Source organism: Amblyomma mixtum, chromosome 4, assembly GCF_055824585.1.
Source record: "Amblyomma mixtum isolate Tamu chromosome 4, ASM5582458v1, whole genome shotgun sequence".
Lineage (NCBI taxonomy): Eukaryota > Metazoa > Arthropoda > Arachnida > Ixodida > Ixodidae > Amblyomma > Amblyomma mixtum.
In genome coordinates this window covers 160626239-160730206 of record NC_143015.1, presented here as the reverse complement: position 1 = coordinate 160730206, position 103968 = coordinate 160626239, and the positions used below count along the sequence as shown (strand labels likewise).

Genomic DNA, 103968 nt, shown 5'->3' with positions numbered 1-103968 from the left:
AGAGAGCGGCTGAATCCCCGCTGCGGCGGTGTAGCGCGCGTCTTAACCACACATCAGTGACACAAGCAGCAACATCGCGCTTAAGGCTTTCGCCTCACCGCACATTAGGTGAACAAAGTGCCCCCCTGAATTTTATATGTTGATAGGACAAATACGTTTTCGAACTAGATGCGTCCAGTTCAGATTTTCATTAGAATTGCGCGTTTTGGGAAAGCACACATGACTGATTTCTTGCTAACGAGAACCTCGATCTAGTTTAGTTTGGTTTGTTTGGTTTGTTGGGGTTTAACGTCCCAAAGCGACTGAGGCTATGAGAGACGCCGTAGTGAAGAGCTCCGGAAATTTCGACCACCTGGGGTTCTTTAACGTGCACTGACATAACAATATGTCTATTTTCGCGCGGAAGAATATAGTTTCTTTATTAAGGTTTAGCTTTAGTTGGTTACGATGTAACAAGCAAAAAGGGTTTGTGGTTATACGTTAGCCCTATCTATTACTACAAAATAAAATGACACAGTCCGCTCATTAAGGAACGACAGGTCGGTCTGGAACTTGCGCAGTGCGATACATACCCAACAATTCTGGACAAAAGAAGTCTTCAAAGGGAGAGCGTTTATGAACGCAAATTTTTCATATATTGTAAAATTTCACGCTAACAGTCAATATATCCGCATATCTTTCGCCAGCAGGCTTGCATTGTTTTGTTATTAACATTTTTGCTGTCGTCATAAACGTTCCCCATTGGTTTTCTATGGCAGTCTGAACTGCTCGGTGCGAGTGATAGAAAAACTTTAAAACAAAGAATTTTGCTACGCCTTGGAAAAATGGACCACTGCCTTCAGTATTTCCATAAATGTACCATATAATATTATTACGGGGGTTAGGTCAGGAGCAGGCGCGACAGGCCGCAGTCAGAAGGCCCACAAAAACCATGTCACCTCAGCACTAGCTGCAACATCCTCGTCGTCAACAGCACCGCGACAGAACAGCGTCCTCTTCGCTTCGCGGCTATATACAGTAACACTTTTCCAATATTGGAAATTTTTATCCAAGAATGTTGAACATGTGATAAACAAGGAACCAAACGAAACCCGGGACTGAATCTTTGGGTTTGGTTTGTTTTATGGGGGTTTAACGCCACTAAGTGACTCAGGCTATGAGGGACGCCGTAGTGAAGGGCTTCGGAAATTTCGACCACCTGGGGCTCTTTAACGTGCACTGACATCGCACAGTACACGGGTCTCTAGAATTTTGCTTCCGTTAACATTCGACCGCCGCGGCCGGGATCGAACCCGCGTCTTTCGGGTCACCAGCCGAGCGCCATAACTACTGAACCATCGCGGCGGCAGACAATCTTTCGTTTCCACATCTTCTACGGTTTGGTATATGGGGGTTTAATATCCCAAAGCGACTCAAGCAATGAGGGACGCCGTAGTGAAGGGCTCCGGAAATTTCGACCACCTGGGGCTCTTTAACGTGCACTGACATCGCACAGTACACGGGTCTCTAGAATTTTGCTTCCATTGAAATTCGACCGCCGCGGCCGGGATCGAACCCGCGTCTTTCGGGTCACCAGCCGAGCGCCATAACTACTGAACCATCGCGGCGGCAGACTTAATCTTTCGTTTCCACATCTTCTACGGTTTGGTATATGGGGGTTTAATGTCCCAAAGCGACTCAAGCAATGAGGGACGCCGTAGTGAAGGGCTGCGGAAACGAGGAACTGGGGCTCTTTAACGTGCACAATTTTGTCTCCATTGAAATTCTTACGAGTTGTAAAAGCTGGACTTAGTGTCACTAATGCTTGAAAACTAGAAACGACTGTGCAGCCTTCCACCAGTTTCGGTGCATTGTCAAAAAGCTTGATGAATGGAACCTGAGTTCAATATATACCGTAAGCCACTGTGGCTCATTCCTACCTGGCCTCAATGACGCGGCGCCTCGCTTCGGCTATATATGATGAACGAGCCCCTCACCATGGAAGCGGCGCCTGCATGCATCACAACAGTCGCCCCCATTGTTTTCGTTCACAGCTTGCGCGCATAGCTCAGCGACGGAAATCAGCGCCCTGCTTACCCTGCGCGCTGCATCAGGCGAGCTTCGGCGCACTCCCGTTCGAGTCTCCCAAAGGTACAGCTCTCGAGAAGCTCGCTGACCCAACCACTCGGACCGCGCATCGCTGCTGCTGCAAGATGGCGTTTTCTGCGTCTCCCCTGCGAGAGCTCACCGTCGAGCAGTTGAACGTCATCGTTACTGAAAGGAACAAGAATGGCATGCGCGTGCACTACACGGTATGTTGACACCTCGGTGGTTTGGTTTGGTTTGTGGGGTTTAACGTCCCAAAGCGACTAAGACTATGAGGGACGCCGTAGTGGAGGGCTCCGGAAATTTCGACCACCTGGGGTTCTTTAACGCGCACTGACATCGCACAGTACACGGGCCTCTAGAATTTCTCCTCCAAAGAAATTCAACCGCCGCGGCCGGGATCGAACCCGTGTCCTTCGGGTCAGCAGCCGAGCACCATAACCACTGAGCCACCGCGGCGGCACCTCGGTGGTTTCTGGACAGATCGTCTAGTGCACATAACTGGCTCCCTGGGTCAGTGGACGCCCTGAATCGCGGCAACCTGGACCATCAGGTGGTCGCAGTGACTTCGGCTCATTGCCTTGCATCTGTGCCAGGGTGCTGAAACCGCTCATTTACGATATAGTCAGCTTTACAGAAGATTTGAGAGCCATACATAGGAAACGTGAATTTAGAGGTGGCCGCCAAACTGCGTCCTCAAGTGTCCAAATCACTCAAAGAATATCGCGTATTAGACGACCTCGGTGGTTTCTGGACAGATCGTCTAATACGCGATATTCTTTGAGTGATTTGGACACTTGAGGACGCAGTTTGGCGGCCACCTCTAAATTCACATTTCCTAGATATGGCTCTGAAAACTTCTGTAAAGCTGACTATATCGTAAATGAGCGGTTTCAGCACCCTGGCACAGATGCAAGGCAATGAGCCGAAGTCACTGCGGCCACCTGATGGCCCAGGTCGCCGCGATTCAGGGCGTCCACTGACCCAGGGAGCCAGTTATGTGCACTTTCTTTCCTTAAAATGGCGCGACGTTGTCAATGCCAACGCATGCAGCGCACATCTGTCACTACCGCCACGTAGCTTAAAGCACGATTGAGATGTCCACTGTTCTAAGAGGGCAGTTATGCGCTTTTCCTTTGCATTCCAAGCTCCCGCTCCATTGGTTTCGCAGCTTAAAGCGTGACTAACAGTTACAACGGACAACGGCGACGGCGACGCCGCGAAACGCAGAAACGGGCGCCAAAGAGCTGCGGTGTAAAATTTCGATTGGGGGGGAAGGGGGTTGGGCTGAAGCTTCATAAGTCCCCCCCCCTCCCCTGGTTACGCCCCTGGAAGACACTGTAAGACCAAGTTTTTCAGAATAAAATTCGTTAAGGAGACGCTCGGAGTCTCCCCAAGTTTCAGCCTTATCCTCATCAGGAACGCCGTAAAGAGAGCGTTGAACCGGCGGGAACAGTTTTCTAGATCATCAATTTTAACTTGAATGTTAGACACATCATAAGCACAGCTCGTGGAAGCATCAGATGTACGCATTGTCTGATTTTTATCTTCAAGTTCTTCCACACGTTTAACTAGAGACTTGATATCATTATGAAGGTCTGAACTTGTCTGGTTTTTAAGCTCGGGATCATACAGACTGCATTCCTCTTGCAAGCCTGTATGAATGGTGAGGATTTTATTAATACCTTCAAGGATGTTCGTGCGGCTTGCTTCAAGCCTTTAAACAGCGCCATAAACTGACTCAAGCTTTTCCTCCTGATCCTTCGTCATAGGACCTGGGTTCGTTTGTCCCCACCTAGGACGTTAGTTTCAGGTTAGTTATTGCGGATATCCCTGTTACCGCAATGACAATGTCTGCCTTTTAGCGGTGTCGCACCACTCCTCCATGGTGCGCGCCACTCCTGCATGGTGCGAACGTCAAGCCGCGCTTCCCGCTTTTTAGTATCTTCTCAGATGAACGGCGAGTCACGTGATTCAGCGCAACTGCGAGGTGAGCGTTGAATCACGTTGTTTAACGCAGTTGCGAAGGCGAGCGAACGCCGCCGGGTCCGCGCGCCGCAGCTGCGCCGAGTCACATGGTATGACGTCACAGCCACACCCCCGCTCCGCCGCTTGAAGGTCATTCTTCAGACCCACATGACCTTGAGGCTTAGCGGGGGAGGAGTAGAGCTTCCGCTCGAAAAATCTCTTTGCTGCATAAGGTCCTGCGCTTGATCCTTTTGCCCACTTACTACGATGCGCATTGTAACTTGGTGTCACTTCGATGTCTGCAGGGTGGCTTCGACGCTAGGCAAACGAACTTCTTCCTCATAACTCCAGGCAAAATCGAGGAACCTGGTGCCCTCACTTTCTTCTTTGTAAACGAGGCAGCCTCCGGACAACCAGCGTGAGTATGTCGAGGTTTTAACGATTCGTACGTGGCTGAACGACGATATATCCGGTTGGCCAGCGTCGGGAATCGATAACCCGAATATGTCCAGACCTCAAGCTGCAGAATCGTTATTTTTTTCCAGAGAGACAAACAAGGTAATTAGGTGTATAGCAACAAAGGCGAAATGTTTTTGAAATGGACTGAAAGACCGTCCGCAAAGCTCCCCAAGAATTAAGTGGATTCCAAAATGTTCACCGGGACCGAGATTTCGCACACGGCCTGCTTTGCGCCGTCGTCACTTTATTTCCGTTGCTGAAATTAGGACACCAAGATCTACACCAAACTCTTTCTTCTTTCACTCCAACCTTCCTCCCTTCCTCACGGCGCGGTTCAGGTGTCCGCCGATGTGTGTGAGACAGATACTGCGCCATTTCCTTTGCTCAAAAACCAATTTGCTATTTACTTACTATTTACTATTTACAAAGTGATACTGAAGTAGCGGTGATTTATTTATTTATTACTTATTTATTACAGTACCCACAGCGCCGTGAGGCATTACAGTGGGGGGGAAGACGACTCAAACACAGTCGAAAAAGCAGGAAATGCAGATAAAAAGAAGATAGGCAAGCAACTGAATTTACAATCAAACAAGCAGACAGGTAACACTTTCACAATCATTGAAGAAACAATGGCTCAATTACAATGCATATTTCGCAGTGAGGAAAAAAAAACATCAGTGGAGGTAATGGTAGCAATATCATGGGGGAGTTTATTCCATTCTCGAATTGTTTGGGGGAAGAAGGACATCTTAAAGAAGTTCGTTTTACACCTGATCTCTTTAATTTTAAAGGCATGATCAAGACGCGGTGAGACATAATCGGGATGTCGCAAATAATGCTCCCTGTTAATACCAGTCTTATTGTGAAAGACACTGTGGAGAAATTTTAGTCTAAGAAGTTTCCTTCGCTGCTGGAGTGATTCCCATCCAAGGTCATTCTTTGCAGCGGAGACGCTAAAATTTCTGGAGTAGTTGGCATTAACAAATCGCACGGCCAAGTTCTGGATCCTTTCAATCTTGTGAATATCTACCAGCAGCCAAGGGTCCCAGACACAACAAGCATATTCAAGTACTGACTTGCTGAGAGGCGCACAGCAGTTGAGGTGCTTGTTGACATTTTACAAAACATTCCCTTCCTGGAGTAATGGTTGGAGCAGCAACATTCTCTCACTACGAGGCTACTGCCGGCAGTACTTTGGGGATTAACAGAGCTAACATAATACATGCACCACCACCACTTTTAAAGGCTTAATTGTCTTCAGCGAAAACTATATATGCAATACGAATAAGGGAGAGATGAAATGTAATTAGTCATGTTATCACTAGGCTCAATATGCAAAGCCCAAGCGCGCCTTGATTTCTCTGTGTTGCATCAGGCAAAACAGCTGACAAGTAAACTGGCTGTCTTTTAGCAGTTATAATCAAGAAAACTTTGGCAAACCACGATGGGACGCGAGGCGGAAACACGTACACGAGCGCAAACTTACAACCACTGTACACATGCGCTTCTTTGCTTCTTTAGGCAGTGTTTAGTTTCTGGAAATAGTTGGTTTGGTTTGGTTTATGGGGTTTAGCGTCCCAAAGCGACCAAGGCTATGAGACACGCCGTAGTGGAGGGCTCCGGAAATTTCGACCACCTGGGGTTCTTTAACGTGCGCTGACATCGCGCACAGTACACAGGCCTCTAGAATTTCTCCTGAATTTCTTTAAGGGAGAAATTCTAGAGGCCCGTGTACTGTGCGATGTCAGTGCACGTTAAAGAACCCCAGGTTGTCGAAATTTCCGGAACCCTCCACTACGGCGTCTCTAATAGCCTTAGTCGCTTTGGGACGCTAAACCCCATAAACCAAACCAAACCAAACCAAACCAACTATTTCCAGAAACTAAACACCGCCTAAAGAAGCAAAGAAGCGCATGCGTACAAGCCACACGTGCAGGAACCGGCGGCCCCAGAGCTACTAGGCAGTTTTAGTTTCACGCACGTGAAACACGGTAATAACCGTGGAAAGGAGGAGAGGATGGCGCTGTTGTTTCAAGGCAATGCAAAGACAGGTTTGAGCCACCATACAAACCAAGGGAATTAGCATGCTCTCTGCCGTTATAAAAATTTTTTAGACAATCTAAAGACTGTCTATAGACTTCTGTCTACAAAGTCGAAATCAAGAGGAAGAAAATAGCTTGGGCAGGGCATGTAATGCGAAGACAAGATAACCGCTGGTCCTTAAGGGTAACGGAGTGGATTCTAAGAGAAGGCAAGCGTAGCAGGGGGCGGCAGAGAGTTAGGTGGGCAGATGAGATTAAGAAGTTTGCGGGGATATAAGGTGGCCACAGTTTTCAGAGGACACGGTTAATTGGAGAGACATGGCAGAGGCCTTTGCCTTGTAGTGGGCGTAGTCAGGCTAAAGATGATGATGTGTAGACCATAAATATATTTGCCATGCCGTTCTTTGATCAAGCTTTTTTTTTTTAGGGGGGGGGGGGGGGGGTGCTATTACAGTGCATCATCAACCTCGTTACAATTCTGTGACCTATTCAGTTCGTCTAATTGATTTTTGAGGAAAAGAAAATGGCGCAGTATCTGTCTCACATATCTTGGCGGTCATCTGAACCGCGCCGTACGGGAAGAGAGGAAAGTGGGAGTGAAAGAAGAGGGAAAGAGGTGCCGTAGTGGAGGTCTCCGGAATAATTTCGACCACATGGGGATCTTTATCGTGCACTGCCATCGCACAGCACATGGGCGCCTTTCGCGTTTCGCCTCCAACGAAACGCAGCCGCCGCGGTCGGGTTCGAACCCGGGTTCTCCGGCTCGGTAGACGAGCACCTTAACCACTGAGCCATCGCGGCTAGTGTCAGTTCGTCTGAAACACTTGTTTTTTCTTTCTCTCCACGACCGCAGTGCCTATCTCCGGTTGGGCGTATATGACCATCATGTTTCGAGATGCATAGAGGTAACCATGTCCGCAACCCAGTACGGTGCAAGAAGAGAAATAAACAATGTGGGACAAGGGTTCACTCCAATGGCGACGACGCCCGTGAAAGGACCGCATGTGCTGCAGTACAAAAGGACTGGTGACAGGCTGGAGGTGAGTTCAGGCTTGTTCGCTCCCACCCCCTGCGGTGCACACGTTGTAGTCTTGGTGGCGCCCGCTTCCCTTGCGGCGAAAAGAAAACGCAGTTACTTAATCAACTTCACGGTCCTTCTGTTTTTATTGCCAAAGCAATACTACTCCCAAGAGCGGCCTTTCGCGTAGCGGCGTCCACTTGGCACGTTTGACCTTCAGAATGACCCCTGACGTCATACCATGCCTAGTGAATAACCGCCATTTTGTAAATAACCGCCATTCCGGAAACCGGGAACCGAGACATCGGGCAAATGAAAACTTGTGCAAATAAGCGCAGTTTTCTTGGGTCTCATACCGCTACTGAATAGAAAACGGTCACTTTCTTGTTGTTTTGAGCATTTATATTTATTTATTGAACCATCAGGGCCAGAGGCATTAAAGAGGGGAGTGGTTACAAAGAATACAAGAAGAAACACAGACAAGAAAATGAGTTACAAAAATTTTCTGGTATTTATGCGTTAGCTAACGCGTTGCGAAAATGCTGGTTATCATTGATGTTGACGATTTCAGCGGGAATGTGGTTCCATACACGTGAAGCACGAGGCAAGGAGGTCTGAAATGCTGATAAGGTGTTAAATGTTGAAATTCCAACCTTGTGACGATGATCGGTGTGGCTTGAAACGTAGTGGGGAGGAGCAATGAGTGCATTTCGTAGTGTGGAATGATGGTACAGTTTATGAAAAAAGACAGACGAATTATTTTTTTGCCGCATGCTAAACGATGTAAAGAAAGGTTAGTATTCACGCTGGTTATGCTCGCGTTACGATTAAAGTTAGATAAAATTAAACGCATGACATTATTTTGGACCTTCTCCAGATAAGTAATTAGTTTTTCGTGGTGGGGATCGCAAACAGAACCTGCATATTTCTCGTAAACGGGGTTCTCGTAAAGTTTCGGCGTATGCCAAGCATGCGGTTAGCACTGTTAATAATTTACTCGATGTGGTGCGACCAAGAGAGCTCTGCAGAAATGTGGACGCCCAAGTATATATATGCAGTGACAGATTCTAAGGGGACGTTATTTATGTAGTACCTAGATAGAGTGTTAGCGTGTCGGGATACTGGCATAACTTTACATTTATCAGCGTTTAGTCTACGACCCAATCATTGCACCAAGTAGACATATAAGTAAGATCGCTTTGAGGAAAGTTAGCATCATCAGGTGATTTTATTTCGCGAAGAACAACGCAGTCATTAGCAAACAGATGAATGTTAGATGCTACTTTGGAAGGAAGACCATCGATGTAAATGAGAAAGAGAAACGGTCTAATAACTCATCCTTGAGGCACACCCGAATAAGCATCACTAAAGGTGAATCGTAGTTGTTTGCGGAAACAAACTGTGATCGGTTGTGAAGAAAGTATTCAATCAATTTCAAGACGTTATGATCAGTGTTCAGTAGATTTAGTTTAAAATTAATAAACGATGACATATCTTGTCGAAAGCTTTAAAGAAGTCGAATAAAATAAAACCAGCCTCTGATGCGCAGTCTAAAATAAGGTGAACCTTGTTAGGGAAGCAGTCAAGTTGGGTACCACATGAATATGATTTCCGAAAACCGCGCTCTGCGTGTGAGAAGAAACAATTAGTCGCAATGAAATTAACAAGCTTTGTGAAAATTACGTGTTCTAATAATTTTCAGCATGTACTGGTAAGCGAGATGGGACCATAATTCGCAGGTGACGTTTTAATTTTTAATTTTTATAAAGGAACCACCTTCGCGATTTTACATTGTGTGGGCAGTGTTAAGGTATCGAGAGATTGCTGAAAAATCTTGGTTAGTAGTGTAGAAGTACAGGCAACAGTATTTAAAAAAATTGGCTGTGGCTTAGCTTGGTTAAGCCTGGAAGATTGCGAAAGCAATACCTCCCTGGCTGCGCCTAGGTTCAGCTGGTTCATCTAGGTTCAGCTGGTTGGTTCAGCTCTTCTCTCTGTTCCGGCGTTTCTTCAGCACGGCGTTTTCCTCTGTTGAAATTGAGTCGTTCCATACTATTCATAGATTCTTCACCCATTGAAGTATCTTCGGCATTAAGAGCGTCCATGAAACTTCTCTCCAAACTGGCTATCTCCATAGTTTCGCTACCGTTAACACCACTCATTAACCTTGGCCCTGCACTTGTAGATGCTCCCGCATCAAGCGATGTTGACCGGCGTGCTCGCCAGGCTGCTGCATACGCACGTTTTTTAGCTAGCCGTTCTTCCCGTTCTTCGTCTGTTTCTTCGGCGCGGCGCCGTCGCTTGGCCACAGTAGATCGTTCCAGCCTCGCCTTGTACACATCATCCAACATAGCGCACTGAGAGGAGCGCATCTGCAGCCCCCTCCCCCCGTTTTATCCCGCTCTAGCAAGCGCCCTTTCTCGGCAGCGGCGCAGCCGGCGTGTAATGCTGTACCTCCACCATCGATGACGCGATCTGGGGCCCCGTCTCTCTTTCTGTCGTGACGTCACACGGTCACGTGACGCGCCGCTGTGTAAGGAGGCGCCACGACCATCGATGCCAGAAAAGTGCAAGCAGTATTGCTTTCGCAATAAAAACTTTGGCACTGATACAGTCATAGCCGGGTGACGAATGAAATTTTAAGGCGTCAATAAGTTTAGCAATACCGGATGGGTCAGTATATGTAGGAGACATAACTACATAAATTATACTGATGGGCGACAGGTAGGTTAACGCCTGAAGTATGGGAAAAATTCTTCACAAACGTTTTGTTGAGGACCGCAGCGCATGAACTGCTCGGAATTGGATTCCCTGACTCGTCTACCAAAGTGGTAGATTCGTCAGATGGTGGGCCGATAATGTGCCAGAATTTTTTAGTGTTCGATGATAGCATGGATGGCAAGGTGTTAGAAATTTCTCTTTTGCTTGTTTTAGTGCTGTTACGTAGGTGTTAGCCGCTGCTTTATGTGCATCCCAATGTGGTTTACTGGAAGACAGTTTAGCAGTGCGATATCGGCGCTTCTTTTTGCTTGATATGCATTTGATATGTGCTGTGTACCATGGGGCCTGCGGGTTAGAAATCGATCGTTCTTAAGCCAGCGTGATCGACGTAGCGCTGACCCTCATATCAGCTTTGGCGAACAACTTGCAACGGAAAAGTGAAACGAAAATGTAGGCTAGCGTCACAAACTTGAAACATATAAGCTTGAAGACACTGAAATACAGTGCTTACCGCAAAAAAAAAAGAAAAAAAATCACTTGGCTGTTTACGAAGGTGATCGTTTCGACGCCAGCATGGCTTCTTTCCAATGCTAAAGCTTTAATCAAACCAGCTGCGCCAACAGTAAAGCCAAAAGAAATTGGAGAAACCCATGCGGCCGGATTCGTTTAAAGGTGCACTGAAGAGGAATCTGAATTTGTCTTTTTTCCGCGGGTACTCGATCTGCACGTTCCGTGCTTTCTTAGAAACTCCGATTTATTGCCCTGTGTGGCCGATTTACCTAATTAAATCGAATTAACGTCCGGCTCCCGCCTTTTTTTTTTTAATTCTCCCCCGTACCGTGGGGGGAGTCGACCAACGCGTGGAGTGCCTTTCACCCAGTCCCGTGGCGGCTTGCCGCTCTGCCATCGGCGGAGTAATAAGTAGAAGTCCGTAGTAGCGAATAGTCCCCGCGTATTTTTATTTCTGCGGGCTTATTTTGCGGCTATATTATCTGCGAATGAAACTATTTATTCATGGAAACCTAAAAACAAAATAAAGCGAAAGCAAAGCCTCCACGGAGCTGGCTGAAAGGCACGGAGAAACCACGGAGAAATGTAACTTATCAAATCATATCACCAGCGTTATTAATATTGACGATTTCAGTTGTGTACCCAACTATTGCCGACACAGCGTCGAGTATCTGTATCGGAAATCAATTTTGGTATCTCGTATCGGTATCGGAAATACAGTTTTTGAGGGTATCGGGTATGGGTATCGAAGATACTTTCTTCGAGTACCGTGGTCAGCCCTGGCTGCTACCCGGTGCTTTGGCCTTTTCAGGTACACTTGGACGGCCAGCTATTCATTGATAGGGACGCCCTGAAACCAGAACACGACCTCGACAAGCTTGTCGTATTTTATACGAACCCAAACTCCAAACAGTCGTCACCATTCGTGTTCCATGAGGTTCACTGGACCGTAGAAGATGTGTGCCGAGCAGTCTTGGTGAGTACACGGGTGTGGGATTTGTGGGTATTTTATTTCAGCTGAGCAAGAAACAAGTGCCTTCATTGTGACGTGTTGGGACAGAAAGAAGCTGACTATGCAAAGTTTAGCAAACTGTTTTTTTGCACAGAGAACGCGATAGCTGGCGAGGTTCTTTAAGGCTGTTTGAAAAGCGAATGTAAAGTGGGACCACTCACAGTGCAGGTTCACTAAGGGTACATTTCTTGGGCGCGCATAGCGTAGGAGTCCTTGACATGCCACCTCAGCCCAGCTTGGTCATCTTATCAACCTCGTCAGGGTGAAATGTATTACACCCTAAACATGAATAAGCCTATATGGGATGTAAAAAGGTTTGGTTTGGTTTGGTTTTATGGGGTTTAACGTCCCAAAGCGACTGATGCTATCAGAGACGCCGTAGTGAAGGGCTCCGGAAATTTCGACCACCTGGGGTTCTTTAACGTGCACTGACATCGCACAGTACACGGGCCTCTAGAATTTCACCTCCATCGAAATTCGACCGCCGCGGTCGGGATCGAACCCGCGTCTTTCGGGCCAGCTGCCGAGCGCCGTAGCCACTGAGCCACCGCGGCGGGGTAAGAGTAAAAAAAATGCCCAGGCTTAGCTTGGTTAAGCCAAGAATGCGTTGCATATTGCGCGGTCTTTTTGCGCGCGGTATTGCTCGGCGGCACTCGATTTTCTCAGCAGCTTTTCCTCCGTGACGTATGGATGGATGAATAGATGGATAGGAGCGCCCCCTTTGAAACGAGGCGGTGGCAACCGCCACCATGCTCAGCCGTCCTTTTTTCTTTTCTTTTTTGTTTTTTTTTTCTTTTTGCACATAGTTTGGTGACGTCACGTCACGTGGTTTGGTGGCTGCCCGGCCGCGCCCAAGGGCTGAACTGAGTGATTGCAATATGCTACGCATAAAAGGAAGTCAGACGTCCTCTAGTGTTCTCTAGCGCACACCCTGTCGGGAGCAACATATTGTGCCCAAGTTTCGGAGTAGATTTATATCACTAAATATGAGGAATTCTTACTCTTGGCAACGGAGGTATGTTTCCCACTGTAAAACATAATACCTTGATGCAGTTAGCAATGGGAAGAGTCTTTTCTTTCTTCATCTTCTTTATTCAATACTGCAAACCTTATACAGGTCCAAGCAGGGTGGGTAAAATGGCAAACAAAACAATAATAACAAAGTTAGTAAACATCAAAGTGTGGCGAAAGGCAATAAAGAATCATTCCAGTCGGTTACAGCACGAGGAAAAAGTGAAAAATAGAATAAATCTGTTCGTGCAAAATACGGCGTCAGAGAATTAGGATAATGGTGGCGTGTACACCTCGACGTTGAAAGTGACAGATATGGGGCAGGGTTAATAGCTAATTCTTGTTTCCAAAGCAAGTAAAAAAATTCCAAACGTAAATTTTTTGTTCGTTGTGCTAGACTTTGAATACCATTAACCTGCACTATTTCAGAGGGTGAGTCATACGGGGAAAATTTAGAGTAAATAAACTTTACAGCTTTTCTCTGTACCTTTTCCAGGCGGGTGATATTGTGTTTAGTAAACGGGTCCCAGACAACGCGCACGTATTCGAGTTTCGGTCTAGTTAGTGAATTGTAAGCAAGTAATTTTACGTTAGGGGGAGAAGTTTTAAGCTTATTTCTTAGGAAGTATAGTTTGCGGAGTGCGGAGAGCAGATGTTATCTATATGTAAATTTCATGATAAAGTGTTAGTAGTAGTACCCAAATACTTATATTTAGTCTCTTCCAGCAAAGGCGACGAACCTAGCCTGTAGTTAAAAGAAAGCGGAGCTTTTTATTGCGAAAGCAATACTAGTTGCACTTTCAGCCCGTCGCGTAGCGAGGCCGGTAGCTACCATATTAGCATATTGGATTGGATTAGATTGGATTGAATTGGATTGTATAACGAATGTACAATAAAAATAATAATGGCCCGAGCACACTTCCTTGGGGCACGCCAGAGCCGACTGGAAGGCAACCTGATTGCTGCTCATTAACTGCTACATATTGGTAGTTATTGGTTAAATAATTTGATATCCATATGATAAAAATTTTCGGGAGGTCAATGCGTCTGAGTTTTAATATCACTTTGCCGTGGGAACTCTATCGAAAGCTTCGCTGAGGTCAAGAAATATTGCATCAATCTGGCCGTTCTTATCAAGACATGAAGCGAGTGAATGTATTACTGACATGAAGCGAGTGAATGTATTACTGTCACTAGTTGTGTAATTGTTGAGTATCCTTTTCTAAACCCGTGCTGGAAATTAGAGAGGACTGCGTGCGCATGTAAAAATTCATTAATCTGGTTGCCAATAATATGTAGTAACGTAAGCGATATTTGACGGTAATTTTGTAATAATGTACGGTCACCTTTCTTGTGCATTGACACAACCCTGGCTATCTTCCAGTCGCTCGGTAGGCGTCCATGAAGTAATGAAATGCGAAATATATTGTCACGACCAGAGGAGCCGTGAAGGTAGACGTCGAGAAGAACCCAAGACTGGGAGCCCTTTTTTAATTATGGAGCCAGCTTCCACGACACAGAACAGAACAGCGCGCCACGAGAGCCCACTGCCGCTTCGTCGTCGTCTTCGACTCAGCGCGGAGGCCACGCGGCGCGTTAGGCGCGTGGTATTATTCCCCCCCGCGAAAGCAAACATCGTCTCGATGTGGAATGGGGTATGTACAGTGAGGGGAGGAGGAACAAAAAAAAAAAAGACTGGGGGTGAGGTGAATTATACAGTGCGCTCTAGATGACATGCAGGGAGGGTCAAGTTCACACGTGGGGTAAGGGGAAAAGGTACGAAACAGCGTGAACACAGCGCTCAGTCACGCGAAAAGTACGGCTTTAAGCGCACTACATGCACGATTTCAGGCCGTTGACGCTGAGGGCCGGCGACCACAGTTCCATGGGGGACAACTTCGTAGTTGACGCTGTTCAGGCGGCGCAGGACTCTGTACGGGCCAAAATACCTATTTAAAAGCTTTTCGCACAATCCCTTGCGGCGCACTGGTGTCCACACCCACACGTGGTCGCCCGGCTCGTAGTGCACGTCCCTGTGCCGAAGGTTATAGTGTCGGGCATCGGCGGATTGCTGGTCCTTGATGTGCAAGCGGGCCAGCTGACGGGCCTGCTCTGCTTGCTCCACGAAGTGGCCAGCTTCAGGGGGAAGCTCTGCGTTGCCGTACGGCAGCATGGCGTCTAGCATCATGCGGACCTCCCTGCCATACACGAGACGGAACGGGGTGAACTGGGTGGTTTCCTGCGTCGCGGTATTATATGCGAAGGTGACGTACGGCAAGACCTCATCCCAGGCTTTGTGTTCAACGTCGACGTACATCGAGATCATGTCCGCCAATGTTTTGTTGAGCCGTTCCGTTAGACCATTGGTTTGGGGATGATACGCTGTTGTCGGTCGATGAGCAGTATGGCTAAGCGCTAAGATGTCACGTAGGAGTCGGGCTGTAAACGCCTTGCCTCGGTCAGTAATGACGGCCGATGGGGCGCCGTGTCTAAGCACGATGTCGTGCATAAAGAAGTGGGCAACTTCGGCGGCAGTACCTCGCGCCAGGGCCTTCGTTTCAGCGTAGCGGGTCAAGTAGTCTGTGGCGACTACGATCCACTTGTGGCCGGAATACGAGAGAGGAAATGGCCCCAGAAGGTCCATGCCGACTCTGTCGAATGGTATTTGTGGCGGCTCGATGCACTGAAGCAGTCCAGGAGGCTTGAGCGCGGGTTTTTTTCGCCGCTGGCATTGCCGGCATGTCCGGACATAATGCTTGACACTTGAAGTTAGGTTGGGCCAGTAATAGTTCTGCCGGATTCGGGATAAGGTGCGGGTAACTCCAAGGTGGCCGGAAGTCGGTTCATCATGGCAGGCAAGGAGGACTTCATCCCGCAGATCAGACGGTATGACGAGCAGGTAAGTGGTCGGACTTGAAGTAGAGTTCTTTTTATAAAGCACCCCTCTCCGCAGGCAGAACGACGATAGTCCACGAGCTAGGTTTCGTGGTATCTCAGGGCACCCACCTTCGAGATGTTCGATGAGCAGACGGAGCTCGGCGTCGGCACGCTGTCTGGAAACGAGCTCAGATGTGCTGACCGCTCCAAGGAAGCTATCATCGTCGGTGGTGTCTTGCGGAGGAGGTTCGACGGGAGCGCGTGACAAGGTATCAGCGTCGGTGTGTTTCCGGCCTGACTTGTAGGTGACGGTGAAATCGAATTCCTGCAGGCGTAATGCCCAACGTGCTAGGCGGCCGCAAGGGTCCTTTAAATTTTTCAGCCAGCACAGCGAGTGGTGGTCGGTGACGATACGAAACGGTCTGCCATAGAGGTATGGGCGGAACTTGGCGGCGGCCCAGACTACCGCTAAACATTCTTTTTCCGTGGTAGAGTAGTTCAACTCAGCACGCGACAGCGCGCGGCTGGCGTAGGCAATTACTTTGTCGACACCGTTTTGCCGCTGAACTAGAACGGCGCCAAGACCGACGTTGCTCGCATCCGTGTGCACCTCCGTATCGGCATCTTCGTCGAAATGTGCCAGGATGGGCGGTGATTGGAGTAGGCGTCGTAACTCGTCGAAGGCAGTCTGTTGTTCGTTGCCCCAAGAAAATGACGTGTCATCACGGGTTAGGAGAGTCAGAGGGCTGGCGAGCTGGGCGAAGTTTCTAATGAAGCGGCGATAATAGGAGCACAGGCCCAGAAAACGTCGGACTGCTTTTTTCTGGGAGGGGACCGGAAAGGCAGCAACGGCAGCAAGCTTCTCTGGGTCAGCGCGGATTCCGTCAGCACTAATGACGTGCCCGAGGAACTTCAGTTCGGTGAACCCAAAGTGGCATTTTTCTGGTTTGAGGGAGAGGTTGGCGGATCGAACGGCTTTGAGGACAGTCCTGAGGCGGTGCAGATGTTCCGTGAACGTTGCGGAAAAAATGATGACATCGTCAAGATAAACAAGACAGGTCTGCCACTTCAAACCGGTGAGAACGGTGTCCATCATTCTTTGGAACGTGGCAGGAGCACAGCAGAGCCCGAATGGGAGGACGCGAAATTCATACAGCCCGTCCGGTGTAATGAATGCGGTTTTCTCACGGTCCCTCTCATCAACTTCTATCTGCCAATAACCACTTCTGAGGTCGACCGAAGAGAAGTACTTGGCTTGACGAAGTCGGTCGAGGGAGTCGTCGATACGCGGTAGCGGGTACACGTCTTTCTTGGTCACACTGTTCAGCTTCCTGTAGTCGACGCAGAACCGTAGTGTCCCGTCTTTCTTTTTCACGAGGACGACAGGAGACGACCACGGACTGCTTGACGGTTGGATGACGCCGTCTGTGAGCATCTCTTCGACCTGTGTTTGAATAGCATCTCGCTCACGAGGGGACACACGATAGGGCTGCTGATGGATGGGTCGGGCTCCTTCATGCGTGATAATGCGGTGTTTAACGATCGACGTTTGGCGCACTTTGGACGACGACGTGAAACAGGCACCAAACTCCCGCAAGAGGTCCTGGAGTTGCCTCTTTTCAGTGGGTGGAAGGCCAGGATTTATGTCTACGCTGGTGACCGCTTCGGCGTCAGCTTCAGGTGTGTCCTCCGCACAAGCAAAGCATTCGGCCACTTCCTGAACATGGTCGACGTAAGCGATGGCTGTGCCACGGAACAGATGTCGATGTTCATTGCAGAAGTTGGTGACAAGGACCTCTGTACAACCTTCATGAAAGGATCCAAGGCCCCGTGCCACCGCAACCCCCTTAGTGAGTACGAGGGAGACATTAGGCTCGACAAGCCGGAGTCCCCTATGTGGCTCGTCGCAGGTAACTCTCGTGAGAATGCTGGCACGTGGTGGCACCGTAACGTTATCGTCGGCGACTCGCAGGGCGGACCGAGAACCCTGGTGCGCTGGTTCTTCTGTGGCCATTGCGGTAGAAAACGTCACCAAGCGGTTCGGGAGGTCTATGATCGCACCGTGCTCGCGAAGAAAGTCGATGCCAAGGATGACATCGCGAGAACATTCGCGGAGAACGAGAAACGTGGCAACGAATGTGCAGCCTCGAACCGTAACCCGGGCCGCACACATGCCGAGTGGTGCGACAAGATGTCCGCCTGCCGTGCGTATGTCGGGACCGTCCCAGGGTGTCGTCACTTTTTTCAGGGCCGTCGCAAGCCGTCCGCTAAGGATAGAGTAATCTGCGCCCGTATCGACCAACGCGCTAACCTCCTTTGTGTCGACGAGAACAGGGATATCCAAAGAGACCCTTCCTTCAGCGCGGCCCGTCGATGGCTGTTGTGGATGACTCAGTTGGTGCGGCGGCGGAAACTGGTCGGCGACTGGGGTTGCGTCGTTGGGTCGATTCAAACGGCGGGTTGAGGGAAACTCTTCGGCGATGCGGCGTTCGGCGTCGGGGCGATTGGGTACGTGCGGCGGCGGAAGCGGGTCGGCGATTGGGGTTAGGGCATCGCGGCGAGTCGAAAGGCGCGTCGGGGAAAACTGCGCAGCGTTGCGGCATCCGACGTCGGGGCGATTAAGTTGCTGCGGCGGTGGAAGCTTTGCGTCGGAACGGCGTTCGGCGGCCTCGCCTCCAAAGGCCGCCGGAGCTAGTTTTCCCGACGAGGGCTCGAGGAACCACGTTGTCCTGAGGCGAAACGGGACCCAGAGGGCGAAGACCGGCGTGGAGAGGGCGATCGCGACTCGCGGCGCGGAGGAGATGGTGAACTACGCTGGCGGGTGACATACTCGGCGATATCTTGAGGGCGCTCTCCAGGGCGTGGACGGGGGCTGTCGACAGAAAAACCGCGTAGTCCCATTGCGCGATAGGGGCACCGCCGGTAGAGATGGCCGGCCTCACCACAGTGGTAGCAGAGCGGGCGTTGATCCGGAGTGCGCCAGAGGTCTGTCTTCCGCGGTGCCTGGCGCCGATCCGCCCAGTAAGGAGTCGGCTGGGCAGAGTGCACCGCGACCAATGGTGCGGTGTAAGGCAAAGGCCCAGGAGATGGGGCCGCGCGGCGCACGACGTCCGCGTACGTGACTGGCTGGACCGTAGTCGGGTACGGCGCGGGATCGTATGGAGTCGGTTGCGGCGCCGGCACAACTGCAGCGTCTGGTGCTCTGAGGGCCTGCCGGACTTCCTCGCGGATGACGCTGGTGACGGAATCGACGCGAGGGGCAAAGGTTCCTTGAAGGTGCTGCAGCTCCTCGCGGACCACTGAACGGATTAGTTCGCGAAGGGAGTCCGGATTCGTCCTGGGATCATGGTCGAATCGGTCCAACGTTGACAGTGTCGACGACGGACGCAGTTGCCGGGCGTACTGTTGCGATCTCTGCTGCAGCAATTTCTCCATGTGGACGGCCTCGGCCAGAAACTCCGCGACGGTGTTGGGCGGGTTCCGCACGAGGCCGGAAAAGAGCTGGTCTTTCACGCCGCGCATGAGGTGCCGCAGCTTTTTTTCTTCAGGCGTGGCCGGATCGGCGCGATGGCAAAGACGCGTCACATCCTCGACGTACATGGCAACACCCTCATTGGGAAGCTGAATTCTAGAGGACAGGGTACGCTCCGCGCTCTCCCGGCGGTCGCTGTTGGCGTACGTACTCAGGAGCTGAGGTCGCTGTTGGCGTACGTACTCAGGAGCTGAGTACGTACCCTCCGTACGTACGTACGTACGTAACTAGAAACTTTGCAACAGACTCAGCATATCGCTTCAGGAACGCGTTAGGAAGGTTGTCGGGACCACATGATGATTTAGTTTTTAAATTCAGTAGCATTGAAACTACGCCAAGGTAGGAAATAAAATTTACATCACAGAGGCCAAACATTGCGTCACTGGATGGAAAAGCACCGGAATTTGAAAACACACTGTGAAAGTAGTCATTGAAGTGATGCGCAATATCCCCGTGATCGGTAACTACAGAAGCATCAACCAAAATTTGCGGCACTAGTTTCTTTTTTTCGCTTATATAATTCCAAAACTTTTTTGGTTCCTCTGCAATGAAATTTGGAAGCACTGTATTAAAATAGTGTTCTTTCGAAGAGTGTACTGTGCGTGCAAGCCCTTCTTTTAAATCCTTTAAATGATCTAAATGCAAGCGCCGCTTCTTTAACCTTTTTATCTTTCGCTTTAAGTGGATTATTTCACGCGTCATGCCACCGCGGTGGCTCAGTGGTTATGGTGCTCGGCTGCTGACCCGAAAGACGCGGGTTCGATCCCGGCCGCGGCGGTTGAATTTCTTTGGGGGAGAAATTCTAGAGGCCCGTGTACTGTGCGATGTCAGTGCACGTGAAAGAACCCCAGGCGGTCGAAATTTCCGCAGCCCTCCACTACGGCGTCTCTCATAGCCTTAGTCGCTTTGGGACGTTAAACCCCATAAACCAAACCAAACCTCTATCCCTTCCCTTACGGCGCGGTTCAGGTGTTCACCGTGATATGCGATACCGTTACTGCGTCATTTCCTTTCCTCCAACCCGATTTTCAGCTTTCAATTTAAATTTTAATTACTTTGGAAGCTGTCACACGGAGAGAAAGGAAAATTATGCGGCTTCCTTGGAAGTTCGTTAGAGGAGGAAAATTATTAACTGTCAAATCCATTCAATCAAGTAAATAAATTATTTTAATGAATTAATTGTTAATAACATTAGTGATAAATAATAATTGGTGGTTCTGGATCATTAATCAAAATCGATAATTATTAAACTAATACACGCTTAAGGTTTCTTTGGGATATAATTGTGATTCTTTTTACTTACTCTATTTATCGTTTTTTTTTGCGTAAGCCTTTGTAACTAATGTATAATCTTACCGTAATTTTGTTCTGGTGTGTTTTTTTGCGCTCTTGATAAGGCGTTGTGCATGCCATTTTTTAGAGCCTGCTTATCCTGAACCAAGCTCAGGTTTCAAGTATGCTTCTGAAAGCACTGCTATGTTAAAATTTGTATCTGTATGCTCCCGCCTGCTTGGTCTTCCGAGACTGCAGTATCTCCCAAATAAATAAGTAAAATAAATAATCGCTTGAGTAACTAAGTAACTAAAATTACCATCATTTATTAATTACATCACTAAGTAAGAGAGGAGGCAACGGAACTCGGAATGCTTTCGCATTTCCGCACGTAAGGAGACTTTCCTTATAAAAATGGTCTATAGACAGCCTATAGACTTCTTTCTCTACTGACTTCTTTTGTCTATTCATAGTCTATAGACTGTCTATAGACGAAAGTCTACTAAAAGTGTATGGCCATAAATCTGTAGATTGTCTATATAGTCGGATACAACTTAAGTCTGCAGTGAAGCTCCGCCCATATTCAGCCTCCGCGCACAGAATTCCTCCGCGATGAAAAAGTAGTCCATTAGTTTAACGTTTCTTGTTACGTAAACAAGAAGCTTAGCACAAGAAAAAAATTATGACCTCTGAAATTTTGATACGTGGATTGTTTGGCATAATCAGACATTAAAAAGTTGATTTCGTTGACAGTTACGAATGGCCACCGGAGTAATACAGGACGCCGCGGACCACGGCCCAATGTTAGCAACTGCTGTTTTTTTTAAGTTGTATCCTACTATAGACTGTCTATGGCATTTGTATTGCCTATAGACTGTTCTTTAGGATTTGTCTATAGACAGTCTATAGACTTCACATACTGAAGCCTATAGACACTCTATAGACTGTCTAAAACTCTTTTGTAAGAATTAAGCGCGCCTTTAATTTCGCGAACCTCGTCTTAATCTTTGCCATTCTCTCCTGACCAGAATTCCGGCTACTTTTCGCGGAACAACTTTGCCTTTTATCAAAACGAAGTGTACATCCGAGTGGGAGCCTACGCTCTGTACAACGGGAAGTGGCCAGCTGGCAGAGAGTAAGTAGAACATGTTGTCGGGCTAGTTGGTTCAATACTTCAGACATGGTAGCTGCGCAAAACGCACAAGACACACACAAGACAGGGTACGGGACGAGCGCAAACTTACAAATGATTTTAAGGCAGAAGCCTTTAATGCCTCATCGTTGTAAGCAGGAGTGGTCGACAGAAATGTCACGCTTTTTAATTGGTCGAAATGGTCGTGACGTCGCAGTGCGCGAATTTCAAACTGGGCCAATGGCATTTTGGCTATTAACCGTGCAACCAATTAAAGGGATGGTATAGTGATGTTCCAAGTGGGACTGAGTTTAGTTAATTAGTTAATTAATCAATTAGCCTAATTAACCTTTATAGTCAGACCAGATAAATAAATAAAACCGAGTAGGAAATCGGTCGAGTGGGGTAATGGGACCAGGGTCTCCAGAGTGCGAGACGAGCACGGTAACCACTCCTCCATGCCAGCTCGATGGTTTGGAGTGAGCAAAGGCGCGTCTAGTGAATACGGTGTCTTCGTTCACTTCCATCTTCCTCCCTTCCTGTTACGGCGATGGTGGTGGTGGTGAAAAACTTTAATATTCAAACAGAGCTTGAGGGTTAAAAAACCCTGCTGCATGGTCGGTATCCTTAGTCCGGGACACCGCACGACGAGGCCCCGTCTCGCGCCCGCTTGACCAGAGCCCTTTGGGACTCCAGCGTGGAGCAGTTGAGGAGGGCAGTCTCCCATGCCTCTCGGGTGGGGGTGGGGGAAGGGGGAAGGTGAGGATTCTGAGTACATGCCCACACCATGTGAAAGATATCGCAGATCTCTCCACAGTGCGGGCAGCGCCCATCTGTGTTCGGATCGAAGTGTTTTGCTATGGCAGGACAGAGAAGGGTTCCTGTCTGCAGGCGCCGCAGAGTTCCCTCCTCTGCCTTACTCAGCCCCTTGGCAGGTGCCGGGTAGAGACGGTGGCTGTCGCAATAATGAGTTAGGATTTCGCGGAACCGCAGAAGCGGTTTATGAGCTTCTGAGCCAGGAGAGCTAGGATGAGGAGCCCGGTGTGTGAGCGCTCGGGCGGCCGCATCAGCGGCCTCATTGCCTCGTAGACCCTGGTGGCCAGGAGCCCAGATCACTTTTGTGCGAGTTGGATCGGCGAGAGCGCGTCTTAGAATTTGCGAGGCAAGAGGTGATATTTCGCCTGCAAGATAATGTTCACAGGCCCGGCGAGAGTCCGTGATAACCGTTTTCGATTTTGGATCGGCGGCAGCGAGAGCTATTGCGACATCCTCCGCTCGTGTTGAATTTGGGGCCCGAAAAGATAGCCCATCGACATTCATTCCCCGGTGGACTACGGCAGCCGTGAAGAATCCCGCGGGCGACGGCCCTGTGATGTATACGTAGTAGACGCCCTCTTTGTATCCATATTGCCTCTCAAGCGTGCGAACCCGCGCTTGTCGTCTGCCTTCATGTGAAGCCATGTCCATGTTACGCGGGAGCGGAGCGTAACAGAGCATGTGGCGCCGCAGCACCGGGTGTTCTCCGTCCCCTCTGGTATGCATGTGTGTTGGATGTGTAAGCGGTTTAGCAGGCGGCGCCCAGGAACCGCCTGCGATAGCCGCGTATATTGGTTCACGAGGTGGGCCTCGCCATGATGCTCCTGCCCGGCCGACTGGCTCAGGTGGAGGGCACAAAACACGCACTCTACGCAGACGATATTACAATCAAGACCACCGAGGGGAGCCTTGGGGAGATGGAGGACCGCCTTCAGCAGGCCGCCTCCATAGTCGATGCATATGCTGCCGACTGTGGTCTCCAATGTACTCCCGCCAAATCAGAGCTTCTACACGTTAGGAGAAACCACAAGGACAACACGTCTATACACATATCTCTGTCGGGCGGTCCCATCAGAGAAGTGGCAGAGCTCCGGATCCTTGGTCTGTTCATCAATAACAAACTTAAGCCGGACTCTACTATAGCGAAACTCAAGAGCATAGGTGAACAGGTAGGGCGCATGATCCACCGTGTTTCCAACAAGCGGGGTGGTCTGCGGGGCAGGGACGCGCTACGGCTCGCCCATGCCTTCGTGACCAGCCGGATGCTCTACCTACGCACCACCAAACAACAAGACGAGCGCATTGAAGCCATCATCAGGAAGGCAACAAAGCGAGCATTGGACCTCCCGGTGGCTACCTCCAACGCCAAACTGAAGGCGTTGGGAGTGGTAAACTCCTATCAGGAGTTGCGGGAGGCCCACCTCGTGAACCAATATACCCAGCTATCGCAGACGGTTCCTGGGCGCCGCCTGCTAAACCGCTTACACATCCAACACACATGCATACCAGAGGGGACGGAGAACATCCCGGTGCTGTGGCGCCAGATGCTCTTGGTCGCTCCGCTCCCTCGTAACATGGACATGGCTTCACATGAAGGCAGACGACAAGCGCGGGTTCGCACGCTTGAGAGGCAGTATGGATGTAAAGAGTGCGTCTACTACGTGGACATCACAGGGCCGTCGCCCACGGGATTCTTCACTTCTGCCGTAGTCCACCGGGGAATGAATTTCGATGGGCAATCTTTTCGGGCCCCAAATTCAACACGAGCGGAGGAAGTCGCAATAGCTCTCGCTGCCGCCGATCCAAAATCGAGAACAGTTTTCACAGACTCTCGCCGGGCCTGTGAACATTATCTTGCAGGCGAAATATCACCTCTTGCCTCCCAAATTCTAAGACGCACTCCCGCCGATCCAACTCGCACAAAAGTGATCTGGGCTCCTGGCCACCAGGGTCTACGAGGCAATGAGGCCGCTGATGCGGCCGCCCGAGCGCTCACACACCGGACTCCTCATCCTAGCTCTCCTGGCTCAGAAGCTCATAAACCGCTTCTGCGGTCCCGCGAAATCCTAACTCATTATTGCGACAGCCACCGTCTCTACCCAGTACCTGCCAAGGGGTTGAGTAAGGCGGAGGAGCGAACTCTGCGGCGCCTGCAGACAGGAACTCTTCTCTGTCCTGCCATAGCAAAACTCTTCGATCCGAACACAGATGGGCGCTGCCCGCACTGTGGAGAGATCTGCGATATCTTTCACATGGTGTGGGCATGTACTCAGAATCCTCACCTTCCCCCTTCCCCCACCCCACCCCCACCCGAGAGGCATGGGAGACTGCCCTCCTCAACTGCTCCACACTGGAGTCTCAAAGGGCTCTAGTAAAGCGGGCGCGAGACGGGGCCTCGTCGTGCGGTGTCCCGGACTAAGGATACCGACCATGTAGCAGGGTTTTTTTACCCTCAAACTCTTTTTGCATATTAAAGTTTTTCACCACCACCACCCGCAACTCCTGATAGGAGTTTACCACTTTGATGGCACGTGCCAGTTCTGTGGGGAGGTGGCTGACACCTTCCACATGGTTTGGGCGTGTCAGTCAAACCCATCTATCCCCCCCAACCCCAACCCCACCAGAGAGGACTGGGAGGCGGCCCTGCTCGGCTGCCAGGACCTTAAGACCCAAAAGGCCTTGGTTCACCGGACGCGGGCGGCGTTGCTTGCCAATGGGGCCCCGGAATAGGGGCTCCACCTAGTATTGTTAGGGGAAAGGGCCAATAGGGCCTACCCCAATCACCTCTCTGTAAATATTTATTGCATTATAAATGTTTTTCACCACCACCACCACCACTCCCAACGCCTTCAGTTTGGCGTTGGAGGTAGCCACCGGGAGGTCCAGTGCTCGCTTTGTTGCCTTCCTGATGATGGCTTCTATGCGCTCGTCTTGCGAGGTCCAGGTGTCCACCGAGATATGTGAGACAGATACATTTCCTTTCCTCAAAAGCCAATTTACCGTCGAGCAAACTGGCGATGGCATTTTGTGGACTCCCTGGCAGCGTTGCAAGACGCTGTCGCGTTACACTTTTAGAGGCAAAGCTTAACATCTTTACCACACATCAGTGACACAGCATCACCGCACTTTAGGCCAACAAAGTGTCCCCCTGAATTTTACTGGGTCTTTGTCGGAAGGACTCAAGAAAAATTTTCCGCTTTAGCCACACGGCATTCGATACCTCGAGATTGAAAACGAGGATGGTGTGCCTTACGATCGTACCATGAATTTGGGATTGCATGTATTAAGACGAAAACCTTTAATGGCTCATACTGTCGTCCATCCGTTAACAAAACGTGCCACATGCGTTTAACTCGGGAACTAAAAAAGATAGAAGAAAACCAATGGTTGCTTCTGATGGCGGAGGAAGAAATGAACCTAGAAGCGAATTTTGATGACTGTAGATTAATTAGTTAAGTAATTATAGGCAAGAATGTCGAAACTGCATCGAAATATCGCGGACGTCGATATAGCCACGGGAACGGTGTGACGTCACATCCACTGGAAATCGTCACGGCATAGAGAAAATTGTGATAGAATGGTCGGATAAATGTCGGATTTATTTATTTATTTATTTATCTTTTACCCACAGCGCCATTTGGCATTACAGTGGCGGGGTTGATACAGTAACACAGCGCATAAATGCAGGTAAATACAAAAAAAGGGAAACAGCAGCCCAAGCATTCACAAAGTAAGCAAAGAATAACAACATTGACGCAATGCGCATCTATGTACATAATTTGAGGTACAAGAAAGTCAATTGTGTTGTTCACCCAATAAACGTGTATTTGAGGACAAAGCACCAACGCAGTAGACATGCATATATAAAAAACTTCAAATGTGTATTATACGCAGGTATACTGCGCATTGACAGGAAGACACAGGTATACACAGTGGAACGCACGAAACAAGGAAGCAGCGCACAGATAACGACTTGTGTCAACACAAGTCACAAGATTTATGTCAACATAGATAGAAAAATGTGTAATGAAGCGTAATTAACACTTAATATCCCTGAAAGATATATAATTTGGGTTTCGATATAGCCACGGGAACGGTGTGACGTCACATCCACCGGAAGTCGTCACGGCATACTGTCCTCGGCTTTCGTCTCTCAACACTTTAGTTGCCAAAGTGTCCTCGCAATTTTTACGAAGGAGCACGACGGCGCTGCGTCATGCAGATCTTGACGTACGGCCAGTTAGATGGTATTTTGAAAAAGCAATTGCAAGGTATATTGAAGTTATCAAACTTCAGGGTCCGTCATATTGAGACGTTAAACATCATTAGAGAATTTTAGCCTTCCCAAGTCAGTCATTGGTTGGCTGCTGCTTCTTGTGGACATATTGTAGGATCCTGTAGGCAATCAAGGGAATTAATAACAAAAGAGCGGCAGTATAGCTTAGTGGTCTAATGCAGCGACGAGCAAAGCCGATCTGTTAGGGCCGCCGCGGATTCCAATCGCTCTCGGGGCCATAAAGTGATTTATAGATTTGTTTATTCCAATATGTCATCCGATCACGTGACACTACCCCTGCAACGCTTGCCCTCTCCGGTAGCAATAGCCATACCGTCGCATCCTCCTACCTCCTCCGGTGGTGATAGATTTAAATTAGGAAGTGCGTGCTCCTTACAAAAGTGGTCTATAGAATGTCTATAAACTTCTTATAAACTATATTGCCCTGCTATAGATATTTATTTTTTTTCTATTATAGCTTATCGAATAGGTCTCGTACTAATAGTAGGTTGCCAAGAAACACAGTGAGGGCAGGACGGACACAGGGCACGAAAGGACGCGGCGCGAACGAGCGCGCAGAGAAGATCGCAATGCATGTCATGGTTACCTACCAATGAGCCTTATGTTTAACGGAAATCAAAAAGATTTCTTATTCGCGCGGTCCTTTCCTTCTCTGTGTCCCATCATGTCGTGCACCGCAAGTCGTGGATACGTTTTTAGCTGGGAAGTGTCTGCGAAAATCAAATTGTTCTAACAAACTGAAGACACAAAACTACGCAGGAAACAGGACACAGAAAAGAAGCAGACAGGACGAGCGTAGTCCTCGTCCTGTCTGCTTCTTTTCTGTGTCCTGTTTCCTGCGTAGTTTTGTGTCTTCAGTATGTCTTACCAACTAGCCTCTCATCACACACTTCTAGTGTTCTAACAAAGTTCCGCGAAGCTGGGAATGCTTAATTTCTGTGGCATGGTGATAATTGCCTTGAAGTCGATTATTGGGTTGCGGCAGAGGGCGATTTTAAAAATCCTCCTCTTCCTATGGGTCCCGAGGCAATAAGCCGATCATATCCCGGCATTATCTGTATCTTACCGGTACTCACCTATGGGGCAGAAACATGGAGGCTAACAAAGAGGGTTCAGCTTAAGTTAAGGACAACGCAGCGAGCTATGGAAAGGAAAATGATAGGTGTAACGTTAAGATACCGGAAGCAGGCATAGTGGGTGAGGGAACAAATGTGGGTTAATGCCATCCTAGTCGAAATAAAGATTGAGAAATGGGTCTGGGCAAGGCATGTAATGCGAAGGCAAGATATCCGGTGGTCCTTATTGGTGACGACGTGGATTCCAAGAGAAGGCAAACGTAGTAGGGGACGGCAGAAAGTTAGTTGGGCGGATGAGATTAAGAAGTTTGCGGGGATACAGGGGCCGCAACTGGCAAAGGACAGGGTTAATTGGAGAGACATGGGAGAGGCCTTTTCCCTGCAGTGTGTGTAGTCAGGATGCTGCTGATGATGATCCCGGCATTATGTGGCTGCCTCAGAGAGCGCGGTGAGCTCATCGGGCTTCCCTCTTCTTTGCAGGGTCAAATTTTGGCTTCTGAACAGTGACATCGTCTCCTTGCCCCCGACAGCGACGGGGCAGGCCGTAGTGCTGCTGAAGATGTACAGGGACGGCTTCACTTACTCGTACGCCGACGAGGCGTCCACTGCACCGTTAAACACGCAGTACACTTCGTTTCAACTGAGCCAAGTCTTCATCACGTACCCCGATGTACTGACGGAGTACAAAGTGGTGAGTCCGCTCTCAGATAGCCACGGCTTGACGCTCAAGGACCCTGGTGAATCACCTAATGCCGGGCCGGTTGAAGGTGTCCGATAAAGCGTGCCTAAAGTCAGGCCTCAGAGAGGGGGTCGGCCTTTATTTTCCCGCAATAGCCGTGTGCCCTTATGACCCTTATAAAAATGGTCTATAGACAGTCCATAGACTTCTTATAGATTCTATCGCCTTCCTATAGATATTTCTTTTTGTCTATTCATAGTACATACACTGTCTATAGACAAAAATATACTAAAAGTGTACGGCCATAAATCTATAGATTGTCTATAGACTGTCCATAAAGTTTGTATTGCCTATAGACCGTTCTCTAGGATTTGCCTATAGATAGTCTATAGACTTTATCGACAGAATCCTATGGACAGTATGTGGACTGTCTAAAAATGTTTTTGTAAGGAAAAAGTGGTTCAGGCCGGCCTTTCAAGCCCTATACATTGGCTCCGTTCGCTTCAAGCGGAACAAATGCCTACTATTTCACGCGTTTATTCAAACACCGATGCATACAGGAGTACAGTCGGGGACAAAAGTCTCCGGACCACGTGTTCCTCAAACGAAGCTTATAGCTCTACTATCACACAGCGGCTGGAGACCGCACTTGTGGAGATGAAAGAACAAAAATTTAACTTTTACCCCCACAAGTGTGGTCTCCAGCCGCCGACTAATAGCAGAGCTATCGACTTCGTAAGAGGAACACGTGGTCCGGAGACTTTTGTCCCCGACTGTACAAGAGAAAACTCGTCGTACGGCGGCTTGAGGAGTCCTTGGGTCCCAAAATACAGTGGCAGCGGAAAGCATAAAGATATGATGAAAAATATTTACAGTTCTATGATATCAAAGGAATCGGTTGCATCATCGTATTAGCATTTTTTGCTCTTATCTGCGCTCGAAATCCAAGGAAGTTGCATGTGGTCAACCACTAACAAATTCTTGTTATGCCTAGTTTCAAGCGCATCAAACAACTGGGTGTATAAAACAGAGGTTCGGGGTTCTGTAGTTGATTCCGGTCGGGATTGGAACTAGCACTGTCGCGTTGGGTGACGTTATTAATGCGGAAACATTCTATGGCTCTGCCGCGTCAGCAAAAAGTGTCCGCAAATTTTGTCCGCACGATTAAGTCTTTCTCCGAAGATAAGTGTGTGAAAGTGTGATTGTGACAGATAGTGTGATAAAATGTGGCAGTGGGAAAAAAATGGGTTTAAGAGGTGTAATTAGTAATTAATTAAATGCGAGAAAACACGAAAAAATGTACTTAGGCGTCCAAATAGTGATGGACGTCTATATAGTGCATGGACGACAGAACAGCCACAGACGTCAATATAGTATGTGGACGTTTTGCTTTCGCATTGCTCCAGTGTGGGTGTGAAAGTGTGATTGTGACAGGTAGTGTGTGATAAAATGTTGCCGTGGGAAAAAAAATGGTTGAAGAGGTGTAATTAGGAATTAATTAAATGCGAGAAAACACGAAAAAATGAACTTAGACGTCCAAATAGTGATGGACGTCTGTATAGTACATGGACGCCAGAACAGTCACAGACGTCAATATAGCATGTGGACGTTTTGCTTTCGTATTGCTCCAATGCGGTCGCCTCAGTGATCTCAAATTTTTTCGTAGGTTAGACTCCAAACTATTTTTCAGGAATGGACGCATTTTGGGAAGAGTAACTGTTTTTTTTTTCAATTTCAGGTAACGGGCGAAACATTTTCCTAGCCAGTCAAGCGCAGGAGCGGAAGACGTCCCTTTCAGCTATTCGCACGACATGGCGTAGTGCCTGCTACGGCTACCACCTGTGTGCCACCGGCTGTGCTGCCAATAGGGCGAGGGCGTTTCGGTTTCTCCTGGACATCATCAGTAAACGAATACTTACCTTCCCACGCTGTTGCCAGCTGCCCAGCCATCGCTCTACGCAATCGATCACTTCTGCACTTAAAAAGGCGTGCTGTGAACGAATTTATCACTAATAAAGCCATTCATTATGATTTCTGGAAACTGTCGATGCTCATCGCAAGTTGAATATGCGCGACACTATTGGTTTTTAAACGCGTATGTCAGTGTTACAGAGACGATTGACTGAAACTTCAGGTTCTGTCACGTACGCATTAGACAGAAATATGCCATTTCCGGCCCGAATGCATACTAATTAGGAAATAAGCATAACCTTAACATGCTGGGTTAAGCATAGCCTGTCCTTGGAATGTTGGGTGAGGAATCGCGGAAACGGGATGTGAAACCTGAAATTGGCGTTGAAAACAAATTTTGCTGTCTCCGTCCATTTGCTTATGTTACCTATTTATATTACCTTTTTATGTATCTATATTGTAGTATTAAATTATCTATTTATTTCAAATATACTGTAGCCCAAAGGCTAAAGAGGGTGGGAAAATAACAATGAAAACATAGTAGGAATGTTAGTTGAATACAGAAAATAAACGCTACCTTAAATGCAAAGAAAAAAACACATGAACGCAGTGAAAGGCATCGAAAGGTGCGTGATATAGAAGTGTCTTTTATGCGAAGCATATTAACCTAGGTTTCGGGCCTTCGCCCGACGCCCGGCGGTGGCCACGATTGACCTTCAAGTGACCTTCAAGTAGGTCAGGTGACATGACGTCAAGTGATGACGTCACACCGGCTGCAGATGGGGCCTCATATCGCGCCGTCGGTCGCCTCCCGGCGGTGGCCACGATTGACCTTGAAGTGAGATCACATGATGTGACGTCACGTGATGACGTCACACCGGCTGCAGACGGGGCCTCATATCGCGCCGTCGGACGTCGCCCGGCGGAGGCCTCCACGCTTCGGTTCGCGCCGTCGCGCGCGACGCGGCGGCGGCGCCACCATCGCTGCATCGCGGGATATGTGACGTCACGCCAAGGATGAGGCGGCGCGCGCCCGCCGTCGCGTGAGTCTCTGTGCCCGCAACCGCGCCAGCGTCTTTGCGCCGGGCGTGTATGCGCTCAAGATGCCTCCAAACGCTAAGGACATGCTTCGCATCCACTGGGCTTAACCTTGATAAGCCTCCAATTTTTTTTCTTAAAAACTAAAAGTGCACGTGCCGACAGCCAATTTTCTGCGGAATAACTTCTTTTACGGGGCAAATATACGAATAAGCAGACAATCCCACATTTTGCGCATGGATAGCTCTGCATGGCAATGGCAATACGAAAGGAAAAATTAGCTGTGGTGCTACCCGGCTCAACCCTAGTAAGGCGAGCGAACGATCTTTTAATCATAGTTTATCCAATCTGACGCCTTTCCATTGACGGCGACGATACATTGTCGAAGCACTAGTTCCGGCACGTTGCTCATCCAGCACACGCCACACACTCCTATATAGCAAACGGTGCGTCACGTGACTTCCGGCAGTTTCGAGGCTGCCTTCGGTTTCGCATACGCAGCTGTGGCGCGGCGCAGCGAGTCACGTGATTCGATAGTTGCGAGGCGAGCGAGCTCCATCGGCTCAACGCGCGCAAATGTGGCGAGGCGTGGCGAGACACTTCGCATGACGTCAGAGCCGCGCCTCCGCTCCTCCTGGTTTGAAGGTCAAATTTCATAGCCACATGACCTTCAGCTTCGTACGCGAGAAGTAGAGCTTTCGCTCCAAAAAGTGGAACATGTCGGTCCAAGAAAAAAGAACGCACGCTCTTGAAGCTCAACACCAGTGTGTGGAGAAAGGCACCATTCCATTGCATGACAGTGCGTACGAAGGTCGAGGATTTGAAAAGACAGGGGGGGGGGGGGGGTAAAGGCTTGTCGTTAGGCTGTATTCATGTATGGAAGTGAATTTCGGTTATACCTGAAATGTTTAAGATTCAGTACGAGAATCGGGGACCACTAGAAGAGACTTTTGGAAGTCGGCACGAAGGATCCATTGAAGACGCATTACCAGGGCTGATAGTTGAGCTTATTTGTGTACGCCCATCTCGAAAAATACAGGCGCTAACTTCGAGACGCGGACACAAGAAAACCACAGGACACAGCGCAAAATCGCGCAAAGTTTTTTATTCAAAGGCTACACATTTCCAAAAAACAAGAACAACAAGCCGGCACTATCGCACGCCACCTGCCAGCATTTTGAGCGGAAGATTAAGAAAAAAATCCCGTCCGATTTTCCGAAGAAACATATCTCTTTTCCAGACAAAGAAGAAAAACTGGCCAAAGAAAGACGAACACACATGGAGAGAACAACACAGGACAAAGGCTGGCCTAACAACTGAATACTTTATTGAGTACAGACCACCGGGTAATCTCTACACATGCGCCAAGGCAAGATAGACACTCAAACATGGTCATTAATATAATCAAATTCCTTTGTCGTCAGCGCAATCGATGGTGAACTGACGCAAGCATCACCATGTTTAGCAATTTGAAAGGCCTCAAAGATTTTACGAGACTTACGTGTTTTTCCATCGAAACGTGGGAAACATTTGCAGTGACACCTACTGCAATGCAAAGCAAGATTACCCGGCAAATGTTCCCCACGTTTCGCAGATGTCACCATTCCGGGCTATGGAAAAACACGTAAGGCTTGTGAACTCTTTGAGGTCTTTCAAACTGCTAAACATGGTGATGCTTGCGTCAGTTCACCATCGATTGCGCTGACGACAAAATAGTTTGATTATATGAATTACCATGTTTGTGTGTCTATCTTGCCTTGGCGCATGCGGGGTGGCGACCCGACGATCTGTATTCAATGAAGTATTCAATTGTTAGTCCAGCCTTTGTCCTGTGTTCTCTTCATGTGTGTCCGTCTTTTTTGGCTGGTTTTTCATCTTTGACATGCCATACCAACAGACACACCATTCTGCTCAGCTTTTCCAGACAGGCCGATAGACGGATTGCTCGCATATGAATCTGGTTTTTATGCGTTGCATATTGCAATCACTCAGTTCAGCCCTTGGGCGCGGCCGGGCAGCCACCATTGACCTTTAGCGCAACCACGTGACGTGACGTCATGACAGCCGGAGGAAAATCTGGGCCCCAACTCGCGCGGTCGCGCGCGGCCGCAGCCACCGCCTGACTCCCGCTAGGGGCGCTGCGCGGGCGCGTGACGTCTTGCCGAGAAAATCGAGTGCCGCCAAGCAATACCTCTCCCTCAAAAAAAAAAAGAAAGACCGCGCAATATGCAACGCATTCTTGGCTTAACCAAGCTAAGCCTGGGCATCTTTTTAGGATGTGAAAAGATTCCACTAGCTTCCACGTCACCTGCATGACACAGCATACCAGTGCGCACTGCGACGGTGCATTTTCTCATTCTGTTGACTGCACGCGGAAAAAAAAGTGAATAGCGGGAAGCCTGATCGCGGATAGTAGACTGCCCTTAACATTAGAAAGTAAGCGTAATTGCTATTGCAACCGTTTTGATGCGTTAGCATTGCAATTATCTGCTCTTCCCTTGAACATCTGCACAGAACTGATTGAAAACATGGCGATTTCTTGAAAACTGAGTGAATCACCAGATGCTAATCAGTGATTACCCCTCCAGTCTTAACGTTTTCTGGAAAGCATTCCTGAGGATGGTGGTTTCGTTGGCATAAACTGTAAGCTATTTCGAAAGCCGGCAGCTCATCTGCTGCTTTTTTTTTAAAAAAAAAAACCTAGGCAGCATTTATTCTTTAGGAATGAGTGGAAGCAAGTTTTATATTACCTTACAGCCGGTTATCTACCCTGCTTTATTCGTTTGCAACAAAATTTGTGTCTGTTTTATCGCGCTCTTTCCTTACGATAAGCCGAAGTGCGTGTAGTGTTTCGGCATGTATGCACATGTCTTTTTGCTGCGAACGTGTACAGCCGTAGTGTGTTCACCTGAGAAGAGGAAGAAAAAAAATTCGGAAAGGCAGATAGACGCTTTCGTGGCCCAGTCTTTGACGTTAGTTGCGCTGTGAGAACGGGTGCCTTCGTGCGCGACATCGGTGGATCGGCTACCCTTTGCGACAGGATACTACGAGTGAGTAACCGGCTTTCCCTCCTCCTGCCCCTCTATTTCGGCTTGCTTTTGTTTCATGAGTGTGCTTCGGATGCGAATGTATTCGTACTACGACGCACTTAGCGCTTTGCCTTTTAGCACAACTTCTTACCGGAACTCCATGTCTTTAATAATGTGTAGGGGAAAATTGGGAAACTGAGGCGCAATTGGAAAAAGCGCATGCTTAATTAAGGAATGCTCAAATAAGGTTGAAAGCGCGTATGCTTTCTTTTTCATGCTGAGGCTTCTCGCAACGCGAATGGTTCCTAAAATGATCAGAGCAATTACAGGGGCTAGTTGTGGTTCATCGTGTGCGGAAACCGCGCTGTACTTGAACAAACAATACACACTTTGAGTACGACAGACGAAGCGCCTGTCGTTCTGTAGTCTGTTATTCTGTCGTCTGTTATCCTGTCGTCCTCAAAGTGGATTTGTTCAAGTACAGCGCGGTTTCCACACGATCTTAAAATGAATCAGTTGCGTTTGTGGTAATTGCAGATTTTTCGTGCATTAATGCCAACTTGTTCTCCTGTACCGTTCTGGTTACGAGTACTAGGTCTATTCTGCCTGATGTTGCCACCTGCTTGCCATCATGGCCAAGTCCAAGGGCGGGCCAGCAGCCCCAATATAGCGGTTGCGCTGATTACAGTGCTCTTCACGACTGCACAGCACTTCTTTGCAGACGTGAGGGTGCCCTAGATGGAATGTATTTGTTTTATCTATTTGCTATTGTTGTCGATGTATTTATTCCACCTTGATTCATACCGGCAGCGAAGCACAGACACAAAGAAAAGGAGCATGCAAAAACGCGGACGAACGTTGTTCCTTTTCTTTGTTTGTGCTTCTTCGCTGCCGGTATGAATCAGGAATGTTACCAACTTGTCCAAAAATGTGTTTTACTCAAGTATATTTATTCAATCTGTTCATTTTTTCATGAATGGGCGGAAGCCTTGCAAGGACACCTACCGGACTGCTCTGAACTTGAATGCTTGCTTGATTTCAACTCGTTCGCTGAGCACGCGCGAAGCGTGCTCTCGTCACGCTCCTGTGTTTTTTTTTTAAATTCCAGTGCATTGCTACAGTTGCTACAGACGCACCAACTGCTGGTACTGTGCAAGCTCATCCCGTGTCATCGGCTCTACTCAGACGGAGACAGTGCCTGAGGTAAGCACGAGGCATATACCAGAAAAATTGTGGATACGCCTTCGTGTTAAAGGAGGTTTCGCTGTTACCTTAACTCTCCTCTACTTCCCGATCCCGGCCGCGGCGGTCGAATTTCGATGGAGGCGAAATTCTAGAGGTCAGTCTACTGTGCGATGTCAGCGTACGTTAAAGAACCCCATGTGGTCGAAACCCATAACTCTCCTCTACTCGGGTAGAACTGACAGCAGAACGCCAAATGCCCCGCAAAGGGTGCTCTCTATCCAATCTATTGCATCGGCTCATTTTGGTGACGTCCTCAGCTGCCTTGTATCTCCAAGGACTGTTCGCAGATGCGCGCCGGAAAACGCAAGGTGGCTGATCGGGACGTAATGACAATGAATGAGCGGCATAGATTTGTTGCAGAGCCTTCCTTGAAAAGCATTGTCCCTCTATTCTTGAGTTGTACCCTTCTACAGGAGAATTCCGACTCCCTACGTTTTGAGTGTGTGAAGGTCGGAGATCCCTGAGGGCGTTCAGTAGTGATGGGAGTACGTTTGGAGGCCAAGGACCACACATTCGACAGAGCTAGTGGTGACCCTCTAGAGAGGTCTGCATAGGAGCTTGATTCTGTCACTGAATTACCGAATCCCCCGCTATCCCCACTCCTATTTTAATTCCTGTAACCAATTACCGACAACCCAATTTCCTTATGTACACCCTGCTCTACCTATCTTTCCAAGAACAGATAAGGGGGGTCTTCCCGGGAACGCTACCCGGAATTGTAGTTCAGTTCGCGTAGCCCCTTCTCTTCATTTATATTTTCACCTACAAGTGTACAAAAATATGACTGTGCTCCCTTAGACATGTTCATTTACATCTAATGTTGTTTCGAGCCTTTTGTGAGATACCGGTGCTGATGGGGGCCTATAATTTTTTAATATTTTTATGGCAGCCGCAACAAACACTGTCCATACATTGTACAGCCCGTTATACTTAGCGGCACGGTCCGCGACACTTATTTTTCATTCATTCATTCCTCCCCTCATCGTATCTGTCACTGCAGTGTATGATCCCCATAAGCCATACAGTGACCAAGATTGACGTAGGCAGCCCTACTCTGGCTATACAAAAATTGTGCCGTACACAGCGCTATGAGCACGTCAGAAACGGGCTGCTTTAAACAGCCCATTTAAAGGGTCCTTTTGTGGGCCTCAATTCTACTTTTCCGGAGTGTGTTAAAAGCTCGGACGTAACTGACTCTCATACCGAGCGTCATACTTTGGCGCTTGTTTGGCGCATAGAACTCTGTAATGATGAATGAAAGGGTTCCGTGTTTTGTTTGCATTTGGATGCCCCTTGCTTCATCGTTACTGTTGTATTGATTATTGGGGTGCAGTGACTCGGGAATCGGTGCTGCTTTATAAACGGTAGCTCTTGATAAGAAATACGTAATGCTGCAACCACAGCTTGTTATGTTCCTTTTTACGTTCTTATCAACGTTGCCACCCAGCTTTTATCAATCCATCTTCGCTATGCTACTTGGAGGCGGGTTCGATCCTTTAAGGCGAAAGCCTTTAATGCCTCATCGTTATCGGCAGAAGGTTGTCAGCAGAGGTGTCACGTTTTTTCTACTCAGACCAGAAAAAAAAATCTTTGTGCATGATAGAATTCGAACCACCATCCTTCCGTTCCGCAGCCGAGCGTGCTAATGACTACGCTACTTCCTTTTTTTCTTTCTTTCATGGTATTTATTTACATGGTTTTGTACACAAAGGATATAATATACATGTGTGTGTGTTTATACGCACACACAAAAAACTATTTACATAGAACTTAGGTAGGCGCTACATGGCCTAAACATGATAGTAAACATATCAGAACTAAAAGGCCGGTAAGCCCAACCTGACTCGAAATCCTATGATATGATTCTTCTCATTGGACTTCATAGCCTTTTGCCACCGCGGTGGCTCAGTGGTTATTTTGCTCTGCTGCTGACCCGAAAGACGCGGGTTCGATCCCGGCCGCGGCGGCTAAATTTCTTTGGAGGAAAAATTCTAGAGGCCCGTGTACTGTGCGATGTCAGTGCACGTTAAAGAACCCCAGGTAGTCGAAATTTCCGGAGCCCTCCACTACGGCGTCTCTCATAGCCTTAGTCGCTTTGGGACGTCAAACCCCATAAACTAACCAAACCAAATATCATAGCCTTTGGAAGGAAGGAAGGGAAAACTTTATTTACACTAATGGTTTTTCCTGCGGTTTGGGGGCATCTTCAGAGACGTCTTGGTTCTACCCCCAGGAGCCTTCTCTGTCGAAGTCGTCCGCCTCTAATCAGTGGTCGGTTGCCCTCAGTCCAGGGCTCCGCTGGCCACTGCCGCCCGTTGAGCTCGCTGTACCAGACCTTGTTGGTCTTCGCAGCGGTCGCTGGACAGCAGAGTCTCCCACTGCTCCGCACTCGGGTTTTGTATTTTGGGGACCACGTCTATGTTTTGGCAGGCCCATGTGATGTGGTATAGTGTAGGTTTTTCGTCGCACCAGGGACATTTGTTCGTGTATATCGTAGGGTGCATTTTGTTTAGTATATGTAGGTTTGGGAAAGAGCCTGTTTGTAATTGTCTCCAAGTGACAGCTTCCTCTCTGCTGAGAGATTTGTGCGGTGGGGGATATCGCATTCTTCTGCCTCTATAGTTCTGTAGTATGGCCGAGTATTCCCTGGGTGCTGGCGCGAGTTCCGCGGTCTCGTCGGAAGCTCGGAAAGTAATGTATCCTCGAGCTATCCTGTCGGCCTCTCGGTTCCCTGCCACCCCCGTGTGCCCCGGTACCCACACAATTTTGTGTCGGATCTTGTCGTTTTGTTCTTCCCGGTTTTTAATTCTGTCACTCGCTGCGAGGAGTATACGGAGCGCGTGACGACCTATCCTGCCATTCATGTAATTTCGGCAGGCTGTTTGAGAGTCCGTAAGTATTGTTAGTGACCGCCCGGTTCTATAGCCCTCCGCCACCGCTAGAGCAACGGCTACTTCCTCGGACTCTGCAGCTGTGCAGCCTCGGAGAGACGCGCTGGTCATTTCGCGTAAAGACGAATCGACCACCGCCGCTACAGCGATTTTGGTATCTCCTCCTCTCCAAGACGCGCCTGTATACACGGTCGTGGCTTGAGGAGCGTATGTTTTCTCGATGAATTCGGCCCTCGCTTCTCTTCTGCCTCGATGGAGGTTGGGATCCATATTTTTTGGTATTGGCGCTACCTTGAGGGTCTTGCGAAGCTCGTCGGGGATCGTTGCCGTCCTCGACATTTCTCGCATCTGCTCGCGGTATCCGAGCCTCTGCAGGAGCGCTCTTCCTGTCGTTGTTTGCAACAGCCTGAGTTTTTGCGACTCAAGCTGCGCCTCTCGTAGCTCCTCAAAGGTGTTGTGTAATCCCAGGGCCATGAGTTTTTCTGTAGACGTGTTGCGTGGTAGTCGGAGCGCTGTCATACGCTTTGCGTAGCAGGGCATCCGCTTGTTGTATTTCATTTTTGTTGAGGCACTGGTAGGGTAGGCTGTACGTGATTCGACTAACTACTAGGCTTCTGACTAGTTTTAGTGTGTCTTCTTCACGCATGCCATGTCGCCTGTTGGTGATGCGGGTGATCATGCGTGCGACTTGTAGCGTTGTTGCTTTCAGTAGGGTAAAAGTGTGAGTACTGCGCTGGTTGGATTGAACCCACATGCCCAAAATTCTTATTGTTGTCTTTTCGGGTATGGGCGTCCCTTCTATGTAGACGTTGAGTTTTAGGTCCTCGTTGGTTGGGACGGTCCGGTTTTGCTTGCCTCTCCAGACTCTCAGCAGTTCCGATTTCTCGGTCGAGCATGAGAGTCCTCTTTCTGCGAGGTATTGCTCTACACAAGAGGCCGCTTGCTGTAGCCTTTCTTCCTTCTCTCCGAGACAGCCCGTGTTTGTCCAGACTGTTATATCGTCAGCATAGATTGCATGCCTGATGCCTTCGATGTTCTCTAGTTTTCGAGCTAGGCCTATCATAGCTATGTTGAATAGTATGGGTGAGATAACTGACCCTTGGGGTGTTCCTTTGTTTGGAGTGCGAATTTTTTCCGATCGAAGGTCTCCTATGCCGATGGTGGCAGTTCTCTCGGACAGGAAGGCTTTGACGAAGCCGTGGATTCTGCGTCCGCAATCCAGGTTGTCTAGGCCCGTAAGGATCGCTTCGTGGTTGACGTTATCGAATGCCCCCTTGATGTCCAGGGCCATTATGACATTTTCTCCCGTCCGAGGTACGTTTCGCAGGACATCTTCTTGTATTTGGAGGAGTACGTCCTGCGTCGAGAGCTTCGCTCTGAAGCCGAACATGGTATGTGGTACACAGTCGTTGTCTTCCATATAAATTTGCAGTCTGAAAGTCACAACCCGTTCGTAAAGCTTGCCAAGGCACTACGTGAGTGATATAGGCCTGAGGTTTTCAATTTGTAGCTTTTTACCAGGTTTAGGTATCATTATTACTTCGGCGTGTTTCCAATCTTCGGGAACCGTCTCCGCCTCCCAATGTTTGTTAAGAAAGGTGACGAGCTCTTGTATGAGGTCGTCGCTCAGGTTGCGGATTAGGGCGTTGTCGATTCTGTCCGCTCCGGCTGCCGTGTTTCTGGTGGTGTTTCTTATGGCCGCGTAAACCTCTTCCACAGTTATGGGGCGGTCGAGTTTCTCGTTTTCGGCTCCTCGATACGTTCCTTGGTATCGCGGTTGTGATCGCCGAAACATTTTTCTCGTGCCTTCTCCAGTTGGGCGATGTCTGATCCCTCGAAGGAGTGGATGAACCGGTGGATGGCTTTATTGTTTTCTGATTTTATTTTGGTCGGATCGATTAGTGCTTTTAAGAGATTCCAGGTTCTGGCCGGCCTAGAGTTCCCCTAAGTGATTCGCTGAGTTGGTCCCAATTTTGTTTCGCGAGTTGCGTCGCGTATTCTGCCGCCTTTGCCGTAATTTCTGCTATCTTTAGTTTTAGTTTCCTGTTGTGTTTTTGCTTCCGCCATCTTTTGGTGAGACTGTGTCTCGCTTCCCATAGTCTGAGGAGGTGGGCGTCTACTTCAGGCGTTGCTGTCGTTCTCCTTAGACTTTTTGTGCATCGTTGTCGCGTTTCTCTCAGCATGCCGCTCCATTCCTCCTGTGATTGGATACCGCCTTCAGATTTGTTGCAAGCCCCGCGAAACGCGTTCCAGTCAGTGATTTTCGCCTGTCCAATCTGGCGTCTTATGGTGTCGGATGCTATTCGTGTCCGGAGGATAAAGTGATCGCTGCCTAGATTTTCCATCATGTTTTCCCACTGTGACTCCCTGCTGTTCCTTACGAAGGTGAGGTCCGGGCATGTGTCCGTGCTCACGCTATTCCCGATTCTCGTGGGGGTCGCAGGATCTGTGATTAGACTGCAGCCAAAGTATTCCGCTACTTCCACTAATGTTCTTCCCTTGATGTCTTGTTTCTGGTATCCCCAACTCCTGTCCATGGCGTTGAAATCTCCTACGATGATGAGTGCATTTTCTTTGGCCAGCTTGTGCGCTCCATAAAACAGTTCGAAGAGTTTGGCTTTTCTTTGTCTCGGCGGGCTGTACACGTTCAGTAAGAACGTGCTGCGTCCCTTTCGCTTTTTCGGAATAAGTTCAACAAGCGCGTGTTCAACGTCGGTGTCGGCGATGGTATCGTGCCTGATGGCGGTAATGCTTTTGCTGACTAGGACGGCCGCTTTACCTTCGTTTTGACTCTCGTAAACCTCGTACCCTTGTAAGGTCGGCTTGATTCCGGTCTCTTGGAGCGCAATTGCATCAGGAGGTGTGAGTTGTTTGTTTATATATTGCTTTAAGAGGGCCTGCTTTTTGCGGTAGCCTCTCCAGTTCCATTGCCAAATATCTAAGTATTCTTGTTCTTGCCGATACGTATTGGTCATGTTTACGCGTTACTGCTGTTGCCTTGTTCGCTTGCGAAAGCTGTTAGCGCTGGACGGTTGTACGCCCTTTCCCTAATGTTTTCGGTATGTTTTTGCTTTCTAAAAGCGCTTCTGATCTCTGAGATTTGCCCTTGGAATTGTACTTGCATCTTTTGAATTTGCGATTGGATTTGCTGCATCATATCCTGCATCATCTGCAGCATCATCTGTTGCATTTGTGTTTCAAGGTCTCCTTCGTTCGATGCCTGTGGTTGTCGTTTTGGAAGGGCTCTAGTCGTGTCGAGTTCCCGCTGTTCTTCCTTTAGTGTTTTTGTGAGTTCCTCAACTTTGCGTTCGAGCTCGTTTTGTTTGATTCGAGCCAGTTCTAGCTCACGTCTGAGCGCATCGCTGTTCGCGTCCTTCGGTTCTGTGACACGACTGTCTTTGTTGTTTGTGTTGTTTATGTCACTACCCTTTCCTACCGAGTGCGAAGCAGTGGTAGAAGCCCAGCTCACCTTGCCGCCGCTTGTCTGGGAAAGCTTCTTCTTTTTCTTTTTCTCTTGCTTCTCCCCCTCCTGTGGGCCGGCTGGTGGTAGAGGCGGGAAGGAGTTGGACCTCGATCGGCTCCTCGATGTCTCTCCCTCTGAGCTGAGCCATCGCTTGGGTGGTCGCCCGCGTTGGTCGCTCCGTCCTCTGCCTCCTGTGGGTTTTGGTCTTGCTTTTTTCAATCTATCTCGGCACTCCTTGGATCCGGTCCGGTGTGCCTCGCCACAGATTATGCACTTGGGCGCGCACTCGTGGTTGTCGGGCGGGTTTGAAACTCCGCACAGTCCGCACACAATAATGTTCGGTGTGGGGCAGACGTCGGAGCGGTTTCCTTGCTGGAAGCAGACGTAACACACTTGCCTAGTGGGGCGGTACTGGCAGCATGGTACTTCTCCTCCGTAATATATGACGAATTTCGGCAAGACCGGGCCGTCGAACGTGAGCACTGCCGTCTTGGATTTTCCAAGCATCCTTGCCTGAAGTATGGTCACTCCTTGAGTTCTGACTCGTAAGTGTGCTTTGAGTTCTTCAGGAGGGGTACCTGGGTCTACACCGTGGATCACGCCGCGCAGGACGTCTTCCGGTGCTGCCACGTAAGCGTTAACATCATAAGTCTTTCCGCCAAATTTGAGACGGGTAATGTGCCGCACTAGCTGTGCCGTTTGCTCGTGCGGGGTGCTAACGATAATGATATTGGATCCGGTGCGAAGCCTTACAAGTAGGTCCTCGTCCTTGCATTGCTGGCCGTTGAGGATGTGAGGATGTGGAGGATGTGAGGATGTGGAGTGGAAATTCCTCGGAAATGTGGAAATTCCTCGGGCTCGCGTATGACAGAAAAGGTGTCTGTTTGCAGGATGTCAAAATACGTGAATATGACCAGCAGTTGCCGCTGCTTGCTGTCATAGAAAAATACTGCATAAAGGATTTTGAATGAAAATTAAATGTGAAAAAGATTACTTCTTATCTGAAACACCGCATTCTTTGGTGAAGATTTGTTTTGCTGGAGAAAAGTTTATTGAACTAGAGCGTGACGCCAGCTAAAAAAACAGAAAAGTTAGAGGTTATTACATCTCAGAGAGAGCTGCATAACAGCATTCACTTTGATGCCAGCTTTATGCGTTCGCCGCTACCAATTGTCCAGGTTTTTCTGCGTGTATGTGTCCTGCGCTGGCTATTAGAACAGCTCGCGCCCAGTAAGCTGTCATGTTACCATCTTTGTTTTATGCATGCACCTTGATAAACATCAGAGACTTTGGTCATTGTTTAACCCATGCCAGACTAAAAGTATCGGGGTCAGGTGTGCGTCACTACCGTGCAGTCATGGTACGTGTGAGTATCCTGTTAGCTTATCGATCTCCAGAGTCAATCTCGTCCTAAGTCGTTGCATCGCGGGCAACAGGAAGCTGCACTTCCGCAGACGTGGTGATCATTCGCGCAGCTTGTGGCACGCCGATGTCTTTTAAGCAGGCTCCACACAAGAACAGAGCTGGTTTCCTCCTGTGATGAGATGAGCATGCAAAAGCACTAAAATGCCGCATTTATTGCACCTTCACAACTCTTCTCCAGGCGGCAAGCTATACGACACGTACAACACCCAGGTCGTGTCCATACTGGTCATGGCGTTGAGCTGCTTCGCAGTGCTTATGGTCCCTCTCAGTGGAAGCCTACTGCTGGTGCATGTCATGATGTTCTTCGCCGGACTTAGTCTACGAGCATTTAGCACGGGTGAGTCGGGCGCTTGCCTCTTCGTGTAGAGGCGCCCCCTTCCATGGCCATCAGTATGTGAAATACAACAAACGGCATTAGTTATCACGAAACGAAAGGAGTGAAAATCATTACTCATTACGCGTTCCCTTGATGATTTATCTAATTAGCCTGTGAGGAAGGATTTCAGTTTGGTGTGGGGGCTTCTGAACTATACTTATCGGCGTCAAGATGAAGTGGCAGAATAATGAACATGAAGGGGGGGGGGGGGGGGGGGGACGTACCATACAGCTTGCTCAAGAGACCCAAAATGAAGTAAAAGGCTAAGAGCTACTTTGCCGTCATTTTTAAACAGAATCAAAGCAGGAATTCTTCCTCTGAGGTTTGCGCTTATGGTGAAGTGCTTATTGAAAAAATTAAATTAAAGTTCATTGCCGTCGTATGGGCGCACTAGTATTATAAATTTTCTTGTATTTAGCCTTTGCTCCGGCCGTGCTTTGTAATGTTTCGTTATGTTTACGACTCATTTAGTTATCTCCCATTTGTCACTGCTCCCTTTGGCATCGGTCTTGAGGAATGGGGTCACACTTTCCAAGGGATAAACACGCCCATGAAGCCGCATACATTCATAAACGCCTCCCACAGATATGGAGCACTTCCTGACTGGCGAGGACGCCTGAGAATGACTGAGCCCGACGATGAGTTTCACATACCTGACAAGCATCCTCAGTGCTGCTTGCATCTTGGGAGCAGAATTGTGGTGTGGTGGGCAAACAAATGGAGGGTCGTGACTTCTGTGACGCGGCCGCACTGGATGTAGCTCCAGTGGTGTGGTTGGCTACGGCGCCGAGTCCAAACCGGTCATCCCTGTTGTTGGTCGATTGCTTCAGCACCTGTTTTTGTGGTCGTCCTCCCGACTGAAGTGACGGCCTAATGAAGCCAAGCCAAAATTAGCCATTACAAAATAAAGCCATTCATCTAGGCAACGCTAAACGCACCATATCTGAAGACAAATTCTGAAAACTCACTGACAGCTTATGCAGAGATTTCAGGATTCCCTAGTCGCAACGCTGCCACAGAATATTGCAAATCAGTGTCATGTAAAGCTCTGCACATTTCAAGCCTGGATGGCGCTCGAAATGAGCTCCGTCTTATCGGGCTTCATTGGCGCGGCCTTGTAGTTTGTACTTACACGCCTTCAGATAGACGCACGGCCTGGAAAAATAGACGTTACCTTCAGTTCCTCGCTGTGTTGCAGCGTGCACTGTACAGAGCGGTCCCATTCCTGCTATGGATAAAGGCAGCAGTAGTTTCTACATGCCGTTTCGGCATGACAGTCTAAAGCTTTGTCTTGCAGTCTCAATAAGCTTTGGGTTTAGACTCGATTTTTTCAGTGACTAAGCGTGACTAAATGTTCCAGGCTAGCGTATTGACTTTTTTTCTCCTCTTGTTCTTCTTGACCTCAGGCTCAAACGTGTGGATCTTGAAAATGTGGCCCAAAAACTCCAGCCCTGCGCTATAAGTTTTTCACTTGGCCTCCGGCCTGGGTTGCCTTGCTGCCCCCCTAGCTGCGAGGCCATTCCTGTCTACTCAAGGCACGGCCCGCAGCAAAAATGCAACCATGCAGATACCCAATGCCAAATGGAATGGCACAGACTACTTGCCCATAGAGCCTCTGGAATACCTCAATGCAACGGTCTTTGACGACGCTCCAACCGATAGCACAATTTACTATGCGTTTGGAATTGCTAGCGGCTTCCTCTTCCTCGTAGTAGCTTCTATGGCCACCTTCTACTTCATCGACAACACCAGCTTCAAGACGAGGACAACAAATGCCGTGAACAGCGTTGCGAAGAGTACATAGGAGTCAGCTGGATACATACGCTTCGCTCGGATACTGTTAGCACTGCAGTCCGCCTATATCTGCGTCTATGTCGCCCTGGAGTGCACAATGGCACAGATGTTGACGGCGTTCGCCGTCAAGTGCGACCTGAACTTCTCCAAGCCTCTGGCCTCTCGTCTTGCGGCCGTTTACTTCGGTTGCTTCGCCGCGAGTCGCTTGGCTGCTGCTGTTGTCACGGTCAAGGTGTCCGCCTTCTCCGTGTTGGTCGCGTCGCACATCCTTCTCACCGCAACAGCTGCGGTCCTATTGGCGTGTGGTTCCAGCATTGCTGTAGCTTTGTGGGCCTGCAGTGCCTTAGTCGCTATTTCTGAGGGTCCTCTAGCGCCAGCAGTGACGGCCTGGGTAGGGAAGCACATCAACATCAGCAACAAGATGATGTCCATAGTAGGGCTCACAGGAGCACTTGGATCTCTGTCACTTCCACTTCTGGTGGGCCAGTTTTTGGACAGCACGTCCAATGTTTTCTTATACGCCGTCTTCACTGCCGTTATGCTGTCGGTAATAATTTTTTTCAGCATGTGCTTGTACCTGCGAAGGAAGCCTTTACTGAATGAGAACAAGCAGCTAATCGCGAGCGTCAACAGTGAAAATCCTGACCAAACGTCCTCCATGCAAACAGAGGGGCAATGATGAGGAAATTTTTTGCCCTAAAAAATTCCATTTATTTTGCCAATAAAACTATAAACATTGCAAATTTTGAGTGATTACTTCCTTCGATATGGCGATAACGATGCTTGTTTCTTTCTTCCCTTATAAAAATGGTCTATAGACCTTCTATAGACTTTTTATAGACTCTATAGCCATCCTTTAAACTTTTCCTTTTTTCTATAGAGAGTCTATAGAAAATCTATAGACTTAAGTCTATAGCTGCTTCAATTTCCCTTCATCTATAGACTGTCTATAGAATCTCTATAGACTAAGGTCTATAGCTGCCTCAATTACCTTTCGTCTATAGACAGTCTATAGTCTCTCTATAGATGAATGTCTATAGCTGGCTAAGTTTCTTTCTGTCTATAGACGGTCTATAGACACTCTATAGACTAAGGTCTATAGCTGTCTCAATTTCTGTTCGTCTATACATGGTCTATAGACTCTGTATAGACTAAGGTCTATAGCTGCCTCAATTTCCTTTCGTCTTTAGGCTGTCTACAGGCCCTCTATAGACTAAATTCTATAACTACCTCAATTTCCTTTCATCTATAGACGGTCTATAGACTCGCTATAGACTAAGGTCTATAGCTGCCTCAATTTCCCTTTGTCTATAGACTCTCTATAGACTAATGTCTATGGAGAGTCTATAGACAAGCAGTCTATTTATTAGCAGTTAGCAATTAGCAGTTTATTTATTTATTTATTTATTTCCAAATACTGCAGGCCTAGGTGGCCCAAGCAGGAGGGGCAAACAACATAACACACAAAAGAACATAACAGTACACAAAATAGTCTCTCTATAGACTAATGTCTGTAGAGAGACTCTTTCGTGTGTTATGTTCTTTTGTGTGTTATGTTGTTTGCCCCTCCTGCTTGGGCCACCTAGGCCTGCAGTATTTGGAAATAAATAAATAAATAAACTGCTTCAATTTTTTTCGTCTATAGATGGTCTATACACTGTCTGTTGACTAAGGTCTATAGCTGCCTCAATTTGCTTTCGTCTATAGACGGTCTATAGACTCTCTATAGACTACAGTCTACAACTACCTCAATTTACTTTCGTCTATAGAGTGTACACTATAGATAGTCTACTGTCTATAGACCAGCTATAACAATCCTAATTTTATCTAACAATGTTGTATACACTGACTTTCGACTAAGTCCCGAACAATGTCAATTTCTTTTTGAACTGCATGCTGAGGGGACCTGCATCTGGTGACCGCAACTATATCGGGAGTCCTCCACCTCCTTTGCTATTACGGAAATTAAAAAGTATTGTGTGAGGACATTACAACGCCCTCCTGTATATTGTTTTCAGGAGCCTTGATAAGCTCCTTTTCGTTATACCGTGACGTATATTGTCAATACAATTAAATGCTTAATGCTAACAAGTAAGCCGAGGAAAGGCAGCCGTTCTTGAAGTAAGGGCGCCCGCAAACTGTACTACATCGAACGAATACGCTGTCCCTTAAAGGAATTGCTTGACACAATTCCATTCCCTCTTTCGATCGTTACTGTCCAACGCGCTGAAATCAGAAACATTTCTCAACCGTTCTACATTTCTCTTTAAAACGTCCTGAAAATAAAGGGGGAAAGATGGGTGTGAGAATTCAAGGAAGTGCCCATCCCTTAGAAACACCTTAGGAGAGTCTCAAAGAGTCTGGTCCTCTGTGGGATTAACATCTGCTGTTTATACCTTTGCAGTTTGTATTCACGTGAATAAGTGCTGCGACACAACAATCACAAAGCCAGTATTTTTTCGTTGCTACCCTTGCACCTGTTGCTTCGGAGCCGATGACACGCTGATGTCGCGCACATCAGTTTTCTAAACACGAACACACGCAAAAAAGACGTTCTGCTATGCAACATTATAATTATCATTTCACAATTGTACCACATACTATTCGGTGGCAGATGCGGCGCGTATACGGACAAGAAGTTAGATTTCGGTTCTGTTTTCACGAAAACAATAAGGTTTTAACAGGGTAAGCGAAGAATTTAAGCTTATAAACCAATTACCTTCGGTGGTCTTCGATATCAGATAAGCTGCGCACGGCAAGAGTGCGAACAATAAAGATACGACCGTGAAATGGGTTTCAGTTTCACGTTTTACCCGTTTTAGCGCGAGACGGCGGAAAATCATTGCGGAAGCCATCGGGTTCTCGACTAATGCCGCTTATCTCTGTGCCGCTGTCTTTACTGCCACGCGGAAAGGCAGTCTGCGCGATGCCCTTGATGATAAGCCGCTCCTCGCGAGCTGTCTACTAGATTTTTCGTGTTTCAAGGTAGATGCGCGGCCAGAAATGTCGCTTCGCCTGTGAATGACGGCCGAAATTGAAATGTGCGTTAGTTAGCGCCGTGTGAGCTCAATTCACGTTGCACCACAGAAAACGTACTTACATGCACTCTCGTTCTGTGGTGAATTACATTTATTTTCTAATCCTTGTGTTATCGCCTGTCTGGACCATGGAGTGCTGTTCTTTTTGAGGTGTGCATTGCTTGCTACGTATGGACGCTCGATCGGTGCGCGTCGTGGACGCCGACGTTTCAGCAAAGGTATCTTGTAACGCTATAGACTGGAGCGCGAGACGTTTGTCAAAGTTGTAGTCAAGCGGCGCTAGAGGAAGGCTTATAGTGTGATGGGTGAATAAAATTCGTTGCCGGCGCGAATGGCCGGCGTGCTCAAACACCGCGAAGAATCCACGAGCTGCATCCCGTCGCCCCTTCGTTGCACACGTATGGATTCGTCCATGTCTGTCATCAGAGCCGTTGGCCGCCGCCGCTGGCCTGCGGGCACGGTGTAGCTGCGGGCACTTCTTTTTGAAAGCTGGGTAAAGGTCGGCTCGACAAGAGGTGGCTTACATTTCGTTCCAAGTGGTTCTTTCATGAATCCCGCTCACGCGTGCACAGATTTCTCGAATAACATTTGCGCGAGAGGCAAAGTATGTGTTTCTGGTTTCAGACTGCTACGTTACGAAAGCGCCGATGTCCCTTATTTGCGCCTAAAATGCAATTCAGCTCTCGTGTTATTATAGCTGCGCCTGTTGAAGGCGTTAATTGTTTCATTGAAATACTTCCTACTTTGAGCGCGTTCAATGCTTTCGCTGATTTTTCTAGCAGCGTTAGGTTAGGCTACCTCCATGCAAGAAACGCACCTCTTTACTGCGCGCCCCGCCGCGGTGGCTCAGTGGCTACGGCGCTCGGCTGCTGACCCGAAAGACGCGGGTTCGATCCCGGCCGCGGCGGCGGAATTTCTTGAAGGCGAAATTCTAGAGGCCCGTGTGCTGTGCGATGTCAGTGCACGTTAAAGAACCCCAGGTGGTCGAAATTTCCGGAGCCCTTCACTACGGCGTCTCTCATAGCCTCAGTCGCTTTGGGACGTTAAACCCCAATAAACCAAACCAAACCATCTTTACTGCGCTGTTGCGGCTGCACTTGAAGGAAAAACTAAGCGAATTTAAGACGGTATTTTATCGTGACAGTAATATGTTGTGTCAACCTCGCGACTGCTTTTGAAACGGCGCAGCTGCAGCCTCTGTGTGCTGTATGAGTTTTCTGAATAATGAGTGCGGCATGGAAGCGCTGCAACCCGCTTGTTTCTAAGAGCGCGCGCTGATGTATGAGCATGCTGTTCTGTCTTTGTGGTTCAAGTTATAGGCGCAAATCTGTGGTGAACTGGTTGCTTCTGCCTGCTGGTTTTGTATAGCTTGTGTCCGTTTGAGTATCGGCTTTAGGACAAATGCTGCAAAGAATTCTTTTTTATTATTATTTGGAATAGAAGAAGAGAAGCTATACCCTCAAAGTTTTTTATGCCTTCAGACGAAGTTATAGAGACGACGTCGACGCATAAGTATATTACCCCGCAGTAGGACCGTGTTATTCTTATCCTATAAATTGCATGGATCTGACGTCACGGATGGCATGACAATGGACCACCCATATCTTTATGGGCGGGGAGAGCTTGGCGTATTTCGCAATCGCTCCACAGCTAACTGCAATACATGACAAAATGACGAGGTCATGAGGGTTTTTTTTTGCTCTCCACAGCTGTTCGCGAGGTCGACGGTCCCGAGCACATCCGTAGTTGAATGTGCGCGCTACTCTCGCCCCTCCAGTTGTTACGGCTGCTGACATGACTGGAAGCCCGTGAGCTACAGAGAAAGAGACCGAGGCGCGTTTCGTCATCTTTCCCGAAACATGAACGATTATAACAAGAAAGATGGTGTTTCCCGCGGAGATTTCGCCGATGTGCTCTACCAGCCACAGCCGGTTCCTGTTGACCAAAGGTGAGCCCTGTCTCTCGGCCTTTAAACATCTCCTACCCTCTCCCCCATATCGAATACATTTTTTCCACTCGACTCGGCCATGCATCTGTCGAGTGCCAGAGCAATTTAGTCGTGGTTAAGTTGACAAAGAGCGTTACTGAAGAAGCGGCGATTTATCATTCGACACCGCTGTGGTAACTTTTCTTATTTCTTGAGAATTTATTATTGAGTTAGCATTTGAGAAGTGAGTGGAAGCGGAAATAGCAATCGCCATCTGCCAGTAAGCAAGTGGCAGGTGGCCCACCTGCCCACCGGGCTACGAACATACATCGTATACTACCTATACGGACTTAGTATACTACCTGGGATATAACAAACGGGAACTGCAGTTCGCAATTGGTGGCTACGAACGTACAGCCTTTGTCAAAAGTTTGGAGCCCAGTGGGTTTTCTTTTGAGCCACACTGTGTCGTTCATAATGAATCTTTGACGCTCCAAATTTCTTGGACATGAGAAGATTTCTGGTACTGCCTCCTGCAATAGGTAGGACTTCCATGAATGCTCCTGGAGTCCCAGTATAAAGCTTAGAAGTGAACCCCCTGGGCTCTAAACTTTTGACAAAGACTGTACATAGTACACTACCTATACGGACTTAGTATACTGCCTGGGATATAACAAACTGGAACTGCAGTTCGGAATTGGTGGCTACGAACGTAGATATAGTATACTACCTATACGGACTTAGTATACTACCTGGGATATAACAAACAGGAACTGCAGTTCGCAATTAGTGGCTACGAACGTACATAGTATACTACCTATACGGACTTAGTATACTACCTGGGATATAACAAACGGGAACTGCAGTTCGCAATTGGTGGCTACGAACGTACATAGTATGCTACCTATACGGACTTAGTATACTACCTGGGTTATAACAAACGGGAACTGCAGTTCGCAATTGGTGGCTACGAACGTACATAGTATGCTACCTATACGGACTTAGTATACTACCTGGGATATAACAAACTGGAACTGCAGTTCGCAATTGGTGGCTACGAACGTACATAGTATACTACCTGGGATATAACAAACGGGAACTGCAATTCGCAATTGGTGGCTACGAACGTACAAGTATACTACCTATACGGACTTAGTATACTACCTGGGAATAACAAACGGGAACTGCAGTTCGCAATTTGTGGCGAGGTGCTGGAAGTAGTAAGAGAATATGTCTACTTAGGGCGGGTAGTGACCGCTGATCCGGATCATGACAGGGAAATAACTAGAAGAATAAGAATGGAGTAGAGCGCATATGGCAGGTTCTCTCAGACCATGAATGGCACTTTACCAATATCCCTGAAGAGAAAAGTGTACAACTGCTCTATCTTACCGGTGCTGGGGCAGAAACGTAAAGGCTAACGAAAAGGGTTCAGCTTAAGTTAAGGACAACACAGCAAGCTATGGAAAGAAAAATTATTGGTGCAACCTTAAGAGACCGGAAGTGAGCGGAGTGGGTGAGAGAACAAACGCGGGTTAATGACATCCTGGTAGAAATCAACAGGAAGAAATGGGCTTGGGCTGGGCATGTAATGCGAAGGCGAGATAACTGCTGGTCCTTAAGGGTAACGGAGGGGATTCCAAGAGAAGGCAAGCGTAGCAGAGGGCGTCATAAAGTTAGGTGGGCGGATGAGATTAAGAAGTTTGTGGTGTAAAGAGGAAGATGAGCAGCGGCGGCCGCCGCTCCGCTAGCGCGCGGCGCGAGATCGCTGGCTGGATGACCGAAGCTCGGACCGGCATTTTGGCTAGCTGTCGCTAAGTTACTTTCCCCGGAAATCCTGCTACAATTTGGTGGAGGTGTGCTGGGTACAGCCTTTGGCCAACGTCCTGGAGCTTCGCAGCAGAACGATCGCTCCAGCCATGTCCACCGACGCAAGCCAGTCATCTTCCCTTTCGCCTACGCCCGTCGTTTGCCCTGGCGCTCTCCGACAGCGGGACCCAGCCATGTTTACCGGGTCCGATGATCACGACGTGGAGGATTGGCTTGCCTCCTACGAGCGGATAAGCGGCCACAACCGGTGGGACGACGCCATGAAATTGAACAACGTGGTGTTTTACCTCTCGGACGTGGCCAGCCTATGGCACAGGAACCATGAATCAGACTTTACCACCTGGTCTGCCTTCAAAAGAGCCTTTTCTGACATCTTTGGGCGCCCTGCAGTACGCAAGCTGCGCGCTGAACAGCGCCTGCGAGTGAGAGCCCAGCTGCAGGAAGAATCGTTCACGAGTTATATCGAGGATGTCAACCTCTGTTCAAAGGTAGACTCGTCTATGACCGAGGCGGACCGGATTAAGCATGTCCTGAAAGGCATCGAAATGGAAGCATTTCAGATGCTTATCGCCCGGAACCCTACCACCGTTGCCGAAGTATTCAACCTGTGTCAGAGCTACGATGAGCTCCGCAAGCAGCGAATTCTGGTGCTACCACCTTCCGTGCAGCCTGACTCGCTTTCCAGCCTCGCTGTGACAACCTCTCACAGCCCGCTACTTGACCAGATAAAAGACTTTGTACGTGAGGAGGTGGCTCGACAGCTGTCACTTCTTCACGGCGTGCAGGGGCCTCCCTCCAACCTGGATCCGACCCTACAAACGGTGATTCGCGAGCAAGTGACCGAAGCGCTACCACCTGTTCGTCCGCCGGTTCCCGCTGCAGCGCCGCTCACATACGCTGACGCCGTCCGAAGACCAAGAGCCGAGCCGTTTGTCTCGTATTATCCTCCGACGCCGCCGCCTGCCTTTCCAACACGACCACCTCCTGCTCGTGTCAACCCTTGGCGCACCCGTGACAACCGTCCTATTTGCTATGCATGTGGTGTCCCTGGCCACGTTGCGCGCCTGTGCCGACGCCGTGTGCCACCACCCGTGGATGACCCCAGGACCTACGTCTACGCGGCACCACAGCCCCCGCAACGTCCGTCGGCTGCCGAACAGCTTGATGCCTCCGATCGCCGCCCGTATTCTCGCCGCCGTTCGCCATCCCCGCGGCCCCGTTCTGTTTCGCCACTGCGTCCTCGTTCCCCTATGCACCAGGAAAACTAGTTGCCGCAGTTCCCGAGGCAAGAACTGCGTATTCGGCGACAAGTTCAAGGCCTCGTTTGTCCCCAGCGAATGTGCTCGACGTTTCTGTGGAGGGCCACACCGCCTTGGCGCTTGTTGATACTGGCGCTGCTGTTTCTGTGATGAATGAGAAACTGTGCCGCAAACTTCGCAAAGTGACGACGCCGTTATCCGGATTTTCGCTTCATACAGCTAATGCGCAGCGAATCTCGCCTTTAGCCGCCTGCACAGCCAGGGTCATCATTCATGGTTCCTTATATACTGATGAATTCGTCGTTCTCTCATCGTGCTCGCATGACATTATTTTAGGTTCGGACTTTCTTTCCCAACATGAGGCCCTCATCGACTGCGCTCGTGCCGAGCTCGAACTTCTTCCGTGCAGTGCTCCCTCGCCTGATACGTCATCTTCGTGGGGCAAACTGTCTGTGGCTGACGACATCGAGATTCCTCCGTGCTCATCTGTTCCTGTCCGTGTCTCCTACCTCACCGCATCTGACGGCGCCGTCGTCTTTACACCATCCGACGTCTTCATCTCTCGACACGGTCTGCCTCTGCCATTCGCTGTGCTCACTGTTCAAGACGGCTGCAGCCTCACCCGATCTCGAACCCTTTTTTGAGCCCCTGCATATTTCTCCGTGGCGAATGCCTTGGCCACATTCAGCCCGTCGATTCTTTGCTCGATCCCGAACGATGCGCCGAATCATGTTCTCTTGCTACTAATTCTCTTACTTTGCCCGCATCTCCCGTTGTGGCCACAGACGATGCCTTTGCCGATTCCGTCGACGCCAGTCTTGCCACACCGCAACGCGCCCGACTACTTCACCTACTGAACCAGTTTCGCTCTTCTTTCGACGTGGCTCAAAACCGACTCGGCCGCACGTCTACCGTGACCCATGAGATCGACACCGGAGCCCACTTGCCGCTTCGTCAACGCCCGTACCGAGTTTCGGCTGCCGAACGCCAGATTATCAACACTCAGGTGGACGACATGCTTCAGCGAGGCGTCATTCAACCATCCAGTAGTCCATGGGCCTCTCCTGTGGTTCTGGTGAAGAAAAAAGATGGCACAATACGATTCTGCGTCGATTATCGGCGGCTTAACAAGATCACCCGCAAAGACGTTTACCCGCTGCCGCGAATCGATGACGCCCTTGACTGCCTCCAAGGCGCGGAGTTCTTTTCTTCTTTAGACCTGCGTTCGGGGTATTGGCAGGTCCCTGTGGCGGAGGCTGACCGTGCCAAGACGGCTTTTGTTACACCAGATGGCCTGTACGAATTTACCGTCATGCCTTTCGGCCTTTGTAATGCCCCAGCGATTTTCGAGCGAATGATGGACTCCATTTTACGCGGCCTGAAGTGGACCACGTGCCTGTGCTACTTAGACGACATTGCCGTCTTCGCGCCTGATTTTGAGACGCACCTTCACCGCTTGGAGCACGTGTTGACATGTTTAACTGCCGCGGGGCTCCAACTTAATCTCAAAAAGTGTCGCTTTGGCGCCCGCCAACTGACAGTATTAGGTCACGTCGTCTCTAAGGATGGCGTGCTTCCTGACCCAGCCAAACTTCGTGCCGTCGCTGAGTTCCCCAAGCCGTCGACTCAGAAGGAACTTCGCAGCTTTCTCGGCCTGTGTTCTTATTTCCGACGGTTCGTCCGAAATTTCGCCTCTATCATCGCACCACTTACGAACCTTCTTCGGGGCGCCAACAACCTGTCCGATTGGTCACCTGACTGCGACGACGCCTTCATCACTTTACGTCGGCTGCTCACAGCGCCTCCCATTTTACGCCACTTCGACCCCACTGCTCCCACTGAAATTCACACCGATGCCAGTGGCGTTGGCCTCGGCGCTGTCCTTACGCAACGTAAACCCGGATTTCCCGAGTATGTCGTTGCCTACGCGAGCCGTGCACTGACAAAACCGGAATCCAACTACTCAGTAACCGAGAAGAAATAGAGAGTTTTAGTATAGCGGGCTTTGCGTAATTGCGGACATAGCGGAATAGCGGGTCCAGAGTGCGCATGCGCAGAACGCTAACGGGGAAATAGCGTTAGCGTACGCACGCAATTTTCAGAATTTAGCGTTGCGGCATTTGCGCCCTTAGCGTGGAAACATGGCGGCGTCCTTTCAAGCGACAGCCGCCCGCTTCAGCCGATTCAGCAGCTCTTGCGATTCCGGTCGGCATGTTTACCGGCAACTACTGGTGTTTTTGCTTTTCGCTATGACTTACCTTGCTTCGACGATAAAATTTAAGCTGCAATTCAGCCCTGTTTTTAAGATACGCTCTCGATTCTGGAGCACGCAAGCCTAATAGCACCTCCAGCTGCACTGCTACCGTCTGCAACGGCCCGAAACGCAGCAGAAACCAGCAAAAACGTCTGGAACGAGACAAAAATAGATTTGGAGGCTTTTCGCGGTGTTTTATGGACTTAAATTATGTAAAGAGAGTTTATATTAAATTTACAAAAGTTTTTTTAACATTAGACGTCATGTGATAACAAATATTCTTGCTCCAACGGCTTGTAGTTAACATTGCCTTTACTAGATGGCGCCACTATTTTACGTTTCTATTTTATTTTTTTCAATTTCGGGGTAATTTTGCAGACGAAAATGAACGCTGCACTAATAATTCGTTTAACAAACTCGGAAATATTATACTTTGGCAAGTTAGCGGCAATGTCAAACATTTTAGAAGGAGCGTTGGCATCCATGTCAAGCAGATGGCGTTTAGCGTTTTCAAAACGCTACACTAAAACTGTCTGTGGGGATAAGTTGCTTGCGGCACGCTAACGTAATTTCCCTTAGGTCCGCTATCACGCTAACGCTATACTAAAACTCTCTAATGCTTGGCAATTGTTTGGGCGATCGGAAAGTTTCGCCCTTACGTTTATGGCCGCCCTTTCGATATCGTCACGGACCATCATTCCCTGTGCTGGCTGGCCTCCTTGAAAGACCCTACAGGCCGCCTCGCTCGCTGGGCCCTACGCCTACAGGAGTATGATATCCGTGTCATCTATCGCTCCGGCCGAAAACACAACGACGCCGACGCATTGTCCCGCTCTCCACTGCCGCCAGACGTTGTCTGCCACTCGCCAACCGGTTGCGCTTCGCTGTCGTTTTCAACAGATACCATGGGCAGCGAGCAAAATAAGGACCCCTGGATATCTTCGCTTGTAAGTTTACTCTCAAATTCCTCGGCGGCACCCGTGCCTCGTGCCCTACGCCGCCAGGCTGCTCACTTCGCCATTCGTGATGGTCTATTGTACCGCCGCAACTACGTCCCTACCGGCAGGAAGTGGTTGCTTGTCGTCCCTGCCCATCTGCGGTCGACATTCTGCGCCCAGTTTCACAACGACCCGCAGTCTGCTCATGCCGGCGCCTTTAAAACGTACACGCGACTCCGTCTCCGCTATTATTGGCGCGGTATGTCCACCTACGTCCGCAAATACGTCCGCTCGTGCCCTGACTGTCAACGTCGCAAGCCGGCTCCTCACCACTCAGTCGGCCAGATGCAGCCTCTCCCTTGCCCTTCCCGTCCTTTTGACAGAGTTGGGATTGACCTCTACGGCCCCCTCCCTTACACTGCTGCTGGCAACCGCTGGGTTATTGTAGCCGTCGACCACCTCACGCGTTACGCCGAAACCGCGGCTCTTCCTGCTGCTACGGCACCACACGTTGCCTCTTTCATCTTGCATCACTTCATTCTTCGCCATGGAGCGCCCCGGGAACTGCTGAGCGACCGTGGGCACGTCTTTCTGTCCGAGATCGTGGAATCTCTTCTCAAACAGTGTAAGATCACTCACCATACCGCCACGGCCTACCATCCTCAGACTAACGGTTTGACGGAACGGTTTAACCGCACCTTGGGCGATATGCTGTCGATGTACGTGTCTTCCGACCACTCCGACTGGGACAGGATCCTGCCGTTCATCACCTACGCCTACAACACCGCCACGCAGACCACCACCGGCGTCTCGCCGTTTTTTCTCCTCTACGGGCGAGAACCTTCCTCACCACTCGACACAGTACTTCCTTACCGGCCCGACGTGTCTGAGTGCACCACTATTTCGGAGGCGTCCAAGCATGCCGAGGAGTGCCGTCAGCTCGCTCGGTCGTTAACATCCGGCGAGCAGGAGCGTCAAAAATTCCGTTTCGACACAAGCCACACTGATGACAGTTTTCTACCCGGCTCTCTCGTCTGGCTTCACGTGCCGTCTACCTCCCCTGGCCTTTCCTCCAAACTTCTCCCCAAGTACCACGGACCTTACCGCATCGTAGAGCGCACTTCCCCGGTCAACTACATTGTCGACCCGGTGACATCCTCCACAGATCAACGCCGACGCAGCCGCGAGACTGTTCATGTGTCACGCCTGAAGCCGTACTATGACCCGTGTGTGTTGTCGTCTCCCTGACTCGCCAGGATGGCTTCGCCTTCAGCCCGGGGGTAATTGTAAAGAGGAAGATGAGCAGCGGCGGCTGCCGCTCCGCTAGCGCGCGGCGCGAGATCGCTGGCTGAATGACCGAAGCTGGGACCGGCATTTTGGCTAGCTGTCTCTAAGTTACTTTCCCCGGAAATCCTGCTACAGTGGGGATATCGTGGCTGCAGCTGGCAAAAGAGAGGGATAATTGGAGAGAAATGAGAGAGGCTTTTGCCCTGCAGTGGTCGTAGTAAGGCTGATTGTGGTGATTATGTGATGATCATCATCAGCGTCTTTGTTATACTTCATTCAGGAAAAAAGTCTGTCACGTTTATCTCCAATGAGTTCCGTTCTGGTGTGCCTTGTCAGCTAACATTTCCATAACTCACCTCGTCACCAAACTGTCGCCTGTATGTTGCTAAAGCTTAGTCGGACTAAAAACAAGGACAAATTTTTCACTGCAATATTCTAGTTATATGCACCTCCTCTCGGAATCCACTCCAGTATCTTAGAGGAGGCTCGGTTTTAGATGCCTTAATGGACCAATTTCCGCTTTTTGATTTATGCTAGGACATCAATAACTCTAGTGTGTTATCTAGGCAACGTTACTCTTTTCGTGTCTACTAATTTGCAGCCAAAGCTGTAATAGCTTTGTAGAAGCCACTCAGCGGAAGCAATTTAATATGTACACCGACAGCCGTGTAACGCGTTAGGCGGACACTACCGCCAAGTACCTCAAAGCGCGAATGGGGTGTCCATTGACCCAAGAAGCCAATTAATCGTTTTTGCTTTCTTCAAAACCAACAGAGGGCTCATACTGCCTCGGTGGCTGAGTGGTTAGGGAGCTCGGCTACTGAGCCGAAGTTCCCGGGTTCGAACCAGATCGACCATAGCGCCCGCATTTCGATGGAGGAGAGACGCAAAGGCGACCTTGTGCTGTGCGATGTCAGTGCACGTTAAAGATCCCCACGTGGTCGAAATTATTCCGGAGCCCTCCACTGCGGAACCTTATTCTCTCTTCTTTCACCCCCACCTTCCTCCCCCCCCCCCCCCTTACGGCGCGGTTCGGGTGTCCACAGATATGCGAGACAATTACGGCGTCGTTTCCTTTCGCCAAAAACTGATCTTCCAATTTACGCTGTCAATAAGGCAACACTGGGAACTAGAAAATTTGGTTCGTGCAAGCGGGCCCTGGAGTCCTGGAAGTGACCCGGAAACGCGATCGAACCGAAGACGGCAAGCGGAAAAAAGACGGAGTATGGACGTGTGCGTATAGACACCACGACGAGCCTATGAGACGTCCAGCACGGCAGTCTTTTGTGAAAAGTCGAAATGGGCCTGTCACACCACACCTCTCGACCGCTAATGCAAATCCACTTTCACTGTTAATACGCTAAGCGGATAGGCTTAGTTCTCATAACGTTTTCCGTTGCACAGCCCGTGGCTCTGTTCTCAAATTAAAATATTAAGCCTTTTGTTTTCGCATATGTGTATAACTTCTCTGAAATTCTGACTAAAAGTTTGGTATCCTGTTGTCTCTTTTATGCAGTGAGTGCGTCGTTTCTGTAAGAGCAAGGCCCCGTCCCGTCGACTTTTGGATCAACGTTGGCCGGACCTGCAGCGTCAGCCTCGGGAATCTTGGCTTGGTAAGTGCCACGCTGTTGGTTATTATTGACAGTCGTGTGCCAGTTTGTTTATCCCTTGTGAGCCTCTAGCTCACTTCACAGAAATTGTTATGAAATGCTAGAAATGGCTACTATTTCGAGCGCCGGGAGACAGAGATTTAAAACTTTTACAGCTGCAGCTGTATATGGCCCATTCGGCGAAATCATGGCGTTGGCGTCGTACGTCTTCTGCCCCTCTCCCTCTTGGTCTTCCCCTTGCTGCTCATAGGGGATACGACCTAAAAGAAGTCTGGCTGTTCGTCACCCATGTGTACCCCACTATGCTAACCCCACATCCAATTACGGGTTACTGCACCCAGCTACTCCAACATTCTCAGTAAAAGGCATTCACGAGAGCTTACCGGGAGCTAATTCGACGGTGGCGGTATAAACGCAACAGACATCCCACACCCCAACCATGTGTTACTAAACATTCTGAGCGGTATCAGTATTTCTATCCACCCCAGCTGTCGTTGAAATCTGCCTTCGCGCAAGTCTGAAAGTCAGGTCATTTTTTTACGTCAGAAGGTTTGCCATTGAGGCGGTCTTATTCTAAAAGTTCAGTGTTGGCAGCGACGTCTCGCGTGCGGCAGACATGCAGAAACTGGTGGGCCTGCAATGTAACGTAGAGCTAGTGTTCCCCAGCCGGTGAATCGGTGTGGTGAATGGCATGTTGGTTTTGGTGTGGTTTTGTTTTATGTGGTTTAACGTCCCAAGGCGACTGAGGCTATGAGGGACGCCGTAGTGAAGGGCTCCGGAAATTTCGACCACATGGGGTTCTTTAACGTGCACTGACATCGCACAGTACACGGGCCTCTAGAACTTCGCTGCATCGAAATTCGACCGCCGCGGCCGGAATTGAACCCGCGTCTTTCGGCGTGTCGGTTTTGGGAGAGAAGAAAAAATCTGTCCGTAGCTAGTGGCACAGGACCCCTTCCACTCCCAAGAACGTGGTGGGGTACGAGCGGTGACCCTAGCGTCGCCCGTGAATGTATTCCGCGTAGAAATGAGTTTCCATACAGTCCCTGCACTGTCTTTCGGGCCTGGCAGCTAGCCGTAGATTAGGCAGACTGCTTACGCTACCCGTAGGCGAGTGCATGCCAGGGCTCACTCACTGGAATAACGTGCATCCTGATAACTAGAAAATGAGGATGCAGCAGGCGGATGTGCTAAATGCGCGACGCCTTACTGGTGCCGCATTGCGCTTCAAGTCTGCGCAGTTGAAAACCTCTAGTTACTTTCGATAAGTCCGTGAGGATCATCAGCAGTTTGTGGGCATTTAGTGGCCAAAATGGGATGTATGCCGTAATCGATAGCTGTGGCTACGGTGAGCTGCTTAAAATTCTGGCCGATGCAGACTTGTATCACGGTGCCTAGCAGTCCCCGGAAACCGTCGACGTCGGCTACGACAGTGTTTCTTTTTCTGTGCCCTAGCAGGGAGTACGTGTCTGTACATAAAACACACTCGGGCGCATCTCGTCAGCCGTAGCCCTCTGTATCCAACGTGCACAGAGCTATCGCCGGGGTTGGTGTCAACCGGGATGCATATTTCGCGGAACCCCACAAAACTACGCATAATTACTAGACATAAGCATCTGGCACCACTTCAGTTCTAGCTGTTTTTCTCCTTACCGCAATGATAAGATTCTGGTTGATTTTGTCTTTATATATCATACGGTTCCCTTTGAGGGACTTGTGAGCACTTTCATATCTACGTATACTTCGCTTAACACCCAGCACACGACGCTCTGGAAGCTTCTCGAGTCCGTGTGAAAAAGAATATAAAAAGAACATGACTCCATCGCGTTCAGCACTCCTATCACTTGAGCCGTCGGTGAGAAGTTGAATGCTATACATTGCATGTCAAGCCATATAGACACTCGCCGGCAAGGATGCATGCTCTGTCATATTATGCAAGGGGTTCTGTTATTGCTGCGTCGTTGTGAGTCGACTTTTGAGTTCTCCACTTCACGCTGCCAGCGAAATATTTTCAGAACACGAACATAACCAACGCTGATTATTATGCTAGCTTGGACAGCTCAGCACGCTGGCTGTAAAAATGATTTAACGTATTCGGTGTTGCTGCATGGAGAGTGCAAGGTTAATATCATCCTTAAAAGCAGGCAACTTAACTGGATGGAAGTAATGAAAAAAAAATGGCACCGGCCCGCCGTCGAGCCACCGTGAGAATAAATAAGGCGCAATTAATATATATGCCGCATGTAACATGCTTAATCACTCACGTACAGTTGGGCTCATGCCAGTTAGGCTTTAAAGGGACACTGAGGAGAGCACTATTAATATTTTTGTATAGTAAAATCCGATAGTTCGGCATGTCATGGCTTTGTTGCCACTTGGCCGACTGCGAAAGATGCATTTATTTCTAAGAAATTTGGATTCGAAGTGGAAAAAGTTTTTCCCGCCGCTATGATTCAAACTTGGGATTCTCCTATGGCGACACAGGACTAAGTGACGTGAAACATGACGTGCGCATGACGTACCGCAGACTCCGTGATTTCCGGTGGCCAGCAGTGCGGCCTAGCAGCAGCCGAAAAGAAAGCTACCGCCGGCCGCACGTTGAAGGCATCTATCGGCTATTGCGGCCGTCGCTACAGTCGCTTCGATTACGTTTGCACTGGCGTTTTGCCAGCGTTACGATGGATCTCGTTCTCAAAGTCGTCAACGAAGTTCTCGCAAATAGACACCTTTAGCATACCGTGTACCTTGTTACCGCTAGGGGAATACCGGGAGCCCGCCTACCGCCGGAAAACAGGCGCTGATTGGTCCCGATGCTTCAGGAGCGCGCGTAGCTGCCGGGCACGTGGCGCCATCTGGCGACGTCAAGGACATTTGCGCATGCATTGGCTGCGCCTCAGGGATTTGTGGTTTCTCGGGTCCTAGAGTTGCTAGAACCATTGGTTCTATAAAAAAATAGCAACACTGCTTTGTCCTATGACGTCATCACGCTTGTACTTGCGAGTTTGGCCTGTGGCGGCGATACCTGTATTTTGGTTCTCGCTCTTTTCTACGTTACAAGAGCTTTGTTGTCAGCATGAGTGGCGTTTTTGTAATCAGGAGCTGGTATTCTGTCGATACAAGCCAGCTTCAATTTCTCCTCAGTGTCCCTTTAACGCTCACGCTCTTTCATCTTAGGGCCTCATCATGACGATGACCGCTGTTGCCTTGCTTGACCTGGGAGAGATCTACAGCACCAACTTATCAGCAGTCTCGCAACTAATCACGAGTCGGTGCGTCGGAATCCTCGTTGGTTCTCTTGTCGGTAAGCAGTCTGGAGTGCGCTCCCCTAAGCCTCGTTTATGATAAGCCGTTTAGCTTGGCAGGGGTTGTGATGCGTATAGCACGCGGTCTGTTTGTGACTGCTAAAGCAATATATGGCTATTTCGCGTCTGCAGAGAGTGCCCGCAAAACGCATCCGCAAATTTTGTCCGCACGATTACGTCGTTCTCTTAGGATAAATGTGCGAAAGTGTGATTGTGACATATAGTGTGTGATAGAATGTTGCCGTGGGAAACATTTGGTTGATGAAGTGTAATTAGTAAATTAATCAAAGGCAAAAGACGAGAGAAAATACACTTAGATGACAACATAGCCATGAACGTCGATATAGTATGTGGACGTTTTGCTTTCGCATTGCTCCAGTGTTGGTCGCTGCAGTGATCTCAAAGTATTTTTTCTCAAAAAGCTTGCACTATAGATCAGGCTGCCTAGTTGACCACGAGCTCAGACCCACGTTCTCTGTGCGCATCCTCTGTGCGCTACTCTTCCCCAGGCGGAAAGCTGTACGACACGTACAACACTCAGGTCATATCCATCGTGGTCATTGCGCTGTCCTGCTTCACAACGATCATGATCCCGCTTTGCCGATTGTTGCCGCTGGTACACATTGTGTTTTTCTTCGAGGGATTCAGCTGGGGTGTCATCAATACAGGTGAGTGTGACGTCCCTGTTCCACTATGACGCCTATGTCATCGTGCTTTTAGCTAGGGCCGTGGAGGAAGGCAAGAACTCAGGAGTGGCGGTTACGTCACATTTTGTGAAGCCGGCTCCCCCTGCCTCTCACCCCTACTTGGCAGCCGCCTCGGCGTGCTTGCGCATGCGCAGCAGGCAATGTAGCAAACGAAGCCGCTGCGCCAGGCGTTGCTGCGCCGTCGGGCAAAGACTCCCAGAAGTCCTTGCGAAAGCGCGTGACTTCAGGCACACTTTTTGGTGTGCAGTTCGGATAGCGAAGGCCTATATTGAGCTTTCCTTCCTCCATGGCTAGGGCAGAGCTAATTCGATGTGTGGGACAAAAATACTGCAGACTAAACTACGCGACTCTCAACAACTGGTATGTAGAAAACCAGCGAAGAGGACGCATTCACAAGGAGGAGAAGTACACAGGACAACGCTGGAAACACAACTGAAAATTCTTTACTTCGCCAACATCAGAACAGGGCGCGCATGCGCGAGAGCACCACAAATGCTATCAAAACAGCAAAACACAAAACTGATTAAGCTAGCGAAGAAACATGTGGCAACCTATGTCCCATTCATGAAAGTGTACTCTTTTGCCGTGAACCTGACAGAGCTGTCGCTGACGCATTCAGTCCCTAACTGCTTGATTTTAAAAGCTTCTACGATTTCTCGTTCTATCTGTGTTTTGCCGCGGCCGATGATTTTGACATTATGGAACAGAGGGGTGCAGTCTTTGCAGTGGTTGCAGTGTCTTGGAAGATTTGCTGTGTTGCCTGGCTGCAGCGAAGTGCGGTGCTGCCTCATACGGTCGTTGACGCATTGACCCGTTTGACCTATGTAGGCCTTACCACAGGACAGTGGGAGCGAGTAAACAATATCGGTTGTGCATTTGGTGAACATGCTCTGGTGTTTAACATTACATTTCTTTTTTGTGCTGATTTTTGAGATACGTGAACAAAGTGACGACAGTTTGGTGGGCGCAGAAAAGACTACCTTAACACCGTATTTCTTGGCTACCTTCTTAACGTTATGTGAGACTTTATGCAGGTATGGCATTACAGCAGGTCTGGATTCCTCACTAGGCGTTTCATCTCTTTTGTATTGTGACTTAAATTTACTGGTCAAGGTCTCAGCAATAGAAACGAGGACGTCCTCAGGGTAGCCCCCTGACCTCAAGCGGTCAAGTTGCGCTAAGAAACTCTTTTGCATACTGTGTGCACAAGACCTGCGCAGAGCATTACCGAGGCAAAGGTTGGCAATGCCTCTCTTCACAAGTTTGGAATGTGAGGAGGAGTAGGGCAGCAGGCTTTTCTTGGTCCGTGGAGAGTAGCTCCAGCAAGCATGGCTTTCATCAGAGAAGGTGAGAGTCAAATCTAAAAACCTAATTGAGTCATCAAGGGGCACTTCATGAGTAAAACTCAAGTCAGGACAGGTATCGGTAAAGAAGGTCAAAATGTCATTTGCGGCCGCTTCGACACTATCACGGGAAGTCAGTTTCAAGAAAATTAACACTTCAACCACTGCAACCACTGCAACCACTGCAACAAGACACTGCAACCACTGCAACAAGACACTGCAACCACTGCAAAGACTGCACCCCTCTGTTCCATAATGTCAAAATCATCGGCCGCGGCAAAACACAGATAGAACGAGAAATCGTAGAAGCTTTTAAAATCAAGCAGTTAGGGACTGAATGCGTCAGCGACAGCTCTGTCAGGTTCACGGCAAAAGAGTACACTTTCATGAATGGGACATAGGTTGCCACATGTTTCTTCGCTCGCTTAATCAGTTTTGTGTTTTGCTGTTTTGATAGCATTTGTGGTGCTCTCCCGCATGTGCGCCCTGTTCTGATGTTGGCGAAGTAAAGAATTTTCAGTTGTGTTTCCAGCGTTGTCCTGTGTACTTCTCCTCCTTGTGAATGCGTCCTTTTCGCTGGTTTTCTACATACCATGCACCAACTGGCCCAACAATCTACGCTTCTTCAACAACTGGTTTCATTGGACTAAGACACTCCATATTTTTTTAAAAACTTTCCTTGCCTTTAGCTGGGACACATGGCATAAAAAGGAAAATTAGCGGAAAGCCAGTAGTGTAGATTACCGAACAAACGCGAGTTGATTGTATCCTAACAGAAATTAAAGTGCAAGGAGGACTACTCCATGCATTTTTTTCTTAGAGAAAATTTTATTTTGTGGTATTCACTGCCAATGGTGGTGCTTCTTTCGGATGCGAAAGACAATGCTGCTAGCATTGGATTGAAAAATTTATATTTTATAATGGGCTACCATGGCTGACGTGAGGCCATTTCACGAAGTTTCAGGAACTAATTGACATTGGTTTTGTATTTCTTTTTGATTGCAGGCGCGAACGTCTGGATTATGAAGATGTGGCCCCAAAACGCGAGCCCGGCACTGCAAATCTTTCACCTGGCCTTCGGTGTGGGTTGTTTAGTGGCTCCTCACATAGCGAGGCCGTTCCTCTCGACGTTGGGAAGCGACAACGAAAATTCAACGACTGAAGTTACCAACTTCGCCTTCAAAGATACGAACGATTCGAACGAGATCGAACCTCAAAAACCTCTTAACGCCACCCTCGTCGGAGGCACTTCAAGCGAGAGCACAGTTTATTACGCGTACGGAATAGCTAGTGCCTTCCAATTAATTCCAGTAACCTCCATGACCATTCTCTACTTCATCGACAAAGCAAGCTTTAAGACACGTAGGTCAAAAACTGTGAACAGTAATGAGACGAGAAAGGAAGAATCCGCGTCGTACGTACTATTTGCCCGGATAGCGATAGCGATGTTGTGCGTTTACATGTTCGTGTACGCCGGCATTCACTGTACAATGTCTCAGATGTTGACGACGTTGGCTGTTAAATGCGATTTGCACTTCTCCAAGCCTTTGGCGTCTCACCTTCTGGCCGTGTTCTTCCTCTGCTTCACTGCCAGTCGTCTGACCGCTGCTCTTGTCACGATCAAGGTGTCCGCTTTCTCCGTGTTGGTCGCTTCGCACGTCGTCCTGGTCACAGCAGCTACTGTGCTTTTGGCATGGGGTTCCAGCAGTGCTATAGCTCTATGGGCCGCCAGTTCTCTGTCGGGTATCGCTCAGGGCCCTCTAAACGCAGCAGTCACGGCCTGGGTAGCGAAGCACGTCAACATCAGTAACAAAATGATGTCCATAGTAATGGTCACAGGGGGACTTGGATCTTTGTCGCCTCCACTTCTGGTGGGCCAGTTCTTAGACAGCACTCCTAACGTTTTCTTCTACGTGAGCTTCGCAGCCGTCGTTGTGTCGACGGCGCTTTTCCTAGGCATGTACTTCTACCTCAGAAAAAGGTCGATAATTTCTGCGAGCAAACAGCCTGCCCTGAACGATGATGGATGTGACGAAATGCATTCTCTAAAAAGTAGCGCTGTGTGAGAGATGTTTAGTCTAAAACCAGAGTGCGTAGTGAATGGGTTGCAAGACTGAAAATAACTAATGAATCGTTTCTCTCATTTTCATCAGGAAATTGTTTCACCAAGTGCTAGTTCTGTTTAATGTCCCGCAGAGAACAGAAGGCGGATCAGATAGAAGAGAAGAACAGAAGAGCAGAAGAACAGAACAGCAGAAGAACAGAAGCCGGGTGCACTGCAGGCACCTACAGGCACCTGCAGGCACCTGGAAAGGTGCCACTGCAGGCACCTTTCCACGCTCTCTTGCGACACGAAGGCATTAGTTGCCCACAGCAGCTATTTAAGTAAGCTAAACGGGGCTAGTCGGAGCAATTGCATCTTCGAAAAACGTAGCGCGAAAAACAAGACACAGGCAAGGTGAAGATAGGACACGAGCGCTTTCTCACGACTGAATTTTTTATTAGGAAGGATATCAGAATATATACCATAGATATGGAAGCGGAGAAGAAAGAAGGAAAAACAAAATAACTAAAAAAAAAAAACGAGGAGATAAAAGGCCGGCGATGGAAACAGGTACATAGCATAGCAACATAAAACACGTGCACTGTTACTTGACAACCGATTGGAGGTACACAATCTCACTTTTTGTTAAGGCGATGAGATTGTGTGAGAAAGCGCTCGTGTCCTGTCTACACCTTGCCTGTGTCTTGTTTTTCGCGCTACGTTTATCGAAGATGCAGCTATTCAACTGTCATTCTTCGCCAAGATCCAGGCTTTAACTAGGTGGTAGTACCTAGCTCTTTCAAAAAATTTCAAGTAGTTGCCTCAGCTCAGGGGTTCAATGGCCCTGCTGCTCAGTGATTTCGCCGGTCATAGTCTGTAGCCTGCTTAACCTTGAAGCAATCTTTGTGGGCCGCCTAGATCAAATGACCTTCTGGCGCCATAACAAACTGCTCGCCGGACTATGAGCAAACTGCGCACCGGGGCAGGTGGCAGTTTAGTTAATGATTCGTCGCGATAGATAACTCGGGATGAGTAACCTGGGTCTCACAATCCTTCGCCGATGGCAGCACCTGATATCGCAAGGCAGTGGCGCATCAGTTAACCTCTGTACCATTACGCAAGGAGTAGTATGAGGAGTCCCGGTGATGTATGAATGCAAAGCAGAGAATCACCACTTCCGCGTATAACGGTCGGAGCTCAAGTGCCCCCTTCAGTTTCAGTGTGCCAGCATTGAGGCTCCCTCCCCCCTGAATTATTTCGCCTATCTTTGTATGAAGCTTGTTTGAACTTGTAAACCGTGCCACGAACCTAAACCGATGTGAAAACCGAAGTGCTAGCGTCCCTAACTCGTTTTAGGCCTAACTTCGCTAAATCGTCCATCTTTGTTATGAAAACAGTAACTTCACTTAAAATAAGTATTCATTTTATACTTCGCGTTGCACTTGAACTTAACAAGAAAGGCGAACGCCTATCGCTCTCCTCTTTATTCCCCCTCCCTGTCCTCTCCTTGTCCTTTTATTCCCGCTAAGGGGGCAGATCAGGTGCTTCAGGCTTCGATACCATATGGCGTGGCTAGCAACATCGTTTCGTTCTCTTTTTTATGTTATTATGAATCAAACCGCAATATCAATCATATTCATCGCCAAACATTTCTATCTCCAGTTGCTGTCCAGTCCACACCTTTCAACTTCTTCAGCCGACGTCGTGGCTCAGTGGTTTTAAGGAACACAAATTTTTGCCCGCTTTCTTAATTCATCTTGTTTTTGTTCCTAAGACATGTTGCAATGTTGAACGAACGTTAAAGGCAAGAATTCGATAAAATGTTAAACGACTAATTAAGCATGCGTTGCGTTTCCGTTCCACGCATTGCGCGCGGTGGAGGCGGCGACATCCCAAGGGATTCCCGCCGACCTCCTCTAAGCCAGCGCAACCGGTCCTTGGACTGGTCCCCCGTTTTTGGGCGTAATAAAAGAGTTCACCACCACCACCGTTCCACGCACTAGTTTTGCTCAGTATAAATTTCATGTTCCTTCTATATTGAGTGAAAGGGCGTTTTGTTGATTAAGACGACTTGCAGTGGGCGTGCCATCGACGAACTCCGCAACTAAACGCGCTGCGTGCATGTGGTGCAGAAACCAGCTGGCATGGGCAACGAGTCCTTCTCGATGATGTTGCTAAGGATGGCCAGAGATTCCTCGGCGTTCAGCATTCCCCACACGTTAGGACCACGAACAAATTCGGTCGCCGTGAGCACGAGAAACCGAAGCTTGAGGAAGAAAGGCCGCACAACGGAACGGAGGTCAGCTGGCTCTCCACCAGCCTTGCCTCGCTCGAGACACTGCCTGCGGCCCCAGGCGTGGACGGCTTGCAGCACTGACACCTCCGGCACATTTTGCACGTTGTCGAGAATGTAGTTCACGGTGGAGTGCAGGCAGGATTCAAAATTCTTCGACGCGAGAACAAAAAAGCCATTGCTGCAGAGGACGGCCTTGGCGGGCCCGTCCACGCCGTCTTCGCCCATCGTCAGGACGTAGTCCAGAAACGGACACACGTCATCGGGCTCCATATAGCGCTCGACGTACGCGACGCACCTGGCGGCCAATTCAGGCACTAGGTATTTGATTGAAGCGCTGCGGGTACAGATCGCCTGGTGCACACTTTCCACCTGGAGTTGCCCACTGTAGAAGTACCTGCGTAGCAGAGCAAGTCAGAATAATAAGGCACGTTGCAGTCTTTACAAACGCGCAAGTGTAACGAAATCGCCAACTTTATTCTTATTTGAATGAGAAGCGGGGGAAGGGCTTCTTGGAGTACAATGGGATCGAAAACAAAGGCGTATAGTGGGATACAACTTAAAAAAAACAGCAGTTGCTAACACTGGGCCGCGGTCCGCGGCGTATTGTATTACTCCGCTGGCCAATCGCAACTGTAAACAAAATCAGCTTTTTAATGCTTCACTATATCAGACAATACATGTATCAGAATTCTAGAGCTTATTTTTTTTTGTGATAAGCTGCTTGTTTAGGTAACAAGAAACGTTTAAGCAGCGGACTATGTTTTCGTCGTGGAGGAATTCTGTGCGCGGAGGCTGAATGTGGGCGGAGCTTCACTGCAGACTTAAGTTCTATCCGACTATAGCTCTAGCTGTGGGCAGTATGGCTTCTGTGTGGCAGGGTGCCGTATTCAGCACGCTATTTAGCGTCCTTCAAAGCAGGCCGTTCACCCAAACGTCGTTAACTTGATGAATTTTTTTTTGTTATATGGGGTTTTATGGCGCATAAGCAACTATGGCTATCATGCGCCAAACACAAGGTTAGATGATGTTATGTCAAGTGTACGGAGGTTACATTATAATAGATTTAAAACATTGGCAATAGATTTAAAACATTGGCTTTCTTTAGAAACTTTAACTTGATGAATTGTCATTGCCAAGGAAAAAGACATTTCCAATCGGTAACCCTTTAACCAAACTCTGAATGCGACATTTGCTGGTTGGAACCTGCATGGATTAGGACACGGCAAAACTCGAGGGCTGTTAATGCCATTGTAACGGAGAACGTCATCATGTGACCTCGGAAGTTTTGAAAGGACCTGCGGACGATCACAGGAGGGCAGTTAGAGTAACGAACGGGCAGCTAGCTTCAGACTCATAAAACTAGTTCGGGAATGTGCATTAGTACAGTGTACGAGCCCTAGGCCAACTAGGCTGGAAGAACTTCGGGTTCGGAGCCTTACTTAAACTTTCGGTTGCGAGCAAAACGTACAGAACTGAGTCCTGATACTGTTCGCTTTCTCGGTTTTTTGCTGTTTGGTTTCTTTGCTTACTTCTCAGATTTATGTGTTAGTTATAGTGTGTAAACTTATCGCATTTCCCTCTTTACCTGCATGATAACTCGACGGTCCCAATGCAGATGTTGTTTGAATAGACGGCAATGGAATGAAGCTGATATCACGGTCTGCACGTAATACCAAATTAGAGGCCGTCAAGTACTTTTGAGCGGAATTCATAATTGAAACGTGAGATAAAGGGGGTTCTACCGTAGAAGCCCTTGAAGGCCGTCCGGATGCAGGTCCGTAATAGTCACGCGATCTTCTCTGGCGAAGTCCCCAAAAAACATGGCCCTGAAGACATCGTTCTGCAGGGCCAGGATCATGCGATGGGCTTTGAAAGATGCATGCTGTTCGGGAGAGTGCTCCCAGTGCACGACAATTTCCACGTCGGCTAGCTCCTGTGCGCCGAGGAATCTCGAGAGCGAGAACTGCGAAAGAATAAATCAGATCAGTAGGCTGCTGCAAATAATTAATTTTGGTGCTTAACAAACGAAATATATGGGAGGGCTCCGAATTAACTTAGACTAGACTACTTGTGGTTCCCACGTGCTCTGACACTGCCCAACGCACAGACGCCTAGTGCATTTTGCTTCCATCCAAAAATTCACGGGGGCACTTTGTTGACCTGAAGTGCGGTGAGGCGAAAGCCTTTAGCGCAGTGTTGCTGCTTGTGTCACTGATGCGTGGTTAAGATGCTAATTAAGTACACAATTGTTTGTGAATCTTAAATGCTGGAGACACTGGAGGGCGTTTGGGAGGCATCCGTTTGATTCGACGCCTTTCTGCAAACACACTCCAGCGTCCTAGACAAGGAGAACTACATATGCGTTGGCAGGAAGTAGCGTAGCCCATCAGGAGAGGAAACCAATCCGGTAAAAAGTCCAATTCTTTGTAAATGTCCGTTAACTGCAGCAACATTCGGCTAAAATGAATTCTGGGCGAAACGGCAGGTTCAACGTTGCGGTCTTGCATGCGCGTTTTCCAAAGGCTATGATATTTGGTTTGGTTAGTTTATGGGGTTTGACGTCCCAAAGCGACTAAGGCTATGAGAGACGCCGTAGTGGAGGGCTCCGGAAATTTCGACCACCTGGGGTTCTTTAATGTGCACTGACATCGCACAGTACACGGGCCTCTAGAATTTTTCCTCCAAAGAAATTTAGCCGCCGCGGCCGGGATCGAACCCGCGTCTTTCGGGTCACCAGCCGAGCAGCATAACCACTGAGCCACCGCGGTGGCAAAAGGCTATGAAGTCCAATGAGAAGAATCATATCATAGGGTTTCGAGTCAGGTTGGGCTTACCGGCCTTTTAGTTCTGATATATTTACTATCATGTTTGGGCCATGTAGCGCCTACCTAAGTTCTATGTAAATAGTTTTTTTGTGTGTGCGTATAAACACACACACATGTATATTATATCCTTTCTGTACAAAACCATGTAAATAAATACCATGAAAGAAAAAAAGGAAGTAGCGTTGTCATTAGCACGCTCGGCTGCGGAACGGAAGGATGGTGGTTCGAATTCTATCATGCACAAAGATTTTTTTTTTTCTGGTCTGAGTTGAAAAAACGTGACACCTCTGCTGACAACCTTCTGTCGACAACGATGAGGCATTAAAGGCTTTCGCCTTAAAGGATCGAACCCGCCTCCAAGTAGCATAGCGAAGATGGATTGATAAAAGCTGGGTGGCAACGTTGATAAGAACATAAAAAGGAACATAACAAGCTGTGGTTGCAGCATTACGTATTTCTTATCAAGAGCTACCGTTTATAAAGCAGCACCGATTCCCGAGTCACTGCACCGCAATCATCAATACAACAGTAACGATGAAGCAAGGGGCATCCAAATGTAAACAAAACACGGAACCCTTTCATTCATCATTACAGAGTTCTATGCGCCAAACAAGCGCCAAAGTATGACGCTCGGTATGAGAGTCAGTTACGTCCGAGCTTTTAACACACTCCGTAAAAGTAGAATTGAGGCCCACAAAAGGACCCTTTAAATGGGCTGTTTAAAGCAGCCCGTTTCTGACGTGCTCATAGCGCTGTGTACGGCACAATTTTTGTATAGCCAGAGTAGGGCTGCCTACGTCAACCTTGGCCACTGTATGGCTTATGGGGATCATACACTGCAGTGACAGATAGGATGAGGGGAGGAATGAATGAATTAAAAATAAGTGTCGCGGACCGTGCCGCTAAGTATAACGGGCTGTACAATGTATGGACAGTGTTTGTTGCGGCTGCCATAAAAATATTAAAAAAATATAGGCCCCCATCAGCACCGCTATCTCACAAAAGGCTCAAAACAACATTATATGTAAATGAACATGTCTAAGGGAGGACAGTCATATTTTTGTACACTTGTAGGTGAAAATATAAATGAAGAGAAGGGGCTACGCGAACTGAACTACAATTCCGGGTAGCGTTCCCGGGAAGACCCCCCTTATCTGTTCTTGGAAAGATTGGTAGAGCAGGGTGTACGGAAGGAAATTGGGTTATCGGTAATTGGTTACAGGAATTAAAATAGGAGTGGGGATAGCGGGGGATTCGGTAATTCAGTGGCAGAATCAAGCTCCTATGCAGACCTCTCTAGAGGGTCACTACTAGCTCTGTCGAATATGTGGTCCTTGGCCTCCAAACATACTCCCATCACTACTGAACGCCCTCAGGGATCTCCGACCTTCACACACTCAAAACGTAGGGAGTCGGAATTCTCCTGTAGAAGGGTACAACTCAAGAATAGAGGGACAATGCTTTTCAAGGAAGGCTCTGCAACAAATCTATGCCGCTCATTCATTGTCATTACGTCCCGATCAGCCACCTTGCGTTTTCCGGCGCGCATCTGCGAACAGTCCTTGGAGATACAAGGCAGCTGAGGACGTCACCAAAATGAGCCGATGCAATAGATTGGATAGAGAGCACCCTTTGCGGGGCATTTGGCGTTCTGCTGTCGGTTCTACCCGAGTAGAGGAGAGTTATGGGTTTCGACCACCTGGGGTTCTTTAACGTACGCTGACATCGCACAGTAGACTGGCCTCTAGAATTTCGCCTCCATCGAAATTCGACCGCCGCGGCCGGGATCGGGAAGTAGAGGAGAGTTAAGGTAACAGCGAAACCTCCTTTAACACGAAGGCGTATCCACAATTTTTCTGGTATATGTCTCGTGCTTACCTCAGGCACTGTCTCCGTCTGAGTAGAGGCGATGACACGGGATGAGCTTGCACAGTACCAGCAGTTGGTGCGTCTGTAGCAACTGTAGCACTGCACTGGAATTGAAAAGGAAGAAAGGAGTGTGACGCGAGCACGCTTCGCGCGTGCTCAGCGAACGAGTTGAAATCAAGCAAGTATTCAAGTTCAGAGCAGTCCGGTAGGTGCCCTTGCAAGGCTTCCGCCCATTCATGAAAAAATGAACAGATGGAATAAATATACTTGAGTAAAACACATTTTTGGGCAAGTTGGTAACATTCCTGATTCATACCGGCAGCGAAGAAGCACAAGCACAATGAAAAGGAACAACGTTCGTCCACGTTTTTGCATGCTCCTTTTCTTTGTGTTTGTGCTTCTTCGCTGCCGGTTATGAATCAAGATGGAATAAGTACATCGAGAACAATAGCAAATAGATAAAACAAATACATTCCACCTAGGGCACCCTCACATCTGCAAAAAAGTGCTGCGCAGTCCTGAAGAGCCCTGTAATGAGCGCACCCGCTATATTTGGCCTCCTGACCCGCCACTGGACTTGGCCATGATGGCTAGTAGGTAGAAACATCAGGCAGAATCGACCTACTGCTCGTAGCCAGAATGGTACAGGAGAACGAGTTGGAATTAATGCACGAAAAACCTCCAAATACCACAAACACAACTGATTCATTTTAGATCGCGTGAAAACCGCGCTGTATATACTTCAACAAACAATACGCACTTTCAGGACGACAGGACGGCAGACGACAGGCGCTTCGTCTGTCTTCCTCAAAGTGTGTATTGTATGTTCAAGTACAGCGCGGTTTCCGCACACGATGAACCACAACTAGCCCCTGTAATTGCTCTCTTATCATTTAAGGAACCATCCGCGTTGCGAGAAGCCTTAGCATGAAAAAGAAAGCATACGCTTGCTTGCTTTCAACCTTAATTGAGCATTCCTTAATTAAACATGCGCATTTTCCAATTGCGCTTCACTTTCCCACTTTTTCATCGACACGTTGTTAAAGGCATGGAGTTCCGGCAAGAAGTGCTAAAAGGCAAAGCGCTAAGTGCGTCGTAGTACGAATACATTCGCATCCGAAGCGCACTCATGAAACCAAAGCAAGCCGAAATAGAGGGGCAGGAGGAGGGAAAGCCGGTTACTCACTCGTAGTATCCTGTCGCAAAGGGTGGCCTTTCCACCGATGTCGCGCACGAAGGCACCCGTTCTCACTGCGCAACTAACGTCAAAGACTGGGCCCCGAAAGCGTCTAGCTGCCTTTCCGAATTTTTTTTCTTCCTCTTCTCAGGTGAACACACTACGGCTGTACACGTTCGCAGCAAAAAGACATGTGCATACATGCCGAAACACTATACGCACTTCGGCTTATCGTAAGGAAAGAGCGCGATAAAACAGAGACAAATTTTGTTGCAAATGAATAAAGCAGGGTAGACAACCGGCTGTAAGGTAATATAAAACTTGCTTCCACTCATTCCTAAAGAATAAATGCTGCCTAGGCTTTCTTTTCTTTAAAAAAAGCAGCAGATGAGCTGCCGGCGTTCGAAATAGCTTACAGTTTATGCCAACGAAACCACCATCCTCACGAATGCGTTCCAGAAAACGTAAAGATTGGAGTGGTAATCACTGATTAGCAACTGGTGATTCCCTCAGTTTTCAAGAAATCGCCATGTTTTCAATCAGTTCTGTGCAGATGTTCAAGGAAAAAGCCGAGGATTGCAATCCTAATGCATCAAAACGGCTGCAATAGCAATTACGCTTACTTTCTAATGTTAAGGGCAGTCTACTATCCGCGATCATGCTTCCCGCTATGCACTTTTTTTCCGCGTGCAGTCAACAGAATGAGAAAATTCACCGTCGCAGTGCGCACTGATATGCTGTGTCATGCAGGTGACGTGGAAGCTAGTGGAATCTGTTCACATCCTAAAAAACCAGAGTCATATGTAAACAATCCGTCTATCGGCCTGTCTGGAAAAGCAGAGCAGAATGGTGTGCCTGTTGGTATGGCCTGTCAAAGATGAAAAACCAGCCAAAAAACACGGACACACATGAGCCGCCGCGGTGGCTCAGTGGTTATGGTGCTCGGCTGCTGACCCGAAAGACGCGGGTTCGATCCTGGCCGCGACGGTTGAATTTCTTTGGAGGAGAAATTCAAGAGGCCCGTGTACTGTGCGATGTCAGTGCACGTTAAAGAACCCCAGGTGGTCGAAATTTCCGGAGCCCTCCACTACGGCGTCTCTCATAGCCTTAGTCGCTTTGGGACGTTAAACCCCATAAACAAGAACCAGAACCGGACACACATGAAGAGAACACAGGACAAAGGCTGGACTAACAACTGAAATCTTCATTGAATACAGATCGCCGGGGAATCACCACGGATGCGCCAAGGCAAGATAGACATGGTGATTCATATAATCAAATTCTTTTGTCGTCAGCGCAATCGATGGTGAACTGAGGCAAGCATCACCATGTTTAGCAATTTGAAAGACCTCAAAGAGTTCACAAGCCTTACGTGTTTTTCCATGGACCGGAATGGTGACATCTGCGAAACGTGGGGAACATTTGCCGCTTAATCTTGCTTTGCATTGCAGTATAGGTGTCACTGCAAATGGTCCCCACGTTTCGTAGATGTCACCATTCTGGGCTATGGAAAAACACGTAAGTCTCGTGAAATCTTTGAGGTCTTTCAAACTGCTAAACATGGTGATGCTTGCGTCAGTTCACCATCGATTGCGCTGACGACAAAAGAATTTGATTATATGAATGACCATGTTTGAGTGTCTATCTTGCCTTGGCGCATGCGTAGAGATTACCCGGTGGTCTGTACTCAATAAAGTATTCAGTTGTTAGGCCAGCCTTTGTCCTGTGTTGTTCTCTCCATGTGTGTTCGTCTTTTTTTTGGCTAGTTTTTCTTCTTTGTCTGGAAAAGAGATATGTTTCTTCGGAAAATCGGACGGGATTTTCTTCTTAATCTTCCGCTCAAAATGCTGGCAGGTGGCGTGCGATAGTGCCGGCTTGTTCTTGTTTTTTGGAAATGTGTAGCTTTTGAATAAAAAACTTTGCGATCTTGCGCTGTGTCCTGTGGTTTTCTTGTGTCCGCGTCTCGAAGTTAGCGCCTGTATTTACTCGAGATGGGCGTGCACCAACCGCCTCATTTATCAGCCCTGGTAATGTGTCTTCAAAGGATTCTTCGTGCCGACTTCCAAAAGCCCCTTCTAGCGGTATCAGACTCTCGTACCAAATCCTAAACGTTCCAGGTATAACCAAAATTCGCTTCCATTCATGGATACAGCCTAACGACAAACATTAACCACCCCCCCCCCCCTCCGCCGCCCAGTTTTTTCAAATACTCGATGTTCATGCGCACTATCATGTATTGGAATGGTGCCTTTCTCCACACACTGGTGTTGAGCTTCAAGAGCGTGCGTTCTTTTTTCGTTGGACCGACATGTTCCACTTTTTGGAGCGAAAGCTCTACTTCTCGCGTACAAAGCTGAAGGTCATGTGGCTATGAAATTTGACCTTCAAACCAGGAGCAGCGGAGGCGCATCTCTGACGTCATGCGAAGTGTCTCACCACGCCTCGCCACATTTGCGCGCGTTGAGCCGATGGAGCTCGCTCGCCTCGCAACTATCGAATCACGTGACTCGCTGCGCCGCGCCACAGCTGCGTATGCGAAGCCGAAGGCAGCCTCGAAACTGCCGGAAGTCACGTGACGCACCGTTTGCTATATAGGAGAGTGTGGCGTGTGCTGGATGAGCAACGTGCCAGAACTAGTGCTTCGACAATGTATCGTCGCCGTCAATGGAAAGGCGTCAGATTGGATAAACTATGATTAACATATCGTTCGCTCGCCTTACTAGGGTTGAGCCGGGTAGCACCACAGCTAATTTTTCCTTTCGTATTGCCATTGCCATGCAGAGCTATCCATGCGCAAACAGTGGGATTCTCTGCTTATTCGTATATTTGCCCCGTAAAAGAAGTTATTCCGCAGAAAATTGGCTGTCGGCACGTGCACTTTTAGTTTTTAAGAAAAAAAATTGAAGGCTTATCAAGGTTAAGCCCAGTGGATGCGAAGCATGTCCTTAGCGTTTGGAGGCATCTTGACCGCATACACGCCCGTCGCAAAGACGCTGGCGCGGTTGCGGGCACAGAGACTGGCGCGACGGCGGGCGCGCGCCGCTTCATCCCTGGCGTGACGTCACATATCACGTGATGCAGCGATGGTGGCGCCGCAGCCGCGTCGCGCGCGACGGCGCGAACCGAAGCGTGGAGGCCTCTGCCGGGCGACGTCCGACGGCGCGATATGAGGCCCCATCTGCAGCCGGTGTGACGTCATCACGTGACGTCACATCATGTGATCTCACTTCAAGGTCAATGGTGGCCACCGCCGGGAGGCGACCGACGGCGCGATATGAGGCCCCATCTGCAGCCGGTGTGACGTCATCACGTGACGTCATGTCACGTGACCTACTTGAAGGTCAATGGTGGCCACCGCCGGGCGTCGCGCGAAGGCCCGAAACCTACGTTAATATGCTTCGCATAAAAGACAGTTCTATATCACGCACCTTTCGATGCCTTTCACTGCGTTCATGTGTTTTTTTCTTTCCATTTAAGGTAGCGTTTATTTTCTGTATTCAACTAACATTCCTTCTATGTTTTTATTGTTATTTTCCCACCCTCTTTAGCCTTTGGGCTGCAGTATTTTTGAAATAAATAGATAATTTACTACTATAATATAAATACATAAAAAGGTAATATAAATAGGTAACATAAGCAAGTGGACGGAGACAGCAAAATTTGTTTTCAACGCCAATTTCAGGTTTCACATCCCGTTTCCGCGATTCCTCACCCAGCATTCCAAGGACAGGCTATGCTTAACCCAGCATGTTAAGGTTATGCTTCTTTCCTAATTAGTATGCATTCGGGCCGGAATTGGCATATTTCTCTCTAATGCGTACGTGACAGAACCTGAAGTTTCAGTCAATCGTCTCAGTAACACTGACATACGCGTTTAAAAACCAATAGTGTCGCGCATATTCAACTTGCGATGAGCATCGACAGTTTCCAGAAATCATAATGAATGGCTTTATTAGTGATAAATTCGTTCACAGCACGCCTTTTTAAGTGCAGAAGTGATTGATTGCGCAAAGCGATGGCTGGGCAGCTGGCAACAGCGTGGGAAGGTAAGTATTCGTTTACTGATGATGTCCAGGAGAAACCGAAACGTCCTCGCCCTATTGGCAGCACAGCCGGTGGCACACAGGTGGTAGCCGTAGCAGGCACTACGCCATGTCGTGCGAATAGCTGAAAGGGACGTCTTCCGCTCCTGCGCTTGACTAGCTAGGAAAATGTTTCGCCCGTTACCTGAAATTGAAAAAAAAAACAGTTACTCTTCCCAAAATGCGTTCATTCCTGAAAAATAGTTTGGAGTCTAACCTACGAAAAACTTTGAGATCACTGAGGCGACCGCATTGGAGCAATGCGAAAGCAAAACGTCCACATACTATATTGACGTCTGTGACTGTTCTGGCGTCCATGTACTATACCGACGTCCATCACTATTTGGACGTCTAAGTTCATTTTTTCGTGTTTTCTCGCATTTAATTAATTCCTAATTACACCTCTTCAACCAATTTTTTTTCCCACGGCAACATTTTATCACACTATCTGTCACAATCACACTTTCACACACTTATCTTCGGAGAAAGACTTAATCGTGCGGACAAAATTTGCGGACACTTTTTGCTGACGCGGCAGAGCCATAGAATGTTTCCGCATTAATAACGTCACCCAACAGGACAGTGCTAGTTCCAATCCCGACCGGAATCAACTACAGAACCCCGAAACGTCTGTTTTATACACCCAGTTGTTTGATGCGCTTGAAACTAGGCATAACAAGAATTTGTTAGTGGTTGACCACATGCAACTTCGTTGGATTTCGAGCGCAGATAAGAGCAAAAAATGCTAATACGATGATGCAACCGATTCCTTTGATATCAAAGAACTGTAAATATTTTTCATCATATCTTTACGCTTTCCGCTGTCACAGTATTTTGGGACCCAAGGACTCCTCAAGCCGCCGTACGACGAGTTTTCTCTTGTACAGTCGGGGACAAAAGTCTCCGGACCACGTGTTCCTCTAACGAAGTCGATAGCTCTGCTATTAGTCGGCGGCTGGAGACCACACTTGTGGGGGTAAAAGTTAAATTTTTGTTCTTTCATCTCCACAAGTGCGGTCTCCAGCCGGTGTGTGATAGTAGAGCTATAAGCTTCGTTTGAGGAACACGTGGTCCGGAGACTTTTGTCCCCGACTGTACTCCTGTATGCATCGGTGTTTGAATAAACGCGTGAAATAGTAGGCCTTTGTTCCGCTTGAAGCGAACGGAGCCAATGTTTAGGGCTTGAAAGGCCGGCCTGAACCACTCTTTCTTTACAAAAACATTTTTAGACAGTCCACATACTGTCCATAGGATTCTGTCGATAAAGTCTATAGACTATCTATAGGCAAATCCTAGAGAATGGTCTATAGGCAATACAAACTTTATGGACAGTCTATACACAATCTATAGATTTATGGCCGTACACTTTTAGTATATTTTTGTCTATAGACAGTGTATGTACTATGAATAGACAAAAAGAAATATCTATAGGAAGGCGATAGAATCTATAAGAAGTCTATGGACTGTCTATAGACAATTTTTATAAGGGTCATAAGGGCACACGGCTATTGCAGGAAAATAAAGGCCGACCCCCTCTCTGAGGCCTGACTTTAGGCACGCTTTATCGGACACCTTCAACCGGCCCAGCATTAGATGGTTCACCAGGGTCCTTGAGCGTCAAGCCGTGGCTATCTGAGAGCGGACTCACCACTTTGTACTCCGTCAGTACATCGGGGTACGTGATGAAGACTTGGCTCAGTTGAAACGAAGTGTACTGCGTGTTTAACGGTGCAGTGGACGCCTCGTCGGCGTACGAGTAAGTGAAGCCGTCCCTGTACATCTTCAGCAGCACTACGGCCTGCCCCGTCGCTGTCGGGGGCAAGGAGACGATGTCTCTGTTCAGAAGCCAAAATTTGACCCTGCAAAGAAGAGGGAAGCCCGATGAGCTCACCGCGCTCTCTGAGGCAGGCACATAATGCCGGGATCATCATCAGCAGCATCCTGACTACACACACTGCAGGGAAAAGGCCTCTCCCATGTCTCTCCAATTAACCCTGTCCTTTGCCAGTTGCGGCCCCTGTATCCCCGCAAACTTCTTAATCTCATCCGCCCAACTAACTTTCTGCCGTCCCCTACTACGTTTGCCTTCTCTTGGAATCCACGTCGTCACCAATAAGGACCACCGGATATCTTGCCTTCGCATTACATGCCTTGCCCAGACCCATTTCTCAATCTTTATTTCGACTAGGATGGCATTAACCCACATTTGTTCCCTCACCCACTATGCCTGCTTCCGGTATCTTAACGTTACACCTATCATTTTCCTTTCCATAGCTCGCTGCGTTGTCCTTAACTTAAGCTGAACCCTCTTTGTTAGCCTCCATGTTTCTGCCCCATAGGTGAGTACCGGTAAGATACAGAAAATGCCGGGATATGATCGGCTTATTGCCTCGGGACCCATAGGAAGAGGAGGATTTTTAAAATCGCCCTCTGCCGCAACCCAATGATCGACTTCAAGGCATTTATCACCATGCCACAGAAATTAAGCATTCCCAGCTTCGCGGAACTTTGTTAGAACAATTTGATTTTCGCGGACACTTCCCAGCTAAAAACGTATCCACGACTCGCGGTGCACGACATGATGGGACACAGAGAAGGAAAGGACCGCGCGAATAAGAAATCTTTTTCATTTCCGTTAAACATAAGGCTCATTGGTAGGTAACCATGACATGCATTGCGATCTTCTCTGCGCGCTCGTTCGCGCCGCGTCCTTTCGTGCCCTGTGTCCGTCCTGCCCTCACTGTGTTTCTTGGCAACCTACTATTAGTACGAGACCTATTCGATAAGCTATAATAGAAAAAAAAATAAATATCTATAGCAGGGCAATATAGTTTATAAGAAGATTATAGACATTCTATAGACCACGTTTGTAAGGAGCACGCACTTCCTAATTTAAATCTATCACCACCGGAGGAGGTAGGAGGATGCGACGGTGTCGCTATTGCTACCGGAGAGGGCAAGCGTAGCAGGGGGAGTGTCACGTGATCGGATGACATATTAGAATAAACAAATCTATAAATCACTTTATGGCCCCGAGAGGGATTCGAACCCGCGGCGGCGCGAACCGATCGGCTTTGCTCGTCGCTGCATTAGACAACTAAGCTATACTGCCGCTCTTTTGTTATTAATTCCCTTGATTGCCTACAGGATCCTACAATATGTCCACAAGAAGCAGCAGCCAACCAATGACTGACTTGGGAAGGCTAAAATTCTCTAATGATGTTTAACGTCTCAATATGACGGACCCTGAAGTTTGATAATTTCAATATACCTTGCAATTGCTTTTTCAAAGTACCATCTAACTGGCCGTACGTCAAGATCTGCATGACGCAGCGCCGTCGTGCTCCTTCGTAAAAATTGCGAGGACACTTTGGCAACTAAAATGTTGAGAGACGAAAACCGAGGACAGTATGCCGTGACGACTTCCGGTGGATGTGACGTCACACCGTTCCCGTGGCTATATCGAAACCCAAATTATACATCTTTCAGGGATATTAAGTGTTAATTACGCTTAATTACACATTTTTCTATCTATGTTGACACAAATCTTGTGACTTGTGTTGACACAAGTCGTTATCTGTGCGCTGCTTCCTTGTTTCGTGCGTTCCACTGTGTCTTCCTGTCAATGCGCAGTATACCTGCGTAAAATACACATTTGAAGTTTTTTATATATGCATGTCTACTGCGTTGGTGCTTTGTCCTAAAATACACGTTTATTGGGTGAACAACACAATTGACTTTCTTGTACCTCAAATTATGTACATAGATGCGCATTGCGTCAATGTTGTTATTCTTTGCTTACTTTGTGAATGCTTGGGCTGCTGTTTCTCTTTTTTTTTTGTATTTACCTGCATTTATGCGCTGTGTTACTGTATCAACCCCCCCCCCCCCCCCCCCACTGTAATGCCAAATGGCGCTGTGGGTAAAAGATAAATAAATAAATAAATAAATAAATAAATCCGACATTTATCCGACCATTCTATCACAATTTTCTCTATGCCGTGACGATTTCCGGTGGATGTGACGTCACACCGTTCCCGTGGCTATATCGACGTCCGCGCTATTTCGACGCAGTTTCGACATTCTTGCCTATAATTAATTAACTAATTAATCTACAGTCATCAAACTTCGCTTCTAGGTTCATTTCTTCCTCCGCGATCTGAAGCAACAATTGGTTTTCTTCTATCTTTTTTAGTTCCCGAGTTAAACGCATGTGGCACGTTTTGTTAACGGATGGACGAAAGTATGAGCCATTAAAGGTTTTCGCCTTAATACATGCAATCCCAAATTCATGGTACGATCGTAAGGCACACCATCCTCGTTTTCAATCTCGAGGTATCAAATGCCGTGTGGCTAAAGCGGAAAATTTTTCTTGAGTCCTTCCGACAAAGACCCAGTAAAATTCAGGGGGACACTTTGTTGGCCTAAAGTGCGGTGAGGCTGTGTCACTGATGTGTGGTAAAGATGTTAAGCTTTGCCTCTAAAAGTGTAACGCGACAGCGTCTTGCAACGCTGCCAGAGAGTCCACAAAACGCCATCGCCAGTTTGCTCGACGGTAAATTGGTTTTTGAGGAAAGGAAATGTATCTGTCTCACATATCTCGGTGGACACCTGGACCTCGCAAGACGAGCGCATTGAAGCCATCATCAGGAAGTCAACAAAGCGAGCACTGGACCTCCCGGTGGCTACCTCCAACGCCAAACTGAAGGCGTTGGGAGTGGTAAACTCCTATCAGGAGTTGCGGGTGGTGGTGGTGAAAAACTTTAATATGCAAAAAGAGTTTGAGGGTCAAAAAACCCTGCTACATGGTTGGTATCCTTAGTCCGGGACACCGCACGACGAGGCCCCGTCTCGCGCCCTCTTTACTAGAGCCCTTTGAGACTCCAGTGTGGAGCAGTTGAGGAGGGCAGTCTCCCATGCCTCTCGGGTGGGGGTGGGGGAAGGGGGAAGGTGAGGATTCTGAGTACATGCCCACACCATGTGAAAGATATCGCAGATCTCTCCACAGTGCGGGCAGCGCCCATCTGTGCTCGGATCGAAGTGTTTTGCTATGGCAGGACAGAGAAGAGTTCCTGTCTGCAGGCGCCGCAGAGTTCGCTCCTCCGCCTTACTCAACCCCTTGGCAGGTACTGGGTAGAGACGGTGGCTGTCGTAATAATGAATTAGGATTTCGCGGAACCGCAGAAGCGGTTTATGAGCTTCTGAGCCAGGAGAGCTAGGATGAGGAGTCCGGTGTGTGAGCGCTCGGGCGGCCGCACCAGCGGCCTCATTGCCTCGTAGACCCTGGTGGCCAGGAGCCCAGATCACTTTTGTGCTAGTTGGATCGGCGGGAGCGCGTCTTAGATGTTGGGAGGCAAGAGGTGATATTTCGCCTGCAAGATAATGTTCGCAGGCCCGGTGAGAGTCTGTGATAACTGTTCTCGATTTTGGATCGGCGGCAGCGTGAGCTATTGCGACTTCCTCCGCTCGTTTTGAATTTGGGGCCCGAAAAGATAGCCCATCGAAATTCATTCCCCGGTGGACTACGGCAGAAGTGAAGAATCCCGTGGGCGACGGCCCTGTGATGTCCACGTAGTAGACGCCCTCTTTACATCCATACTGCCTCTCAAGCGTGCGAACCCACGCTTGTCGTCTGCCTTCATGTGAAGCCATGTCCATGTTACGAGGGAGCGGAGCGACCAAGAGCATGTGGCGCCACAGCACCGGGTTGTTCTCCGTCCCCTCTGGTATGCATGTGTGCTGGATATGTAAGCGGTTTAGCAGGCGGCGCCCAGGAACCGTCTGCGATAGCCGTGTATATTGGTTCACGAGGTGGGCCTCCCGCAACTCCTGATAGGAGTTTACCACTCCCAACGCCTTCAGTTTGGCGTTGGAGGTAGCCACCGGGAGGTCCAATGCTCGCTTTGTTGCCTTCCTGATGATGGCTTCAATGCGCTCGTCTTGTTGTTTGGTGGTGCGTAGGTAGAGCATCCGGCTGGTCACGAAGGCATGGGCGAGCCGTAGCGCGTCCCTGCCCCGCAGACCACCCCGCTTGTTGGAAACACGGTGGATCATGCGCCCTATCTGTTCACCTATGCTCTTGAGTTTCGCTATAATAGAGTCCGGCTTAAGTTTGTTATTGATGAACAGATCAAGGATCCGGAGCTCTGCCACTTCTCTGATGGGACCGCCCGACAGAGATATGTGTATAGACGTGTTGTCCTTGTGGTTTCTCCTAACGTGTAGAAGCTCTGATTTGGCGGGAGTACATTGGAGACCACAGTCGGCAGCATATGCATCGACTATGGAGGCGGCCTGCTGAAGGCGGTCCTCCATCTCCCCAAGGCTCCCCTCGGTGGTCCAGATTATAATATCGTCTGCGTAGAGTGCATGTTTTGTGCCCTCCACCTGAGCCAGTCGGCCGGGCAGGAGCATCATGGCGAGGCCCACCTCGTGAACCAATATACGCGGCTATCGCAGGCGGTTCCTGGGCGCCGCCTGCTAAACCGCTTACACATCCAACACACATGCATACCAGAGGGGACGGAGAACATCCCGGTGCTGCGGCGCCACATGCTCTGGGTCGCTCCGCTCCCGCGTAACATGGACATGGCTTCACATGAAGGCAGACGACAAGCGTGGGTTCGCACGCTTGAGAGGCAATATGGATATAAAGAGGGCGTCTACTACGTGTACATCACAGGGCCGTCGCCCGCGGGATTGTTCACGGCTGCCGTAGTCCACCGGGGAATGAATGTCGATGGGCTATCTTTTCGGGCCCCAAATTCAACACGAGCGGAGGATGTCGCAATAGCTCTCACTGCCGCCGATCCAAAATCGAAAACGGTTATCACAGACTCTCGCCGGGCCTGTGAACATTATCTTGCAGGCGAAATATCACCTCTTGCCTCGCAAATTCTAAGACGCGCTCTCGCCGATCCAACTCGCACAAAAGTGATCTGGGCTCCTGGCCACCAGGGTCTACGAGGCAATGAGGCCGCTGATGCGGCCGCCCGAGCGCTCACACACCGGGCTCCTCATCCGGGACTTCCTAGCCCGGCTTCACATCCAACACGATTTCCACATTCAGGAGCGGGTCCGAGTGCCCGAACTCTGGAGACGCGCCGTCAGAGTTCGACCCCTCCCCACTAAGATGGATAAGGAAGACCATAGTGGTCGTCGCCAGGCTAGGGCGGAAGCCTTAGCGCGCCACTATGGCAACAAGCAAGGTGTCTACTACGTAGATGTAGCCGGGCCGACCCACGGGGGGTGGTACACTGCCGCGGTCATACATCAAGAAATACAGGTGGATGGTCTCTCCTTTCAAGCCCCAGGCACAACACAAGCTGAAGAGGTTGCTATCGCCCTAGCTGCTTCTGATACCAAATCAAAACACATCATAACAGATTCGCGTTCGGCGTGTAAAAATTATGAGGCTGGCTGGATAACTCCACTAGCTGAACGAATACTAAGGAACTGCAGCCGAGACACCGATCCTACTCCCCGCTGCATAGTTTGGACTCCGGGCCATCAGGGCCTAGCAGGAAACGAAGCTGCAGACGCGGCGGCCCGAGCACTCATTCACCGGGCGTTCCCATTGGCTCCTGAGGACCTGAAACCTGAAGGTGGCTCTTTACTCTCGTTCAAAGACATAACATCTTATTATAAGGATAGGCACCGCGTGTACCCAGCCCCTGCAAAGGGACTGGGGAAAGCAAACGAACGCGTTCTACTTAGACTATTCACTAATACAATGCTGTGCCCGGCAGTATTAAAACACTTCGATCCCGCGTTCACTGGCAGGTGCAAACACTGTGGCGAGGTGGCTGACACCTACCACATGGTTTGGGCTTGCCAGCGCAACTCAGCTCTCTCCCCCCACCCCAACCCTACCAGAGAGGAATGGGAGGCGGCCCTGCTTGGCTGCTTGGACCTTCAGGCCCAAAAGGCTTTGGTCAAGAGGGCTAAGCTGGCGGCTTCGACCAATGGGGTCCCGGAATAGGGACTCCACCCATTGCGGGGCTCTTTAAGAAAGCCTCACCTCTTTTATTAAATAAAGGCTTTTCATCATCATCATCCTCATCCTAGCTCTCCTGGCTCAGAAGCTCATAAACCGCTTCTGCGGTTCCGCGAAATCCTAACTCATTATTGCAACAGCCACCGTCTCTACCCGGCACCTGCCAAGGGGCTGAGTAAGGCAGAGGAGGGAACTCTGCGGCGCCTGCAGACAGGAACCCTTCTCTGTCCTGCCATAGCAAAACACTTCGATCCGAACACAGATGGGCGCTGCCCGCACTGTGGAGAGATCTGCGATATCTTTCACATGGTGTGGGCATGTACTCAGAATCCTCACCTTCCCCCTTCCCCCACCCCCACCCGAGAGACATGGGAGACTGCCCTCCTCAACTGCTCCACGCTGGAGTCCCAAAGGGCTCTGGTCAAGCGGGCGCGAGACGGGGCCTCGTCGTGCGATGTCCCGGACTAAGGATACCGACCATGCAGCAGGGTTTTTTAACCCTCAAGCTCTGTTTGAATATTAAAGTTTTTCACCACCACCACCATCGCCGTAACAGGAAGGGAGGAAGATGGAAGTGAACGAAGACACCGTATTCACTAGACGCGCTTTTGCTCACTCCAAACCATCGAGCTGGCATGGCGGAGTGGTTACCGTGCTCGTCTCGCACTCTGGAGACCCTGGTCCCATTACCCCACTCGACCGATTTCCTACTCGGTTTTATTTATTTATCTGGTCTGATTATAAAGGTTAATTAGGCTAATTGATTAATTAACTAATTAACTAAACTCAGTCCCACTTGGAACATCCCTATACCATCCCTTTAATTGGTTGCACGGTTAATAGCCAAAGTGCCATTGGCCCAGTTTGAAATTCGCGCACTGCGACGTCACGACCATTTCGACCAATTAAAAAACGTGACATTTCTGTCGACCACTCCTGCTTACAACGATGAGGCATTAAAGGCTTCTGCCTTAAAATCAGTTGTAAGTTTGTGCTCGTCCCGTACCCTGTTTTGTGTGTGTGTTTCGCGCAGCTACCATGTCTGTAGTATTGAACCAACTAGCCCGACAACATGTTCTACTTAGAAATATCTATAGGAAGGCATTGGAGTCGGTAAGAAGGAAGGGTAGCTAGGAAGGCATTGGAGTCGGTAAGAAGGAAGGGTAGTGCTGTGCAGAGCATGCGCCATTTCACGAAATGCGCAACGTTCGCAGACATGGGCACGCTGCTCGTGGTTCATACGTACTCTCTGCCAACTGGCCACTTCCCGTTGTATAGAACGTAGGCTCCCACTCGGATGTACACTTCGTTTTGATAAAAGGCAAAGTTGTTCCGCGAATAGTACGAGGAATTCTGGTCAGGAGAGAATGGCGAAGATTAAGACGAGGTTAGCGAAATTAAAGGCGCGCTTAATTCTTACAAAAGAGTTTTAGACAGTCTATAGAGTGTCTATAGACTTCAGTATGTGAAGTCTATAGACTGTCTATAGACAAATCCTAAAGAACAGTCTATAGGCAATACAAATGCCATAGACAGTCTGTAGTAGGATACAACTTAAAAAAAAACAGCAGTTGCTAACATTGGGCCGTGGTCCGTGGCGTCCTGTATTACTCCGCTGGCCATTCGCAACTGTCAACGAAATCAACTTTTTAATGTCTGATTATGTCAAACAATCCACGTATCAAAATTCTAGAGGTCATAATTTTTTTCTTGTGCTAAGCTTCTTGTTTACGTAACAAGAAACGTTAAACTAACGGACTACTTTTTCATCGCGGAGGAATTCTGTGCGTGGAGGCTGAATGTGGGCGGAGCTTCACTGCAGACTTAAGTTGTATCCGACTATATAGACAATCTACAGATTTATGGCCATACACTTTTAGTAGACTTTCGTCTATAGACAGTCTATAGACTATGAATAGTCAAAAGAAGTCAGTAGAGTAAGAAGTCTATAGACTGTCTATAGACCATTTTTATAAGAAAAGTCTCCTTACGTGCGGAAATGCGAAAGCATTCCGAGTTCCGTTGCCTCCTCTCTTACTTAGTGATGTAATTAATAATTGATGGTAATTTTAATTACTTAGTTACTCAAGCGATTATTTATTTTACTTATTTATTTGGGAGATACTGCAGTCTCGGAAGACCAAGCAGGTGGGAGCATACAGATACAAATTTTAACATAGCAGTGCTTTCAGAAGCATACTTGAAACCTGAGCTTGGTTCAAGAGAAGCAGGCTCTAAAAAATGGCAATTCTACAAGAACACGGCTTCAATGGTGACGTAATTCAGAAGCTTCAGGGAACCTCGCAGCAAATTATGCGACTCATTCGCCGCATTAGTAACCGCCACTCGGGCTTGAGGGAAAGCAATACTCTCCGTTTAGTACAAGCCTTTGTGATCAGCCGCATCGCTTACGTATGCCCTTACCTACATCTCAAGTCAGCTGAAAAAGAGAAAGTGGAAGCCATAATCAGAAAATGCGTCCAACAGGCAGTTGGGCTACCCATGCACACAGCGACTGAGAAAGTGTTAGGTCTCGGTCTTCATAACATCCTAAGTGAGATTATTGAAGCGGTAACCGTCTCGCAGTACGAACGACTAACGGCCGCACCAACTGGCAGACATATTCTGTCCACACTCGGCATAACATACGAACGACAAGGCGGACCAACAACTGACCTTCCCAAACATATACGCCAGCTTCAGGTCATTCCTCCACTACCTCGGAACATGCACCCAGATTTCCACGCTGAACGTCGTGCAGAGAGAGCCAAATCATTAGGCAAACGCTTCCTTAATGATACCTCTGTGGTATATGTTGATGCAGCAGATTCTTCGGCTGACAAGATGGTAGCTGTGGTCACCACGGAATGTGGTACACTCATAACTGGGGGCACTATACGCACTCAGCACACACGTTGGAGAAGAAACAGCCATTGCCCTAGCCATTGCGGGATCCTCGGCAGAAACCATTGTCAGCGACTCAAAATTGGCGATACGTAACTACACGTTTGGAAGAATCTCTCCACAAGCAGCACGGATTCTGCTAAATTATCAGCGCACGCGGCGCATTCGCCTAATCTGGACGCCTGCTCATGCCTCCCTTGCTGGTAATGAGGCGGCTCATAACCTAGCTCGAGAACTATCCCGCCTAGCTGGGTCGTGCAGTCCACCCGCCCTATACTCCGGCAAGGACAGGTTGTTTTCTTACAGAGAAATCCTGCAGCACTACAGGCTTGCAAGACTCAGATTTCCCCCAGCAGATAAAACGCTTTCCAAGCAACAGGCCAAAGCCTGGCGTAAACTTCAAACTAAAACCTATCCAAATACCCAATTGTGTAGCTTCTATTCCGATGGACTCTGCTCAGACAAATGCAAAAATTGGGATGCGAAAGCCGATCTAAATCATATGATCTGGAACTGCCCGCAGTCCCTACCCGCGAGTCACTTCATTACCGACTCTGATCATTGGGAGGCTCTATTGCTCAGACCCGACCCGCGGACACAGATCAAGCTCCTCCAGCTGGCTGAAGACGCCGCCGCTGCCCAAGCTGTAGCGGCCGCCGTTTAAGCGGGAGGCGACTTCGGGTCGCTCCTCTATATCCGCTGGAAATAAAGTTCCACCACCACATGCACAACGCCTTATCAAGAGCGCAAAAAAACACACCAGAACAAAATTACGGTAAGATTATACATTAGTTACAAAGGCTTACGCAAAAAAAACGATAAATAGAGTAAGTAAAAAGAATCACAATTATATCCCAAAGAAACCTCAAGCGTGTATTAGTTTAATAATTATCGATTTTTATTAATGATCCAGAACCACCAATTATTATTTATCACTAATATTATTAACAATTAATTCATTCAAATAATTTATTTACTTGATTGAATGAATTTGACAGTTAATAATTTTTCTCCTCTAACGAACTTCCAAGGAAGCCTCATAATTCTCCTTTCTCTCCGTGTGCCAGCTTCCAAAGTAAATAAAATTTAAATTGAAAGCTGAAAATCGGGTTGGAGGAAAGGAAATGACGCAGTAACGGTATCGCATATCACGGTGGACACCTGAACGGCGCCGTAAGGGAAGGGATAGACGTTTGGTTTGGTTTATGGGGTTTAACGTCCCAAAGCGACTAAAGCTATGAGAGACGCCGTAGTGGAGGGCTCCGGAAATTTCGACCGCCTGGGGTTCTTTAACGTGCACTGACATCGCACAGTACACGGGCCTCTAGAATTTCTCCTCCAAAGAAATTCAACCGCCGCGGCCGGGATCGAACCCGCGTCTTTCGGGTCAGCAGCCGAGCACCATAGCCACTGAGCCACCGCGGCGGCATGACACGTGAAATAATCCACTTAAAGCGAAAGATAAAAAGGTTAAAGAAACGGCGCTTTCATTTAGATCATTTAAAGGATTTAAAAGAAGGGCTTGCACGCACAGTACACTCTTCGAAAGAACACTATATTAATACAGTGCTTCCAAATTTCATTGCAGAGGAACCAAAAAAGTTTTGGAATTATATAAGCGAAAAAAAGAAACTAGTGTCGCAAATTTTGGTTGATGCTTCTGTAGTTACCGATCACGGGGATATTGCGCATCACTTCAATGACTACTTTCACAGTGTGTTTTCAAATGCCGGTGCTTTTCCATCCAGTGACGCAATGTTTGGCCTCGGTGATGTAAATTTTATTTCCTACCCTGACGTAGTTTCAATGCTACTGAATTTAAAAACTATATCATTATGTGGTCCCGACAACCTTCCTAACGCGTTCCTGAAGCGATATGCTGAATCTGTTGCAAAGTTTCTAGTTATCATATTTCGCATTTCATTACTTCATGGACGCCTACGGAGCGACTGGAAGATAGCCAGGGTTGTGCCAATACACAAGAAAGGTGATCGTGCATTATTACAAAATTACCGTCCAATATCGCTTACGTTATCATCTAGTAAACTAATCGAACATAATATTGCCAACCAGATTAATGAATTTTTAGATGCGCACGCAGTCCTCTCTAATTTCCAGCACGGGTTTAGAAGAAGATACTCAATAATTACACAACTAGTGACAGCAATACATTCACTCGCTTCATGTCTTGATAAGAACGGCCAGATTGATGCAATATTTCTTGACCTCAGCGAAGCTTTCGATAGAGTTCCCACGGCAAACTGATATTAAAACTCAGACGCATTGACCTCCCTAACATTTTGATCACATGGATATCAAATTATTTAACCAATAACTACCAATATGTAGCAGTTAATGAGCAGCAATCAGGTTGCCTTCCAGTCGGCTCTGGCGTGCCCCAAGGAAGTGTGCTGGGGCCATTAATATTTTTATTGTATATTAATGACATTACCACTGAACTTGATCTGAATGTGCAAATCGGGTTGTTTGCGGATGATTGTGTGCTCTTCCATGAAATAACTTCAATTGACGACCAAATCCATCTTAACTCCTCTCTTGATAAGATTTTCGAATGGTGTGAAACGTGGGACATGAAACTTAACACTGATAAGACCGTCTTTCTTCGCTTCTCTAGCAAAAAAAATGGCTGTGGCTTAGCTTGGTTAAGCCCGGTAATTCCGAAAGCAATATCCGTAGCTACGCCATGGTTCAGCTGGTAGTGTAGCTGGTGGTGGTGCTTGTGGTTAGACTTGTGGTGATGCATCGGTTATACAATCCAATTCAATTCAATCCAATCTAATCCAATCCAATATGCTAATATGGTAGCTACTGGCCTCGCTACGCGACGGGCTGAAAGTGCAATTAGTACTGCTTTCGCAATAAAAAGCTCCGCTTTCTTTTAACTACTGGCTAGGTTCGTCGCCTTTGCTGGAAGAGACTAAATATAAGTATTTGGGTACTACTACTAACACTCTATCATGAAATTTACATATAGATAACATCTGCTCTCCGCACTCCGCAAACTATACTTCCTAAGAAATAAGCTTAAAACTTCTCCCCCTAACGTAAAATTACTTGCTTACAATTCACTAATTAGACCGAAACTCGAATACGCGCACGTTGTCTGGGACCCGTTTACTAATCACAATATCACCTCCTAGAAAAGGTACAGAGAGAGGCTGTAAGGTTTATTTACTCTATATTTTCCCCGCGTGACTCACCCTCTGAAATAATGCAGGTTAATGGTATTCAAAGTCTTGCACAACGAACAAAAAATTTACGTTTGGAAATTTTTTACTTGCTTTGAAACAAGAATTAGCTATTAACCCTGCCCCATATCTGTCCCTTTCAGCGTCGAGGTGTACACGCCACCATTATCCTAATTCTCTGAAGCCGTATTTTGCACGAACAGATTTATTCATGTTAATTTTTTCCTCGCACAGTAACGGACTGCAATGATTCTTTATTGTCTTTCGCTACACTTTGATGTTTACTAACTTTGTTATTATTGTTCTGTTTGCCATTTTACCCACCCTGCTTGGACCTGTATAACGTTTGCAGTATTGAATAAAGAATATGAAGAAAGAAAAGACTCTTCCCATTGTTAACTGCATAAAGATATTATGTTTTACAGTGGGAAACATACCTCCGTTGCCAAGAGTAAGAATTCCTCATATTTAGTGATATAAATCTACTCCGAAACTTGGCCACAATATATGTTGCTCCCGGCAGGGTGTGCGCTAGAGGACACTAGAGGACGTCTGACTTCCTTTTATGCGTAGCATATTGCAATCACTCAGTTCAGCCCTTGTGCGCGGCCGGGCAGCCACCAAACCACGTGACGTGACGTCAACAAACCATGTGCAAAAAGAAAAAAAAAAACAAAAAAATAGAAAATAAAAAAAAGGACGGCTGAGCATGGTGGCGGTTGCCACCGCCTCGTTTCAAAGGGGGCGCTCCTATCCATCTATCCATCCATCCATACGTCACGGAGGAAAAGCTGCTGAGAAAATCGAGTGCCGCCGAGCAATACCTCGCGCAAAAAGACCGCGCAATATGCAACGCATTCTTGGCTTAACCAAGCTAAGCCTGGGCATTTTTTTTTACTCTTACCCCGCCGCGGTGGCTCAGTGGCTACGGCGCTCGGCAGCTGGCCCGAAAGACGCGGGTTCGATCCCGACCGCGGCGGTCGAATTTCGATAGAGGCGAAATTCTAGAGGCCCGTGTGCTGTGCGATGTCTGTGCACGTTACAAAACCCCAGGAGGTCGAAATTTCCGGAGCCCTTCACTACGGCGTCCCTCATAGCCTGAGTCGCTTTGGGACGTTGAAGCCCAATAAACCAAACCAATAAACCAATCCTTTTTACATCCGGGCCGCCGTGGTGGCTCAGTGGCTATGGTGCTCGGCTGCTGACCCGAAAGACGCGGGTTCGATCCCGGCCGCGGCGGCTGGAATTTCTTTGGAGGAGAAATTCTAGAGGCCCGTGTACTGTGCGATGTTAGTGCAGGTTAAAGAACCCCAGGTGGTCGAAATTTCCGGAGCCCTTCACTACGGCGTCTCTCGTAGCCTCAGTCGCTTTGGGACGTTAAACCCCATAAAACCCAACCAAACCAAACCTTTTTACATCCCATATAGGCTTATTCATGTTTAGGGTGTAATACATTTCACCCTGACGAGGTTGATAAGATGACCAAGCAGGGCTGAGGTGGCATGTCAAGGACTCCTACGCTATGCACGCCCAAGAAATGTACCCTTAGTGAACCCGCACTGTGAGTGGTCCCACTTTACCTTCGCTTTTCAAACAGCCTTAAAGAACCTCGCCAGCTATCGCGTTTTCTGTGCAAAAAACAGTTTGCTACACTTTGCATAGTCAGCTTCTTTCTGTCCCAACACGGCACAATGAAGGCACTTGTTTCTTGATCAGCTGAAATAAAATACCCCCAAATCCCACACCCGTGTACTCACCAAGACTGCTCGGCACACATCTTCTACGGTCCAGTGAACCTCATGGAACACGAATGGTGACGACTGTTTGGAGTTTGGGTTCGTATAAAATACGACAAGGTTGTCGAGGTCGTGTTCTGGTTTCAGGGCGTCCCTATCAATGAATAGCTGGCCGTCCAAGTGTACCTGGAAAGGCCAAAGCACCGGGTAGCAGCCAGGGCTGGCCACGGTACTCGAAGAAAGTATCTTCGATACCCATACCCGATACCCTCAAAAACTGCATTTCCGATACCGATACGATATACCAAAATTGATTTCCGATACAGATACTCGACGCTGTGTCGGCAATAGTTGGGTACACAACTGAAATCGTCAATATTAATAACGCTGGTGATATGATTTGATAAGTTACATTTCTCCGTGGTTTCTCCGTGCCTTTCAGCCAGCTCCGTGGAGGCTTTGCTTTCGCTTTATTTTGTTTTTAGGTTTCCATGAATAAATAGTTTCATTCGCAGATAATATAGCCGCAAAATAAGCCCGCAGAAATAAAAATACGCGCGGACTATTCGCTACTACGGACTTCTACGTATTACTCCGCCGATGGAAGAGCGGCAAGCCGCCACGGGACTGGGTGAAAGGCACTCCACGCGTTGGTCGACTCCGCCCACGGTACGGGGGAGATTTAAAAAAAAAAAAAAGGCGGGAGCCGGACGTTAATTCGATTTAATTAGGGAAATCGGCCACACAGGGCAATAAATCGGAGTTTCTAAGAAAGCACGGAACGTGCAGATCGAGTACCCGCGGAAAAAAGACAAATTCAGATTCCTCTTCAGTGCACCTTTAAACGAATCCGGCCGCACGGGTTTCTCCAATTTCTTTTAGCTTTACTGTTGGCGCAGCTGGTTTGATTAAAGCTTTAGCATTGGAAAGAAGCCATGCTGGCGTCGAAACGATCACCTTCGTAAACAGCCAAGTGATTTTTTTTCTTTTTTTGCGGTAAGCACTGTATTTCAGTGTCTTCAAGCTTATATGTTTCAAGTTTGTGACGCTAGCCTACATTTTTGTTTCACTTTTCCGTTGCAAGTTGTTCGCCAAAGCTGATATGAGGGTCAGCGCTACGTCGATCACGCTGGCTTAAGAACGATCGATTTCTAATCCGCAGGCCCCATGGTACACAGCACATATCAAATGCATATCAAGCAGAAAGAAGCGCCGGTATCGCACTGCTAAACTGTCTTCCAGTAAACCACATTGGGATGCACATAAAGCAGCGGCTAACACCTGCGTAACAGCACTAAAACAAGCAAAAGAGAAATTTCTAACACCTTGCCATCCATGCTATCATCGAACACTAAAAAATTCTGGCACATTATCGACCCACCATCTGACGAATCTACCACTTGTGTAGACGAGTCGGGGAATCCAATTCCGAGCAGTTCATGCGCTGCGGTCCTCAACAAAACGTTTGTGAAGAATTTTTCCCATACTTCAGGCGTTAACCTATCTGTCGCCCATCAGTATAATTATGTTGTTATGTCTCCTACATATACTGACCCATCCGGTATTGCTAAACTTATTGACGCTTTAAAATTTCATTCGTCACCCGGCTATGACTGTATCAGTGCCAAAGGTTTTATTGCGAAAGCAATACTGCTTGCACTTTTCTGCCATCGATGGTCGTGGCGCATCCTTACACAGCGGCGCGTCACGTGACCGTGTGACGTCACGACAGAAAGAGAGACGGGGCCCCAGATCGCGCCATCGATGGTGGAGGTACAGCATTACACGCCGGCTGCGCCGCTGCCGAGAGAGGGCGCTTGCTAGAGCGGGATAAAACGGGGGGAGGGGGCTGTAGCTGCGCTCCTCTCAGTGCGCTATGTCGGATGATGTGTACAAGTCGAGGCTGGAACGATCTGCTGCGGCCAAGCGACGGCGCCGCGCCGAAGAAACAGACGAAGAACGGGAAGAACGGCTAGCTAAAAAACGTGCGCATGCAGCAGCCTGGCGAGCACGCCGGTCAACATCGCTTGATGCGGGAGCATCTACAAGTGCAGGGCCAATGTTAATGAGTGGTGTTAACGGTAGCGAAACTATGGAGATAGCCAGTTTGGAGAGAAGTTTCATGGACGCTCTTAATGCCGAAGATACTTCAATGGGTGAAGAATCTATGAATAGTATGGAACGACTCAATTTCAACAGAGGAAAACGCCGTGCTGAAGAAACGCCGGAACAGAGAGAAGAGCTGAGCCAACCAGCTGAACCTAGATGAACCAGCTGAACCTAGGCGCAGCCAGGGAGGTATTGCTTTCGCAATCTTCCAGGCTTAACCAAGCTAAGCCACAGACAATTTTTTTTAAATACTGTTGCCTGTACTTCTACACTACTAACCAAGATTTTTCAGCAATCTCTCGATACCTTAACACTGACCACACAATGTAAAATCGCGAAGGTGGTTCCTTTGTAAAAATTAAAAATTAAAACGTCACCTGCGAATTATCGTCCCATCTCGCTTACCAGTACATGCTGAAAATTATTAGAACACGTAATTTTCACAAAACTTGTTAATTTCATTGCGACTAATTGTTTCTTCTCACACGCAGAGCGCGGTTTTCGGAAATCATATTCATGTGGTACCCAACTTGACTGCTTCCCTAACAAGGTTCACCTTATTTGAGACTGCGCATCAGAGGCTGGTATTATTTTATTCGACTTCTCTAAAGCTTTCGACAAGGTATGTCATCGTTTATTAATTTTAAACTGAACACTGATCATAACGTCTTGAAATTGAATGAATACTTTCTTCACAACCGATCACAGTTTGTTTCCGCAAACAACTACGATTCACCTTTCAATGATGCTTATTCGGGTGTGCCTCAAGGATCAGTTATTGGACCGTTTCTCTTTCTGATTTACATCGATGGTCTTCCTTCCAAAGTAGTCTCTAACATTCATCTGTTTGCTAATGACTGCGTTGTTCTTCGCGAAATAAAATCACCTGATGATGCTAACTTTCTTCAAAGCGATCTTACTTATATGTCTACTTGGTGCAATGATTGGGTCGTAGACTAAACGCTGATAAATGTAAAGTTATGCCAGTATCCCGACACGCTAACACTCTATCTAGGTACTACATAAATAAAGTCCCCTTAGAATCTGTCACTGCATATATATACTTGGGCGTCCACATTTCTGCAGAGCTCTCTTGGTCGAACCACATCGAGTAAATTATTAACAGTGCTAACCGCATGCTTGGCATACGCCGAAACTTTACGAGAACCCCGTTTACGAGAAATATGCAGGTTCTGTTTGCGATCCCCACCACGAAAAACTAATTACTTATCTGGAGAAGGTCCAAAATAATGTCATGCGTTTAATTTTATCTAACTTTAATCGTAACGCGAGCATAACCAGCGTGAATACTTACCTTTCTTTACATCGTTTAGCATGCAGCAAAAAAATAATTCGTCTGTCTTTTTTCATAATCTGTACCATCATTCCACACTACGAAATGCAATCATTGCTCCTCCCTACTACGTTTCAAGCCACACCGATCATCGTCACAAGGTTGGAATTTCAACATTTAACACCTTATCTGCATTTCAGACCTCCTTGCCTCGTGCTTCACGTGTATGGAACCACATTCCCGCTGAAATCGTCAACATCAATGATAACCAGCATTTTCGCAACGCGTTAGCTAACGCATAAATACCAGAAATTTTTTGTAACTCATTTTCTTGTCTGTGTTTCTTCTTGTATTCTTTGTAACCACTCCCCTTTTTAATGCCTCTCGCCCTGAGGGTTCAATAAATAAATATAAATGCTCAAAACAACAAGAAAGTGACCATTTTCTATTCAGTAGCGGTATGAGACCCAAGAAAACTGCGCTTATTTGCACAATAGTTTTCATTTGCCCGATGTCTCGGTTCCCGGTTTCCGGAATGGCGGTTATTTACAAAATGGCGGTTATTCACTAGGCATGGTATGACGTCAGGGGTCGTTCTGAAGGTCAAACGTGCCAAGTGGACGCCGCTACGCGAAAGGCCGCTCTTGGGAGTAGTATTGCTTTGGCAATAAAAACAGAAGGACCGTGAAGTTGATTAAGTAACTGCGTTTTCTTTTCGCCGCAAGGGAAGCGGGCGCCACCAAGACTACAACGTGTGCACCGCGGGGGTGGGAGCGAACAAGCCTGAACTCACCTCCAGCCTGTCACCAGTCCTTTTGTACTGCAGCACATGCGGTCCTTTCACGGGCGTCGTCGCCATTGGAGTGAACCCTCGTCCCACATTGTTTATTTCTCTTCTTGCACCGTACTGGGTTGCGGACATGGTTACCTCTATGAATCTCGCTAAATGATGGTTATATACGCCCAACCGGAGATAGGCACTGCGGTCGTGGAGAGAAAGAAAAAACAAGTGTTTCAGACGAACTGACACTAGCCGCGATGGCTCAGTGGTTAAGGTGCTCGTCTACCGAGCCGGAGAACCCGGGTTCGAACCCGACCGCGGCGGCTGCGTTTCGTTGGAGGCGAAACGCGTAAGGCGCCCATGTGCTGTGCGATGGCAGTGCACGATAAAGATCCCCAGGTGGTCGAAATTATTCCGGAGACCTCCACTACGGCACCTCTTTCCCTCTTCTTTCACTCCCACCTTCCTCTCTTCCCGTTCGGCGCGGTTCAGATGACCGCCAAGATATGTGAGACAGATACTTCGCCATTTTCTTTTCCTCAAAAATCAATTAGACGAACTGAAGAGGTCACAGAATTGTAACGAGGTTGATGATGCACTGTAATAGCCCCCCCCCCCCCCCCTCAGAAAAAAAAGCTTGATCAAAGAACGGCATGGAAAAAGATATTTATGGTCTACACATCATCATCTTTAGCCTGACTACGCCCACTAGAAGGCAAAGGCCTCTGCCATGTATCTCCAATTAACCGTGTCCTCTGAAAACTGTGGCCACCTTATTATCCCCGCAAACTTCTTAATCTCATCCGCCTAACTAACCTCCTTCCTCCCCCTGCTACGCTTGCCTTCTCTTAGAATCCACTCCGTTACCCTTAAGGACCAGCGGTTATCTTGTCTTCGCATTACATGCCCTGCCCAAGCTATTTTCTTCCTCTTGATTTCGACTTTGTAGACAGAAGTCTATAGACAGTCTATAGACTGTCTAAAAAATTTTTATAACGGCAGAGAGCATGCTAATTCCCTTGGTTTGTATGGTGGCTCAAGCCTGTCTTTGCATTGACTTGAAACAACAGCGCCGTCCTCTCCTCCTTTCCACGGTTATTACCGTGTTTCACGTGCGTGAAACTAAAACTGCCTAGTAGCTCTGGGCCCGCCGGTTCCTGCACGTGTGGCTTGTACGCATGCGCTTCTTTGCTTCTTTAGGCGGTGTTTAGTTTCTGGAAATAGTTGGTTTGGTTTGGTTTATGGGGTTTAGCGTCCCAAAGCGACTAGGGCTATGAGAGACGCCGTAGTGGAGGGCTCCGGAAATTTCGACAACCTGGGGTTCTTTAACGTGCACTGACATCGCACAGTACACGGGCCTCTAGAATTTCTCTTCCAGAGAAATTCAGGAGAAATTCTAGAGGCCCGTGTACTGTGCGATGTCAGCGCACGTTAAAGAACCCCAGGTGGTCGAAATTTCCGGAGCCCTCCACTACGTCGTGTCTCATAGCCTTGGTCGCTTTGGGACGCTAAACCCCATAAACCAAACCAAACCAACTATTTCCAGAAACTAAACACTGCCTAAAGAAGCAAAGAAGCGCATGCATACAGTGGTTGTAAGTTTGCGCTCGTGTACGTGTTTCCGCCTCGCGTCCCATCGTGGTTTGCCAAAGTTTTCTTGATTATAACTGCTAAAAGACAGCCAGTTTACTTGTCAGCTGTTTTGCCTGATGCAATACAGAGGAATCAAGGCGCTCTTGGGCTTTGCGTATTGAGCCTAGTGATAACATGACTAATTACATTTCATCTCTCCCTTATTCGTATTGCATATATAGTTTTCGCTGAAGACAATTAAGCCTTTAAAAGTGGTGGTGGTGCATGTATTATGTTAGCTCTGTTAATCCCGAAAGTACTGCCGGCAGTAGCCTCGTAGTGAGAGAATGTTGCTGCTCCAACCATCACTCCAGGAAGGGAATGTTTTGTAAAATGTCAACAAGCACCTCAACTGCTGTGCGCCTCTCAGCAAGTCATCACCGCTACTTCAGTATCACTTTGTAAATAGTAAATAGTAAGTAAATAGCAAATTGGTTTTTGAGCAAAGGAAATGGCGCAGTATCTGTCTCACACACATCGGCGGACACCTGAACCGCGCCGTGAGGAAGGGAGGAAGGTTGGAGTGAAAGAAGACAGAGTTTGGTGTAGATCTTGGTGTCCTAATTTCAGCAACGGAAATAAAGTGACGACGGCGCAAAGCAGGCCGTGTGCGAAATCTCGGTCGAGGTGAACATTTTGGAATTCACTTAATTCTTGGGGAGCTTTGCGGACGGTCTTTCAGTCCATTTCAAAAACATTTCGCCTTTGTTGCTATCCACCTAATTATCTTGTTTGTCTCTGTGCAAAAAAATAACGATTCTGCAGCTTGAGGTCTGGACATATTCGGGTTATCGATTCCCGACGCTGGCCAACCCGATATATCGTCGTTCAGCCACGTACGAATCAAAACCTCGACATACTCACGCTGGTTGTCCGGAGGCTGCCTCGTTTACAAAGAAGAAAGTGAGGGCACCAGGTTCCTCGATTTTGCCTGGAGTTATGAGCGAGAACTTCATTTGCCTAGCGTCGAAGCCACCCTGCAGACATCGAAGTGACACCAAGTTACCATGCGCATCGTAGTAAGTGGGCAAAAGGGTCTAGCGCAGGACCTTATGCAACAAAGGGATTTTTCGAGCGGAAGCGGAGCAGCGGAGCTACCCGGCCCCTTGTAAGGGTCTGGATCGCGCTGACGAGCGCCTCCTCATCAAAATTCTCACTAACACTGTACTGTGCCCGGCGGTGCTTAAACATTTCAATACATCCTTTGATGGCGCGTGCCAGTTCTGTGGGGAGGTGGCTGACACCTTCCACATGGTTTGGGCGTGTCAGTCTCTATCCCCCCCAACCCCAACCCCACCAGAGAGGACTGGGAGGCGGCCCTGCTCGGCTGTCAAGACCTAAAGAGCCAAAAGGCCTTGGTTCAACGGACGCGTGCGGCGTTGCTTGCAAATGGGGCCCCAGAATAGGGGCTCCACCTAGTACTGTGAGGGGAAAGGGCCAATAGGGTCCTACCCCAATCACCTTTCTGTAAAAAAATTAATTGCCCATGAATGTTTTTCACCACCACCGCCTTCCACGCAAAGCCTCAAGGTCATGTGGGTCCGAAGAATGACCTTCAAGCGGCGGACCGGGGGTGTTGCTGTGACGTCATACCATGTGACTCGGCGCAGCTGCGGCGCGCGGACCCGGCCGCGTTCGCTCGCCTTCGCAACTGCGTTGAACAACGTGATTCAACGCTCACCTCGCAGCTGCGTTGAATCACGTGACTCGCCGTTCATCTGAGAAGATACTAAAAAGCGGGAAGCGCGGCTTGACGTTCGCACCATGGAGGAGTAGCGCGCACCATGGAGGAGTGGTGCGACACAGCTAAAAGGCAGACATTGTCATTGCGGTTACAGGGATATTCGCAATAAATAAACCTGAAACCAGCGTCCTGGGTGGGGACAAACGAACCCAGGTCCTATGACGAAGGCTCAGGAGGAAAAGCTTGAGTCAGTTTATGGCGCTGTTGAAAGGCTTGAAGCAAGCCACACGAACATCCTTGAAGGTATTAATAAAATCCTCACCATTCATGCAGGCTTGCAAGAGGAATGCAGTCTGTATGATCCCGAGCTTAAAAACCAGACAAGTTCAGACCTTCATAATGATATCAAGTCTCTAGTTAAACGTGTGGAAGAACTTGAAGTTAAAAATCAGACAATGCGTACATCTGATGCTTCCACGAGCTGCGCTTATGATGTGTCTAACATTCCAGTTAAAATTGATGATCTAAAAAACTGTTCCCGCCGATCCAACGCTCTCTTTACGGCGTTCTTCATAAGGATAAGGCTGAAACTTGGGGAGACTCCGAGCGTCTCCTTATTATTCTTAAAAACTTGGTCTTACAGTGTCTTCCAGGAGAGTGGGAGGGGGGGGGGGGGGTGCTTATGAAGCTTCAGCTCCCCCCCCCCCAATCGAAATTTTACACCGCAGCTCTTTGGCGCCCGTTTCTGCGTTTCGCGGCGTCGCCGTTGTCCGTTGTAACTGTTAGTCACGCTTTAAGCTGCGAAACCAATGGAGCGGGAGCTTGGAATGCAAAGGAAAAGCGCATAACTGCCCTCTTAGAACAGTGGACATCTCAATCGTGCTTTAAGCTACGTGGCGGTAGTGACAGATATGCGCTGCATGCGTTGGCATTGACAACGTCGCGCCATTTTAAGGAAAGAAAGTGCACATAACTGGCTCCCTGGGTCAGTGGACGCCCTGAATCGCGGCAACCTGGGCCATCAGGTGGCCGCAGTGACTTCGGCTCATTGCCTTGCATCTGTGCCAGGGTGCTGAAACCGCTCATTTACCATATAGTCAGCTTTACAGAAGTTTTCAGAGCCATATATAGGAAACGTGAATTTAGAGGTGGCCGC

General features: G+C 48.4%; 3 protein-coding genes and 1 pseudogene across 3 annotated transcripts; 3 read left to right on the top strand and 1 right to left on the bottom strand.

Moving 5' to 3' along the window:
- Positions 1–2192: 2192 nt before the first annotated feature.
- LOC149349028 (uncharacterized) lies at positions 2193–30269 on the top strand. Its single transcript, XM_089541885.1, has 7 exons — positions 2193–2291; positions 4359–4471; positions 7411–7597; positions 11615–11779; positions 21536–21642; positions 28309–28519; positions 30246–30269. The coding sequence occupies exons 1-7, from the start codon at positions 2193–2195 to the stop codon at positions 30267–30269; spliced, it is 906 nt and encodes a 301-aa protein (XP_089398011.1).
- Positions 30270–43476: 13207 nt separating this feature from the next.
- LOC149349027 (sodium-dependent glucose transporter 1C-like) lies at positions 43477–46358 on the top strand (annotated as a pseudogene).
- A 4218-nt stretch (positions 46359–50576) lies between these two features.
- Positions 50577–67240, top strand: LOC149349026 (sodium-dependent glucose transporter 1A-like). Its single transcript, XM_089541884.1, has 5 exons — positions 50577–50665; positions 59729–59825; positions 62997–63123; positions 63634–63792; positions 66180–67240. Exons 1-5 carry the CDS (start codon positions 50577–50579, stop codon positions 67238–67240), a joined length of 1533 nt encoding a protein of 510 aa, XP_089398010.1.
- Positions 67241–69322: 2082 nt separating this feature from the next.
- On the bottom strand, positions 69323–81292 carry LOC149349025 (BTB/POZ domain-containing protein 6-A-like). Its single transcript, XM_089585976.1, has 4 exons — positions 81116–81292; positions 74218–74307; positions 71257–71477; positions 69323–69908 (listed from the first exon to the last, which is right to left on the bottom strand). Exons 1-4 carry the CDS (start codon positions 81245–81247, stop codon positions 69323–69325), a joined length of 1029 nt encoding a protein of 342 aa, XP_089442102.1. The 5' UTR covers positions 81248–81292.
- Positions 81293–103968: the final 22676 nt, after the last annotated feature.

Excerpts from the sequence above, each read along its gene's own strand:
- LOC149349028 (XM_089541885.1), top strand. The coding sequence starts at position 2,193 with ATGGCGTTTTCTGCGTCTCCCCTGCGAGAGCTCACCGTCGAGCAGTTG. Across the intron at positions 11,780-21,535 it reads ATGTGTGCCGAGCAGTCTTG|AATTCCGGCTACTTTTCGCG; the intron begins GTGAGTACACGG and ends TCTCCTGACCAG. Across the intron at positions 21,643-28,308 it reads AAGTGGCCAGCTGGCAGAGA|GGTCAAATTTTGGCTTCTGA; the intron begins GTAAGTAGAACA and ends TCTTCTTTGCAG.
- LOC149349025 (XM_089585976.1), bottom strand. The coding sequence starts at position 81,247 with ATGTACAGGGACGGCTTCACTTACTCGTACGCCGACGAGGCGTCCACT. Across the intron at positions 71,478-74,217 it reads AGACGGAGACAGTGCCTGAG|TTCTCGCTCTCGAGATTCCT; the intron begins GTAAGCACGAGA and ends ATTCTTTCGCAG. Across the intron at positions 69,909-71,256 it reads GGCCTTCAAGGGCTTCTACG|GTACTTCTACAGTGGGCAAC; the intron begins GTAGAACCCCCT and ends TCTGCTACGCAG.
- LOC149349026 (XM_089541884.1), top strand. The coding sequence starts at position 50,577 with ATGAACGATTATAACAAGAAAGATGGTGTTTCCCGCGGAGATTTCGCC. Across the intron at positions 59,826-62,996 it reads GCCTCGGGAATCTTGGCTTG|GGCCTCATCATGACGATGAC; the intron begins GTAAGTGCCACG and ends CTTTCATCTTAG. Across the intron at positions 63,124-63,633 it reads CCTCGTTGGTTCTCTTGTCG|GCGGAAAGCTGTACGACACG; the intron begins GTAAGCAGTCTG and ends ACTCTTCCCCAG.